General features: G+C 30.7%; 1 protein-coding gene across 2 annotated transcripts; it reads left to right on the top strand.

Annotated features, from left to right (window-relative positions):
- The first annotated feature begins 41,486 nt into the window (after positions 1-41,486).
- LOC119616240 (homeotic protein proboscipedia) lies at positions 41,487-137,825 on the top strand. Of its 2 annotated transcripts, XM_037972567.1 has the most exons (9): positions 41,487-41,619; positions 47,252-47,329; positions 47,381-47,982; positions 89,044-89,058; positions 132,833-132,990; positions 133,255-133,369; positions 135,314-135,445; positions 135,513-136,820; positions 137,495-137,825. In XM_037972567.1, exons 3-9 carry the CDS (start codon positions 47,475-47,477, stop codon positions 137,767-137,769), a joined length of 2,511 nt encoding a protein of 836 aa, XP_037828495.1. In that variant the 5' UTR covers positions 41,487-41,619; positions 47,252-47,329; positions 47,381-47,474; the 3' UTR covers positions 137,770-137,825. The 2 variants fall into 2 exon arrangements, with proteins under 2 accessions (XP_037828495.1, XP_037828496.1); XM_037972568.1 differs by having other exon boundaries at positions 47,252-47,982; positions 132,848-132,990.
- Positions 137,826-144,179: the final 6,354 nt, after the last annotated feature.

Genomic DNA, 144,179 nt, shown 5'->3' with positions numbered 1-144,179 from the left:
CTGACGTACCCGATTGCATACCAGACACAAGATATGTCGGGAACATTAAAAATCCAGATAAAATGTCATGTGCAAGCGGAACATTAGAACAAATACCCATATGAATCCATTGACATGGAGTTCTACATTGAAGACCCAGAAACAAACATACTATCGTTTACATAATCACAGCAGAAGTCCGAACAATAATGAAATCGTAAATTGGATATGACGCCAACTGGGGTTAACATATTTACCGACAGCCTGAAGGCAGTTAGGGCGATATCAGGTGAAAAGATTAAATCAAAAAAAAGCTTTAAACGAGTACTCTCCCAGAGGTAAGGTTTACATTATATGGGTACAATTCCTCTCGGGAGTAATCGGCGATGAAAGACCGAATGTACTAGTTTAAAAGGGAGGGACCTCGAGGTAATTAATCTAACGAATGTAAAACCAATCAACCCAACAATGGCTGAATTAAAAATATGTGCGAGAGAATTTCATAAGGTAAAGCAGTGTTGCCATATATTTTTTGAAGAAAACTTTTTATTTTTATGAAAAAAACTTTTTTTCAACAAAAAAAAACTTTTTTTGTACTAAAATTACAAAATACCCAAGAAAAATTAGTGAAAAAATTAGCAAATTGAGGAATTTTAAATACCTTAATGATAATTGGTACAGAACTTTTCCTTAACATCAGTAGCAAGGAATTACTGGATATTGTGGTCTTAGACACCATAAATTTACACTTGAAATGTCATGATGAATCTATGTAGATTCTGTGTACTACAAGAGGAAACCTCTGAACTTTTCTAACTACCCGTCATTGGGAACTCGAAACACGAAGATTTTGTCTTACCCAGACCCAGATGATATCTTCAAACACTCACCGATTAATCCATTTATCTTCATGCGCGAATTTGGCCTAGTATGGTGAACCAATGGGCTGCACAAAATCTCTACAATATGGTCGAAGTGCATTGTGTCCTTAACGTCTATTCTAAGGGATTAAGGTCATCAACACCGGTCAGTTTTTAGGAATATCTCGAATATTAATGGTATAAAATATTATTTTGTTAATGGTAAACATTGTTTTTTTATTTTAAACTTATTTATTTTAAATAAAATAAAAACTGAAAAACTGTATAAATTTTCAAAAAACTTTTTTTATTGGAATAAAACTTGAAAACTTTTTTAAATCTCAAAAAACTTGCAAAAAAAGGGAAAACTTGACATATGGTAACACTGAGGTAAAGTCACCTCAAAATGAGCAAGTCTGAGGTTAGTTGATGGTACGTATTCAGAGCGGACATACATGATTTTGTGCACAACTATACAAAATTAAAGGTGCGGATTTAGACGAATCTACAGCATGTGGAAAGGATATAGATATTCAGCAGCACTTTATTTTTCATTGTCAGGCTCTATTCGAAATAAGATCCAAGTATCTTTGGAGTGATATTAATCTAGATATAACATCCCCACGAACTCTGATTGGAAAATTTTTAGGAATTACGTCCAGAAAACTGAGTTTCTGAATATGTACGATATTGGATAATATATAAGGTTTTTTTAAATAATTTCAACATAGTAAACTTCAGCAGAAAAATGTCTATACTATTATTGTGTACATTATTATAACATACTTAGGGCTTGTAAAAATTCATGTACGAAGTTATTGGAAATATGACTGACTACTTTTGGTAACATTTGTTGGCAATATTTTATTCAAAAATATGTTTTTCTTTTTGTTAGTCTGTTTTTGTCAGAACTAGAAAATTTATAATATTCGCATCGCACAGTGGTATAGGAAAAAAAAAAGAGGGAAATAATTCGGTAACTTCTAAACGGTTAATCCGATTTTAATGAAATTTGGTATGCACAAAGAGGAGGTGTTGTCGAGTTTAGGTTTTGAATTTGGACCTTATAGGCCAACCAGGGGCCCGGCGGGGGGTCCTCAAATTAGGACACCTCGGCTATGTTAAATTTTTAAAACGATCCTATTTCTTCATTTGAGTTCCGATTTAAAAAAAATTTCGTATATAGAATCTCCTCATCGAGCACTATAAAAAATGTCGTCATAGCAGTAAATTATCTCTTATAGTTTAGGAGATATTCGCATTTGAAAATTAAAATTTTAAAATTTTTACCGTTCTTACTTTAGTTTTTTGATAATAGCGGGTCCAAATATTCCCGATTTTCGCCATTTCTTTTTTTATTCGCTTAACAACAAGTTTATATATCAAGCAGTGAAAGAATTATGTAAAAATCATGACTGAGTCCAAAGTTATAGGCATTTTAATTTAAAAAATTAAAAAAAGGCGATTTTTTGCCATTTTTTTGGGAAAAAAGTATCTTTTTCTTTTTAAGTTATCTAAAAAGTTTCTAAGAAGATGTATATAGAATTTATACTTTTTGAAAAGCTGACTTTACATAAAATACGATAAATGAAACAAAACCTAAAAATTTTTGATACCGAGGGGACCAGGTCCATCCAAAAAACCCTATTTTTTTATAGAAAATTCAATTTTGAGCATAAATTCTCAAATCGCATAGTCGATATCAAATTATAGTGACCTGTTTTATATGACCCAATATGTTCTTAATCATTTTGTAACGGGTTTCGATAACCCCGCCCCTGGTATGGATATAATAGGCAAAAAACCAAAAAATCCCATTTTTGGGATTTTTTAAAACTTTTTTGGGAATTCCGGGATTTCTAATAAGAAAATTCGAAATTTTTATTTAATTTTGGATTTTGAGTAAAAAAATCTACCTAACTGTAAAATTTCATCAAAAAATATTCATAAATAAAATTTTTATTGCAATTTGAAAAATTTGTATCTTCGCAAAAACTGAATAAAAAACATTTTTTAATTTTTTTTAAAAAAGTATTCCGCGAATTTTTTAATTTTCAAAAATTATATACAGTTTTGAAAAATAGACAAAATTACCTTTCCATTGATATATAACATGCCTACCTAATGTTTTTTAAGTGACAAATTAATTAGGGAAAACTCAACATCTTTTAGAGAATTTACCTAGTACTATTATTTTCATCCATACATTTGTTAGGCATGTTTTACTACCTAAATTTTTATGAATTTTTACAGCCACTTTTTACGATTAATCTTTTATTCTTTATCCCTAAAAAAAATTAACAAGTATTTATTTTATATAAAAATAGTCTTTATTTATTTTTTTTTATAAATTAATATAATTTTGTAAAATAATCGGTATCACAGTAGTCCATATCTAAAAGATAAAGTAAATCTTTAAATTCATGAATATTTTCAAATGCTAACGTTTTGTAGCAAATCCAACGTTTCCTTATAGTAGATAAAACAGGATCAGAAGATAGAATCAGATTATTAAAAATATCTTCATTTTGAGACTGCCTAGAACACTTCCTTGAGCTAAACTGATGAATATGCTTAAAGTCTCTATTCCTCGATTCTTGGGGTTCTTCTGTAAGCTCTCCTAAAGGCAGAATATTATGTTCTATGATGACCTTTCCATGACATAATATCTTGTGAACTGTAGGTGTCATTTCTTTCCAGGGATATAATTCCAAAAGTAATTTAGAAACTTTTGTAGAATACTCTCCAAATTTTGTTGCGTTCACTTTATGCTTGCTATTTATCGCCATTAGAATAATATTGACCTTTTGCAGTAAATCCATACTAATTCCGGTTATTTCGGAAGTAGTTTCAAAATGTTTAAAAAAACGTCTAGCGGTATTACCATCGTTTGTGCTTCCATATCCTGTGAGTGGTTTATCAATATTTAATCCCATCCGCTTTTTAAATTCCTCTTGAATTCTTCGTTTCTCACTGGCTCTCATTTCCATTAACTCCTTATTGTTATTTGCACTTTTGTTTGCATTTTCCGGTATGCTTCTGTACTTTAAATCATATGCTAAATGTAGAAAATGTTCCAGAAATCGTATGCGAGCATGTAGGGGGGATATTCCAAATTGTAATGTTTCCTCATTTATTGATCTTTGCTTGGAAATATTCGAAAATTCTGATTTTTTATCACCACATATGTAGCAGTACCAAGTAGATGATGTTCCTGTAATGGCATTTCCAACTTTCCCATCAATCATTGTAAGTTTTAAATCATAGGACATGTTAAACGAATAATTTTCTATTTCGATTGTTATAGGTTCCAAGTTTTTAATTTCTGCTTCAATACGATTTATCAAATCTTGCGTTGTTGTTTTGGATTCCTTTATATACTCAAAGCTTATTGGCCTACAAAAAGCTTTGGATCCTGGAGTCGAATTCTTCCAAATATCATCGAAACTGGTTGATGGAGAATCGCTGTCAGCATACGTTCGAATTCTTAATGGAACTAGCGATGCCATAAATACACTTTTATACTCGGAAGATGATTCACTTGTGTTGATTTGTTTATATTCCGAGAGTGCTGATAATCCATCACATCCCCACTTACAAATGAGTTGAAGATCACAAGAATTTATTTTTTTTAGTTGGTCTGAAGAAAAGTCAGAAGCAATCCTTAAAGCAGTATTTTCGAGTAGAGCGCCGAGTCCAATAACAGCCTTCCGATCAGTTATTTCAATAGGAGGTGGTATAATGCTTTTCTTCTTTTCATTTATTTTGTCATATGATGGTAAAACATCCACTCCTTTTTCAGATAGCGCCTTTCTTAACGTTATGTAGTTATCACGACTTAATCCCAGCTGCAACATAAGCGCAATAGCTTCTTCCTCAGTGAACGTTGTATCAGATGATGGTGTGGGTATACTCTTTACAATTCTTTTCAGTCGTCTTGGTGATGCGGTTGGAAGAATATTTGCAATTTTTATGGCATCCAAAGGCTGTTTTTCTTTTCTTAACATTGCTTTAAAAGTGTCCGAAACTTCTTCGTTAGATAAGGTTTCTAGTGAAGTTGATAACCTTTTCCTCTTAGATTTTGAGCTCAAATCCTCATACTGCTTACAGGGAGCACCAACAGTTGATACGCAAATAGCAACTTCTACACATTCATCCAGCCAATCAGAAAATTTCGATCGAAATTTAGCAATGGAATACCGAACACTCTTCAGTTTTATATCAACTGATTTTATAAAATTTTCAATTTTACATATATCAGTTTTATCCACTTTATTTTTATGTGCAGTTTCAATATATTTCAATAAGAAGTTCACTTTATCTTGAAAAGGAGCTGAAGAGTGTTCAAATAAAATGGAGCACAAATCATTTTTTTTTAGTACGATCGCCATGGTTAGAAAATTACAAATAATTACAAACAGATATAAACCTGTCTTATATATTAATTACAGGTACTTAAATTAAATTATTTTTTAAAGGGTTATGATATTCTACCTAATATGTCTAACGTATCCTTATGTAATGAATTTTTCCTCAATAGGTCACTTTAATAAGCTACCTATTAAAGTGACCTATAGGGGTAAAAATCATTACAGTTTAAAAAATAATACCTGAAAATTTTTTAATATATGTAACAAATTTAAGAGTTAACGTTATGGATGAAAATAATAGTGCTAGGTAAATTTTCTAAAAGATGTTGAGTTTTCCCTAATTAATTTGTCACTTAAAAAACATTAGGTAGGCATGTTATATATCAATGGAAAGGTAATTTTGTCTATTTTTCAAAACTGTATATAATTTTTGAAAATTAAAAAATTCGCGGAATACTTTTTTAAAAAAAATTAAAAAATGTTTTTTATTCAGTTTTTGCGAAGATACAAATTTTTCAAATTGCAATAAAAATTTTATTTATGAATATTTTTTGATGAAATTTTACAGTTAGGTAGATTTTTTTACTCAAAATCCAAAATTAAATAAAAATTTCGAATTTTCTTATTAGAAATCCCGGAATTCCCAAAAAAGTTTTAAAAAATCCCAAAAATGGGATTTTTTGGTTTTTTGCCTATTATATCCATACCAGGGGCGGGGTTATCGAAACCCGTTACAAAATGATTAAGAACTTATTGGGTCATATAAAACAGGTCACTATAATTTGATATCGACTATGCGATTTGAGAATTTTTGCTCAAAATTTAATTTTCCATAAAAATAGGGTTTTTTTGGATGGACCTGGTCCCCTCGGTATCAAAAATTTTTAGGTTTTGTTTCATTTATCGTATTTTATGTAAAGTCAGCTTTTCAAAAAGTATAAATTCTATATACATCTTCTTAGAAACTTTTTAGATAACTTAAAAAGAAAAAGATACTTTTTTCCCAAAAAAATGGCAAAAAATCGCCTTTTTTTAATTTTTTAAATTAAAATGCCTATAACTTTGGACTCAGTCATGATTTTTACATAATTCTTTCACTGCTTGATATATAAACTTGTTGTTAAGCGAATAAAAAAAGAAATGGCGAAAATCGGGAATATTTGGACCCGCTATTATCAAAAAACTAAAGTAAGAACGGTAAAAATTTTAAAATTTTAATTTTCAAATGCGAATATCTCCTAAACTATAAGAGATAATTTACTGCTATGACGACATTTTTTATAGTGCTCGATGAGGAGATTCTATATACGAAATTTTTTTTAAATCGGAACTCAAATGAAGAAATAGGATCGTTTTAAAAATTTAACATAGCCGAGGTGTCCTAATTTGAGGACCCCCCGCCGGGCCCCTGGTTGGCCTATAAGGTCCAAATTCAAAACCTAAACTCGACAACACCTCCTCTTTGTGCGTACCAAATTTCATTAAAATCGGATTAACCGTTTAGAAGTTACCGAATTATTTCCCTCTTTTTTTTTTTTTCCTATACCACTGTGCGTCGGCATACAAATTGCGTTTGCATGTGCACAAAAAAACTTGGTATAGAATTTTTTTTAAGAAATGCTGTTATGTCATAGAGAAATATTAAAAGAAGTTGATGAATATTCTTAATGTTTTCTCTATAAAAAGACTTTTGTTAAAAGTATTGGATTAATTTTAAAAGAAATTGTATTTAACCGCAAGTTTAACAAGAATAAATTATAAAAACAACAATACTTTTACATTGATGTCAATGTTTAAATCATACATGGAAAATATTATTTTATATTACTTGATGATGTTATTTTGTAGTTGTTGGCGGTAGTGGTGGTGGTGTAAAGAATCTATGTCATGTCTACCACGCACATGTTTAACCTTCCGCATAAATGGAACAGGAAATACCACACATACTTACAAATTACATGCCCTTACACAAAGCACATACATACATACATATACTCATAGATAAACTTTACACAAACTTCTTCACACACAAACACCAAAAGAAAAACAGAAATTCTATTACACAAACATAAATGTCAAAAGAGAAGAAGAACAACAATAACAACCAAAAAGGAGTAAAATGTGAAATGTTTGTACTCGTATGTATGTATTTTGTTCTGAACTAATATATGAAATGAGTAAGTATGAAAGTGCCACGGGAACACAATTCGCAATTTGACTCTACACCACTGAGCTGTCATTTTACAACGAATAGAAGAAGATTGATTACCGCCATAGAATTGTCCTTGTTATTTCAACCGTATGGATGAATAAGAATGTCAGTGTGTATGTGTTAATTTTGTTGTTGTCATTTATGTTCTGTTTTGTCTATTTTTAGGGTGGATTTTGGATTGAATTGCATTATTTTGTAGCGAAAGTGTAGAAAAAAAGAAAGAGTTAAAACAGTTGTTTTATTTGTTCATCAATAGTGCTGTTATCTGTAATACTTAATACTCACATTCGTACATAAGCATACATACTTACATCAGACCCTTCACTTAAATGAGAACACTTTGTTAAATGATTTTAGGGAAATGTCTGTTTCCTATTTTTTAAAGGATTTCAAACTATGTATACATTCTTTCAATTTGTTACTAGAAAAAGTTTTTCAGGAAATGTCTACTGTTATAATTAAATAATTTAAAGTTTACTTAACCGGACTGTTTTGCTCTCCTTTTCAGAGGTTCCGTCGGTTTATAAGGATCACCAGAAATAATGGCCGTGATATTTCGTCCACAGAGTCTAGCGCCTTCCTACGGATCCTTTAATAGCGTAACAGCCTGCTTCAACCACCATCATCTTTCTCTGAATTAAGTTCCAATATGTCCCCATAACCCAATCCATCAGACGAGAAGTAGTCCTTGGCCACTTCACTAATGATCCTGTCATGTGACTTGGTAATAGCGGATTCCAACGTTTCGAGTTGCTTTCTCCTCGGAACGATGCAGTTAAGGAGCCTCTTTAGCCGTAAGCTGACCTGCTAGCTTTTTCTTAGCTCACTTAGTAGCAGTTTATTACGAAGAGTATAAATTTCAACTTCAATTGTAGGATGGTGGCCATCTTCAGGAAATGTTTAAGGCGGCGATTTTCGTACAAATACGTCCATAGGATGATTAACAAAGGCAAGGTCTAAAAGTCTTCCATTTGTGTTATAAACATGATTTATTTCGAATAATCCGAGCATCATTAGTGATTGAACAAATTCATTTAAGACTGTAGGAATTAAGTAATTAAATTCCAAAGGTTTATTCCACAATAAATGAGGAAGGTTAAAATCTCCAAGTAACACAAATAAGTCAGAAGGGTTGGATTGTTTTAGAGCGAAAGCAATTCCCGAAGTGTGCAACTCATAAATATCAGTAGAAGATTTTAGATAATTTGACAAAATTGTTGTTTCCGTAGTGAGGGTACTAACATTTATGCATATGTGGAACTAATTTTGATTAGGTTCATAAATTTGTATATTCATAGGCCAGTTGTAAACATTTTAATATAATGATTTATCTATACACAAACATACTCATGTCGAATTTTATCCCGATGACTTTGATTGTCAATGTGCGTTTAAGTAATTTTCGGAAATGATCCTTATATGGGAGTTGTGACCAATTATGGACCGATCAAGAAAAAATTTCGTATAATGATTTATATGCAAAAAAAGAAATTCAAGTCGAATATTACTCCAATTGACTTATTAATTAATAAAATATGTGCGTTTAACTGATTTTCGGAAGTGGACTTTATATAGGAGCTATGACCAATTACGGGCATCTCCAGAAAAATTTCGTAGAGTGATTCATATGTATGTACACAAATCATATTTGTGTTGAATTTTATCAAGATAGCTTTATTTAACAATGAAATATGTGAGTTTAAATGATTTTCGGAAGTGGTCCTTATATTGGAGCTATGACCAATAATAGACCGATCCGGGCAGGTGGAACTTATATGGGAGCTATGACCAATTGTGGACCGACTGAGATCTACGTTGGTAGTATGATTTCTTTTCATATTATATTTGTATTTACAAAATTTTGTGTTGATACCGATATATTTGAGGGAGTTATTAACGCTAAACTAATTTCCGGGAATATACACTTTTGTATGGGTGCTATGGGAAATATTGGATCAATTGTTATGAGTTTGAACATACTTGATCCCTGGCAATAAAAAAATAATGTGTTACAAAATTCATCGAAATATTTTTGGTAGTTTCTGAGAAAACTACTTAAGAATTGGGAAAAAAACGTTATTTTTTTCGAGGTAGTCGGAAATTTTTACTCATAACTTTTTACGTCGTAAATCGATTTTACTGATTTTCAATACCACACTGTACCGGATAATAAAGAATATTTTGGGTGAATTTCGTGAATTTCTATTGCTTCGTTTTAACGTGAGCGTGTTTTACACAGACAGACGGACATAGCTAATCGACTCAGAATTTCATAAGGATCAAGAATATATATACTTTGTTGGGTGTCAGATGAATATTTCTTGGTGTTACACACGGAATGACAAAGTTATATATACCCTTATATATACAAAGTTATATATACCCTTATATATAAGTGTTCACCCTTTAACTATTAAACAAACTGTTTATTTGTATACATTATATACATGCATGTATATAGATTTTTACAAAAACATACTTTATTTAAGCACATGTCAGTTGGATTTTTCTCTTGTTTATCGGTATTAAATATTAAATAAATTTTTAATGAGTTTTTTTTTTTGTGGAGAAGCTCACATATTTTTATACCTATTAGAAATGTGACTAATAGTTTTCTTTACTGAAATGCGAAAAAATATTTAGAAACAGTGATTTTCTTACATAATTTTAAATAGCATTTAGTTCTAATTTGAAAATTTAGTGAACTAAACACTGAAACGTCTAATGGTTTGTGGCATAGATTCTTTAATGAATTGTGAATAAAAAACGGTCGCTTTTAAAATAATAACCTTGATTTTATACAATACTTTAATAAAGCACAAAAAACATAATTTCATTAAAAAACATTTCATTTCACAAAAATATGAGCAATTCCACGACAGAAAAAAACCTTAAAACAACCTCAAAACTCATTATTTTACAAGAGGCAACAATAGCACCCAGTTATGCACTTAATGCTGTTGATAAATTATTAAAAATCTTTGTGCAAAAGATTTTCGTCAACGCTTACCTGTAGGTCCACAAAATATTCAGCACTCTGGGCATAGTTTCAAATTTTACCTTTAAAATTAAACATTCGATCTGTAAACTTATCATACAGATATTGGTCGTTAAAGATGGGTAATGTGACGCTAAGCATAGAGTTTGGAAAATATTATATTCAAATACCAAATGATACGCTGACGTCAGATTCCATTGTCAAACGTATTTTTGGCGAAAATATAAACCTCTTGATTTAAAAAAGAACTCAAGATATACTATCCTTTACCCCGGAGATGAGCAAGTATCCAAAATCAACTAGGAGGTATTACACATTTTGGAAGGATTGTGTTCCACATACTTTAGTATTGATTCAGTGGAATGCGAATCTATTGTTGAAACTGAAAACTACCAGGTTGAACATAACAACTTAATCCTCTAGGTAGGAGCTGTTTTTATGATTCTTCGTAATTTCAACACGAAGAAAGGACTATGGAATGTCACAAGATTACATATCATAAAGAAATCAAAAAATCGTATTTGTGCAACTTTTCTCTTAGGTACTGCTGGAGGAAGCACGGTCAGCGCAGAGTTAGACATTAGGAAAGATATGCATTTAAGGTTCGCAAATTTCGTCAAAATAGCAGGGAAGTTCAGAAGTATTTGCAAAAAATATTGTGTATAAAGAAATTTTTTAAAGTTTATTATTTTGTTGTTTGTTGAATTCATTCGTATTGAATGAATAAATTTTTATACTATTTCGTTAATTAATTATAATATGTATTGTATCTTAATATGTTATCCTTGATTTTGTAAATATTTTTTTTGGCTTATTTTCCTGCTAAGCAGATTTAATTTTTCTTGCCTGGCAGGGACATTCTTAACAACTAGTACTTAATAAATTGTACATTTTTTATACAGTAACAACACTATCTGCCACAGCATTGTTCTTTAATAGCATTCCATTAAATCCTAGTAATCCTTTTTTCCAAGCAAACAAACTAAAAAATCTCCATTAAAAATTCAATTTATAAACACTTTTATTAACCACACAAATCTAATCAACCTTCTGTAAAACTCAAAATACCATTTTCTTCCTCGGTGTTTGTTTGTTCTCTTTGAAAACTAATTTTCCAAGCAAGGATACAAGAAACAGTGAAAATAATTGAAATGAAAGTTAGTAGAAAAAAGAATAACAACAAAAAGTATAATTTAAATTGGTCTCATTGTCGATGTTCTAGTTGGAAAACACTAACGGAGATTAGCCATTGCCATAAAAATTATAGATTCTATCTAATTAGAAACTGTGTGGCAGAATGTATTCAGAGTGTTAAATGAAAGTATTCATAAACGGAATTTTCCTTTTAATATTTGCTATAAAATAACATACATATTCTAAATCTATGTATATATGGGTTATTTCAAAAAATTTCGAACAAAAAAGTAGGATTTTGAACATGTCAAGATGACTCCGATTTCGATGAAATTCGTAATACACATTCTCCATGTAAATACGAAATTTAAAGTTCTCCAAAATCTCTAAATTCGTTACGGTTTATATTTTATCGAGGTTCAAAGTTCATAGTTTTTAAGATTTTTTTCAAGAAGCATTAAGTTTGACATCGTATACTATCTTAACTATCTATCCGATTTTAATCGGTGCCATGTCCAGTTACTAAATAACTATTAAAATTTGGAAAACTATAACAGCTGCAGTTTCCAAATTTTGTACGAAAAACTTTAGCGCCAATATGAAAATTCTGAGCAATAATGAGCGGATAAGAAATAATGGCCGTGTTATCCTCCATATAAAGTTAGTACAGTAACTTTGGGAAACTATAAAATTTGGAGTGCTCAACTTTCGACCGAACCACTTTGATATCAATATGAAAAAGTAAGAGTGCTATATTCGGCTTAGGGTTATATAGTTGAAACGAAAAGTTGACTTTTTTCATTTAATTAAAAGTCGATTTTTAGACTTTTAGTATTTTATAAATAGTCGACTTTTCGACTTTTTCCGACTTTCGATTTGTTTGACTATTTTCGACTTCTTTCGACTATTTTTTGACTTTTTCGAGTTTTTACGACTATTTTAGAGTTTTTGACTGTTTTTCCACTTTTTTTTAAATTTTCGACTATTTTTGACTTTTTTCTACTATTTTTGAATTTTCGACCTTTTCTGACTTTTTCCGACTTTTCGACTTTTTACGACTTTTCGACATTTTTCGAATTTTCGACTTTTCGACTTTTATTTACAAAGTTGATTTTTTCATAGACGATAGTCGAGTTATCGATTTTTTTGGAACAAAATAATCGACTTCGACTTTTATTATTTTTACTCCAATAGATTTATTAATTAGTGAAATATTTGCGTGTAAGTAATTTTGGGAAGTGGGCTTATTATAGGTGCTATGACGAATTACCGGCCTATCCGGACAAATTTCGTAGAGTGATTCATATGTATACAAAACATATTTGTGTCGAATTTTATCAAGATAGCTTTATTTGATAATTATATATGTGCGTTTAAGTGATTTTCGGAAGTAGGGCTTATATGGGGCTTATGGGCCTATCCGGAAAAAATTTCGTAAAATGATTCATATATAGACAAAACATATTTGTGTCGAAATTTATCAAGATAGCTTTATTTGACATCACTGTCGAGAGTTTTAACGTGAGCAACTGCCTTGACGGCCTTATCTCACGGTGGTCTTTTTCAACCACTGGCTAGACTTGAGAACGGTCTACCATCGCCCCTTTGTTCTTCAATGAAGATCTCAGGTGGCAATTTTTGTACATCGGCTTTGACCGGTCCATGCACAAGTACTTTGCTGGAGTACTCGAGCTATGTAATCTCTTGCCAAAGTAGTCACGTTGGGGAAAGACAGGTGTCATGAGCAAGCTCAATCTACCCCGACATAATGTCGCCCAACCACACTACTATGGCTCTGTTGATTCGGCAACAGCACCTAGAGACGTAACCGGTGGACCGAAGTACAATCCATCAATAAGCCGTAGACATTGTTCTTACTAACAATGTGGTAATTCTGATATGAACAGAGTATACTCTGAACATATCTGGACAAGGAAGGAAAATTCAATGGTATCATTTGTATATGATTCCTTTCATCCATCATCATTCAACCCAGCACACATCTCATTCATAAGAGAAAAACATACGACACATTCATTAGGTAGACGGGTGGGCGGGGTCCGCCGAACCTCGCATTCATCCCGTACCATATACAATTAATACCAACTCATTTCCAACGCTTAGTCTCACAGTCACTCCTCTGTGGGGTATCTGTTGTTTTCGGCAACAGCACCGAACTTATCCCGAAATATTGACTATTATCATGCATTAATTAGTCTTTTAACCGCCACTTACTCTCCCAGCGAATTTGGGTTTAAACCACTGCCACTACGTGGATCCCGAAGGAACCTCAACCAACTGACCAGCCAGGACATAGTCCTTCGGGCAACTGGCCACCCGTGGTACCAGATTATGCGGTGCTCTGGTCTGACCTCTGGCAATCTATGCAAGGACAGTCCCGGACAGACTGGAGGTATTTTCCACCTCTTTATACCCCGGGATTGCAATAACACCAAGGTGGAGGTCTCGCCATGGTTACATGCCCCCGGGGGGAAGCTTTATTTGACAGTGAAATATGTGCGTTTAAGTGATTTTCGGAAGTGGACCTTATATGGGAGCTATGACCAATATATGTACAGAAAACATATACAAGCCGAATTTTATCCCTTTAGAATTCAATGAAATATATACGTTCAAGTGTTTTTCGGAAGTGGTCCTTAAATGGGAGCTATGACCAATTATGGGCCTATCCGGAAAAAATTTCGTAGAATGATTCATATATAGCCAAGACATATTTGTGTCGAAATTTATCAAGATAGCTTTATTTGAGAATATTTCATTGTTAAAGTGATTTTCGAAAGTGGGTCTTATATGGGAGCTATGACCAATTGTGGACTGACTAATATCTACGTTAGTAGTATGATTTCTGTTCATATATTATTTGCATGTACAACATTTTGTGTTAATACCGATATATTTGAGGGTGTTATTAACGATAAACTAATTTCCAGGAATAAATACCTTTGTACTGATTTTCAATACCAAACTGCTTAGAGCAATAGCAAATATTTCTGGTGAATTTGGTTGATTTCCTTTGCTTAGTTCTAACGTGATCGTGTTTTACACAGACAGACGGACATAGCTAAAACGACCCAGAATTTCACAAGGACCCAGAAATTATTTCGCTTTTCAAACTATTCAGCAGTTTCTGCTCTGGAAATAAAGTCTCTCAAAATCGTAGTTGGGACTTAAAAAAATATAATGTACAGCATTTTGATCACTGATCACATACTAAAAGATATGATATCACAAAATACGGATTTTTTTGGAATTGAAGTGTAATAAATACATTTTGATATTATACACCTCAAAATTTTTTTGGAGACCCATAGTAGATCGGAAATTATGTCATGTAAAATTTAAAAAATAAAGAACTTATTCCTTTGTTTATTTCCCAATCTGTACTCGAGGTTTGTTACACTTTTAAATTATTTCGCAGCATAAATGAAACTCCAACAGAAGACACACTCACAATTAACAGCAAAAGTTTTCGAAGATGCGACAAAAGACAATTGTTGTTGTAATGTAGTCACACATTCAGCGAATTGATTCCAAGCAAAAGTACCGTGAATATTTAATTTAATTAACAAGAATCCATTTAAATTGTCTTAAGGAAACCAAAAACAAACCGACATAAACAAATCTGGGTTTTATTTATTTCTCTTGAAGTGATAATAGTGAGGGTTGTTACAGAGCATGTTTGCTACTAGGTGTTTCTGAAAAAAAGGAAAGAAACACTTAAATCAACCACAGTTGGAATTTATAGTACATAATTGCTAAAATTATTAAAAATTTACTTTGTCAATTAAACAAGAAAATTTTCGTTCTAATCGTCCTTGCATTACATTTAAATGATGCCGATGGCTTTTCTCTCGAAAACTAAATTCTGATAATTTACTTTGGTGATTGTTAAATAAACATGTTGCATGACCAAAATGTGTTCTTAAAAGCACATGAAACTTAAAAATTAAATAAATAAATATTTTGATAAAGTAGTTTTTTATTTAATTTTTTTGTTTTCATTTGATTAGCTGCGCTGATTGCCAAACGATTAACCACACCCTTCAAACAAAAATCACATCTATATTCATTATTATGTACAAATGTATATTTGTTAAATTTATCCATATGTGTGGTTGGATATTACAATGTGTGTGATTTCAGTGGTGTGGCTAGTGGAATATTTGGTAGGAAAATTAGAGTTGTTAACTACTCTTCTCTTATGACTTGTGAAAAGATCGAATGGGGCAGAATGAAACTTTTTTGAAAATAAATCTGCTATTTCTAAACGGCTGGTCCGATCGGTATAAAATTCGACTTTAAGCTTTGAAAATGTACCTCACAAATGCCCTAGATGCGTTATAGGAAGCTCAATGTTGGGTTCCTTCAACATTTAAATTTTTGTTTTTATTTTTCTCTAAACTGTTAAAGAAAATGATCCATGGTTCGGATCCCGAAGATATCTGTAGATAAGAGAGCTTTTCTGAATCATTTCATTGGTAAAGGAATTTATGGTTAAGTCATTTTTTAAAGGGATTTGTAATTATTTTAGCTTGCGAAAAATTAAGTTATAACTATTTTTATAATGATACTAATATACTTAACATTTTCAAGTGTGCCACCAGTGGATTAGTGGTTAGTGTTCTTGTCTGTTAGACTGGAGGTTGTTGGTTCGATTTCCATCAGAGAGATCGGAAAGCGCACAACAGGCCTGATGGAGGCCTAGGTTTATTTCTTCGGATTTGATGTAACAAACATCACACCTAACGATTAAGTGGAAAATTAATATCTGTAATTGCATTTTAAACAACTTCCCCCTTTTTGGACGCTTCTGTGTTTATTGGTAAAGTGTATAGAGTATATGTTGTATTTATTTATCCTAAGCACACATAAGTGGGTGTAAAGATTCTTGTTAGGATTTCCACATATACACACACAAAAGAACACATGTTTTTGAAATGTCAATTCTGAACATATGAATTCTACAGAGTCTAAACCCTATCATACGATACACACAACAACATCACACACCCATTTAAAAGCAACCCCTTCGTCACATTAGAGTATTTAAGGATAAATATATCCTATTTTTTTCAACTATTCTAAACATTATTTAGTTACAACAAATTCACTACTGCTTCCTTCCTCTTATTTGGCTAAGTCTATACATTTTTTTCCTTCAATCTTTAAGTATACAAAGCATTTACATACTTCTTGTTATTGTATATACCAGTAGCTGTATGCGAAGAATGTGTTGTTTGTTACCCAGGGGACAACAATTTGCCACAAGGGGTTGGCCACATTCCGTTTCTTGTTGTTGCTAAGAGAAAGTATTTTCACGGTTCTTTTTCTTTCTTTTTTTTTTTTTTCTTTGGTATGTGGATGTCAACCTAAATAGAGTCGAAGTAAGTGTATGAGATGAAATTTTAAGAATGGCAATAATAAAAGTACTAAATACACAACAAAACAACAATGCTCAGCAACTACATTTAAAAGTCGGTTGGTCATCGTTATGTGCGGTTAAAGATCCATAAATCAAATTCAAAACTTCTTCATGTGTTTTCATTTAGTTAACAAATTCTTATTTCCGTTTACTCTCCATTCACACATTGTTGAAATTTTTAAGATGTCCTGCATTCAATTTGGGACATTTTAGGTTGACCATTTAGAAGTTGTTGTCGTTTGCTTATTCACATTCCTAATTGTATGCATCCTTTATAGTGTGGTTGACAGTTTATATTGTTTTTGTAGCTGTTTTTTTAGTTTCCTTAGATCTACTTATTTAAAAAGTATTAAGCAAATCTTGGGTGTATTCGCAACTACTCACTTGTTAAGGTTTTATAATTTCTCCAGTCGACCACAAATGGACATTAACAAGTGACCAGAATTTATGTAAATGTTTCAAGCAGTAACCAAAGAAATAAATTATATTTAATCAGGGTCACATACATAAAATATTGCCAAGAAATTAATCGAAAAAATACTTGTTATAGTGAAAAGGGTTAAATTTGTTAAATTTTTGTTATTATGTATTGCATGGATGTAAGTTGATTATTGTTCGAACTAGTGTATATTTCAACAGTTTACTAAAACCTACTCCCATTATCCCAGAGTGAAATAAAGTGCCACAACTAAGGTTTTTTTCTTGGCCCAGCACTCAGGGGATGACCCCTACTCATGCAGCGCATTGTGCTGAAACTAGGAAAATAGGTTGTGGGAGGGAGGATAGAGGGAGTAGTGTTTGTAGACAATTGATTTAAACCTTTTCACATCAAAAGTGTCTCGGAATACTTCTTCAGGAAGTTTGTTTCACATTCAAACGGTGCGGCTGAATAATGAATTTTCCCTGTAATGTGTTGTGCGGTCCACTGTCCAATCGACCACAAAAGGGTGTGTTCTTGATGAGAGTCGTGTTCTGCGTAAAAATATATGGGTATCAGGAACGAGTTCCCTAATTTCAGAGGAACACATTCCATTATAGTATCGATAGAACAGTGAAATACACCCCGCGTTGCGACGGTACTGTCACCGATAAGTGTCTTCGCCCTATCTTGTACGCGGTCGAGTAGCTCCAAAATAGATTTCGAAGCTCCGGACCATAGATGAGAGTAGTACACTAGAAAAATGGGTTTAGTTTATCGGACATCGCACTGTATTTTCATGCCGAGAACATCAAAAGTTTCCGATTCCTTAATATGTACACCACCAAAAAAATGGTTTATCAACATTATCTGCCATGCGTTTATGTGTTAAAAATAAACATTGAGTCTTGCAGGCGTTAAAATCGACTCTGTTATCACGAACATTTATTAAGTTTTTCCATTCCAATATGTCTTCTAAGTCATTGATAAGGGTTCCGCTTCTTCTACTGACTTGAGGAATCCATTCCAGTGCACTTCTGGCTATCATCGTCATAATCGAGATCCTCTTGCCGCCAATTTAAGTGAATGTAATGTATCTTCTTACCCGTTCGGGATTTTATATTTTATTTCTTGGGAATCTCTCTGGAGATATGGAATATAAATGCCCCTAGGAAAGCATAACTGAAATACTACGGGACGCCTCCATGGCTTGCGAAGAGTGGAACACCCTATGATATAGTTTGATGAGTAACTCTGATTAATAAGCAATGGCGGACAATTCAACGGATTGGGGAAGAGAAATTTTGGCGCCAAATAACCAAAGCCAGAATATTTTTAATAGGCTCCTTGACCCACAGAACATGTTGGTATGGTGCTAAAAAGTCGTATGGTGCAATCGGATATACTCTTATTTACTCAGGTCATGACAACAACCGAATAAATGACGTCGGACTTCTACTATGACCTAGAAGGTGCAGAACCCTTATGGATTATGTACCCTACTTTGACCGAATTGTTTAGGCGTGATTTAATTCGAAATTCCCCAAAATAACTATCTTACAATGCTTTGCTCCTACCAAACCTGATGATGAAGAATCGAAGGAAAACTTCTACGCATAACTCGAACCTGCATTCATCACAATACCAACTGGTAATATAAAAATCTTAATAGGCGAACGAAAAGGTGGGAAATAACAACGACAGCATAAGGAAAGTTATGGGAACACACCGACGGTCAAACGTGGAATAAAATCGACCACATCATAATAAATTATCTATTATTGATTTGAAAACTCGACGAGGTACAGATATTAATAGCGATCACCAATATATTAGTATTGCAGCCTATGAAAAGGGTAGCCGAAACGACTAAAATACAACCTTTCGAATCTTTTTATTCCACATATTCTTCTTGCCTACTGCAGACTTACGAGACTTGTACAATGCTTTAAGGGACATTAATGGCTGACAATCCAGGACAACTGCAAATAATCTTATCACTATTAATCAACAACTTAACAGACGGCATCGTTTCTTCTCGTCCATTCCTACCACCGTTAGATCAGCTCCAGATTTCCTTACAGAAACTAGGCACGAATGTCGAAGTGCTTTTCTTGAGTACCTGCCGTATTGGCCTATCTCACGGTGGTCTTTTTCATCCACTGGGTAAGCAAAAATATAGCGACTCACCAACGCCCCTTTGTGTATCTTACACGTAGGTTGCAATCAACCAACTAACCAGCCAGAACAAGTCCTGTGGGAAACTGTCCACCCTTAGTACCAGATTATGTGGTTCTCTGGTTAGACCCCTTCCCAAATCATGCAAGGACTAGGCCAGGCCAGGTGAAATGTAAACACCAGTTTATAGTCCCGGCAGACTAGAGGTACTGGTAGCACCTCTTTAACCCGGGATTGCAATACACCATGATGGGACATTTCATCACGGAAACATGCGCCGGGGGGAATAGTATCTACTCTGGTGGAAGTTCTTATGATCCTCACAAATCTGAAGAACGGAAAATCCGAAGAACGAACTATTAAACTATTAATACATAGGCGTAAGGCATAGGTGGAGAGGCATAGCACTGTCATCAGGAAGGTTATGTCGCTATTAATACTTGGGAGGATCAGCCCGGCTATTGAACCAATGTTGTTATGTAAGGAGTAAACTGGTTTTAGACTGAACCGTTAATGTGTAGATCACATTAACGCACTGCGCATAATTATAGAACAAACCATTGAGCACAACTCACAGCTACATATATCTTCTTGTTGCTATGAGTGCGCTCGCTATGAAAGAAATACCGGAGAAAATAATAAACATAATCAAAAAGTTATTCAAAGTCCGTAGTCCGTTTTAATGCACAGCACAGTGAGACATTTGGCATTTTAGAACGATAAAAATAAAAATAATAAACATTTTCCAATTGCCTTGCTTGTTATTATAGTTAACAGTAAACATTCCATATACTATAGAAAAATTACTAAAAATATTGCAAAGTTCCTTTAACCCGAAATATAGATGCTCAAAGTTGCTCCTTTTAAAAATAAAATAATTTTCTTGTAATATTCCTAAAGCGTATTCCTAATGCGTATATCATGGTAAATTTATATAGTTTGTTCAGTGTATTATACTTTAATACTTCGGAATTATTATGCAATGATCTTTTAATAAAAAGCTCAATTTTAAAGGTTTTATTTTTTAATCTAAGAAAAAATAATATTAATAATATCAAGTAAGAGTGTTATAATCGGCCATGCCGAACTTCTATACCCACCATCAAATTTTGTGCCGTAAAGTTAAAGTTTAAAGGTAGAGTTTTCCCGTTTTTTCCTACCGAGCGGGTGGCGGATAGGGGGTGGTGATGGATCATCTGTACTCCCCCAGTTTTAGTTTGACTCAAGCTGAGGGAGGGCTTCACCTGGGAATATTATATTCCCCGCTGACCAAAAAAACTAGAAAAAAACAACATGGAAAATAAAAATAAAAAGATGAAAGTTACGGTGAAAGGCCTAAATAACCCTTTACCGGCGGCAAGTGTTGATCCACTCGTGAGTCACGTATCGTCGTCATCCTGCAATCGTGAGCAAAATACTACTACGGAAGTGGGTACCTTGGCCTCCGTGGCGGACAATGCGTCAAGTGTACAGCATGCCATTGGCAAAAATATAGGGGTGAAAGAGAAGGATGTACTCGGAGAGAGCTCTAAGCTACCTCAGCCTTTAAATATAGGTGAAGGTTCCGACTCTGAATCCTCAGACGATAATAACACCATTATAGCAAATCCCAAAAAGGATGAAGTAGAGCAAATGGTGAAACAGGTGAGTGAAAGTATAGCTAAACTACCTATTACTAAGAAAAAACTATCTGGAGCACAGAGGAGGAAGTTGAAAAAGATCCTTCAGGAAAAAAAGAGCTCCCCGTCTTCTAATACACAGTCGAAGCCAAGCCATACTTCACTCAAAGGAACCTCAAGTCAGAATCCTGAGGGTAAGGGTGACAACGCCAAGATAGATATTCCGAAAATGACCACGTCGGCGAAATCAACCTCGAAGGTACGGGTATCTCAAAAGAAGCCCCGAAAAGCGAGGAAAGGGAGGCTATACAGTGGAAAAGGAAAAGAGCCGCTATCTTACGCCAGAATGTTGATGAGGTTGGCATCGCAGCAATGTGTTAGCAACCTAAAAAACTCGTTGGAAAGTATCCCTGTTCCCTAGGACGGCGCTAAGCTGGGACTGGCAAAGAAGAGCGAGCTTCCGGTGCTCTTAAAGTCCACTGCCTACATAAATGGATGGCACAGTAAACTGGCTAATTAACGTATACTGGAAATTCTTGGTGGTCAAAATGCTGAGCTGGCCGTGGAAAAATGGGACGACTTTTACAGGAAAGAAGAACCTGAGGGAACTTTATTTGTAATAGGTATCGACCAGAAATCTATGGCTAGTCTTGCCAAGAATAAAGGTAGGGCTTACTTCGCCTCTAAAGCTGTCATATTCAAAATTGGGAAGGTGCCGATTGGAAGGGCTGTTACAACAAGCCTCGAAAAGGACACTAAAATACTTAAGACCACATCATCAGTAGTAACTACTGATAACATTAAGGAGTTAAATCCTAAAAGCGAGGAAGGTACCACTAACTCGCTAAAAGAAGGTGCAGCTGCCCTTTCCAAAATTGGGGAGGCACCGATTGAATGGGATATCAAAACCGGTCCCGATAAGGACACTAAAACACCTAAGACGGTACCCAAAGCATCATTAGCAAGTACTAGTAATTTTGAGGAGTCAAATCCAAAAAGCGAGGAGGAAATCACTCACTCGCCAGAAGACAGAACAGCAGTGCTGTACAAAATTGGGAAAGTGTCGATTAAGAAGACTACTCTTCATATGCCTGATAAGGACATCGCAGTGCCATCAATGGTACCCACTGCATCAATAGCCACTTCAGGTTACCCGGAGGAGTCAAATCCAACGAGCGGGGAGGTGATCACTAACTGGCTGGAAGACAGTTTAAATGGATGACAATGATTGAGGTTATCCAAATAAACCTCCATCGGAGCGAGACGGCTACCAACGCTCTGATGGCTAAAATTAACACAGGTAAGATACATATAGCTTTAATCCAGGAACCTTGGACGATTCGCAACAAGGTTTCTGGATTAAATCATGTAAATTTTTTAACGAACGTTAAAGTAATTTTCTGAAGGGGACCTTATGTGGAGTTTAGAGTCAATTATGAACCGATCATCAAAAAATTTGGTAGAGAGATTTTAGCTTGTATGAAACATATTTACGTCAAGTGTTTCCGCTGTATCCATTTTCTGATAGGTACCTTATATGGGGACTAGGGTCAATTATGTACCGATCCTTATAAGATTTGACAAAGATATTTAGGTTATGAGTTTTAAAGTCATTTCTGAAGGGAACCTTATATTGCGGGTAGGGTCAATTATGGGCTGATCCTTATAAAATTTTACAATGAGATTTAGGTTCCTATAAAACATCTTTATGCCGAGTTTCACTCCTATAGATGCTTCCTTTATACAGTTATGAGGATTAAAGTTATTTTCTGAAGGGGTCCTTGTATGGCGGTTAGGGTCAATTATGGGCCGATCCTTATACAATTTTACAAAGAGATTTAGATTCACAGAAAAAACTGAAAATATGTTTCAATTATCAAAATAATTTTATCAAGCAAGTTTTGCACCTATCACCAAAATGATGATATCAATTATCAAATTTGTAAAAAAATTAAAAAAACATACTTTTTTTCAAATAACGAATTAATCAGAACAATTAATATCGATAATTGAGACAAAATTTAAAATTGATTAATTCATTAATTGTATAAATTAAATATTTAATAAAAATAATATCTAATTTTTTATTTATTTATTAATCAAATGAATTAGTTTGTTTGGTAGAAAATTTATGAAAAACCAATTAAGTTGATGATTAAAACAATCAAATTATTAATTGATTACTCACAATGTTAAGGGAATACTTTACCCTTAAACAATGCGTTGAGCATTTACAAAAAATATCTCTTTATTATCAAATTTGAACATATAAAGTGTTTTATAAATTGTCAGGAAACTTGAATATTATATGCCTAAAATCTTATTGACTATTTAAGAATTATAAACATTGTTAGCATAAGAAATCAAAATAAAATATTTAAAAAAAGCTAAAATAGAAAAGTTGGCCAGAAAATTTTTTTCAATCAATTAAAAAAGTAATTGAATCAATTAAAAATTTAATAAAATTTGTAAACTTAGGTTTTAAACAATGAGATAATCAAGACAAATAAAAAATTGTTTAAATTAAAATTAAAGAAAGAGAAAAACATGTTAATTGAAAATAAACTACCGATAATTTTTTCTGTGTTCTTACAAAATATGTTTACGCCAAAATTTCACCGCTATATATACTTCCTTTAGCCAGTTATGAGCGTTAAAGTCATTTTCTGAAGGGGACCTTATATGGGGGCTAAGCGAAATCGTGGACCAATATTGCCCATTTTCAATACTAACAAAAAACAACCTGCATTAACTAAAAATATCTGTGTAAAATATCAGCTCTCTAGCACTTTCCGTTTGGACTCTATCGTGTTTTCAACAGACAGACGGACGGACATGGCTTGATCGTAGAATCTAATAAGGACTAATAAGGATATATATACTTTTATGGGTCTTAGACGAATATTTCGATGTGTTACAAACGGAATGACAAAAACAATATAACCCCATCTTTTTTGATGGTGGGTATAAAAATATATTTAAAAATTATAATTTTAATGGAATAAATCTAATGACTGCAGCCAATTACAGTTTTCTAATTATTACCCTTGTATAATTTTCTATAGAAACATATATGTGAAAATTGGCTGCGACCTTTTGCGATCTTCAGAAATATTCCAAAAAATTGGAGTGTCCTATAAATTTTAATATGTTTTTTTAATATTAAGTGTAATCTGACATTAGGGTATACATAAATTTTTCATGTATTAGGCCACAACTACTGCTGTTAAAAAACAATTACTTAAGTCATAGCTTTATTTAAAAAAATAACATTTTCTGTTTATTTCCAGATTTAAATTAATTGATTATTAATTTATTTTTTCTTTGTATTTTTGTAATTTCAATAAGAGTATACATTTTTTGTTAATGTTCTGTTCAATTATTAGCGAATATTTTTACTATTTGAGAAAAAATTCTAGAAGTTACTACCCTTATTAGGGATGTTATTAGAGTTTGGGAATTCCCGGGAAACGGGAATGAAAAAATTAATTTCCCGGGATTCCCGGGAATTTATATAAAACTTAATTTTTAACTATAATAAAAAACTTTTTTTAACAAAAACAGACTACTTTTTTATAAAATTAGCGATATCTAAAATATTCTCTCTTTTGAGGACAAATCAACCCATTTTATTTAATTTTGCCAACGAAAAATTTCAAACACATGTACTTATATAAATCAAGCCTGTAGGGTACTACATGATCTCAATATTCGCGGCAACATAGAAATATTCTTCCACTAAGAATATTCGCAAGAATGATCTGTCCTTGTCTTTGTTTGGGGGCTTTTATGGAAATGAACAGGCAGATGAGTTTGCTAATTAGAACGGGACCAGCTCTTGATATCTCCAACGCTGTTTCAGTAGCAACTCCGTAAGATATTATAAAGAGCAGTATCCACATATTCTTTCTTCAGAATGCTGAATATATAGTGGCCCTCTTTCAATGAGAATTGCACAAGACACATTATAGCCCGAAATACGCGGTTGATAGCAGTAATAACAAGACACTGAGTGATAGGCAGATATGCAAGTCGGCTTAGGCTACCCTGCAATGATTACTGTCGCAGTTGCAGGGAAAAGGAAGAAACTGTCCTCCATCTTCTCTGTAAATGTCCGGCTCTAGTCACTAAGAGGAACTGTTTTGGTTTTCATAGCCAAACTTGGTGAGATAGTTTGCTACTAAACAGATCATATACTCCATAGGCAGAAGAATAGTTAAGTATTAAATTAATAAGATTCATTCATACTTCTTAGAATTAATAAAATATAAAAAAAGATCAACTATTCCGTTATTTTGTGGAAAAATGTCCAGCTACTGAGATAACTCAAACGCTTTCCACAGACGTTGGCTTTAGAATCTCATTAATTTTAAAATTTTTGGTTCTATTTGTACTTGCTTTAAGTTAAACTTTTACATAGATTGATAGTTTTTAATTAAGAATTTTTTTCATTTCCTTCTCCACCATTAATGATGTTTTATAATTTGACTTTAAAAAAAATCTACGATAAATTATAAAATCGCAAATTTTTCCAAAATATGTTAAAAATACGTATACTTAAAATTTCTCGTTTTCCCGGGAAATCCCGACAAACTTTTGAGATATGTTTATGCGACCAAAAATTAAATTTTTATTTAATATATACTTGTAAAAAATGGGCGTGGCAGCAGTCTTATCGTTCTGATTATTATGTGGAGTTTTTGGCCAATTCTGTGCTAACTGTACGGGATTTCCCGAACCCCATACATATTTGTAAAAATTATAGAAGAGAATGCAGATACTGTGCTACAAATATTTAAGTTTTGCATTTTCTTATGAATAAATCGTAATCTGTATAAAATTGTCTTTCTAAAAATATATAAAAATTCAAAATCGATAGAAAAAGTTTTGAGATATGTATATGCGACCAAAAATTAAATTTTTATTTAATATATACTTGTAAAAAATGGGCGTGGCAGCAGTCTTATCGTGCTGAATATTATGTGGAGCGTTTGGCCAATTCTGTGCTAACCGTAACTAAAGTTAAATCTCAATATCGCTAAGATTTGATTAATGTCATTCTAAAAGTGCCAAATATCTCAGTGTGCTCTGGTGGAAACAGGGCTGCTTTCAGTTACATACACATTTCCTGATTCTAATTGATTCTGTTATGAGACAAACTAATATCGACTCCCCCCGTGGTATTCGCTGGAATTTAAATGAACATCTCCACGATATAGGTTATGCGAATGATTTATGCTTATTGGCCCATAGTTTCTCCGATATCGAGAATAAACTCCAAAAACTCACTGTTAAAATCTCCATTGCTATTCTATATAAATAGATCTTTGAATATATTTGTTTCTGTTGCAACCTGTACTTCAAATGTAATACTCACCATCCATAATATCTTATCTCGTCGAGAACTATTACTGATCATACGATCCATATACAAATATTATGACTGAATATATACTTTAGAGGATCATAAATTAGTTGTTTTTGCAGCTGCTTTCATCTAGCTTCTTCTCCCATTTCCATACTCAACGTTTTCCTTGTTTCAGTCCAATATGTTGATTCACACTCTCATTAAATTCAGAGTCTCGAAGAAACTTATATGTACAAATACATTTTGTCTGTGTATATCACAATTCCTCGACATAGTGTTTCCCAATTTCGTCAAGAGATATGATTCTTTCCAAGTGGAGATTCCGTGACTCAAGGCAAGAGTAGACCTGTTATAAATCTAAAACTATGGATATAGATTAGAAAGAGAATGTTTCGCCAACTTATTAAAAAAATATCTGACATCAAGATGCAATTCAAAGTCTTTAGAGGCGTCTGGCTATCGATTTATGTAGATTCAAGTATCAACGCCGTATATTTCATATTGCTGCATGCGATTCAGATTTTAGACTGTCCATTGTTCCGGTAGTTTGGAAGAAACCACCAAAGACAATATTGTTCCTTATTTGCTCTATATTGAAGAAGGGTCTTGCGGTGCAATCCAATCCGTGACGTTTTTAGAACTTTTATAGTTCCATCATTTAAAATGAATTTTTATATACTTCGTGTATTTTTTCAGATAAACCCTGCTTTCAAAATAACTAATATAAAATTCGCAGTGATATTTGCAATAATATTCAAAAAACACTTTGGAGTTTTTGCAAAAATTATGGATAATTTATTAAATATAAATCAAACCTTGAGATAACATGTACATTCTTTGAGATCAACATATACTACATACATACATTACATTACACATTTCTTAGAATTGAATTATATTTTAGAACAAGATACGCACGATTCATGTTTATAGAATTTTTTTTACATAATTTAAGGTTTCACTCCTTCTACCCAAAAACTGTCCTTCGTATTACAGATGAAAGCATATTTCAAAGACATATATAACTTACTCACACTTCACAAAACCTGCCAACAAAAAAAAAAACTATTTTTAACATATGAAATAAAAATACAAAAAGCAACCAATTATGGTCTATAAAATATAATGATCCATAATAATAGAGAACGCAAAACATACGGACAAGTTACGTATACATGAGGAAATACTTATAACTCGGTATGTACAACATATTGCAATACTACTGACATTTCGATGTGACTGCATCGCAATACTAACCATGCAATATGTATTTATTTACCTGTTAAATAGTATAGCAAAAGTGAGTATACACATATATACATATATACAGAATACGATACTGGGAATGATGTTTAACGATTGAATGTACTGCCCAATAAATGGATGCTTAAAATGAAAATGAGTACGAGCATGTAAAAGTTACATGTATTTTAATGCCCGCTCTTTATAACGGATATATGTCGAATGCACGACCATAATAAAATGTTGCAACGACGGAAAGGCGGCGACATTATATATACCCTACAACAAGGGTTTCCCACCTTTTTTTGTTTATGTGGCCCTCGAGGAATTTATTTAATCACTCGAACTCCCCATACAAACATACATGCATTTGTACATAATTTTTCTATATAATTGTTATTAGGGTGATCGATTATTCATTAAACTTAATAATTAATTAGAATACAGAAAGTCGGTTTATTCAACCGATTTTTTTAAATTTTTCTGATGAAACTAAAAAATGAATATTCTACATTCGATTTTTAAATGAAACTTACCCCCCATTTTATAAAACTTTACTTGTTATAAAAACATAACAAATTCAAAATAATACAAAATTAAGCTAAATTTAAATTGATATCTAATTTTGTCGTGACTACTTTAATTCTTTTAAAACTTTGTTTTAAAAAAGCCTTCAAGTTAAAATATAATTAAAAACCTCAATCACTATATTTTATCGCGCTTTAAGAACTGTGTTGTTATGCAATAAAATATGTATTGCATAGAAATTAATTAAGGGCTAAAATACAGAATAGGTCTCAGGATCTCTGTGTATCCTGGAAAACCTGATGTGATGTATAAATTCAGTAAAATATTTCCAACAATTTTTGGCAATACTAAGACTATGAGACAATTGGTCTGCGATCAATTTATTAGTGAACAAGTTTGAGTTCTACATTCGAACATGCCGAATCTTAAATACCCTACAGCTATAACTTACTTCTTATTAATATTTATTTCAAATGAATTTCGGAACTGGGCCTTATATGGGAGCTATGACCAATTATGAACCGATCCAGATCTAAGTTCCAACCTGATTGATATGATTTCTGGTGACATTATATGTACAAACTTTTGTATAATAACTTTATTGGGTTTCAGATGAATACAAAAATCTCCTAAAAGAATTATTTATCACGTTGGAAATTAATACGAATTGGTGAACAGTTACCTACACTTAAATTTCCAATAAAAATCATTCTCACATCGAAAATATTATTCCTTATTACATTATGCATTCATTATTTATCATATTGGAAATTTTTAGATTAAAAGTCCCAAAGACCATTGTCTTTAATCACGTATTGTTTTCACTGATATTTCGATTAATAACGAAGATTTAAGATAAAATTTATTTTTTTACTTGTCTGTTTTAGAAATCATAATCCGAATTACTTGATCATTTTAACTCATGATCCAATTCCGTACCTCTCCCAAATTTAACACACTTCAAGTGTATATACTGAATGAAATGTATTTAAAATTAAATGGCATCTCATATTTTTTTTCATTTGTCGGTGCAACCAGCATTCACATTTAAGTAATTTGGTAGTACCGGACATATGTACGTATATCCAACAAACACATAGCTACAACAAACATATACACATACAAAAGCTTGTATCTGTGAGTGGATATGTGTATTCAGTAGATGACGGTTGTTACATGTTAAAGGAAGCAATGAATTTAAAAAATAATTGTTTTGAACCGGTTGTTACACGATTGTACAAAATGTACTTCTATTGGTTGTATTTATGAGTTTTTTGTATGTTACCTTTAATTTTATAAATATTTATTGTTGTTTTTTTAGGTTGATGAAATCACTCACAACCAGTCCGTCAGTCAGTAAAAGGAGGTGAATAAGTTTCGAGGGTTTATATGTATATATTGTATATGTTTGTGTCCAGATGACGTGAAAGCATGGCGGCATCCTCCTCAGTTATTTAATGACTAATTGTTATAAATGTATTTTCCGTTGTAATTTAATTGCTGGTTACTTATTTTAAAAACTAAGATAAATACTTGTACAAGTAGTAATTTTTATGGTCTTATTAACTTATTGGTTCATAAAAATCTATTAAAGCTTAAGGAAATTACATTTAATCATAGTGAAATGTTATAGTCGAGACAATTTCCCAACAGCCATCATCATATCAATCTCAGTTTTTATTATATTTTATATTTCCGAATACTTTTTTCTATCCAAATAATCCTACATATTTACATAACTTTCCAAATGATTCGGTATCCCATATCATAGTCAACCATCCTCTACTATGGCTTTTTTGTCATAACATGGCAAAAAAGTTTCATAAAAATCAAATATTCAATTTGTGTCACACATCGTTTTAACCTTTAAGCCCATCAGTTCACTTAATATTAAATATGCCACTTTTTCTCAGCCTTTATTTCCATACGAAAACAAGAGTAAAAAACATTTGGAAAAAAATAATCCATGCAGCAACAGATGTATGAAACAACATCACGAGCAACCCTCATGAGTTCAATTTTAAACTTAAAAAAATAACAAAATCATTTCAATCTTTTCTTCATGCCATGAGTACGTGAAAAAATTGTATGTATGTGAAACTGTTTATGTGCAGCAACAATATACAGTGGATCGAAAGCTATCTACTCTGCAGATACTGATTACAACCGAGTTTAATAGAGAATATTCTTGGTTCTCCATTTCAGCGGGTTTGTCGGCAGAAGTTATACTAAGTATTCGAATGCTGAATCTTCAGATTTTGGACAAAAACATCGCCTTTGTTTTTGTTGTCACTGCGGAGTATAATATGTACTGTATATAACCAGACTACACCTTGCCCACTAAGAACTCAAATTCCCTCATTTTATGCTTATCGATGGAAAAATATTTAAAAATTTTGTTAGGTTATTTTTGGATTTTTATATATATATTTAATATTTTCTAGGGTGATCGACTCGATTTTTCAACCGGTTTTAAAACCGGTTTTTTCTGCTTTACCAGTGTCGGTTTTTTCTTAATGTTGATTTTTCGAATATCGAATAACCCGGTTTTTCACTTTTTAAAAACCGGTTTCGAATACTTTTATTTGCTTTGTATTCAAAGATTATTTAAATTAAATTTTTAAGTAAATAGTAATACAGCCCGTCTAAATTTTAAAAATATTCGAGTCGAGGAACTAGAGTATATTTTTCTACAGCTCTTTTGGTTAAACTTTTTCGATTTTCCTAATTAATTAAAAATTATTTGTAAAATGGATAACTGTTTGATAAAATTTAGCAATCTTAAGATTATATTCCAATTACAATAATTAATTTACGGCTGAAATTTTATGGAAGTGTTGCCTATGCAAATTTCCTAAACAGGGCTTTTAAAATAAGCTAGGATTACATAGTACCTTATGTTTAACAGAAGTGTCCCACTTTTTTCCTAATTTTTTTATATTAATGAAATAATGTAAATCAGATGACTAGATCAATAGTTATAATCTTTTAATCTGTTAAAATCATTTCGGGCCATGTTTTATTAATCAAATTTAAACATAAACATTAAGTTTTTCAAATTAAAATATATTTTTTTATTTATAATGAAAAACCGGTTAACCGGTTTTTTCTGAATTTGAAAAAAATCAACCGGTTTTTTTTAAATGTCAACTATTCGAACTATTCGAAAACCGGTTTTTGGAAAATGTCGAATAATCACCTAATATTTTCTCGTGTTCAGTACATAAATACGCATCAATTAAAATTCTTTAAAAGGCTATTCCTTTGACATTATTTTGTTGGATGTTAAATTATTTGGTTCTACTGTGCACCAAAACAGATAAAGGTACAAATATGTACGTTTGCGAATGTTTATTGCATATTTTTTTTTCTCGGCCAAAGTTTCAGTTTTTGCCAATTGGCATTCATGCGCTTAAATAAAACTTTTTTCACGCTTTCATTTCGTAAACACTTTACAGAATACAAAACAATACCAAAGATACATTTAACCGGATATTGGGGCAACGTGTTCGTTGTAGTATGTGTTGAAAGTGGCATTTAAATGGGAGTGTGAATCCCTCGTGATAGTAGGTATGAATGACATGTAGCCAAAAATTTTATTTTTTAGTCATTTACTATTTCACTTTATTTTGACCTAAGGTAGAGAAGGTTTATTTAAGTTAAAATATTTTGTTTTTATTTTAAAATTGAGCTTTTTTGCATTGTTGTTTATTGAAATGAAAATGTGGATATATATATGTACATTAGGGTGGCCCCGTTTGTATGGAGGAATAATAAGGTGTCATTGTTGCCAACTAAAATTAAAGTTTATTTTGACTCTAAGATACCATTTCTCGAAATTTTTGTCCTGACGTCAATATTTGGTTACGTCAAAGGATAAAAAGGTCCTTTTTGAAGTTTTTATGATTTTTTTCATATTTCTTTCAAAGGTAAGATATGAAATATTGTTATCATTAGAAATGTAACAGCAAAGGTAGTCGAAATTTTGCAATTTTTAGCGAAATTTTAAGATTTTTTGCATTTTAACACAGATGAATTTATATAATTCGTTGAAATTAATAAAATCTACGGAAACGGTTTTTTACGTTAAAAAAAAAAAAAAAAAAAAAAAAAAACATCAACATACAAACCGTTATTAACAAAGCAAGCATAACAACCAAGTAGATACTTGGGATAAATTTTGTTCATTTTTTAGTTAAAATGAAAAATTTTATCTAAAATAGAATGAAACCAAAAAGTGTTATATACCAATGTATATCTAATGAAATTAGCTGATGTTCGTGTTAAATACTTTAGATAAATATAGCTAGCACAATACCGCGGAGAAAATAGGATTAAAAATATTTAAATAAAATACAAAACATATCGAATTTCGAAAAACTAAAAAAACCATTTCGGTGAAATTGTATGAGGTTTTTAGTGAAATAATTTCAATTAATTACATTAATTAATTAAAAAACTTAAACATTTACCGAAAAATTACAACATTTGTAATAATTTTAGAGTTGTATACAAATTTCATTGAAATCGTCCCCAAAGGCCTTTCATATGATACTAAATAAAAATCTTAAAAAAGGACCTTTTTATCCATTGATCCAGCTCGCCAAATATTGACGTCAGGACAAACATTTTAAGAAATGGTATTTTAGAATGAACTCAATTTTTATTTTCGGTGGGAACATTAGCAACTTTCATTTTGGGGCCACCCTAATGTACATACATATGTGGATTGAAAAATATGTTGCACAATATTTTTTACTTTTGGTAATGTCATATGTTAAAATGTTTTTTTTTAAAGGTGTTCGTTTCTTTCATATTTGGGATACAAAGTAAAACAAAATTCATATTGCCAGGTGTTGCCAATTTTGATATCTGCTGTGAATTTTTAAATGAAACAATATTAAAGTTTTGAAAAAAATTGCTGTAGAGTTGGTGTATAATTTTTAAATTTTTAACAATAATATATTTTAAGAACTATTGAAATTAAATAAATTATATTCAGCTTGCCATCCAATAGCCTGATTAAAATTTAACAATTCTTTAATATTTAATGCATTGTAATAATGCCTTAAAGTATGCTATGAAATCTAACACTGTTCCATTTAACATACTACATATCGTCACCCGAAACGCAAACGGCCCTATCTAACATTTTTAAAATTTTACAGGAGAAGCAAACAACTATTTATATTGAAAATTTTGTTTCTATCAACGCGATTTATTTGTAGTAAATAAACAAACTATGTATAATAGTGAAACCTTTCATTTGTTATGATCAGGGAAACCGAAATAAATTAAATATGCCGTAAAAAGCTCAAAATATGCTCTTAAAATTTAAAAAATATGCTCCAAAAATAATTATTTTAAATTATATTTTAACATTGAAAAGCTTAAAAAGACTGAAATTGTAATGAAATAATAAATATTTAATGTCATATTTCATCCTACTAGATTTTTTATAATTGATTCATCTGTTAGTTTGAAGAACTAGTTTAATAGAACTCTGTTTTACGTTCAGATAACCAATAAATAACATGAAGCCATTTGGTCCCCAAAAAAACATATTTCAAACGAAAAAGTTTGACACATTTCTTCCAATTGTATTCATAGCTTCACACAGAAAAACGCCGAAACACGTAAACTTAATTTTCGGTCGTAGAATCTAGTGGCATACTCCGTTTTGAAGTTAGGCCAAATCGGGAGATATTGGATTTTAAAGTTTACACTGTTTCTGAGGTTTTTTTTGATTATTTAAATTAAAAAAAATTTCACGCATAGAAAATTATGAATTAATTATGCATATACATATATTTAGCTTTTTATAATTAGTTCGTATGTTTATGCGTGAAAACTTTTTTCAAAAATTTAAAAATTAAAAAATCACCTCATAAAGAGTTCATACTTTAAAACACAATATCTCCCGATTTTGACTTAAATTTTCAAAACGGAGTAAGCCACTATATTCTACGACCCAAAATTAAGTTTAGGTGTCTCGGCGTTTTTCTGTGTCTTTTTGACATACTTACAGTGTTATCAATACTAGTTTTTTAAACGATAAAAATGGATTGGTGTCATGAAATTCAAAGTAATTGGTTTTATGTCCGATTTAAAATTGAATGCTTTATTGACTAAAAAATATAACATTGGTTTTCATGAGACTAATGTATTTTTTACAGTTTTCAAGTTCTACAAAGAAAATAATTTTTTTCAAAATTGTAAAATAGGCTAAAAATTTAAAAAAAAAAAATTAAAAAAAATAAAAAAAATTAAATTTGATTTTTTTAAATAAAATTTTGAAAGGAAAATTAAAAATGAAAAAAAAAGCGAAAAACTTCAAAATATGAGTAAAATATGCTCTAAAAACTCGAAAATATGCCTTAAATATGCTGCAAAAGACAAATTATGCAAAATTATGCTCCTATGGGTAAAATATGCAAAAATATGCTCTAACAAATCGATGCCAAATTTCTTAAATTGGTCTGAAACGTGTAATTATCTTATCCATGAGTCCATACGACGCACCACAAAAAACATGCATATTGCATATTTTGGTTTCCCTGGTTATGATAGTTGAAAATGGCATATATAAACACAGTATTCAAAATTTTTTCGAATTATCTGCAGTAGTTTTTTAAACCGCATAAGGCAGAGCAAAATAAAAAAAAAAAATCGGAGTTTTTAAATTTTTGGTTCATAACTTTTTACGTATTTGACATAAAAGTTAATTTCCATCTAGAACACGATGCACGATGAAGTGAACCAGTAACAAACAGTAAGTGCATATTCAATTTGCACTGCAATGTTTAAAAACATATTCCAAGGAAAAGGTTTCCTCAAAACTACTTTAATTCCGTCACAGATGTAAAAAGGGAAATATCATTATTATTTTCCAAAGTTCAGAAACTCATTTTCCTGGACGTAACACCTAAGAATTTCCCATTCGTTGTTGGTTAAAGATATTTTATTCGCTTCCAAAATATTTGGATCTAATTTCGAAACCTATCAATAACAAAGAAATTGTTCCAGAATTTCACTGTCCTCTCTACACGCTCTATATTCTATATTATATATATATTAGGGTGATCGACTCGATTTTTCAACCGGCTTTAAAACCGGTTTTTTCTGCTTTACCAGTGTCGGTTTTTTCTTAATATTGATTTTTCGAATATCGAATAACCCGGTTTTTTTACTTTTTAAAAACCGGTTTCGAATACTTTTATTTGCTTTGTATTCAAAGATTATTTAAATGAAATTTTTAAGTAAATAATAATACAGCCCGTCTAAATTTTAAAAATATTCGAGTCGAGGAACTATCGTATATTTTTCTACAGCTCCTTTGGTTAAACTTTTTTGATTTTCCTAATTAATTAAAAAAATTATTTGTAAAATTGATAACTGTTTGATAAAATTTTATCAATCTTAAGATTATATTCCAATTACCCTAATTAATTTACGGCTGAAATTTTATGGAAGTGTTGAAATGTCTATGCAAATTTCCTAAACAGGGCTTTTAAAATAAGCTAGGATTACATAGTACCTTATGTTTAACAGAAGTGTCCACTTTTTTCCTAATTTTTTTATATTAAAGAAATAATGTAAATCAGACGACTAGATCTAAAGTTATAATCTTTTAAACTGTTAAAAATCATTTCGGGCCATGTTTTATTAATCAAATTTAAACATAAACATTAAGTATTTCAAATTAAAATATATTTTTTTTTATTTATAATGAAAAACCGGTTAACCGGGTTTTTCTGAATTTGAAAAATATCAACCGGTTTTTTTTAAATGTCAACTATTCGAACTATTCGAAAACCGGTTTTTGGAAAATGTCGAATAATCGATCACCCTAATATATATATATACTCTATATTCGTCTGACCACTCAAAATACGAAAGAACATATTAACCTCAGACTTGCTCACAACGAGAAAGCTTTTCTTCCCCGTTAGAGTCACCCCATAGTATATGTGTGGTTCTACCCACCGTTTTATTATTGCAAGTATTTGGTTAAAGCTTTCTTAAAATACGGTCTTAGATTTAACCTTATCACCTGATATCGTCCATATAGCCTTATGGGTGTCTGTAAATTTGTTAAACCCTGCTGGCGCCTTATTTAATCCGTTATTTAATTCCGTTATTACTCGGACTTCAGCCTGGAAGCTAGTGTTGTGATTAGGTACACATTAGTATATTTCTGTTTCTGGGTCTTCAATATAGAACCCGTATTGTCCTCCACTGTACAGCCATCCGTATTTGCTCTAATGTTCCGCATGTCCATAACATATCTATGCGATTAACAATTTTTGTCATTCTTTTGAAAATACAGTTCTCAGTCTTCACCGGGTTTACATTCAGGCTTCTCGGTTGAGCCTAGCTTAAGGCCGTATTTAGAGACCCTTCAGTCCTTCCACACAAGTAATTTAGATTCATCCTTACGACATTGTCTGTATAGCAGACAGGTTTAAATCCTTATACAGAGTAAGGACTTGAACCTCCATATCCTCCAGTCTTCTGCCCATGTCCATAAAATAAGACAATTTTTAAAATTAAGAAGTATTATTTTCAAATAACTTAATTTGTTAATCATATGTATTTACACTTACAAACTAAAACGATCTGGTCGAACTATGTTCGGAAATTATAATTATTAAGAAACCTGAGAAATAATTCGTTTTGGTCATAAATAAATGTTCAAATCGAATGTACATATTTATATTGTAGAAATGGTAATAAGATAAAAAACAAATGAAAGTTTCAAAAAAAAAAAAAAACGCGTTTCTACACTTTTTTATGTCATTCATGTATGAAATACTGAAAATGTGTCAATTTATTGACAAAGAAGATGTGAAGAAATCATAAAAAGTTTAACGAACAAATGTTTTCCCCAGCTCTTGTGACGATCCCAACAAAACAGTAGCAAGGTGGGTTGCACCTCCAGCAATATGAGATAAAATACAAAAAAGTGCAACGGAAGTTATAAAATATAATGCATAAAATAATGAAAACACGTCAAGACCCTGGGCCGAAGAGAGCTAAGAAAATTACAGATAAAGACAAAAAGTAAGTAACAACAATACCACCAAGATTGACACAATGATAGACGTACCAACATTGGTAGCGTCGCAGCAGCAATAAAAAAAACTACCAACAGCAGAAGCAACAGTGGTAGAAAAGATAATAAAGGAAAAACCGAAATGTGTAAAAACAGAAGTCAAAGAATTAACAAACGAAATTGCATGGAGAAACAAATCGCAAAAGGTAAAATCGGAATAGCTCGACTAAATGTGCGCTACACATTCGATAGATATATACATATGTATGTATCTACAAACTTATTATAGCAGTTCTTCGCAAATTGTTTACAAGGGAAATTACATTTTTCAGAATCGCTGGCAATTCAGAGACCAATGCCTTCTAAAGTTTTTGTACTAAATCTGCAATTTCGTAGATTTCGTAAAGTAAAACTAATATGTTTCCTTGTGAATTTCTCTTAAGAGTCTAAAGAGGGTTTTTTCTGTGGATATTCTTGTAGATTTAGCGATTAATTTAACTGCATTAATTAACATATCTTTGTCGTAGTAATGTCCGAGTTGGTATAGGAATTTTTAACCACCTAAACACGTCCAATCAATTTTGAAATATAGGGCCGAAACTAGCTATTGATAATATCATTATTTGAGACAAAAATGGGCGTTATGGGTGGCAGGCCCACCCCACTTTCAAATTATTAGGTTAAGTTAGGTTAATAGGAGGATGTATACTACATCAAATCCGAAGAAATACACTTAGGCCACTATCGGGTCTGTTATGCACTCCAATTCATGAAAAAAAAAATTGTTCACTGAATGTATTATTTCTCCATGTTCAGAAACTCAGTTTCCTGGACGTAATTCTTAAGAATCTTCCAATCAGTGTTGGTTAAGAATGTTATTTCCGGAATAACAGCGCTTCCAAGATACTTGGATACTTTAAATTATTAAAATTTGCTAAAATGCAAGTGCTCTTATTTGAATCATCACGCAGTGGTTTAGAAAATTTTATTTTTGGGAATAACTCCATATTTCTGGGAATTATTGGAGATATCGTATCAACAAAAAAAAAATGGGCCATCTTTACATGTTGCAACTTTGGATGCGTTGTAGATTTTATCAAAAACCCAGAAAATATTATTAAATAACTGTACGACCCTTAGTGGGCCCTACACATCTAGAAAAATAAAAAAGTGATCAGCAAAATTCTAATATAAAAAAATTTAAACCTAATTATCTCTTGAAGCAAAACAGATAACCCAAACATAAGAGAGTATTTTCATTCAGATCATAAATGGAGTTTTGAAACGTACATGGGATTTGAGGTTGAACTCGCAGCCATCTTTAGGCGATTATAAAGTCATCAATAACTACTGCATCGTTATACACAAACTCCGAAACGGGTACGTAAAATATTTGTATATCCCAAATAAAAGATCATGTTCAAACCGAACGTTACGGCGGGATTTGATTTTTATTGTATTTAATAGTAAAATATATAAAAGTTCCTTTAACGTGAAATATTTCTGAAACGGACCGAAAATTTAGTAATTTCATTTATGAATGTTTGCTTTATGCTTTAAAGTTCTCGATATTTACTCTAAACAAAATTTTGCAATTTTTAATACAAAATCGGGAACTTTTTACATAAACAAGTGTTATTGTTTGATGCGAGACATCTACACGGTGAAACAGCAAGAAAAAGAGCTGCGGGTAATCCGTCTTCCAATTTTAGTACCCAACACGTACAAAGATTATACAATTAACAATTCATATAAATTTGTTTGTGAATGGTTTTAGAAAATCGATTTGCCGCGGAAGGTTTTTGCCCCAAAATGACCGGAGAAACAGGTTTACGTTATCAGAACACTACTGGGTACCACGTAATGATAAGCGTTTATTTTGGTTATAACCCTAATATGCATATTCCTTTTCAACCTTACATTATATCTGCCAGGTTTAGCAATTCCTTAAATTTTTGTTACAGATTTTGATTGTCTGGGTGTACATAGCTCTAATATATTTCAAGGCAAATTATACCATAGAACTTATAAAGCTGTTATAGCAGAATCATCTAGTTGGTATGACTTGTATAAAATGGATAGATTTCCGACATTTAAAATCTGCAACTCTTCTTTGAAAATGCGGTTTTGCAGTAGATAATAGCTAAAATTCGAAAAAAAATTAAAATCCTTCTTTCTGTCACTGATAATGTGTATAGTAGGGTACTAAATCTAATAACCGACTAAAGGAAGGCGAGACATAACAAAACGTCAAAAGAAATACAGAAAAAAAAAAGAAATTAAAAATAACATAAAAAATAAAGAAATATCTAGCGAAAAAATTAACAGAAATAATAAAGAAAAATAAGTAAAACACATAAGTAAAAAAACAACCTGAAGCGACAAATAAAAAACACAAGTTAAAAAGTTTCAAAAATAACAACACTTCGAACGATAACTGAAATAAATAGCAACAACAACAGTACACAAATTTACTTAGATGATAATATGTATCTGTGAGCTAACAAAAATAAAATTACAGTAAGAACTACAAAACTACACACAACTACTTGTTCACTTTACACCCTTTAGCCAATCAAAAAAGTGGAGAGTTTACTTGGTGTCCGTGTGCGAGAGACTTGAAGTTGTTCTCTTGTGTGTGTGAGAATAAAAATAAAATAAAGAAACTCCACCTTTACCACTGTCATGTGTTTTATGGCCTTTTAAAGCGCATGTCCATCATTTTACACACACAAACCGATACATTTTTGGCATTTGTGATGGATGGCCATTGTCAAAAAGCCACTCCTCTCTATTATTTTGTAGTGTATTGTTGTTATTGTGTTACCAAGTTATTTTGAGGGCTGTTGCTTATATTGCTGCTGCAGCTGAATTTTTGTTGTTTACACAATTCAGTACAATCGGTACAATTGCTTAGATTGGTAGTATAGTGTGTAGTTGGTTGCTTACCAAAGTAAATACAAAAATTTAAAGGAAAATCGTGAAATGAAATTTTACGAAATTATTGTTAAAAACTAAAGTGCGAACAAATTTACGTAAATTTGTAGAAAATTAAAAAAGAAATACTATTTAATTTAGTTAAAAAAAATTACAAACAGCAACAAAATTTTTGAAAAGTTATCAAAATAATATTACATACTTACACATACATATGTATGAAAATTATACCTATTAATTTCTATTGCATATTTTCCATTCTATGAAGTAATAAGTGTGTAAAAAATGCAGTAAAGAAATAAAACAACAACAACAAAATTTGAATTAAAACAACAAACGTCCACCATAATTCTTTTTGTTTTTGTGAACCGGTTTCATTGAAAACCCCTCCAGTTATACATCCATAAATAAACAACAATACACACACATACAAAATAACGTGCAATTGGCCAGAAAGACTAAAGAAAAACAACAAGAAATTGCAACGACAACACCAGCAACAACAACAAAAGCGAAACAAGTGTGTAACGGAATTGTGTGAGTGAAGCAGAAAAACACAAGCAAGCAAGTGATCTACTGGAGTTGTAATTTGTAGTTTTGTAGCAGACTTTAAAACTCTACAATCCCGTCATTCAGACTCTACTCAAAAATACATTGTACACTGGATGCACACAGATACACACATACTTGTGCATTAAAGTTGTTTTCATCGAACAGCAGCAGCAACCTTCATACGCACTGTTGTGTTGAGAATTTGACAACGGTTGTTGTGTTGTTGTTTTTGGTGGTTTCTTGTCTTTATTGTTTTGGCGCTTATACTTGTCATCGTCGCCATGGGTGCCATTGTGGGCTCAACCATTTCAAATTGTCGCGCTTGAGTAAACAGCAATAAACGCCATTCTCATATGTCGCGTCGCGTTGTATTTGTTGTATTACTGTTCCCGTTTGATCTCCATTTACAGTGAATGTATAAAACTAAAAAAAAATTAAGAATATTCGTTTAACAAAGATAATTATTAGTTATTTACAATAATAGTTTAACTATTACAAAAATTTACAATAATAATTACAACAAATATTAAATTAAAGTGTTAAATTAATACAAATAAATAAATATTGCATGTGTTTTCAAAATAATATAAATTTAATTAAATTTACTTAAACATAATAAATAAAAGTGTCAAAATTAAAGAAATAAATAAAAGAAGTGAATTGTAACTTTGCTCCGATATCAAAATCATTGGATTATTTCGCAAATGTTTAACTACCCTAAACACTGTAAGTTAATTAATATTTTGTATAATTCCGACGCATTACAAATTTTTATTTCTTTCCTTATTAATTCACTAACCTGTAAAATGAAATTTGGACTTATATTTATTGATTTTTCTAAATTTTTAAATCCCGTCTTATTTCTGATGAATACAATGTTTTCCAGTATTTCCAGTGTTAAATACAAAAAAATTCAATGTATTTATCGACTAGTACATACCTACTATTTTTTATAATTTTCTCTTATGGCTTAAATGTAGACTTGTAAAATCCCAGTTTATTTCTTAAGCTGAATTTCCCCGTATTCTTTCCCGGAGTATATCAGGATTTTCGGGATAAGAATTGACACCATTAGTATTCTTGCTTCCGAACTTCACATCGATTTTCAGCGAAGGAACTTAGGGTCGAATAATAACCGATTTTCAAAGAAAGTTTATTTCTGAAGCTGAATTTCCCCGTATTCTTTCCGCGGGGAATATCAGGATTTTCGGGATAAGAATTGACACCATTAGTATTCTTGCTTCCGAACTTCGCATCGATTTTCAGCGAATGAACTTAGGGTCGAATAATAGGGTCAAAGAACTATGTTAAATTGTATATACGATGGGGGTTAAGCTACATACATGTGAAATAATAAATAAATAATAATAGTAAATATAATAAATAATGTTCTATAAGTAAAATTTCATTGAAATTGAAACGTGTAGTTTAAACATATAGTTTTCTCATAAAAATATATATAATCCGAGTTAACATCAGATATTAAGAAGATCACGCCATATGTACGTCCTCTTCACACGGGAGGGATAGAGATCTGAAATTTTTCATAAATATTTTTTTTTTGATAAGGTTTGTTTCGTATTGCAAATGGGCTGTATCACTCCATAATATCAGCTAGCCCCCATACATGTGGCACCCTCGAACACAGTTTAAAAAGTTATAAATATGTTGATTAGCAGAGCTGTAAATGAATAATTTTTTTTATTTAATTCGCGAATCATTCATGCAATGAATTGAATTGATTTTGAATAATTTCAAATGAATTAGAACAAGTAAGAGTATTATATTCGGATATGCCGAATCTTATATACCCACCATCAAATCGTATGCCGTAAAAAGAATGCTCCTCTGTAAGCATCAGGGAGATCAGGCATATGTCAATCTTCGATCTTCGAATTAACAAAATATTAATTTTTAAAAACAAAATATTTTTTTCCAATTTTTTAACTATGAACATGTCTGGGAGGTTGGGTCAATTATGGACTGTTTGTCGTAAAATTTGGTAGAAAGATTTCGTGTCGTATAACACTTATTCGTTTCGAATTTAATTGCAGTTCTCGTATTTTTAATTCAGTCGTAAGCGTAAAAGTAATTATCTGAATCGATACCCATACAATTTTGTACATAGATTTTGTTCGCAATTGTTAGCTATAGACCAATCCTCATAAAATTCGGAATGAAGAATTATAATAAAAACTTTTTATGGCGAGTACAACGATGAAGTACTCGTAATTTTCTCATGGTGGCTTTATATATGAGGAGAAGGTTCAACTGTGGAGCGATCCTCATAAAATTTTGATTTCCATTAATACAAAACTTGTTTATGTAAAAATTTATCGGTTTTTAATTAGAGTAGTTTTCTGTAGGGGACCTTATATGGGGGGTAGGGTGAGTAACCGACCGACCCATTCTGCATGAAAATATGTACCTATAAAAGCTGCTTATGTCGAATTTCCTCCCTATAATCTTATTTTTAAGCCAGTAATGAGCGTTAAAATCATTTTTTGAAGGGCACCTTAAGTGGGGGTAGGATCAATTATGGAGCAATTCTCCAAAAAATTTATAAAAACATTTTAGCTTGTATGCAACCTATTTTTTTGTTAAATTTCATCGCCGTACTCATATTTTTAAGGGGACCTTAATAGAGGGTCGCTTTACTCGTATTTTTAAGTCAGTATTGAGTGTTTAAATCATTTTTTGATAGCGACATTATGTGGGGGTAGGTTCAATTATGGACCGATCCACAAATATGCAAAAAATTTATTTTAATTTGTTAATATGTATATGTTTTCAATATTTTTTCGAAAGTTTGAAGAAATCTGAACTATTTGGAATAATTTTTTCTATAAGTAATAGGTAATAAGTTACATATGTGCATATGTAAGTAGATACGAAGAAACACAAACATTTTAAATTTTGGCCCTGCGCTTCATCCCTCTTCCAAAACACCCGAAACATGTAGAATATTATATAAAAAAGTTTTATAAAATCGATTAGAACACTACTGGCTATCACGTAGTGATAGGGCCTAATTTTAGTTATTCTTATTATTACAATTGTGAAAATGTAAGGTATTTTTCCGAAGAGGGCCTTGTCTGGGGCTAGGGTTATTACAAAAACCTTTATACTCATATTAATTTTTGGATCTGTAGATTTGTGTTGAAATATTAGTACATGAATATACTTTTTTAATCGATATTCGGGTGTCCGGTGTATGGGTTCAAAATTTGTTGAATTGTCTTATTATTTTTTTTATAAATATTTCTTTTGTTTCTAATAACTTACATTATTCTGTCGATTTTTTAGTTTTTTTTATTATTAAATTTATCTTTTGTTTTCAAATTTTGGCAAGGTATTTTCTTAAATATAAATGCCGTTTTTAGGTAAGCTTGGACCCTAGAGTAAAACAGTATTCGGAGCCCTCTTAAAATTTTACATGGAACTTCTTCAACAATGTTGATAACCAATTAAATATGTATGTATAAGTTTGTCATTCCTTGCGTAACACTGAGAAATATTTATTTCATACCCAACAGAGTAGATATATTCTTGGTCCTTATAAAATTCTAAGTCGATTTAACTATGTCCATCCGTCTGTCGTTGTAAAACAAGCTCACGTTAAAACAAATCAATGGAATTCACCCAAAATATTCATTATTATCCTAGGTATTTTGGTATTGAAAATCACCAAAATCGGTTCACATTATAAAAAGTTATGAATAAAAATTTAAAAAAAACTCTGATAAACGTAAGATTTTTTACACATTCTTATGTATTATATGAAAATCACCACACATTTGTTTCTATTCGAAAACTTTATCACTGTCGTAAATTGTGGAATTTCTTATACCTCCTATACCTATATTCCCGAAAATTTATTTATTATTAATAACTTCCATTAGAATGACGATATCTTAACAAAATTTTATAAATTAAAGTTTTATGTCAATAGAATTCATATAATAAATGGGTCCATAATTGGTCATAGTTCCCATATAGGTCCCCTACCGAAAATCGCATAAACGCACATAACTCACCATTAAACAATGATATCCATGGACAATTTCGTACAATTATTTGTATACAGAAATGTGTTTGCAGATTTTTTTCACGATTGGTCCATATTTGGTCATAGCTCTCATACAAGGTTGTTGTATTTTTTATACCCTCCATCACCATCAGGGTATATATAACTTTGTCATACCGTGTATAACACCAAGAAATATTCATCTGAGACCCAACAAAGTATATATATTCTTGGTCCTTATGAAATTCTGAGTCGATCTAGCTATGTCCGTATAAAACATTCTCACGTTAACACGAAGCAACAAAAATTAACGAAATTCGCACAAAATATTTATTATTGTCCTAGGCAGTTTGTTATTGAAAATGAGCAAAATCGATTTACATCGGGAAAAGTTATGAATCAAAATTTAAAACGTCTCCGAAAAAATAAGCATTTTTTACACATTCTGATGTAATTTTCACGAAAACTATACAATATAATTGCATGAAAATCATCATACATTCGTTTCTACACGAGAGCTTCACTACTGTTGAAAATTGGCGGAATCGGTCCACAATTTTATATACCTAAAGTACAAAAGTATATATTCCAGGAAAATGAGTTTATTGTTAATAATTTCCGTCAGAATGTTGATAGCTTCACAAAAGTTAAAATCTTATGTGAATAGAATTCATTCAGAGAAAAAAATTTCAGGATCGGTCCATTATTGGTCATAGTTTCCATACAAGGTCTCCTCCCGAAAATCACTTAAACGCAAATAACTCATTACTAAATTAAAATATCCATATAAAATTTGAATTTTCGTTGAATTTTTTTCCAATCGGTCCATAATTGGTCATAGCTCCCATACAAGGCCCCCACCCGAAAATCACTTAAACGCACATAATTCGTTACTAAATTAAGATATGCATGTAAAATTTGGTACAAGTATTGATCTTATATACAAAGTACAAGTATTGCCGTTGTACACAAAAATGTTACTGTAAAATTTTTTCCGATAGGTCCTTAATTGGTCATAGCTCCCATACAAGGTGCCCTCCCGAAAATTACTTAAACGCACATAACTCATTACTAAATTCAGATATCCATATAAAATTTAGTACAAGTATTGATCTTATATACAAAATTTTTTATTCTGCATACAAATTTTTTACGTTAACGAAAGTTTCGTTTTATAAAATGAGGGGGTAACTATTTTACTATTTACGATATGAGAAAACTTATTTCTACAAATATTTGATCAATTAAAACAGTATTAATATAAAAGTAGCTGGTGGAGGGTATTTAAGATTCGGCTCGGCCGATTTTTAGTTAGATAATTAGTTTAGTACAAACAAATTGTATACAACAATATATGTGTCAGTGCATCCGAAAATTACTGTGATTTCCACTAACGTCTAACCACCTGTTTAGCTCTAATTCGTCTTTCGCCACGGAGGTACTCTTTGTAAACGAGGGTAAAGATAATCGTCACTTTAGTGTCCCCTTTGAAAGCGGGAGACTGGACACTTAAAAAACAAATTTAAGCTTTTGTCATTGTAATCTATGGGGTGACGATTGACTTCCTCGTAGGACAAGCACATGTTAATATAGCTAGTCACCTGGAGAGCCGGTGGCTAGGGATAACACTAAGGGGTGGGTTAAATAGGTATTTCGGGACTGTCCGACCGAACGATATGTAATTATGCACTTTTACAAAGTTTAAGTTCAAATGAGAAGAATATTAACACCTATTTTATATATGCAGTTTTTTTTTAATCCGGCCCTCAGTTTGAAAGTTATTTACAAAATAGTAGAATATCTTAAAGATTAAATGCTATTTTACTCAAAACGAAGTATTTTCTTGTAAAAAATTAGCGATATGTTAAAACTTCAGTAAAATCTGATTTTGTGAAAAATACTATTCATTTCTTACAAAAAATACGTTTTAAAAAGGTTAAAAATTATTTATTTGTCGATTACTATACAATTACAAATTATATTCTATCCCAATTTACCGAGCAGAATGACGATGACCATATGCCCGTTGTAGTGTAGCAGGCCAGAATCTCTGGTGGGAATCGAACCCACAACCTCCAGACTGACAGTACACTAACAACTAGCCTACCGGGACACCCTGACCCGCTTTATATTTTTTGAGATTTGAGATTTATAAAACTATTAACGATAGCCCTATTTTAAGATCTAATGACATCTTGTACAACTAATTATGGTTTGAAATTAAGTTTACTTTCATTACCTTCTGAAACCTGAAATCTCTTGTTATTCAAATTCCATTTATTCACTCTTACTTATTCTTATATGTATTTGTATATTTTCTTTTAATTTCAGATTAATAAAAACTCAAATAAATTGACAACATTTCTACGATGTCCTAGTTACTAGTGAAAAGTTTTTAACGAAAAATAAGTATGTGAATATTTATGTCTGCAAAAAACATAAGTAATTTCTCTTATTTAGCTTAAAGTCATATGGATGTGTGTGCCTAATAAAAGTCTTTGTAGAAAGAAGTTTCAGAATTTTACAAACAAGTAGTGACACAATTTTTTAAAAAATGCAAGAAGTCTGTACAACATTAGAAAGCCAAATGGGCGCGCAAATCAAATCAGAATCACCGCTAAATGCACTGCAAGTGCAAACCGGTCAAACTGTTGTGCCTGGAGTGTCAGCCACGCCACAGCAGGTGCAACAGGCCACAGCCAATGTAACGGCTGCCACAGCCACGGCAATGCTCATAAATAAAATGGGACCAAACTGTGATAAACGAGTTAATGCCAACGAAGCACCATACTGGATGACAGCCAGCGAGGGGGGCTTCATCAATTCACAGCCATCAATGGCAGAATTTCTCAATCATTTAAGTCCCGAAAGTCCGAAAATGATGGGTGGTGGTTTGGTAGCTGGTGGTGGTGCCGGAGGTGGTGTAACGCCAGTAGTCGGCGGATATCCGGTTGGTGTTGGTGGACCACCGCAGACACCAGATGGCATGGATTCGGTGCCAGAATATCCATGGATGAAGGAAAAGAAAACATCACGTAAAAATAATAATAACAGTAATCAAGGTAAGTGTTCAAGTGTTCAAGTGTTCAATTATTACAATTATTTTTATCTTTGTTGTTACAAATGTATTTTGTATTTTGTATTTGAAAAGATGCTCAAACAGGCAGTTGAGTTGAAATCGAATCAAACTACAAATAAATGCAAAAACATCATTAATCAAAGAAATCAGTGCAATTTGCCCTTAAAACACAACAAATGAAAGACACTGATTGGGATGGACGGAAAGACAGACAGATAGAAAGACAGACAAAGAGGTAGAACTGAGTCTAAATCTACCAAATGTAGCTGATAATCAGACGGCGCCGGATCTTTTACTGTAACACATTTATTTTTGTAATTTCAAACTCAATTTGATTGAATGTATGCGACTGCATCCGCATGAGAATAATCTTTTTTCTTTTAAAGTAAAATCAAGAATTCTGTTGTTAATCAAATCAGTTCATAAGTGTTGGTGTACTCTCCAAAATTCGGTATCTTTTGATGGACCGTGAAAGACATTCATCAAAAAGTCCAAAAATATCAACAACCTTTATACGTTTTTGTGTGTGTGTGTGTATGAGTGAGCTAGTTCGCTGGAGTATGTGTGTGAGGCGGTTTAGATCTGTTATTTGTGATCATTTGTAATAATTTTCACGAGGAGAGACCCATCAACAGTCATCAAAGATGGACATCATACATACGTTTTTACACTTGTATACATTGTACAGTGGGACAAATGAATTACTTTAGTAAACCTGTTTTATAATATTATAAGGTTCAAAGGTACAAACTTAAAATATGTATTTCAGATTGCGCGAAATTTCCTGGGTTCAAAATCATGAAGATTATAAAAATTATTACATAAGTATGTATGTGTATATGTTGTCAGATGATATATATATTCGATGATATAAATGTCAGATGATATACTCGATTAATATTTAAAAGATTTAAAATCGCGGTTCTAATACCACTGTGCATATCGTTTTAACATGATATCATTTTATATGCACAATATTTGATACCTTTTGTGTGTTTCATATCGCTCATTTACTACAAGAATGTCATAACACAAAATTCGGATTTTTTTTTTTGATTTTAGTATAAAGAAGCGTTGTTCCAAATTATTTCGAGAAGTTTTGTGAATTTTTAAAAATTTCATTTAGTAAATTTGGATTTTTAAAAATGTTTAGTATTTGCGGTGTGAGATAGATTTTTTTTTGTAAAAATCGAAACAACTAAAATGTTAAAAAACATTTAAAGCCGTTTTCCTAGAAGCGATATTTTTTAAGTTGTGCAAATCTTGTAGTAAATGAGCGATATGTAATCGTATGAACAAGATCATTCAAAATAAAAAATCATCAGTTTGATGGAAGCATGTCGAAGTCAATTTGTTGGTTAAACCCTCCAAATACTTATATGTAGACGAAAATACAATCAATTTTATATTTGGCTTAAAGGCAAAATTGTACTACAAGAAATGTTTATGATAAATTTGTTATCAAGGTTGTCTAGTTGGTGTTATTCTATTTTATTTTTGTTTTAAGAAAAACCTTAAATTGACCCTGTTTTTCTCTATACGTGCAACATTAATTCATCAATGAAATTTTTGTTTAACAAAATGAAGTCTTTTTAGGCTCTAAATGCAAAACGGACAGACATACATACATATGAACAGAAAGGACCCGACAGGAAAATAAAACAGAATACACAATAAGAAACGGAGAAGAACAATAGTAAAGCAAATGTTATGTTAAAGTGCAACCTGTTATTTAGATTCATTTGTCAAAATATGTATTTCTATAATTTCAACTCAAATCCCCCTTTTTCCTATCACAAGCAAACCAACTGACTGACAGGCAGTTAGTTACTTACTATATGTATATATATATACTATGGTCATACAAACAATCGGACAGACATTTATTTATATGCAACAGAATTTAAACTATTTGTCTTGCAATGGCTTGAAAGTATAAAAATTGCTTAAAGCCAGTGTTTCCTTTTCTTTACATAAGTTGCACAGCTATGTATGTATTCAATGACAGCCAGTAGTTTGTATCATTTATTTCATTTTTATATCCTACGGTTACAATTTCTGTCTGTATTTTTCCTTTATTTTTTATATGATTTTTTTTTTGGTTAAAACAAAAAACCTTAAGAGAAAGATAAAAAGCAACACATGTATTTTTTCATTTGGTCTAAACCGGAATTTCTGTTATTTTTATTTCATTTTGCAAATTTTTAGGCCAGTTTATTTCATGCTTTAATTTTTTCCTTATGTTTTTCGTACACCTTTTCATGTTTGTCTCTCATTCGGTATATTTGTCTGTATTTTCCGTATTCAACTAAAGGTGAAATCAATTAATCACTATTTGTGGTGCCATCCCCTTTCGTTCGTTTGTATTTTTACTTTTGTATTTGACTGTATTTGACCACACTGACATTCTAGTGGTCTAAATGAATTTTCATACACACATGTTGAATGTAACTGGTCGTATAGGTGTGTGAGTATTAGCGTTAGCCCAAAGCTTGTGAATTTTCAGCTGTTTCGCAAATAAAATACTTGTTTGAAATTAAAAACAATTTCATTAAACATTTTTAAACATTAGAAACCAACGTTGAAATAAAAAAAGATGAGAATTACAAAATTAAAAAAAGTGTTACCTAAGAAATTTTTATTTTCGACTTTTAAAAGTCAGATTTCTTAAATAATGTTTAAAATAATTATTGGATTCACTATTTATATATATTGGTTATTCAAAATGTCATTCCCTTAGTCCTGTGTTCTGGGAATTATCGTGTCGATAATAAACAATCCTACGATTAAGTTAATTTGGTTGTCGGCTTAAGTATAGCTCCCTAGGGTCCAACCATAGGCCCTGTTGTGGTTCCTGTTTTGTTTGTTACCTTTAAGCCATTTCGTTGCCTGTATTAATGCAAATTGCCTTCTGATAGATACATAAGTATTGTCAATAAGGGTTCGATGATCAAACTCTTTTTATATTGGGACGAATGCCAAAGTGCTTTACGTGAGTACCTGCCGTGTTGGCCTATCCCACGGTGGTATTTTTTAACCACTGGGTAGCCTTGAGAGCGGTCTACTATCGCCCCTTCAATCTTCAATGAAGAAGTCAGGTGGCTATTTTTGTACATGGCTAAAGCCGGTCCATGTACGAGCACTTTGCTGAAGTACTCGAGCTATCTAATTTCTTGCCATAGTAGCCCCGTTGGGGAAGGACAGGTGTCATGAACAAGCTCAATCTAACCCCTACAAAGGAAAAGGAAATCACTAGTTAGAGTCAATAGAAGGGACGTACCCAACATCAGGTGAAAACACCCTAATGATGTTATGAGGAATGCTCATGTCCCTACAAAACATTCACATAATCTAAAGACTCACCCCAGTGCATTCCTGGACCTCTTAAAGTCGCCCAACCACACTACTGAGATGGTTTCTGTTGTTTTGGCAACAGCAGCTAGAGACGTATTTGGTAGCCCGAAATACCCAAGATAATAAATCAGAATCCCTCTTCATGAACCGATCTGCAACAAAGGATGTAAGAATTTCCAAAGTCAACTGAACCCGACAAATAGTCGCGTAGCATAAATGGCATCAGCACCCAGAAACTTCCCCGAAGCGTAAAAAGGCATACTAAATCTGTACTAGCCTCAATAAATAGACAATTCCCCAGCATATACCGGCTCCCTACTACACGACCGGTAAGAAATACCGATCGGGTTCAGGAATCCAGCATATGCTGCTTTGTACACAGACCTGTGTCATTTTAATAGAGAATTAACCAACGCATTATATATAGGGTATATCAGCACTTAAACCAACAATCTCTCCCCGCGAATTTGTGTTCAAACTACAGCCACTACGTAGATCCCAAAGGAACCTCAACCAACTGACCAGCCAGGACAAGTCCTGTGGGCAACTGGCCACCCGTAGTACCAGATTATGTGGTGCTCTGGATAGAACTCTTTTCAATTTATGCAAGGACTAGGCCAGGCAGTAAATTCTAAACACCAATTTATAGTCCCGGCCGACTAGAGGTATTGGTAGCACCTATCTTCCCCGGATTACAATACACTAAGATGCGGTCTATCATCAAAGAAACATGCCGGGGGGGATATCTGTTGTTTCCTCTTGTACATCGTTGCAGCTTCTACAAAAATTGTTGTTAGGAATTTGTAACCGCTGTGAGAAGTCTAGCCAGATTTAACGGAAAAATTAAAGCATTTGGCATCCTTTTCTAGTACATTGGCTCTTTGTCAAGTAACTCATGAGATACTAAACTAAATGTCTCGCTATCTCTTCAAAATACGCCCGGATTTATTGAGCAATTCTCGATGCGGTGTACATGTTCTCTGATGACCGTTTTACTATTAGTAATTATAAGATATTTCAGATGAATATCCTATGCTACTGAATTTGTTCTAAGGCCATTTTGATGGCCATACTCGTCATGATCAGTTGTGAAATGTATACAAACTCACGAATTCCATACTCACAGATAGTGTTTATAAAAAACCGACTTTTGGAAAAACCGGTTTTTCGGTTAACCGAAAATTGACCATTTCTAGAAAACCGGTTTGTCGGTTAACCGAGTATAAAAAAACCGGTTAAACCGGTTAACCGAAATGTTTGGAAATCTTTAAAATATTATAATATTTAGTTGAAAAAGTCATTATTATGAATTACTTAATAAGATATTTGCACTTTTTAGTATAGATATGCACATTAATATATCATAAGAAAACAAACTTATATAGATCTGAAGATATTATTGATTCGTTAGGTATATGGAAGTTGCCATAGGAGGGATAAATTGACCTTTGAATATATAATCCATCTATATCAATAGCAAAAATTATGTCCAGAACTATCAAGGCTCGCGACGATTTATCGGGAACGGAAGTAGACGACGACTGTCTCGACATAGACAGTGACCTCCCTTCGCTCGCTACGCCTGTGGTTGTTCAAATTACTGTGAATGACTCTTAGGAATATTGACAGGTGTCATTCTGACTTCCTGTCAATCAACCTAAGCGCCATTACAGTTTGTGAAAAACCCCAGCAGCATAAGTTCTCGGACGGCAACAACAATCCTTATGTTTCGATAAATAAAGTCCGTTTTGAGAACGTTTGTGAAACTTCTCGATTTTTATTATACTCACGCAGTAAACAAGTAAGTGCATCCTGAATTTTACCATCAATGTTATTTATCCGTCTTAATAAATAACAAATTTCTTCATATAATGGTTGGAATTTGTTTAAATAGTTAATTTTTTATTGGTTTAAATGCCAACTTTTTACTAATTTCCTGATTATCTGAAATTGTAAATCTCCATTTTATATACATAACATTTGTTTAACAATCTTAGGTCTGTTTTCATATGCACAAACGGAAATAATGTTTAGAATTATCTATCCAAAATGTTTAAAAACCACAATAAAAAATCAGAGAAAACATACAATTTTGTACCAAAAATTTGTTTTTTTTTGGAACCGGTTAACCGAGACTTAAAACCCGGATAACCCGGTTAACCGAAAACCAATGTTTTAAAAAAACCGGTTTGCGAAAAACCGAAATATGCAATAAAAACCGGTTTTTCGGTTATCCGGTTAACCGGTTTATAAACCCTACTCACAGATAAAGAATTCACGCTTTTGATAAGTTTCCATCTTGGTAATGATGCTTTTGATAAGTTTCCATCTTGGTAATGACTTATACTCACACAACAATATACTTTTCAATTACTACTATAATGACTTATATTTATGTATGTAATCTTTTACGTAAGTAATTTATCGCTCTGCAACGGTTATTTGTGAGCGAACGGAGTATGTAATTGCCTCCAATATCATCAGCGTGTTTAAATATTGAGTTGAAATGGTAATGAATAAGTAATGAAATCAGTAAGTTTTTGCTGGGCTATATTTACATTTTACATTCTTGACGGATTAAAAATTGTTGACTTTTTTTTGGAATGCGAATTAATTTATTGAGCAATCTGGATCGTGCTAGAAATGTACAAACTCTCAAGGATATTAAAACAGTGAAGAAGGAATTCGAATAAAATTTGCCGGAATCGGCAATTCAGAAGCACTACTTCGACAGTACTCTAAAAAAGTTACTATTGGATAACACTGTTTACTGTGAAATTATCTTTAAATAGGCAGTACTAGTACTCAGTACTCTATACCACAGAAAACCTTTAACCCTGGAAAGACAATGTGGTGAGCTGAAAATAAACAATAAAAAGTGCCCTAATTCAAATGATACGTCATGTACTATCAATTTAGCCCCATAAGCAACAGGATATTCGAACACTTACTATGACCATATTGGCGAATGAAACAACATCCGCCATATAAGAAAAAAACTGAATGTGTACAAAACAACCAACCATTTTGCCGACATTAATATGCAGGATGCGAACAAGAGCCAATTTACAAAATGTTCAACAAGCTAAAGATAAATGTAAACGAATCATATAAATTTATAACACAAAACCATGCAAATATTTTGATGGCGAAATCATCTAAACAAATAATACTTAACAACATATAAAATCAAATGAAAGGGCTTTTTTTTCTATTGCAATAAATAAAAGAGACTAATAAAACATAGAAATATACATTCTTTTTATATTATAACTTCTAAATTGTGTTCATATAAATATCTTAAAGTATCGCTTAAAATAACAAAAGAAAAAATAAGTCATAAATCTTTAGTAACCCATAGATTTCATTTGACACTATTAACAAATTAAACTGTTAAATGCCGCCAAAAAATACGAGTAGTGTCAAATTGAATGTATGAGTGTGAATATGTGTGTTAAATAGTCTACAACTTTATATGTTTTACAAGCCCAACATTTATTTATCCATCTAACCAACATCATTTGTAATCTGTCCTCCAAGTAACCGAAGAAATGAACAAACGAACTAATTCATTCATAGCTTCTATTTTATACAATTCATTTATTTAGTCAGCAGCAGCGGTAACTTCACTCGTCACAGCAGGGCGGCAACTGGCAGTACTACTTTGAGTGGGTATAATCGACATACATACTTACATATTGAGAGTTCACACACTAAATAAATCTCAATTTTTCATTTGCCTTTAAGCTGTAAATACTTACAATAGTCGTAGATATATTGACCCTTCACAAATAAATTTGTTATGGATAAATACATATTTACACAGTTTTAAGGGTATTATTACAAGTGGATTTAAGGTGTTTAACCCACTTTAGTGTTTAATGTACATATAGGATACCATATGCGACTTCTTAAAATAGGTAATATTGGCAGAAATATTTCAATTTGAAAATTATCTTATATCGTTTCAAAATTAATTTTCCTATTCAGCAGATACCCATAATATTTTGTTTTTAAGAACTATTATTCAGTCGATTTAGCAATATATTTTTTGCTTGAGGGGCATCTACATTTGTAAGTAGATTAGGGAACATCCATAAATAAATTAAGTATTTTTACTAATTCGAAGTATGTAAAGAAACTAAATAATATACTCTCGAGAACAATAACAAATCAAGCCAATTTCGGATACCCCTATACCAGTGAGAACGTTCTACATTGATCGAAATAAACCTGACTGGGCAAGGTTTGAACTATTTGGCTGGTGAGGCAAAACTTCCCATTATTCTCTAAATAGTCGTCACGATTTGATATTAAAAGCTTCATGTTCTATCGCATATTTCAAGCGTTGTTTTATCAATACTCGCTTCAAGTTGCGCTGGGATCTGTGACGTCTATTCCGATATCAGCAACATATAATATATGGGACCCTTTTAAACAAACCAAATATTGAGTATCTGCCATACATTGGTAGATGTTTGGCTTTTGCGTTGATTTGGTGAAATTTTTACCCTTCAGGTTGTTGTAATATATTTCCTATCATTATGATTTTTATACATTCTTCCCTTCGCGTCCAATATTGAAAATAAAAAAGGGACTCAGTTCTATTAATTAAATTGGTATACATATCTATACAAATATGCTTAAATTAAAATATCGGTTAACAATGTTAACATATCGTACACCCAGTACAAAAGTGACTTAATCCATTTTTTTTTTTTTTTTGAATAAAACTTTTCTATCACTTCCTAAGATTTCTACAATCACAATTTATTGCACTGTCAAATTAGCCAAAATAAAACGATTTTATTTATCTATCTATCTATCTATCTATCTATATATATATAAAAAAAATGAATGTGTGTTTGTTTGTATGTTTGAACGTTATAGACTACTAAACGGCTGAACCGATTTTCTTGAAATTTTCACAGCATATTCCTGCATGTCTGGAATAGGTAATAGGCTACTTTTTATTTCGAAATTTGAAGTGGGCGATGAACCACGCCCACATTAAGAAAATATAAAATCCGTATATTTGAGATAATATAACAGTTAGAGTCCTCAAATTTTGTCGGAGCCACTTTAGTGTCAATATGATCATTTAGGACAAAAAGTAGGCGGACTAGCATTAGGGGGCGTGGTACCTCCCATATAAATTAAATACAAAAATTCGTTTATCTGGGAAACTAATAGAACTAAATTCTTAAAATTTAGCACGAAGAACTTTAACATCCATATAAACATTTTGGGTAATAAATTGGCGGACTACCCATGGGGGGAGCGGCACCTCCCATATTAATTAAAAACAAAAATTCGTTTATCTGGGAAACTAATAGAACTAAATTCTTAAAATTTTGCACGAAGAACTTTAATATTCATCTGAACATTTTTAAGGAAAAAAGAGCGGACTTTCATCTGGGGGGCTTGGAGCCCCCATATGAATAAAATAGAAAAATTCGTATATCTGAGAAACAATTAGAGCTAGAATCATTAAATTTTACTTGAAGAACTTTGACATTCACCTGAACATTTAGAATATAACGGGCGGACTTCCAATGGGTTACTTGGTACCTCCCATATGAATTAAATACAAAATTTCGTTTAACTGGGAAACTAATAGAACTAGATTCTTCAAATTTTGAACAAATTATTTTAATAATCATCTGAATATTTTGGAGGAAAAAGGGCGGACTTTCATCCGGGGGGCTTGAAGCCCCCACATGAATTAAATTCGTATATCTGAGAAACTATTAGAGCTAGAATCTTAAAATTTTACATGAAGAACTTTGACATTCATGTGAACATTTAGAGAATAACGGGCGGACTTTCAATGGGGGGCTTGGCACCACATATATGAATTAAATACAAAATTTCGTGCATCTTGGAAACTCTTATATTATTCAAATTTTTTGTAGATAGATAGAAATTGGCGATAGATAGAAACTGGCGAACTTGCAATAATTTGCTTGACATCTTTTATATGTAACATATAATAAATCTGGTATTTATTTATACATATTCCTTTTAGGGTAGCAAAGCACACTGGGTATAGCTAGTTAATTATAAAATTCATACCCACTTTCAAACAGACATACGTTAAAATAATGTTCATAAATTCGCTGTTAAACAATAAAACTCATATGAAAACAATTATCCACGTACAAGTATGTGTTTATTACACGTAAATGTGCGTTTAATTTACCCCCACGCATTTTCCTTTTGTTTTAGATACATATATAGTATAGACAGTAGAGTGATCGACTCGATTTTTCAACCGGTTTTAAAACCGGTTTTTTCTGCTTTACCAGTGTCGGTTTTTTCTTAATGTTGATTTTTCGAATATCAAATAACCCGGTTTTTTCACTTTTTAAAATCCGGTTTCGAATACTTTTATTTGCTTTGTATTCAGCCCGTCTAAATTTTAAAAATATTCGAGTCGAGGAACAAGAGTATATTTTTCTACAGCTCTTTTGGTTAAACTTTTTTGATTTTCCTAATTAATTAAAAATTATTTGTAAAATGGATAACTGTTTGATAAAATTTAGCAATCTTAAGATTATATTCCAATTACAATAATTAATTTACGGCTGAAATTTTATGGAAGTGTTGGAATGCCTATGCAAATTTCCTAAACAGGGCTTTTAAAATAAGCTAGGATTACATGTTTAACAGAAGTGTCCCACTTTTTTCCTAATTTTTTTATATTAAAGAAATAATGTAAATCAGACGACTAGATCTAAAGTTATAATCTTTTAAACTATTAAAAATCATTTCGGGCCATGTTTTATTAATCAAGTTTAAACATAAACATTAAGTTTTTCAAATTAAAATATATTTTTTTTAATTGTAATGAAAAACCGGTTAACCGGTTTTTCTGAATTTGAAAAATATCAACCGGTTTTTTTTAAATGTTAACTATTCGAACTATTCGAAAACCGGTTTTTGGAAAATGTCGAATAATCGATCACCCTAATAGACAGACACAGTTACGCGCCTATACAGACTCATATATAAAATCTTTAAAATAATTTTAGAAAAGTTGGTGAAAGCAGTTAAAAGATATTCCTGACAAAGGGACTTGTTTACACAAGTAGTTAAACACATAAAATACAATGTCGATATTTAGCGTTATTTGTTTTGCTTTAACTAGATTAATGAGTTGGGTTTTTATTTAATAAACTTCAAACTTAAAATTGTCAATAATTAATTATTGAATGTCGTTTATTTTTATTGAATAGTTGTTATCTAGTGAAAAAGAGCCGTAACGAAGCGCCATCTGCCTAATCCACCCACTTACCATATGTTGCTCTTTATATGCTTTTTTGTGGAATAAAAAAAACTTTTTGAAAAAATCCAAATCAACCTCCCTTTTTATAAAGTCGGCTAAATAGAAAAAGACACACTAAAGAATATTAAAGAGAGAAAGTCCTTTTGAAGAAAGGAAAAAAAAATAAACATAAAACATAACGAAGACAACAGTGAAACTTACCCCCTGCAGTTTATGATGATTTCGGTTGTTATTTGAATGTAGGAATATAACAAATCATTTATCATAATTCTCGTATTTATGTGCGATGTTGATATTTTCTACTTTTTCTCAATGAAGGTTGATTTTGTTTTCCCCCCTTCTGTTTCTATCCTGCAACTGCTAAAGATACTAAAGTAAGAGAATGAATGATTTTAATACTTTGGTATAAGTATAGAAATGATGATGGGTTGTGGTGTGGCGTGGTGGTTTTGTTACTCCTGACTTTATTTTTTTTTTTTGCATTTTTATTAATTTTTATTTATGATGAGTCATTTGCACGTTTACAGCAATTTTAACCTTTTACACATGAATTCATTCAACAAAAGTTGTTTGTTTGTTAGAAAAACAAAAAAGAAAATCAACACAATATGTAATATAAAATTGAAAACATTGCAAAAAGTTTAGACTTGCAAGAATTTTTCAATGACAAGTTTTTTTTTTTCATTCAATGTTAAAATTTTGTTTTCACATAATATTGTTTTATTGTTATGTTTGTAATATGTATACTTTTAATTTATTTTGTTTTACAAAATAAAAAGAATAGATATTTAAAAAAATTGTTACTGAATCCATGTGACTATTGAAAATATAATAAAATTCAAATACCTTTAAATGATTGACACATTTTCTATAACGAGTGCTAAAATCCATTGCATAATATGTACATCCTCAGTAGTTCTTTCTTTGCGTATTATCTATCTGTGGTAAGTCAGATTTTATTCAGATTTTATCTCGACCATTGACTACTGACCTCTTATAAAAAATAGGTATCAATCTTAAATTAGAGGTCGCATTAGCTACCCATCAACGAATTGATTATTTCAAAATATCAGCCGAATATGACTGAGAAGCAAATCTACCGAGATAAACCAAACTCATTCTTTTGTAACGGTTCCAATTTCTCTGATGAGATTAATTTTTTCCCCTTTCACAAAAACACGTTTTCGGATTTAACATTTTTGGAAACCCGAATTACTGAAGAAGCGCTACAACACCTTACAAGTGAATACCTCGCAGGCTGAAACATCATGGAACAAGACTTTGTTATGATCTGGAGTACCCCAAAGATGTGTCACTAACGAATCTAATGATATTTGCTAGAATTAACGACTGGTTCTATCGGGGACCACAGGATGAAATCAGCGACTTTCCCATTTAACCTAAATGCACAATTTATCTTAAAATATCGATATTCAAAATAATAGCATGTTAAGATCCCCATTAACGACTCCTTTGCTATATAACCGGAGTCGATCTCTCTACTGATGACACACGTCTTTTTATAGCTCAAAGTTTTCCAGTACCTACCTTACAGAGGGAATCTGAATAACTTCCATTCCAATTGCATTTCACCTCCAGCATGACCACTTTGTGAAGTGTCATGCATGTGGAACATCTGATTAAAATATGTGCTGTGAATAAATGTGAATAAAATAATATCCCAGACAAAAAACCTTCCAAAGAAGCGAAAAAGAATTGGAATTTATATCATAAAAGTACTGAATATGTAATGATTTTAACACAGACTTATCATAGGAGAGATGTCATTTTTATTTGATTCCAAATTCACTACTTCTGAAGTTATTCTCAAGAAGTAATTTTTAAGTTGTTTTGGAAGTTATTTGAATACAACTAATTTGACTTAAATGATTAGCATAAATAAAGGAATTTAACATAAAACCCCAAAATACTATTTTTTAACTCAAAAATTTTCAGTACAAAAAATTTAATTGTTTTCGTAATAAAAGTAATAAATGTTATTCTTTTGGAAGTACTTGGTTTTATTCTTGCTGAGTGGGTAATGGCTTCTGCACAGAGGGAAAAAGAAATATTCACGCCTGGTACCATATTGACACCAAACTGTTTATAATTTTTCAATACCATCCGTTGTCAAAGTATATACATACGTAAGACAAACCCTATGTAATGTTGACAACATTGCAACAATTCGTTGTCCACGTTTGTTAACATTTAGGCAACGGATGTGTATAAAATTTAGATTTCGACAACGAATTGTTGCAATGTTGACAACGTTGCATTGTCAACATTACATAGTGTTGTCGTACGTATGTATATACTTTGACAACTGATGTTGAAAAATTATTAACTCTTTGGTGTCAAATTGCTACCAGGCGTGTATATTTCCTTTTCCCTCTGTGTACTTACACAACAACTTACTTTTCAATGACTACTATATAATATCTGCATTACTTTTAAGTACTGTAATAATTTGAAGTACTTTTTCGTAAGCGAGCGTGGTAAGTAATTGCTTCCAATGTCAGCATCGTTCAGAAATAATGTGTTAAAATACCTGTGTATAAGTGGTAAAACGTAGTTTGAATGTCCTTTTATTGCTGGTAAATACAGACGTTATATTCGGAATGTCCGTCTATATAAGGACTACTTTTATTTGAAGTAATTTATCGACTCTACACTGAAAAAAATCCATGCCTAATATATATGAAAAATGTCGTACATTGTACGAATCATTCGTTGTTTCGCACCACGAAATTCTTTCGTAATATATACGAAATTGTACGAAATATTTTAGTATAATGCAAAATCATATTGGAAAAATTAATTTACATAAATTGAAAAAAGTGAATTTTAAATAAATATGGTAAAATTTACGAAATATTAATTTATGCAAACATTTTTGTTTATTTTAAAATAATTTTTTTATTTTAGGTCAAAATTATTCTCCACACGAAATTTAATTTTTTTTATGAAAATAGTTCGTCAATTATATTATACTTTTTCTTAAATTTTATAAAAATGTTGTAGTTTTATTTAATGATAATATACTAAATATCATTATGTTTAATTTCGCGAAAATTTAAGAAAAAAATATTACGAAAGGTTTTCGTACTTTCGTAAAAATAGAAAAGGGTTTTATTAAGTAATATTTCGTATTATACACGAAATTTTTGTAAATATTACGAAAATATAAGTTACGAATTTTTTTCGTAAAGTTGAGCATGGATTATTTTCAGTGTAAAAGTCTTTCTTTACGAGGTTCACTAATTTCGTAATGAATGTGATATGATGATTAAATCCTAACGCTAAAAGTTTTAATCAACCATTAAATATAAAAATTAACCTCAAACAATCTTAAACAGAGTGATAAATTTTTATTGTCCTTGGACGGTTTGTTTCAGTCTTGCCAACAAAAATAATAAAAATTAAGTGTTTACAAAAATTTCAAGTACTAAAAATATGTTTTGGTCCATTTTTTCCATTCATTCATTTACTCAACTAACTGAGAGTTTGCTTTTTTGTTTTAACCCACAATTACTTAATTTTTATGATGACTATATTATGGCGATAACAGTATTTAAGTAAATGTAAGTAAGTCCAAAAATGTTTAACAATATATTTTCCAATTTCCTTAAAAGATTAAACTCAGCAAGAAATAAAGAAAATAAGTAGACTGGTAAAAAAATGTTTGTTTTAATTGGCATACGCCGCTACACTCACACAGACAGCGAGGAGTCTTGTCTACTTTTGGTAAAAATGTTCAAGAAAAATTACAAAGAAGTATAGCAGAAAAAACAACGGTTTTATAGGTTTAAGGGTTATTTTAACCTTATTTTCTTCATAATTTTTCAATTTTTTTCGCGTCATGATTGCAGTTAAGCCCAGTCAGTGCCAATGGAAAAATAGAAAAAAATTACAAACAAGTAGGAAGAGAAAAAAAAAAAACGAAAAGAATCTGTTACAATTAGTTCTGGTTAAGAAAGTGAACGAAGGCACTGAAACGGTCTGCATTATGTGTTCCGTTGTTTTGTAAGATTTTTTATTCACTTTTTTTCGTTTTTACGACTTCAAAGTTATGTTTTTTTTCTTATTTGCAGAACGAACGGCTTATCTGCAAAGTAATTTGTCATTATTTAAAAACATTATAAACTTGAACAATTATTTTTCTTAATTTTTTTCTTGTTTAAATTATGAAAATTAATGGGAATTTATAATTTTTGTTTATTTATTTAAATAAAAGCCAACAAGGCGGAAGGTGTTTTTAAGGCAAAAAGTTTTAAAAATAAGAAATCACGTTATCATATTGCAATAATTCATATTAGGGGGTTAATTTTTATTACAGACATAAAATGAAGATAAAATTAATAAAAGTATTTACAGAATAATACTCTGTTAATGAAATGCTACAATTGAGGATAATCTCCTCTCTTAAGCCTTCATGGACCATTTTCTGGTTATCCAGTCACCTTTACTCTGAATAACCCTGATAAAGAGCCCCCTAAGGATCTTAACGAAAATGGACTTAAATATGTCTGTTATGCAGACGGTGTCGTAAAATTTCAAAGAGGAAAAGACCCAAATCACTAGTGTAAAATTCTGAATAGGTTCTGAATACGGCCCTAAGCTGAGCTCAACCGAAAGACCTGAATGTTAACCCGCGCAGACTGAAATCTGTGTATTTATAAAAAAGACGAACCATATTGAACTCTGTTTCCTGTGCAAGTAGATAGCAATGGCCGACACAGGTGTAATCCTTGACAGGAAATTAAAGTGGAGACATGACATAGTAGATAGGATCAACAAGGCACATTGGTGTTGGGCGTTATGTAGAAGAACCATACGCACGGTCTAATTGGCTTTAAAAATATTGATTAGCCCAATTCTAACTTATGCTTCAATAATCTGGTGGAATTATTCGGACCAAAAATATAATATCAAACTATTACAGATAGTTAAGAGTTATGGTATAAGAGAGTCCATAAACACTACGTCAACCAAGACTCTGGAAACGTTGTTAGATATTTCTCCTATTGAAACATATATAAGATATGATGCATCACTTACAGTCAAGCGGCTCTTAACTTTAACAAGCCATCAATGTATACTGGACAAATCGGATGTGCCAGATCGACTTCCACATACAGAATATATCTTGAACTTTGAAACATTGATCATGGTCATCCGATGCTACACGGATAGTTCTGAACAGGCCTGGGGGTCATATAACTAATCACAACATTAGCTTCCAAGCGGAAGTCCGAGCAAACTGGATTGTAATAGAGGTTATTAACATATTTACCACCAGATAGTCGGCAAGCAATGAGCCGACATTAAGCTAAGTGAACTCCAGGTATTTAACCTGACAAATGCAAAACTGTTCGACGTAATGCGATGTGAATTAAAAATATGGACGAAAGAATTCTATAAGGCAACTTGGTATAATTAAACAAGTCCGAGATTAGTATGATGGTACGTATTCTATACGAAATTGAACGCGGATTTAGACGAATGTCGAGCATGTGGAGAAAACTTTCTTTATCACTGCAGGCTTTCTTCAAAATTAGATCAAAATATCTCGGGAGCTCGGTGCGTAAAATTGACTTTAAATTTACATACAATTGCATTTTTGTGCCATTAAGTTTAGGAGTTCTATAGTTTATCATGCTTTGAAAATATTTATATGTATATATTTTCAAAGCATGTATTATTTCGAGTCATAATTCATTAAAGAATCTTATAGCATTTCACTGATTTAAAAAAATTGATTTCCGTTAACAAAATAATTTGCTTAATCATTAACTTTCTCAAATTAAAATCAAAAATTTGCATATAACAAAAATTCCTAAAATGACTTTTCTGAAATTTTAAATAAAAATCTCTACGTGTTAAATATTTTTTATTTGCGCGACATTCCTTAAATGCAAAATAATAATTGTAATTTTTCTCAGCTTACAAACAATCACACATAAACATACATACGTACATATGTATGTATTTTGCATGAAAAGATGAATATATAATTAAAAAATTTTAAATTAAAAAAAAAAAAAAAATAGAAACAGGAAAAAATAATTTTGAGTTTGATTTTTTTTCAAACTAAAATTATGCAATTTACTAGTAATGACAACAGCGAGCAACAAGTGATATTCAAATTAAAATTTTACCTTGAACTATGAAATCACATTTAAGCTGCACAATGGAGTAAAATTTAATGTTCAAGATTACTTCAAAATATAATAAACAATTTTGTTAAACTACATTTGAAGTAATTGAAGCTTTTCCAATTACAATTGCTTGTAATTGTAATTGAGGTTTTGTCAGTTACAATTACTTTTAATTGAAGTTTTCTAATTACAATTACTTGTAAATTAAGTTTTGCCAATTAAAATTACTTGTAACTGTAATTGAAGAATTTACAATTACTTGTAATTGTGAATTTTTGCTCTTGTAACTACATGAAGTTTGCAATTAGTAAAACCTAAATTATAATTACAAGTAATTGTAATTTCTCAAAACTTGAAGTAATTGGTTCTTGTTCAATTACACATTACAAGTAATTAGAAAAACTTCAATTAGAAATAATTACAAGTATGTAATTGTATTTGTAAAATTACAGTTACAAGTAATTGTAATTGCTCAATTACACATTAAAAGCAATTGTAATTGACCACGTAACATTTCTTAAAATTCTTGTTATTTCCCCAAAATAATTAAATATTTATCCCACAGTGCAGGTATTTTAATGTCCGAGAGATTATAAGAATGCACTTTAGATATTGTTTTTTTGTTATTTTTAAAGTTTAATTATTAAAACTAATGGCTGCTACGAAATGCGATACTATTGAGTATCTCGCACAGAAACGTACGAGTAAAATGCGATAATAATAATTTAATGAGATGACATTATTATGGCCACTTTTACATTTATTTATTCAATGTTTTTCTCTTTCTCATAGTGATTTGCAATTGTTTTATATTGTTTAGAAAAAATCTGATGATAATAATATTTAATACTAAAAACAAGTGTTGTTTGTTCGTTATTTTTTTCTAAATCATTAAAACTTTAATGCATTCAAATGTTTACAAATTATGCGTATTTATGGACTTAAATAAACTGTTTCGCACATTTCATTATTTTATTCTCTATTTCATTCATTCTCTCGTCCTTTAAAGCCAAAAACATAAAAAATAAATCGCGTACAAATTGAATATAATTTCAGTTTTGATTTTATTCTTTTTTTCTTATTTTATTTTTACGATTATTATGTAAAACGTTTCATTTAAAACTCAAACCCAGACCGTAGAACACGTTGCTATACAGACTCACTTACAAGTCCAGTGACTTGGCATCTCATAATCCCAACTGGGTGAATGTTAAATTTGTTGCCACCCTAAAAATGTTCGTTGTTCACTTTAATTCAAGTCCGTTTAATAATTCAGACGTCATAAAATACTGGCCAGCAATCGCAGCAACGACAGCTACAAGAATGACTGTTGAAAAAATCTATTCGTAACAGCTACAAAGTGGTTAGTATTAAAATATTTAACCGTTATTCAAATACAGGACGACAGGGTTTGTTTTTGTTATTTAGTCATACCACTGTTTTTACTTCCTTTTTGTTCATTTTACACTTTATTCATTTTCCATTCCACTTCCCTAACAATAAACGCTTTTTACAGTAGAAGAAGCTGATAGAAAAAAGTCCTGCAATAACAAGAACAACAAAGAAATATTTAATGTCGCGGTTTTAACGCTATGTGATCCGTGGCGATAAAATGTGGTATTCGTGGTTTTACTTAGCGCACCCCTGTCGCCCATCATCTCCCATTGCTGCCACCCATTTGTACATTTTTCAATGATGAAGTACTTTGGAAGAGTATATTTAAATGTTCTTTTTTTGTAATATTTTCTTTTCGTTTAAAACTCTATTTACGAAGGGTGACCCCAACGGCGTAAAGTTGTGTAATATGTATTTTTATTTTTTTTTATTCCAAGGCGAGGCTGTATATTTGTTGGTTTTTTAAGTTTTAAAATTAATCCTGGACAAATATTTTCTTTATTAGAGTTTTTTTATTTCAGTATTTTCATTGTCATTGCTTTTAGTTAAATGAGTGTCATTAAATTAAATCGATTATTTTTTTTTTTCTATTCTATTAATTTTATACCAACACATTAAAACATTATCCTCGACAAACATACATTAACAAGGATATGCACTTTTATTCATAACAATTAATTGTATAGGTTTTAAAAATTTAAACTTTTTAGTTAATAGACATTTTTGATATAAAAATACACATCGTACCTAATATTATTACAATCGGTTCCATATAAAGTCCAATTTTTAATAACGTTTAACTTATAATATAGAAACGGATATATTATATTATATTTAACTTATAATATATGTAGATAATCGGATCATAATTGACCATTGCTCGGATATAAATCTTACTTTTGGAAATTGGTTTCCATCAATGTTGGATGTTATATAATCAGGGTTTCGGACTTTATATTGTCCCGGTTATTGGAGAGGTCCTTTCGGTGCACTTGGTGGCTGTGATTTAAACTGAGACAACAGATATCCCACATATTACTGACTGTGTGACAGGATGTTTTGGTATGCGGCCCTCACCCACCTGTATACCAATTACTTCACTAGGTGCTGTTGGCGAATCAACAGAGGAAGTCCCGTCTGCATGGTTGCAAACGGAAGTGATGTTTTTGCATCTCGGAAGTTAAGCGCCGGGGCTGCAATGGTGAGAGATTAGATAGCTCGAGTACATGGCCCGCAGGACCATGGTCAAAACTTTAAGAGCCACAAAGGGGCTGTGGTGCGTAAACATACCACATTGAAATAACACCAACACAGCAGGTGTTCAAGTAAAGGACCTCCACTTCTTACTCACCATCAGTCCCAAACCTTGTCAATGCGGGAATCAGGGTGATTTTCCAAACCAAGGAACTGTTATGGAACTTGGTCGAATTGTGTAGCGAACTTTTCAGTATTCAAGAGAGTCATCAATTTCTTATAACAAAACATTTTTGGCGAATTTTATCTTAATTCCATAAATTTAGGCAATTTATTGGCAAAAAACTGATTATCTTTAAGAGGGTATTTGAAGGACTGATACCCAAAAAAATTGTAGCGTTGTTTTTGTTTCTATAAAACTTGTTAATAGGCGTATTTTGAAGCTAGTTATGAGCTTCACATTTTATTTTTTAATTTTACTTTTAAAATTCAATACCAAGCTAACTGTATTAATAGAAAATATTTTTGCAGAATTCATTCTCCTCCTTGTAGGCAATATATGTAATGTTTACAACAAAAAGACTAATGAATATGGATAGATTGTATTAGAATCTAATGAAGGCATATACATATGGGGAATTTCGTATCAAGTGGCCCAACTTTAAAATCGATGTCTTCCGATATGGATGTTTAGTTTAGTACTATGGGATAGGAGGCCAGACACAATTTTTCAGCTCTTTCGGTCAAGAACTGTCGGAGTCAGAGGGGGTCAAAGCTGGACATTTTGCTCATATAGGGTTTTATTCAAATGAGTGTAACTTTGCACCTATTGGTCCTAGCAAAAATTGTCCAAAGGAGTTCAGATAGCTATTTCTTCGTTCTTTCCAACAATTTGAGTGGGATATAATTCTACTCGCATTCCACTAAGTAATCACAAAGCTCTTAAAGGCAATGAGCAAAAAATACAACAAAAATAGATATACCACTCGCATCCCATTATGGGACTATAAAGCCCTTCAAGAAAATTGTATAAGCTTTCTTTTAAGCAAACAAAGGTCTATTTTGAAAAAAAAAAATAAAATAAAAAATTAAATTTTTGGAACGAATGAAAAAATAGCTGTATAGCTTTTTGCTAGGACCAATAGGTGAAAAGTTACACTCATTTGAATAAAACCCTGTATGACCAAAATGTCCAACTTTGACCCTCCCCCATAAGTCCGGCAGTTCTTGACCGATAGAGCTGAAAATTTGTGTCTGACCTACTATGCAAATTTCGTCAAAATCGATTTAATGAGTTGGGTCACTTGACATAAAATTCCCCAAATGTATACTTTTTTGGGTCTGCGACCAATATTTCTATATGCTACAAACTGAATGAACATATCTTTTCTCTGATTTAATATCTCAATTTAACAATTTTACTTAAATAAAATCATCTGAATTTAAAATGGCATAAAAATAAAATTTATTATATTTAAACTGTCAAAATTAATTTTGCAAAATTTATGAAAAAATATTTTAAAGTATTGACATGTGTTGCTTTTAAATTTGTTTCATTATAACTGCAACATTAAAATTGTCTATGTTTATCATATTATAAAAAAAACTCTAACAAACATCATCGATCATTTAATAATAAAATCATTTTTGACATAATTATTGTTTTAAATAATGCAAAAATCAAAACGAGACACCAGAGGGCAATTTTGCCAAATCGTTGCAATGTCAGTATATTTATCTAATAAGTATTTTGACTCGACTTCATTGTGTGTGTGAGTTTTTATAAAATTTTTTTATTCGAATCAATCAGTAACTGTGGAAAAAGGAATTAAGACAATTTGATGTATTGTTTTGATTTTCCAACATCGGTTCAATATTCAATAAAAATATACATGGTTACATTTTGTAAAAATAAAATGACAAATTACATTTTGAAATATTAAAGTGTTTTTTAAGAGGGGTTGTCTCTACTTTGTTTTATTTTTTTTATCGATTCTTATATTTTTTTTGCTCAAGAATGAATACAAACATGACATTTAACTGTCAGTTTGATCATTAGATACTTCCACTTTAGCCAAAACATTTAAAAATAAAATTAGTTTATTTTAATGGAATGTAAAAACAGGATATTGTATAACTTTGTTGGTCCATGGTGAAATATTTTTAAGATTTCTAAAAATCAGAATTATATAAATAATAATTTTGATTCATATGAGAGGCTTTTAAAGTTTTAGTGTGTGTTACAAACGGAATGACAAATCAAGCTTTCCTTTCGTGGACACCCTTATTATTTAAAGAAAATACAGTATAATCTGGATTTTACTGTGTACAGTTACAACACCTTCATTAGTGCTACAACAACTTTATCCTTAACATGTGTGGACGTTTGAACTTTCATGTTCTGATTTTTAAAAATATCATCATTTCATCAAATACAAACATACGTACATATATTTGGAATAAATATACATATTGCTCTGAATGATTATTTATGTGTGTATTCTTCAAGTGAAATCTGTTGAACAAAAAAAAAAAACAAATACAAAATGAAAACAAGATAAAACGGAATACGTACACATGAGGAAGCTTTAACTGTTAAAGATGAACAAAAAAAATTGAGAAAAAAGGTCAAGTCCAAAATGATGGATGATCTTTATGTCAGCGCTTGACGAGACATTGTTACAGCATTTTGTATTTTCTAAAATACAACAACATAAAGCCGGAAGAAAATATAATACACATACTTACATAGATAATTTTACTTATACACATACAGACACATCAATAATAATGTCTGTCTGGCTTTGTCGGTTGAATGCCTGACACATTTTGTTACGATTTTTGTCACAGAAGTTGGAAGGTTTAATTTTAAACTTTTTGTTAAATGATTTTCATGGTTTAATTTTTTTTAATATATACACATAAACATTACTTAACATATAAAAGTTATCGAAACAGTTGGCTTCCTGCAAGACAGCATATATTTTTTTTAAATTTCTAATTAAAGTTGTTTTACGTTTTGTTCCTTTTTCCGTTTCCACATCTTATCTTGAGAATACGAATGTATACACATGTAAGTATGTATGTAAGTGTAGTTGGTTTGGTATTGTTTAATAATTTTTCCAAAAACATATGTTTTCCTATCTTTGCATATAAATCTTTCAACGACCAATGCTATAACCCTGATTTTTTTTAATTTATATTCGTATCCTGCAAACTCATTCTCACGAGTATAAATCTTATATGATTTCTATTTCAAATAAGTGTTAAAACTTTAAACACTTAAAATTTGTGTAAAAATTTATAGTCTTTAGCATCACGTGTCTACCACGAGTTACTTTTTTTGTCGGTTTATTATTTCCGCGCTCATCCTCGTTACACAGCCACAGATTGTTTATGGTTTAAGGGTATGATGATGACTGTATGTGAGTAGACAAAATTTTATTTTTTGGGTTAAACATAAGTCATGTTACTCTTAAGGTATGTTTTTATGTTTGTTTAGATTTTCACAAAAAAAAAAAACAAATAGCAAAAACGAGATGGTATATGTTTGTATTGGAACGTTTTGAATGTATAATTATTAAACTTATAATGTTCAAAGTGGTTGCAAAATGTTCTTTAATTAGTTGTTTTCAAGCAAATTTTGCTTATAAAATTACAAAAAGTTATGACAGAATCATTCAGAATACCAACGGCTCAATCTCAGTCAAATACTAGCACTGAGCTTGGTCTATTAGTCTTCAACAGATTATTCAATGACTGAACCAATTTTTAAGGCGAGAAAAATCCGAGAATAGGTCAATAATATTTATATGGACAATTTTGTTCCTACAATTTTATTCTTAACTTTATGGTGATTGCTTCTCAACTTTTAAATCCACTCCAATTATATGTACGTTCTTTTCTGATTTCTTTTTATATTTCAATAAATTTAAGCCTTTTAAGGGTTAAATTGAAATATTTACCACACAACGAAACCTCGTATGTAAATAAGAACTTAATCGTATGAATAGTTTTTGTTACAAATCTTTATTCCTTTACCGGGGTTTAACGATGACAAACGGAAAGACAACCTTTGATTTCAAAACAATCCTTAGTTTGTTTTTCCAAAGTCAAATAAACAAACACACTTATTTAATAACCTGAATACAAGTGAATAGCTATAACAAAAGCAAGGATCATTTTAACAATCATTTATAACAAGGTTTACGGTTTTTATTTGTTGTTTCTATTCCATTTCCATTCTATTCTAATTTCCCTTTGACTTTTTATGCTCTTTTAAACATTGTGGATGTGTATGTGAGTGATTTACATAAATACATTCATCCCCCTTATGGTTTTTATTTTTTGACGTTTTTTTTAACAAGTACTACTCTCATCTATATTCATCTTCAATTCATTTATCACAATTTAAAATAATATTTACATACATATATGTATGTACGTTTGTTCGTGAACGTGTGTTTTAAATCTGCTGAAATACAATTTCACCGTTTTATTGTCTCTTTGTGTTCAAAATCCTTAAATGAGTCCTTAAGTGGTGGTAAATTCACACCTTTAAAAATGAGAGGAAGAGTACGTGTGAGTGTGTGTTGTAAACTGATACCTTTCATATTTTTTGTTTTTAAATTCTTGTCTACTTTTTTAGATTTTAAAGAGGAAATTAAATATCATTGCATTTATTATTAAAATTTTTATAGTGAATGGTTTTTAATCACACAAGTCAATAAATCATTAAATGAAATTTTTATGATTTAAGAAATCTAATAATAACCATATGTAGTATTGATTACAAATATAACTATTCCAGGTTGTTTAAATCAATATCTTATTAGTCAAATATTTCATTGAATTTTATTAAAATTTTGCAAAAGTTACTTTTTATTTAACATTTTTGCTGATTATTCTTTACCTTCAAATGTAGTAATGAAATCAGAACTAATAACATAATAACGGCATTCTAAATTTCACTTCTTATCCAGGCCCTATAATTAGGCTTGCTAATCCACTAGAGTTATCAAATTATCCGAGTTTTTTCGAATACTTATTTATTTTTAAATGAAAAGTTAAGATTATTCCGGTATAAGGTCAAATCTTTATTAAATTGACGAAATATGCACTTAGATTACCAAATCTATATGTATGTATACCACCATGAGTGTTGATAGAGGGTATCATTCCGTGTGTAACACCAAGAAATATTCATCTGAGACCCGACAAAGTATACATATTCTTGATGCTTATGAAATTCTGAGCCGATTTAGCTATGTCCGTCTGTCTGTCTGTCTGTGTAAAACACGCTCACGTAAAATAAGTTATTAAAATTTGGCCGGAATATTCTCTATTGTCCTAGGCAGTTTTGTATTGAAAATGAGTAAAATCGGTTCACATCGGGAAAAGTTATGAATCAAAATTTAAAACAACTCCGAAAAAATAAGCATTTTTTACACATTCTGATACAATTTTCACAAAAACTATGCAATATAATTACATGAAAATCATCATACATTTGTTTTTACACGAGAACTTTATTCTTGTTGAAAATTGCCGGAATCAATCCACAATTTCTTATACCTCCCATACAAAAGTACATATTTCCGGAAAATGAGTTTATTGTTAAAAAATTCCGTCAGAATGTTGATATCTTCCCAAATTTTAAAATTAAAATTCATGTCAATACAATTCATATGGAGAAAACATTTTCTGGATCGGTTCATAATTGGACATAGCTCCCATACAAGATCCCCTCCCGAAAATCACTTAAACGCACATTACTCATTACTTAATTAAGATTTCCATATAAAATTTGGTACAAGTATTGATCTTAATTTTTTTTCCTTGAATTGGAGCGCACAACAGGCCCAATAGTGGCCTAGGTGTATTTCTTCGGATTTGATGTAGTATACATCCTCCTATCAACCTAACCTAACCTACAGAAATGTTACTGTGAAATTTTTTTCCGATAGATTAATAATTGGTCATAGCTCCTATACAAGGTTCCCTCCCGAAAATCGCCTAAACGCGCATAACTCATTACTAAATTAAGATATCCATATAACATTTGCTACAAGTATTGCTCTTATATACAGAAATATTACCGTGAAAATTTTTTCCGATCGGTTTATAATTAGACCCGATCGTTACGAAAATCGGAAGTATTATTTAGACATATAAAAAAAAGCTCAAAAGCTTTATTCGGGGAGTACGATTGAAAATTGCGACTTGTAGCGTACGCTCAAGGTTTATATGGACACACAGACAAACTTTAAGGTGGGTGTTACAAAACTTCAGCACAAACGCATAATACCCCCTACACTATAGTGGTGTATGGTATAATAACAGTAATTTGCACTGAATAGCTCTAATTCGTCTTTTGTCAGAAATGTACTGTTTGTCAACAAGTGTGAAAAGACTCGTCACTTAAGTATTCCTTTTGTAAAGGATAGCGGAGACAATCTGAACTTTACTGTCCTCAAGAAATCTATAAAGCGATGAGTACATTGCCATGTATTGACACTAGGGTGATCGATTATTCGACATTTTCCAAAAACAGGTTTTCGAATAGTTCGAATAGTTGACATTTGAAAAAAACCGGTTGACATTTTTCAAATTCAGAAAAAAACGGTTAACCGGGTTTTCATTATAAATAACAAAATCTATTTTAATTTGAAAACAATAACGTTTATGTTTAAATTTGATTAATAAAACATAGCCCGAACTGATTTTTAACATTTTAAAAGATTATAACTTTATATCTAGTCGTCTAATTTACATTATTTCTTTTATGAAAAAGAATTGTTAAACATAAGAAACTATGTAGTCCTGGTTTATTCTAAAATCCCTGTTTAGACAATTTTCATAGGATTCCATAATATTTTAGCCGCAATTTAATTATTGTAATTGGAATATAATCTTAAGGTTGTTAAAATTTTAACAAAAAATATTTTAAAAATGTTTCAAATAAAATTTGTTAATTAATTAGGAAAATCAAAAAAGCTTCATAATAAGTGAGTTAGAAAAATATACTTAGTTCCTGGACTCCAATATTTTTAAAATTTGAACGGGCTGTATTATCATTAACTTCAAAATTTAATTTAAGTAATCGTTGAATACAAAGCATACAAAAGTATTCGAAACCGGTTTTTAAAAAGTAAAAAAACCGGGTTATTCGATATTTGAAAAATCAACATTTAGAAAAAACCGACACTGGTAAAGCAGAATAAACCGGTTGAAAACCCGATTCGATCACCCTAATTGACACCTTTGAACTACCTTTTTTACTGACTTTGTAATCAATGTGACAATTGACTTCCTCTTTCGGGACTGTTCCCCGGACTGCTGGGATATATTTAAAGTATTTGAACAATACAAATTAAATCCTTTACAAGCCCCAAAGTTGTTTATAATAACTTTTTAGTGCTTCTTTTCTCTATCACCACCAAAATATTTGCACATCCTGCAGCTCACTTTGATTGTATTTTATTTTACCAGCTTTATAAAAGTTATTGTTTTAAAAAAAACTTTTCTAAATCCTCAATAATGTTTCTTTAAATAAGTTTTTATCGTGTCACTTGTACGAAATTACACAAATTTCTTACGTTTGCCAAAGTCAAAGAAAAGACACCTTGAATTTACTCAAATCTTTTTAAACAAAGTCTGGAAAAAAAAATTGTAGTAAAGTGAATTGGCAATATTCATACATTTGCGTGAAAGTATGTAAACTATGGCAACCAATATATTTCACTTAAAAATCTTATTAAAAACAAAAGTGCGATAAAATTGAATTTGCATTCAAAAGACATTAACCGCAGCAGTTGCTTGTATTTTTTACACATTATTTGCTGCCTAAAAATTTGTGTTTTCGAATAAAAAAAGTTTGGTAAAAAATACGGCTGAGAAACAAAAGCAAACTGCAATGACAGGAAGAGTAAAAATTAAATTTAAATGGTACGGAAAGTGAAAAAACAAAATGCAAAAACGCCGAATAGTGAAAAAACAGACAACAGCATGTCAATGGCGGTATATCCGTTACCCACTAACTTCCTCACACTCACCCATTACTAACACCCTTCCTGTGCACAGACACACAAATACACATCAAGCACTTCAGCAATTGAACAGTAAACAGTTGTCGTCGTTGCTTTTACTGTCATTGTTGTTGTAGTTTTACGTGGCATCGTTGACTTTAATGCGTTTGACAAATTACTTTTCAATGCAAATTTGCAATTTTTATTTTTGCCTTTTCACCAAACATTCCTAACTGGGGAGAACGAGAGAGTAGAAAAGAATGAAGAATTAATTTTATGAAATTATTAAAATGAAAATTGATTTAAAACGTTTTGTTTTTATATTTAATAATATAATAATACTAAATGTAAAAGGCCAACAACTGGCGCTTCAATATCAATGTCATTAAAATGTGTCTGTTCAATAGACTTTTTGTAATTTCTTTTTGTATTTCAATACTTTATACATTGTTACGAATATTTTTAAATTGGAATCATGTAAAATTATTGTACAATTTAAATTGATTGCTATTTACGTGACTTGTTTTGGTAATATTTCGTAATATTTATATATTAGTCGTTTAATAAACCATCAATTTTACGCTATTTAGAGTTCATGCAAAATTATAATGAATATTTATCTAAATGTTTTTGGATTACTTTTACACACATCAATAAATTTAAATTGTGTTTAAAATGTATGTGTAATGTAGAAATGACCAACTGTTGCTAGTTAATGACAATACTCTTTTCATATTTAAGTTGTAATTAGTGTTTTTTCCCGAACTTTTTTCATTTCCCGGAAAACCCGGATTAAATTTGATATTTTCCGGGAATTTCCGGAATATTGCAAAATTTGACTTCGATCTGTATTTGGTTTATTATGCGCCTTTAATAAAACTTTAAAAAACTCTTATTAAAAATGCATCAATGCAATCAAGAATTATGACTAATTTCTCGAAATATTACTAAAACATTTTTTCTCCGAAATCTTAAAAACTCAAACATAAAATATCGCTAATCTGCAAAAAGTATTGTCCTAATTTTTTTTCAGTTTTATTCCCTTTTTTATCGTCCATAAGTCACACTAATATCTTCTGAAAATTTTAAAATTAGATTAACAATCTAAATGGTCTAGAGAATAACTTTAACTATATCTATGTTAAATATCTTATTGGAACAATAATGGCATACAAATTCTAATTCTTCGCCGTAAAAATCAGACATACATATTTATTTAATGGTAAAATTTATGCAAAAACCTATTTTCCTCTTATAAATACCAACAGTTAACGTAATGCTATAGCCCAATTTTTCGAAATCATCAAAACATCATTGGTTTGTGAATTTCAAATTTTCCTTAACAAATTAAAATTTTTTACCTTAAACAATAGTTTCCTCTCAAAAACACCACTTAACTGAAGGCTAATAATTCCTTGGACGAGAATTCCTGTGACTGTTTGTGCTACAAGTCCTAACAATATGTATGTAACTAACCTTTTGATAGTTATTCCTTTTGACAACATTAAAACATTATACTGGACCATGAAAAATTTATATCTAATATTATGAATATTTGACGCTTAAATAAATATCCAAATTTAAGCTGCAAATCATTCGCTCAAATTATCAAGTGATACCAATAAACAACATACGTTTCGGACTCCATTACATCCACAAAAGTGCACTGTTTGATTAGGTTTACATATATGTTTGTAATATTATCGGACCCTATATTTTCAAAAATTACGGTCAATGGAGATCGTTACTGAACCATGATCGATTTTATGCTTAACGAATAAGAGTGTTATATTCGACAATGCCGAATGTTATATACCCACCATCAAACCGTATGCCGTAAATCGAATGCTCCCCTATAAACATTAGGTTGATATTTGAAATAGGGCTTAAGTCAATTATAGACACATTCCTTTCGGATTAACACAAAAAACAAAATATTTTTATTCTACTTTTAAACCATGAACATATATTGGGGTCAATTACAAAATTCGGTATATCAAATTTCATAGCTATACTCCCATTTTTCAGCCAGTAATTTACGTTAAAGTCATTTTCTTAAGGGGCCTAATATGGGGAGTAGGGTCAATTATGGACCGATTCTCATAAATAGAGAGAGGTTTGTATTTGTAAGAAACTTACTTATGTCGAATTTCAGCGCTATATTCGTATTTTCAAGCCAGTAGTGAGCGTTAAAGTCATTTTCTGAGGGGGAGTAGAGTCAATTGTGGACCGATCCTTAAAAAATTGCTAGAGAGATTTTAACTCAAGTAACTTGCTTATGTCGAATTTAATCTCTATACTCTTTTTATTAAGTTATTATTGAGCGTTAAATTAATTTTCTGAGGAGGACCTTATATGGGGGTAGGGTAAAAAATAATAATCATAATTCTGTAAATATATTTTTGCTCGTAAGAAACTTACTTATTTCAGCACTAGACTCGTATTTTTAAGCCAGTAATAGGTGTTAAAGTATTTTTTTTTTGATTGGACCATATATGTATGAGGGGTAGGGTCGATTATGAACCGATCCTCATAAAATTTGCTAGGGAGAATTTGGCTCATATGAAACTTATTTATCATCGCTATACTCGCATTTTTAAAACTGTTATGACTGTTAAAGCAGTTAAAACTGTCTGGGGCCCACTGGTATGGTGGCTCTGCGAAAACGTGGTCCAAGGTTGCCCATTTTCAATACCATACAAATCTTACCTCTAGGAAATATTTTTGGAAAATTTCAGCTCTCTAGCTCTTTCCGACTCTATCGTGCTTTCAGCAGACAGACAGACGGACGGACATACATGGCTAAATCGTCTTAGAATTTAATAAGGACCCAGAATATACAGTTAATCTCAAAAATAAGTATACAGAAATACTGACAATTGGTTTTATTTAAAAAAGGATATTATTTTTTCAAAAATCAAAAAAGTAACACATTTATTTATTAAAAACAATTATGATAATTATTATTCACTACTTTTTTTCTTCATATTTTGGTTCTTTGAGTTCTCATTTAAGCTGAAGTTAAGAAGGTGCAAAATTTACGTCACAAAAGTAAGTATACAGATCATTTCAGTATATATTTGGTTTAATTATATTAACAAAATTTATGGAAATTTTACTTGTATTAATAAATAAAATATTTTTTACACATTTTAAAATATTTTTAATAAAATATTTTTTACACAATAACTTGGAAAAAATCTACTTTTAGTTCCGAAATCTTGAAATTTGGGCCGATTGGCTCCGGAATTAATTAGTATGACAGTTTTTTTCCCACTTCTACGATTTTTTTCCACTTTAGACCCCGGATTTTGGATCTGGTGGTCATTGAACCCTCCAAATGATGCATTGGAAATAGAATTTTTAACTTTTGAAAAGAGTTGTTATTTCGAAATTAATGTTATATGCATGGATTTGGCCATTTTGAACAGAGTACGTTCTTAAAAAACCGAAATTTAACTCCGATTTCTTAAGACTTACAACATAAACTTTAAAATTTGGATAATTCTATATATTTCCTTTAATTTAAACAGGTTTTCAAAATACTCCGATTTCCAAAGCATACAATAATGCTACCAATCATATCTTGATATACTTGATACAATAACCATGTTTTATGGATCGGACATTTTATTTGTTCTAGCAACAAATTAAAATGTATCTGTGTTCAAAATTGTTCAATTCGTATTCATACCACCAATTGAGCCTGATTTAATATAAAAATCTTACTATTTTGGACAATAATCAATTTCAGAACCGATATGTAGTGTCACCATGGTCACCATTTGAAGATTATTGGTAGTATTTAGTAGTGTGTAATGGATGATTGGAACCAAAAAACTTGTTTTAATTAATGGATACTAGTACAAATATTATTAATAGCGCAATTTAAGATATACATTTTAGGAAATCGTCGTTAAATATCGAATATGAACGCTATACTATGTTAAAAACGGCAATGTTCCGCAATGGATTGCAATTATTGTACAGAAACAATTAATTTAAAAGTTAAAATATCTTCTTCCAATGCATCATAATGAACAAACGAGGGATATTATTGAATACCCGATCCAAAACTCCGGGGGTTTAAATAGTCAGATGTTCTTAAATAGGAAAAAATGCTCCTATAAATAATATTCAGACCAATTACCAAAAATTTAAATTTTTCGGAACAAAAAGTGAATTTTTTCCATGTTATAGTGTACAGAATATTTTATTATAAAATAATTACATTCAAACGGTAAAATTTTCATGAATTTTGTTAATATCATTAAGCCAAATACATATTAAAATTATCTGTATACTTATTTTTGTGACGTAAATTTTGTACCTTCTTAACTTCAGCTTAAATGAGAACTCAAAGAACCAAGATATGAAGAAAAAAAGTAGTGAATAATAATTATCATAATTGTTTTTAATAAATAAATATGTTACTTTTTTGATTTTTGAAAAAATATTTTAAATAAAACCAATTGTCAGTATTTCTGTATACTTATTTTTGAGATTAACTGTATATACTATAATGGGTCTATGATCAATATTTCGATGTGTTATAAACGGAATGACAAAATCAATATACCCTTCTTTTTTGATGGTGGGTATAAAAATATGGAAGACATTTAAATCAATATTTGGAGATAACTTGATTTCATGAAACGGACCTTGTCAATTGGTCTCCAAGGTCCTACGATTTGACACCTCTCGATTATATCCTGTGGGTCCACGTGAAGTCACTAATTTATGCTGATAAACCAGCAACAAACTTTTTGTATTAGTCATGATTTGAAAAAGTGACCCAAAATTGGGAAAAAGTTCTATCGGGCTAAAAAAAAAACAGATACTAAGATAAAATTTTACAAAAATGTTTTGTTCTAAGAAATTAATAACTCTCATAAATTATTTAGAGTTCGGATCATAATTAAGCAAGTTCTCTTAAAGCACCTATTCAAAAATCGCCCTTATGTACACATTATTATTATCGATATACATATGACTATGAAACACATACAACAAAAATGTATTCGTGTAATATTTATGTATGTGAACGATTCACAATGACCTAAGTCAATTATCTATTATTCTATATAAAAACTAAAAATGGTCACCTATTTTATTAGAGCCATACTGAAAAAAACGAAATAGAAATTGTGTGTACTAATCAACTAATTATAAAATTCAAACAAGCATGAAATAGTTGTCCAATCCGCCATAATCATTTCAACCAAAAGAATGTGAAGCCATTATTCTCTCAATAAATGCTGTATTTATTTTCAATTTTATTTAATAACTGATGTTAATCATGTCCCCCATATATATAATTAAAAACACATACACACATATGGATGACAATCCAATTTAATACGTGATGTACATATATCTGTAATAGCAGTGCATATATACACACATTCAATTTTATTGTGGAATTTGTGTTTTATTTGTATTATGCAAGAATATTGAACGATTTATAGATAAGACTATAGAATTAAATAATTACCTTTTAAATCACATGAAAATGGACATGGACATTGTACCCCACTAAACTTAATGCATTCTCAACCATTTGCCCGCATAGAGTCAAGCCAATCCAAACAAATCCAATTTGAGTAATTCTCCTGTAAGTAGTTAGTAAATGTTAGCTACTTATTATTTGCTGCTCATTTGTTATTGTACATATTAAATTTTTAATAATAACAATAATAATTCTATTAATGGATTTCTTTTTGCTTATATTTTTTCAATCGACCGATTAGTGAGCAGCGATTCAGTCAACCAAACAAATTGTGTAAAATCCATGTAAACGTGCTGCTCAATAAATGTTTTAATTAAATATGGTTATAGAATGAATAAATAGTTATAAATGGCTGTATTTACATACATTTTTATATGGTTGCTTTTATTTATTTAACTTTTTTGTTTTTCCCAATTATTTTAAAACCATTAAAAGTCTGTTTTTAAATAAGTAATTATGTGTAATATTTATGTTAATACGTTATATTTATAAAATATTTTATTATTCTGTAAAGTAGTGGTTAGTAATTATTTTTTTTTAAATAAATATTTATAACCTATGTAAGTACAGCTTTCGGCAACAATCTGCAGAGTACAAATACATATATGTATGTATGTAAAGCTCATATACATATGTATGTATACATACATATGTATATGAGCTTTATGTCGATCTTCAATTACAAGTAATTGTAATTGGGGAACATTCAATTACAATTACAAATAACTAAAATGTGTAAAATTTAATTAAAACTATAAGTAATTTTAATTGGTAAAGCTTCAATTACAATTACTTCAAATGTAATTTAATTGAAAATGTAATCATTAACCCCCAAGCCTGTTATGGGGCTAGAAGTAACAAAACAGAGCACAACGATTTCTGGGCACATGAAACTACACCAAAGTCTTTATAATTTTTCAAGAACATCCGTTGTTAAAGTATGTACAACAAAAATATAAAATATACACAACGTTATCAAATCAACAAAAAATAATAATGTGTTACCAAAGTGACAACGATATGTTGTCAAACAGGAAGTTGCATTGTCGAAATGACAACGATTCGTTGTCGAAATCATAACGATGCTTTGCCGAAATGACAACAATGCGTAGTTGCAATGACAACAATGCGTTGTTGCAATGACAACGATGCGTTGTCAAAATTACAATTACGAAATGATAACTGGGTGTTATTTAAATTTTATACACATCCGTTGTCTAAATGTTAACAAACGTGAAAAGCTCACTTTTGGCAACGGATTGTATCAATTTCTGTACTTTTCTACCTGTTTTTCTCTCTGTGTAACTGTTTGCTTTATAATCAACATATTTCTGATTGTTTAAACTGTAAATTGGAGACCCAATGGTATGGGGGTCAGGTGAAAACGTAAAAATGGAAAATTCAATCAAAGATATTCTGGAAAAAATGGGTTACAAAACATACCCATAATTGTTAAATAGTGAGCGAATATCTTTTTAGGGAAATATACAGTGAATGATACAAATACGCAATACTCATACATTTGAAACAACTGTGAAATATACGATTGGCCATGGTCATACACTTTTGAGACAACTGAAAAATTGTACAACAACAGCAACAACCAGAAAAATATTAATGAATGTAAAAACAAGAATGTTCTGATCAACATTTGTAAAATTTCTGTGAAGGCGCCACTTATTTCTCTCAATTCGACTCTGTTAAGCTCAACTCAACGCAACGAAGGGCAAAAAAACTACAAGTTCACAGTTATTTAACCAAAAATTCATTCCATTGATTTAACCAAGTGGTTGGTTGGTTGGATACTTCGTTGCTTCATGTTGTGTAGAGTGCTGGACATACTACTAGTACAGAAGAAACTTGCGCATATGAAAATTGTAGAAATACAAGTTTTACAATTCGTACTTTTGGTGTAGAATGACAACAACAATAACAACAAAACGGACATGTAACTTTTACCTTTCATGCTTTAGGGGGCACAACCTACAATCGACAAATTGTATGCATTTGAACCCTCAAACCCGCAACAATAAGATAAAACAAAAGCAAAACAAGTTTGAACGAAGGAATGAAAGAAAGATGGCAAAATGTCATGGAACAGAGTGGTGGGTGTACAACACACTCTGTCTGCCGAAACGAATGAATGATAGAAATGTCCACACCTACTTGTCAGTCAAAAGAATGTCTACAAAAAATTTAACTTAACTTTACATTGGAACTAGCTGGATGATGAAAAAGTGTTTTTAAATTAAAACAAGTAAAGGAGAGTGATATGTTTTGACTTGCTCATTGGGCTGATAAAATTTAGACTTTTTGTGTATTCCAAACCGAGGTTATTACATTGTTTTAAGGAAAATATGTATAAGCTATGATTTTGAGAATTTCGTTCATACATTTCAGAATAGAATGTTTGTTATTCGATTTTTCGTATTATTTCCTATGATATTTTATTATTTCTTATATAAGTATGAATATTTATTGTCTAGATTCTAGACTCTAGAAACTAAATTACTGAATAAGGGCTCGTCTTAAAGACCATAGATAATACATTAAACTGTTTTCAAAATAAATTTCATAAATTATTAAATCGACATAAGTGATTCTGATTCGAATCCTCCTCACTATAGTGATGTTATGTACAATATTTATAGAAAACACTTTTGAGAAAGCATCGATTGCAGTGAAACTCTCATTAAGCAAAAAAAAAAAAAAAAATAAATTCTTATTAGAAACTTGTTTTTATAACGAAAAAAAAAACCTTAGACTGAGTAACAACCATGAAATGGAAAAAGTATAAAAATTATTGCGTATCATTTTGAAAATTATCTTGTTCATGCCACCACTATTTCTCTATTTATTTGCTAAATTATAAAGTTATTCCTTTGTTGATTTGTGTATTTGTGATAAGTATTTGCCGACAATATTCCCAATATGAGTTGGTAATAATTTGCGACCAGACAATATTATTTCCATCATGATGATTTTAATATTTGCACTTATTTATGTATATATATTTTTTGCATTTGATAACTAAAGAAGTCTGAGATAAAATTGATGCTTGCAGGCCTTTTTATATGAGGGCCTTTATGTTGTATATTCACAATACATTAAGCTTGTTATTTTTTTTGTAACGCATCGAAATATTTTTCTTGGACCCATAAAATTATGTATATTCTGGGTCCTTATTTGATTCAAAGACGATCTAGCCATCCATCCGCCTGCCTGCTGTCCGAACGGAAGGAGCTAGAGGTTTGAACATTTCTGCTATTTATAATTTTTAGTTGTTATTTAAATAATGGTCCATGTTTTCACCTAGCCCCCATATAACTGCCACACTTCAGGAAATTACTTTTATGTCCTAAAAATACACACAAACTTAACTTTAGAGCAAATACCAGTAGGAATCCGTTGCTACACAGATGGCTATAAATTGGGAGACAAAGTGGGCCTGGGGTTTTATATTGAAGAACAGAAACAGAAATATAACACCGTTTACCTAATTACAATACTAGCATCATGGCAGAAGTCCGAGCAATAACGGAATGCGTAAATTGGATTAGAATAAATATGGTGCCCACACGGCTTCTTATATTTACCAACAGCCAGAAGACAATTATGGCGATATAAGACGATAAAGTTAAATCTAAGACTGAATTAGATTGTAATAAAGCTCTAACCGAATACTCTCCCAGAGGTTCACATCATATGATTACCATGCCACTTGGGAGAAGTCGGCATTGAAAGAGCGAATGTAATAGATTTAAAGGGAAGGGAGCTCGAGGTAGTTAACCTGACGCACAAAAAACTAGAAACTATTGCAGAATTAAAATTATGGGTGAGAGAAACCCATAAGGTCTCCTGAAAGCAGATAAGAAACCTACTCAAAATGAAAAAGTCTGGGGTTAGTATGATGTTACGTATTCTAAGTGGACACATAGGATTACGGGCACACCTATACAAAATTGGACGTGCGGATTCAGACGAATGTAGAACATGTAGAGAGGACAGTGAAACAGGAAGTGTTCCAGTCCTTATTGTCACGAATTCACTGAAATTAGATCCAATTATCTTGGGAGTGATATTATTTCGGATATAAAATCCCTCACGAACACTAATTGGAAAATTTTTAGGAAGTACAGGAAATTGAGTTTCTAAACATCGGATGATAATACATTTAGTGAATACTATTTAAGGTTTCTGTTTTTACCAACAAACATTTTCCATGAAAAGGAGCCCACAACAGGCCCGAAAGTGGCCAAGGTGTATTTCTTCGGATTTGATGTTGTTAAATACTCCTATCAACCTAACCTAATTCCGGAAGAGCTCGGTAAATAATAGACATAAGTCAAATTGTGCCAGAAGCCAATGAAAGAGGTCCGAAGTGAGATACGTGGTTTAAAAAACCAGAGGTAAAGGTTCAGATGGATCAACATCTGAAAAGCCTAACCCTCCGAACAGGGTGGCCAGCTAAAAACGTAGCCAAAAGTATTACAAAACATGGTCGGTATATATTCGGACATCGGTGTATGGTATTATATAGTTGGACTTGACCGACAATACATTCTTTCTTCTTATTCTTTATTTTCTAGGACTCTTTATCCCGTTCCAATAGTTTTTTTGTAGATTTACCTATAATGTATGTATAGTATAAGATATTATGTGGTCATAGGTAAGACGAAAATGAAACTAATATTTCTTTATTCCGCTACATTTTATTACATCCTGCACTATCATCGAAATAGAACATCGTCATAACATAATAATATTACTTTAACTACAGCGATATTTCACTTCACCGCTTTCAATGAGTTTTAAAGCAACAAAAAACCTAAACAAAGAATCTACTATCTGTTCATATAGTTAAGTATAAACTCTACTCTATAATAAGCAACTTCAACATAATAAATATTTATACTCACTCCTCTTGCAACTGATTACATATTTTGGGAAAGTAGTCTCTTAATTTAAGCAATATATATACTAGGGGTTGAAGTAAATATTTTGCTAAAGTTTTTATCTTGAAAACTTTTACCAATAACTTTATTTATTTCTTGTGGACTTTTTGCAGTAAACGGATATGTCTAGTTGACCAATACTTGTACATATGTTGCATTTGACTTTGGTCAATGGAGTTTTTTAAACTGAAAAAGTTAGTACATAATTGTTTTTCTTATCGATACTTTGTACTAAGTAGTATTTGAACTTAGAAGGTTTTCAAAAGGGTTTTTCTATTCAATTGCTATTCGACACTTTAAAATATAAATATTATAATATGTACTTTAACTAAATAATTCTCAATATTAAAGCCATTGTTTTTTTATCACATTAAAAGTAAAATATTTACTTTGCATATCTCTAACACAATTTTAAAAATTTATGGTTGTAGTATTTTTTTCTCGTTTTCGTTGTAAACCACAAAAGCATGGCTGGCATTTCTTATATCCGCCAAGGATGTCTTCGCTTAAAATGACAGGAAACTTGAATAACAGGCACACACACACATACAAACACTTTATGTGTTTGTGTAAGCGTGTTCCGCTTATACCTTTTTCTACTTCTTGGCTCTTGACTGGAACTCATGTAACTTGCAGTCAGCAGTTGAGTGGCAATATATTCGATTTAGTTTATTTAAATTTTTTCTAAGGGTGTGGAAAAATTGTTGTCTTTGTAATGAAATGCTTTAAAGGTGGGTTTAATATTATAAACTAGTATAGATTTTGTTTGTATTATGCATTAGTAAAATATTTGAGTTTTTTATATTATGCAATTTTATATGAAAATAAAAATATTTTTACAATACATAAATATTTACTGAAATAAAGTTGAACCGAATTCTGTAGAATTTGAAAGATTGAATAATGTTTTGGAAGGAATAATTTTAGTTGAATTTTGGATAATACCATAATTTTTAAATAATTTATTTTTTGTTAGAGATGTTATATGGGGAATGTCGAAGTGCTTTACGTGAACACCTGCCCTGAGGGCGTTATTTGACGGTGGTCTTCCACCGTCTTCATGAACCGATACAATACATACAATCTTTCACCAATGTTTGCATCAGTTCCATTCCCATGATCATAAAGATCTTTCTACGGAATGACAGGCAACTACTGAACGCTAACCTGACAATTCCCCAGAATATACCGGCTCCCTACTACACCGGTAAGAAATACCGATTGGGTTCAGGAATCCAGCATATGCTGCTTTGTACAGAAACCTGTTTAATTTTAAATAGAATTAGCCAACGCATTATATATAGGGTATATCAGCCCTTAAACCAACATTCTCTTCCCGCGAATTTGGGCTCAAACCACAGCCACTACGTGGATCTCGAATGAACCTCAACCAACTGACCAGGCAGGACATGTCCTGGGGGCAACTGGCCACCTGCAGTACCAGTTTATATGGTTCTCTGGTTAGACCCCATGTCAAATCATACCAAGGAATAGCCGAGGAGTGAAGTGACATCACCAGTTTATAGTCCCGGCAGACAGAGGTATTGGTAGCACCTCTTAACCCCGGGATTGCAATACACCAAGATGGGATCTATCATCAAGGAAACATGCACCGGGGGGATGTTATATGGGAAGTAGGGCCAGCTCTGTACTTGATCTAAATGAAATTTCTTAGATGGATTTTTGATCTTATAAAACATGTTCTATGTGGATTTTCATGCCTATATGAATACATTTTTATCAATAACGTTAAATTCATTTCCTAAAGGGGACTTACATACATATGTATATGGGGCCTAGGTTCAAACTTAGTCCAATTTTCGCCATACTATACAGTATGACTTTCGAATACATTAAAAAGTAACTTGTGCACATTTTTTTATCAGATGTAACATACATTCTCGTTTTAAAGTAATTAACTACATTAAGGCAAAATTGGCTATCACAGATGAAATTCGGACGGACATAGCTAGACTCAGCCCACAACAGCAGACTCGATAGTGGCCTAGGTGTATTTCTTCTGTTCAGATGTAACACGCATTCTCCTTTTAAAGTAACTAACTATATAAATGCAAAAAATGATAGGCTAAGTTTTAGGAGGATCACACAAATAAATGTGAGTTCACAAGACCATATCGCTGACCTGTAGTGAGCCAAAGCTTTCTATTTCGTACTGATTCGTCACAACATAGAATGATCCGAATTTGATCAATGCTAGATCGTCTTACAATGTTATAAGGTTTAAAAGTGACTCAACTCAAACATTTTTTTCAGAAAAGGTAATAAATTCTCTAAAAATTCTGAAACATAAAGAAAGACATAACGGGTTTTTTCAACAGTTAACAACAAAACACACTTATATTTTTTTAGAGATAAACAAGAATCTTGTGCGAAATTTAAGGGTTAAACTTATGGCTTTAAGTATATATACCCGAAAAAATAAAATTTTGAGTTATGTCACTGTACTTTGGTGGGTATATGATCAATATTTCGATGTTTTATCATAAAATCAATATAACCCCATCTCTTTGATGGTGAGTATAAGTCAGATCAAGAGTTGCAGTGTTTTAAAAGTATAAGTTTCATTGATTTATTATTGAAATTCTAAAATTTGTAAAATAAAAATTTTAAAATACTCACTTGAAAATATATTATCAACATTTTAATATCTTTAGATTCACTTTATTTTGGCACATTAATGTCTGGTATTCACACCTTGTTGAAATTCAAATATGTACTTAAAGAAAAGAATTTTATGGGTTGCTTGTTAACAAATACTATTACAGAAACACACTCAAGTACACATAAATAAATTTTATATAAAGGAGTCATTTGTAATAAAGTCTGGTAAAATTTATAGATTCTCAACAGTTCATGTTTAACAACTTATTTCTTCTTTTCTTTATGTTTTTCTTGTAAAAATCACTTGGCTTTAAACTGAGATAAATGGCGAAACGAGAGAATAAATAAGTTGTTAATGGTTGTTTGGTTAGTTGGTTGGTATCTTTAACAGTTTTTTTATTGGCGGTTTAAAACATAAAAATCTATAAGATTTATGGTGTTCGATTTAAAACGCTACATTTCTATTTATAAATAAATAATTTTGAATTTCTTAAATTATCTAAAAGATTTAATAAAGTTATTTCTGTTTCTCTTTACAGGTGATAATGCAATAAGTAAGTAAAATTCTTATACCATATTTAAACATTTTAAAAGAAATTGGCTTTAAAAACGACTTTAATAGAAATATTGCATTCAATTTGTAATTTAAAAAGTATTTTATAACTTTTTTGTTTCCTTACGTTAGTTCCATAGAAATATGAAGTTTTTGTTTTAATTTATTAAAAACCACTAAACTTTTTTACCCTTAAGAATAATTTGAAATATAAACTCGCTTGTTTTTGCAGTTTTTGTGGGTTTGGCATTTGTATAATTTTAAGAAACAAATCTCATTTATTTTTCTTTTAGCTACATAAAATTGGTTTTGGTAAAAAAAACTTAATTTTTTTATTGTTTATTTCATTGGCGGGAAATTGCAATTTGGGTTTTTTTTCGTCTGAGTTTTGTGGTCATGCTCCAAAGAGTTTTTGTTGCTGGAATTTTTTTGTGGGTTGTCTAAAAATAATAAGAAGCAGCCGAAAAAATAAATTTATGTTTAAAATAGAAATAATAAGATGAGAAAAATATTGTTATATTTTTGGAAAAAAAAACTTAAAACTCAAAATTGTGGTGTGAGAATTTTGTTTAAATTTCAATGCCATATTTTAAATAAGTTTCTTTATTTTGTTTCATCCATCTTATGATTGTAGGTACATATTTGTTTATTTTTACAGTTGTTTGTTATTTCCTAGGGTTTCAAAGGGTTAAAAATTTCCCGAGAATATTTTTACGGAAATCTCGGGAAATTTTTTTGATAAAATTCGGGAATTTCAAAATCATTTTTCTTAAATGTGCTGGTAATATTAGAAATGTTTTTGGTTAAACTAAAAATTTGACTGGTGATAGTTTTACTTAACAGAAATTACTATTTTAAGAGTATTATTGAATCAAAGGAAATCAACCAAATTCTTCAAAAATATTAATTTTTTTCCTAAGCAGTTTGGTATTGAGAATCAGCAAAATCGGTTTACATTGTAAAAAGTTAGGAGTATGTACCATACAAAGGTACAATTTCGTCAAAATTATCAGTATCACGACGAAATTTTGTAGATATTTATATAATATGAACAGAAATCGAATTACCAACGTAGACCTGTATCAGTCCATAATTGGTCATAGCTCGCATATAAGGTCCACTTCCGAAAATCACTTAAATATTGGAATAATATTCGACATAACTATGTTTTGTGTATACATATACCACTCTGCAAAATATTTTTCGGATCGGTCCTTTATTGGGCATAGCTCCCATATAAGCCCCATTTCCGATAACCACATAAACGCACATATTTCATTACTGAATGAAGATATCGGTATAAAATTCTTTCGGTTGTTATTTTTCAAATTCAAAAAAAAAAAAAAAGAAACGGTTAACCGGTTTTTTATTATAAATAAAAATTATATTTTAATTTGTAAAAATCAATGTTTATGTGGCCCGGACTAATTCTTAACAGTTTAAAAGATTATAACTTTAGATCTAGTCGTCTGATTTACATTATTTCTTTAATGTAAACAAATTTGGAAAAAAGTGGGACACTTCTGTTAAACATAAGGTACTATGTAATCCTAGCTTATTCTAAAGTCCCTGTTTAGGCAATTTTCATAGGCATTCCAACACTTCCATAATATTTTTATCCGCAAATTAAGTAAATATTGTAATTGGAATATAATCTTAAGATTGATAAAATTTATCAAAAAGATATTCCAATCAATTTCACAAATAAAATTTTTTAATTAATTAGGAAAATCAAAAAAGTGTAACCAAAGGTGCTTTAGAAAAATAAACTCTAGTTCCTCGACTAGAATATTTTTAAAATTTAGACGGGCAGTATTATTATTTACTTAAAAATTTCATTTAAATAATCTTTGAATACAAAGCAAAAAAAAGTATTCGAAACCGGTTTTTAAAGTGAAAAAACTGGATTATTCGATATTCGAAAAATCAACATTTAGAAAAAACCGACACTGGTAAAGCAGAAAAAATCGGTTGAAAAACCGAAAACCCTACTTTCTATTCATCTATAATAAAATTTAGGACAATTAAAACAAGTAAGAAATTATAGACGGGCGAGGCCGACCATATAATACCCTACACCTCTTACAAAAATGAAATGTGATTTAGTTTTCATAATAAAGCATTTAAGTTGAATTGTACCTTGCCTGGAATTATACTTAAGCCTGCGACCTGTAGTTTGATTACAAGGTTTACATGGACGGACAGACGGACGGACATAGCTAAATCGACTCAGAAAATGATTCTAAGCCGATTGGTATACTTTATAGGACCAATTTTATTGTGCGTTACAAACATCAGCACACACCCAATATACCCTCCCCACTAAAGTGGTGTAGGGTATAAAAAAACTTTACTTCGATTTTTTCTAAAAAAATATTCCAAACAATTGAGTTGTATTTTAAAGTTGCAATTTGCTACAACTGCTTTTATTGTAACATTTTGTCAAAAAAGTTGTAATAAATTTCAACTTTAAACTTATCGATAATATCAAATTAATGAATTTAAACTAAAGAAGAGTTGAGTTGTAAACCATAATAGGGGCATTATATGCACGTAAATAATTAATTAATTTCTACATAATATGTATGTAGAAAGCACATTCAGGTTGACGAATATCATATCATAAATATTAGTTCTGAAGTAAATACGGATTGTCCACATTTCTCTAAGCAGAAATGACAAATAATTAGTTGTTATTGCATTAATTTTTTAACTTTTAATAAAAGGTCATTTGACTCAGCTTTTAGTAGTTAAATAAATATTTTTTTCTTACAATTTAAAACCATTTTGTATTAATAAAAACCACCTTAAAACTTATTTCCTTTTGAATTTATCTTGGTTTTGGGCCAAAAATAACAATAAATTTAAATTCTAAATAAAACTAAGCAACATACACTCTCTTCATATTTACAATTATATGTTTGCGGTTGAGTATGGTTAGAATTTGTTTCTCCATTTGGATTCAATTTTTAATGCAAATAAATGCTTTGGGGGCTTAAAACGAAACACAGAATAAGAGGCAGAGTGAGATCGAATTGTATGACGGTATCAAATGTTCGTCTAAAGTTTTTTTTTTCAAGCGATTAAGATAAAAAACAAAATTTTTACCTGAATTAAATTAAGTAACAAAACACGAAACTTTTATTTAGATTGAACAAACACTTTGTGTGCTTTTTGGTGTTTTTAATTTTGTTGCTTTTAGAGGTTTGTTAGAATGGCTCCCATGTTTTATTGTGTCTTGTTTTTGGTTTTGTTGGAATATTTCGTGAATATTTTATTTATTTATGTAGATATTTTAAGTTGTTGTTTTTCTTTATTTTGATTGTGCTACCTTTTTAAATGCCACAAAAAAAAAACAAAATGACGTGTTTCACAAAATTAAAGAAGAATAAAAAAGTACATATAAAAAATGTAAACAAACTCTATACAAACTACGGAAACACGCTACTGTTTTTTTATAATTCTCATGTTTTCTTGTATTTTAATATTTTTTATTTATTTTATTTGTTGTTGTCGTTGGCTGCTACCACAAATTTTGTACACAAATATGTACCCAAATACACGTGAACACCACAATATTGATGTGTGTACATTTTTAATGGTGGTTGGTTGGCTGTTTAGCCAACTTTGATGGCCAACTCAAACCTGATTCTTGTCTTTGTAAAATATGGTCATTGTTGTGTGATTGAAAAGTGCCATGATTAAAAAAGGAAATAATTATTTCTATTGAATGATCGAATTATGATGAACAACATGAAGATGTATAGTATGTGTATTTATCTCATCTTCATAAGTTTTTTTTTTCGTAATTCAGGTATAGAAGTATCTTTTTTTGTTCATGGTGCAACTCATTTTTAAAACTTGTCTTTCTTTTGTGTTTGCGCTCGAAGTACATACGTAGGTTAATTCATAATTGTTTTAAGAAAAATTCTTTACGATTTATAACACTGCTATTAACGAGACAATTATATATATCGCGTAATTTTATCACTAATGATTAACGATAATCTCTAAGAACCTAACTTAGGTGAGTCTATATTGTGATTGTTCCGAGATCTCTTTTAGCAATTCCCAAAATCTACACAATCTCGTTATAGAATTACACAATACGTACACAATATCCGAAAAGCAATTATAAGATCGTTCTTACGAAACATTACTCGAATTATCCTTTTGATGGAACGACAAAACGCTTCGCCTACATGAGCCCGGATATATGTATGTAGCTCCCCATTGTCGAGCAACTTTGTTTCAAACCAGAAACCAGGATATGGGATATTAAAGAACCAACTATATTTCGACTGCTACTAGATCTCTTACGATAAAAACTCTTCGAATTTTCCTTTTGATGGAATAACAAAAGTCTTCGACTGTGTCAGCATAGTTTCCCAGTGACGAAAAACTCTGTCTCATTCTATAAACCAGACATTGTGAGGGATATTAAAGAAAGGTTTTTTTGGTCCAATAATGATAGTTTGACCTAGTGGATGAAAGGATATATCGCAGTAGAAATATCTCTCTAATACGAGGTTTTTATCACTGAGTTTTTGGCCAACTGGCCCACATACAAAGCCCCCGGTAAAAACCAGAATTGACAGTCGGTAATTTGATTTTCTAATGTCTCATTGGTTTCCAAAATGTTCAAACGTTTGAAAGAGAGAGATATATATTTAATATCTTTATTGAACTTGATGATCATGTTGTCTAGGATTGGCTAAGCTACTCTTAGAAATATGGGTCTTATGGCTCAAAGATATGTGTCGGAAACGCTCAACGTTGAGATCAACAGTTTGTAGCACCCATACGAACTAATGTCCACAGAAACGGCGACAGTTTCACAGTTTCTTATGAGTATATCAAAATAGATAAAAACTAAAGTAACTTGTAAATTTTACCACCTATATGTGTTATGAGAACCATAGTTTGCATGTTTTTAAAAATGTTATGTACTCGTATATCTTTATATTTGTTTAATAACAATATATGCATGTCTACTTTAAAGAATACAATGTTGCTTTTTCTTTAATAATGGCTGATGTTGGTATAAAGCAAAAAGTGTCAATATTACTTTAGTTATTTGTTCATATTCAGCTGTTTTCGTTCGATTTTTTTTCTGAATAAAGAAACCATGAATACGGCCATAATACTACTTATGTTTTGTTGACGGCTTCAAACAATAATTTCCTTCAATTTTACTGCACGCACACACAAATTCAAATACATACATATTTTTATATACAAAAGTACTTTAATACAAAAAAAGTTTTTTAAAGGTAGATCCAAATGTGACATGGCGTCGTATAACCATAAATATGTTATTACATGTAGTACATATCCTGTACTTTATATAAAATATACATATTTAATATGAAACCTGTACATAATGTGTATATAAATACTCGTACATATCCTTGTTGGACTATTACATTTAAACATACATATTTCATTTGTTTGTAGTCCGTCAGTATTAAATGTTGGTAAAATATTTTTTCTGTTTTTTTTCCTCCTTTCAGTTGACACCCATTTAATGGAAACATTTCACATTGCTGTTGTTGTATTTTTACCTTTTTTGTTGTTTCTACCTTTTTGTCAATGAAGGATATACATAAATATATGAATTAGTCTTCAGTACATGACCTTAGTTGAACTCTGTTTAGGTGGAATATTGTTTTTAAGTAGTAAATGGGTGTAATAAACCAAGTATAATAAATGCTTAAGAGTTGTTTTAAGAAAAATTAAAGGATACAAAATTTATGCAATTTTTTATTGTTTATTGATTTGATTTAAGTATTATCACTGTGTAACTTATACATATATTTTTGAAATATTGATATCACATTTTCTGATTCCAGAGCGTAAACATTTTTTAGTTATATGTAAAAGAAATTTTCAAGGAGTAAGTAAAGGAGTAAATAATAATAAATAAACTTTAATATTTTAAGAATTCGTACCCCAATCTATTTCTTTTAGAACCCGTAATCAGAACATATGTAAATATAAGAAGACTTAGTAAATTATCGGGTTTTGGTATGTAAGACGCTTTTAGCCTTTGACATTTCTGGAATAAGAACAGAGTTGACTTCACAATTTGAAATATCAGTCGATGCCACTGATCCAGCAGAAAAAGAACTTGCAAAGAAGCGAAAAATAAGTAGAATTTACTCCATGGAAGTACTGGAAAAGAACTACAGTAGTGATGATTTTAACTCAGGCTTGTCATGAGAGCAATGACACAGAATCACTTTCTGAGTCGACTAAGACATGTCCGTCCGGATGTGCGGCTAACTGACTGACATGTAAACCTTCAGCAATTTTTAATATATTTTCACGAGGACGAAGCCTATTGAAAATGGTTGAAATCGGTCCATTATTTCACCTAGCCCCCGGACCTTCCGATTTGAGCTTTTTAGCTCAAATTAGCACAACTAAGTTTTATATAAGAATAAAATTTTAGTAATTAGTCCTCATATAATCCCCAAATCGGCCCATTATTTCACCTAGCCCCATGCAATTGGACCTTCCGATTTGAGCTTTTTAGCTTATAACTACGACAAACATAATACTATCTCCCCAAATTGGCACAACTAAGTTTTATATAAGAATAAATGACACTGCCGATTTTGGCAATGATCGACCCTTTCAGTATTACAATGAAATTCAGCATAACTTTTATATAAAAATACATCCCGCCTCCAAATTTTATTAGGATCGGCCTATATTTGCTTAATAAGTATTTAGGCCTGTCACAGAATTCCATTCCGATTGAAAGAAGATTAATTTCGTATTTTTGCTATATCGGGCTTATGCTAACTTGGGAACTGCGTTGGAAACGCTGTCAGGAATAAATAAATAAAATCATTAATTTAATTTATATTACATATTAGCCATAACAAATTCTTCTAACATGTCGAATTTACACAAAAAATTTAACGTCAGATTTTTCTTAATGTAGGGCGAAACATATTCGATGTTAAATATATGCAAATATATCATATTTGTTAATACATTCAACACTAAACTAATTGCAAAACTGTAACCATTTAAAATGCAATTAATCACCTTCAGCACCGAGTGTTATTGTTGTCTGCAATTGTTGCTAGCTGAAGAATTTCAATTTCTTCAAAAAGCAAAAACAAAAAACTCAGACCTAATTTTACAGAATTTTTTCAACTACCTACTTATCGTCCTACACATGTCACTTGAACATTGAAGTTAAAATTAAAAACAAAGTAGATATAAATGGAATACTGTCACCACGGAGTTTGTCTACTGTTTTGTTTTTGTATCTTTGTGTATTTTTATTTGTATCCTTTTAATTGCAAACAAATGAAGATTCCATTTGAGCTAATTTAACTGAAATTAAAATACATTTGCTTTCAAACGGAACCGTAACAAAAAACTCACTTATGCAACCAATTTAGAATAAACAATTAGAGGATTGTTTGTCGCTGTTTTTTTTTTTCAACGGCAAAAGTTTTAAATCTGGTAATGCGGTTTAAAATACTGACTACAAAACATGCAGTTTAATCACTTTCGACATGGTGATTAAAGTCTTAAAATACTTGGATCCATATATCTAAAATAATTATTCAGATCATACGCACACACAGATACTCACGCATGTAGAGTAATTGAAAGCTTTTTAACGGTGTGTTAAATGGAATATAAAAATATGTTGCATACTCACCCCTCTTTTCGTTTTTTTATATTTTTGTTGGCAAAACAGGAAAAGGAAGAAGGCGTTTCATGTTGTGTTGTAAGTGTGCGAGCTAGACTTTTGTTACAAGATAAAACGCACACACACACACACTGATACACAACCATACAGGTCTGTTGCCACCACCCACAGGATGCACGCAGGATGTTGAAAGTTTGTTGTGCCACTTTTTTTCTACACATTCATATTTTTTGTTTCTTTTTTATTTTTAACTTCTGTTTTTTGTGTTTTGAAATAAATTAAAAATATTTTTGCGGTAAAACTGAGATATTATTTTTATAACATGCTATCTTATGTTTTAGTGTGTTGGTAATAGAGGATGTTAAAAAATTTTCGACATTCTTTATTTTCATGCGCAAGAAATCGATAATTTTATATAAGTACGTAATTTTTCATTCAGATTCCGATTAAGACTTAAATTTCTTAATCTTTCATATTGTTTTAGATACGTTTGCATCTGAGAAAATTCGATTTTTACCAAACATTATAGTGTTAGATGGAACTGACATACTGTCTGTCTTCGGAAAGGGTGTTGAATGTGAAAAAAAATTATTCATCCATTTCCTAACCGGTTATCTAGATTTAGCCTGTAAGCGAACCGTGTGTAGAAGGTTATCATCATATGATTTTTTTAATTTTACTATGTTTTATAAATTTTACTTCGTTGTTCGAAATTCGAATATTTGAACAATTAGTTAGTTAGTTATTTTGAAAGGAGGATTTATATACAGACTTATATCAAATCAGATGAAATATATATAGGCTTCTATCGGGCCTGTTGTGTGCTCCTTTACCCGTGCCTCAGGTGGGAATCGAACCCACCACCTCCGGTCTACCAGACTAGAACACTAACCTACCAGAGACCACCATTCGAACAATTAATCGTCCCAACTAATGACTGACCTGACTTCTTACCTGGTATGAATCGATTGAATCTTTACCGGAAGAATTCTATTCATCCTACTTCCTATTTTATAATGCCTGCCAAGCAATCGTCACTTTGGAGCAAAGACATTTTTTAATGACCTTAAAAATTTGAGTCCCTTCTTAAATTCTATATAATAAAGCGACACTTATAAAGAGACTTTGAGAAGAGGACTGAACGAGTACGTCAACGGTCAAGAAAACAAACTTTAGATTTCTGGATTAGAATTGGATCTAATTAACTCTGGCACCAACATTCTTCTCAAGGTTAATACTGTCCTCAGACAAAAGTATTGAGTTATTAGCTTGTCGTCATCTATGAATAGTAGGGTGGGTTGTCATTCGAATAAAAATTATTCGATTAATCGAGGAAAAAATTTATACTGAACCCTGTTTCCTGAGCAAGAAGATACCGGTGATAGCCAGAATGTAACCCTTCATCGAAAATTAAAATGGAGACACTACATAGAAGATAGGATCAAAAAGGAACATCGATGCTGGGCGATATGTAGGAGAAATATAGACAAGAAATGGTGTCTTAGTCCTACTATGACAAATTTTCTAGCTTATGCTTAATAATCTGGTTGCCTTCTTTGGACAAAAAGTATAATATCAAACTACAACAGGGAGCTCAGCGTACATGTTGCTTGGGTACTAGAGGTGCCATAAGAACAACATCGAGCAAGGCTCTAGAAACGTTGCTATATATATCCACCCATCGAAACATATTTAAGAATTGAGGCGACACATACAACCGAACTTTAGGTGAACTGGACAAAAGCGGTTATAGGACATATCATCAATGTATACTGGACACATTGGAAGACTATAAACAATCACCAAAAGTGCCTGATCGATGTCAGAAATTTTGAAACACTGAGCCCGATAAAATGTCTTGGTCAAGCGGATGATTTCTCACGAACACTGATTAGGAAATTCTTAGGAATTACAGCCAGAAAGCTTAGTTTCAGAATCATACATCGTATATATTGTATAGAAAGGCCTCAGCGTCCACTTTTAAATCCGCTGAGAAATTTAAAATAGGTTGAGATTCAACTAAGTTACTGATTTATAAGCGTATTATTGTAAGAAACCCGTTTTTACCCGTATCTTAAGATTTTGAAAGTGTTTGGCAAATTTTATTTATATTTTAATTATTCGAATAAAAACGAATATACCTTATTCGTTCGAATAATCGAATAATTTTTAAAATTAAATCGACTACTCGAATGAATAAATATAGTACATTTTTATTCGAATAATTTTAAACACGAATAATTTACAACCTTAATGAATAGTGTTTTCATCCGGAGCAGATTTCCTAGAAATTCAATTGAGTGTAGCCATTCACATTTTACAACTCTACTATTTAATGAAAATTTATTTTTACAACGCTGTACGTACGTTTAACCAATACAATTCAGCAGCAACATGTTTAAAATTGGAAACAAAAAACGTAAAATGTATATTTGATGAGCAGATTTGCATAAAATAAAACTTTTGATGCTCTGTTCAGGCATAACAGAAAAAAAGACAATACGCTTTTGGTTTAATGGTAAAATGATAAAAAAATGGTAAAAACATATAAAAATATGGTATTTAAAAGGAAAAGGAAGTAAATATTTAAATCTATAGAGATTTAATAAGAAAGACATGCTCGAATAGCAACACAAGGACATAATCAGTAAAAATAGAATTTAAACCAATACTTACATATGTATGTATATAAAATCATAGTAATTCTTAAAGCAAGCAAAAATTAAACATTTATAAAATTTTTCTCCAACTACCCTTGTGTTATCTTGGACAATGGTTTCACTGTGAAACACATGTAAAATCCACAATTTAGGATTAATATGTAATTTTGTTTTTCTATGTCTATTTGACTAATGTTTGACTAATGTTTAGTGTCCGTTGCTCTCAATGTACATACAAACACATAGTATAATATAAAAATGTGTTTGTGCATTTCTGCCACAAATGTTTGTTTACACTGACACCGACTGTTTTTATTACCGGACTAAACGCTAAACACATCATTACACTGTCGTTTATTTGGATTTTTACTCTTATCGATTGTGTCTACTTAATTCACCTTGATGAAACGGCAAACGCTTCCTTTCCCATCAATTTGTTTTTATTTTCTTTCTGACCATACGTATTGACGGTAAATATTTTTTCCTCTTTATCGTCTTCTGTCTGTCTGAGGAATTGCCCTCCCTCCTTCAGTTTTTTGAGTTTTGTTTTGCTTAAAGAAATATTATACTCAAACAAAAACTACAGACCCTTAACTTTAGTAAACAGTTTCGTATTCATTTGTCCGTCCATCGATTTGTCTGTCTGTTTGTGTTCAAGCCCACATGTTTGCATCATTAATCATGACGTTTCAAAACTGACTGACACATTCGGTCGATCAGCAGCGCATCACTGAAACTTGTAACAACGAAAATTCTGAAAAAAGTACTAAAATTGTTATATTAAATGCTTCAAATGTTTAGTTTAGTCATTGTTTTGCTTTAAGGTGTATTGGACGAATTTAAAAAGTAGTGATACGTTTCGGAGTTTGGACTTGTATGTTTGCTTATTGGGAAATATTGACATTTAAATTTGACAATGTAAATGTCATTTATTTTCAATCATAAATAAATATTTTCTAAATTTTATACCATTAATTATAATATTTATGTCAAAGTTATTTAAAAAATAAAGACATTGTCCTCTTAGCAAAAGTACATAGTTTTATGTTTTATAATAGAATATTCTAAAAAATAAAAATAAATTTATAATAATAAACACTTTTTAAAACTATAAAAAATAATTTCACATATGGGCATTTCCTTAAATATGTCAACCACCACTAAAAAATCACATTTATTTTAAGATGATTAATTTTATCATTCCGTTTGTAACATATCGAAATATTAATCATATACCCACAGAAAGATCGCCAAAGCTCGCAGCCAATTTATATATATATGTTTCTATAGAAAATTTCCTATGCAAGGATTATAATTAGATAACTGCAATTGGCTGCAGTCATTAGATCTATTCCATTAAAAATATAATTTTTAAATATATTTTTATTATTAATATTATTTTTCCTTAGAGTTTAAAATAAAACCGTTTAAAATGAGCTTTTGTCTAAAAAATTGCGGAATAATTCCGAAGTATTAAATTATAGTACACTGAAGAAACTGTATAAATATCTGAAATATTTACCAAGATTTACGCATTCAAAATTAATATTCCGCTTCAGAAATATTACAAGAAAATTATTTTATTTTTAAAAGGAGCAACTTTGAGCACCAATATTTCGGGTTAAAGGAACTCTGCAATATTTTTAGTTATTTTTCTATAGTATATGGAATGTTTACTGTTAACTATAATAACAAGCAAGATAATTGGAAAGCGTTTATTTTTTATTTTTGTCGTTCTAAAAGTGCCAAATGTCTCACTGTGCAGTGGTTGGCGTTAAAGTCATTTTTTTGAGGGGTCATAATTGACCCTATGCCTTATATGGTCCCCTCCAAAAAATGACTTTAACGCCAACTACTGGCTTAAAAATACGATATTAGTAAGTTTCTTACGACCAAAAATCTATCAACCGAATTTTATGAGGATCGGTCCATAATTTACCCTGTGGGGATTAATTGATAATGATTAAACAATTTTGGGGTTTGCAAGTAACATAATCTATGATCACTATTACAAAAACAAGTTAAATCTGATATCACCTAAGTTAAATATCTATACATGTATACATCTATACATACTAGGCTTCGTTTCAAAAAATAAAATGTTTCCCGTTTTTGTGATATCACAACTTTTTAGAAGGTTTTTGTATCAGTGATTACTATGCTGTAATAATTTTTTCAAAATTCCAACTCCTTCCTCTGCATATCTGAGGCGAAAACCACTGATTTTGAGCGACATTTTTTACAGAGCGGAAACTGTAGAATTTATAGGAAATCATGCTCTAATAATTGATTTTATAGGAAAAATCAATAAGAATGAGCTTAATTTCACACTTTAATAATGCTTCAAAAGTGCATATAGTATTATCCAAAGATGCACTTTTTTCAAAAAATATTTCAAAAAAATTTTTTTTTTTTACATAATCAAAGTACATATGCTTTTTGCTGAGACAAATGGTGCAAAAACAAAAATTTTATCATTAACCCTTTAGATGTGATGAGACTTTAAATTTTCAGATTTTAAACTTTACAACGCTATATTTCGAAAACCACGAAAGTTATAAGGCCCAAAATTTGTCATAATACAAGTTATATATGGAACATTAATTGGATGGAGTTTTATTAAAATCGGAGATGATGATGAAAAACACCATTGTTTGATGGGAAATTATTAAACCACAAGCCAACATTATAACCATCATAACTCCTAAAAGGATTACAATAAATTAAAAATTTAACACTATTTTTTTAAGGGCATTGAATATTATATTTACGAATGATAAAATCAGGTTTTGATTTTTTTTTAAATTGCAATTTTTCTTTTGCTCTTATGCATTTATAGTGCATCTAAATTCTGTCAAGTTAAGTTTATATACATATCTTAAATTTTCCTGTAGAGTAGTATACTAAAGTCAGATTTGAAATATGTACAGCAGTTTTCGGTCTATAAAAAAATGTCGCCCAAAATCGGTATTTTGGCCGCAGATATGCAGATGAAGGAGTTGAAATTTTAACAAAATAATTACGCCAATATTAGCGCTGTTCCAAAAACTGTCATAAAAGGTATGACATCACAATTTCAAAAATATTGCGTGAAGCCTAATACATACATGTACCCAAAGTATAACAAGTAGTCCGACTCTTTGACAGCAGTACCTAACTCTAAGCATGTGTTAGTGAAAAAGTACCTAACTCTAAATATATGTTGGTAACAAAAATGTATATGTGTTGGTGCGTTCTGAACACACAGAGTTTTATAAAAAATTACAATTTTAAATTTGTTTGAATTTTCAATACCAAAAATTTAAACACTGTTTGTAAATTAAAATTCAACAACAACAAAAATGAAATGTCAATAAAAAGAAAAAAATATTTTTTCCAGTTTAAGAAAATTAAACAATATTTTATGAGAAAAGTGCAATGAATCTATTTTAAAAAATTACAGATTTTTTGTGGATAACTGAAGTTTCGCGTACGATCCTTAAAAGTGGTCAAAAAAGAAAGGTAAATTTTTTAGTGTTTTGCCAAGTTTAAACTTCTCACAAGAGAGTTGAATTCACACGGAACTCGTATATGTGAGAGTGTAATTTCCTATATGTGAGAGTCGGAGTACTTGTTATACTTTGCATGTACCTATATGACGAATAAATCATGAGTCGTACAAATGGATTTAGGTTAATATGGTTCGATCTTTTTGGAATCTAATACTATGATTTACTCATTTATTAGATTTATGCGGAATTGCATTAAAATATATCGATATTAATATGAAGGTGTATAATTAATACCATAACTTTTAAACGAATTATTGAAAATAACCAGTTTTGTTCAATAAAAGGAGCTTAATGGGTTTTGGGGTCCCACAGTTTAAACTGTGATTTCATTGCCAAACAATGCCAAATATTTATGAACAATTTCAGCCGTTTAGCTCCTACCGTATAGACCTTATGGAGTTTTCAGCAAAAATCGTCTAAGATCGTCTATGTATCTAATAAGGAATCAAAATATATAAATTGTTCGATAGTGTGGATAAAAAATAATTATTTAGGGATGAAGATTGGAAAAATCTGGCAACAGTGCTTGTAAGTTATGTTTAACAAGTTTTACTTGTCGTCACTGCAAAAAAACACACCGTACTGCACTCTCCCAGTTATACTCATTCATTTACACTTCTTTACATTTTGTGGCAGTAGAAAAACTTTGAATACGTACCGGGTATTTAACCCCCTCAAGTCAGTAGATTTTTTCTTTTTTTCAATTTTAGACATAAATCATTTAAATCACTTAAACATGCATATGCCTCGCGTTAAGACATTAAATAAATCGCTTTGTTGTTGCTGTTGCCAATGTTACTTTGGCAAAAATCTTTGTACAACAACATTTATTTGAATAGAAACAAATACATTGACACATGTTGTTGTAAGAAGTATTACAAGTAAACTTACAGCAATAACAACAACACAAATATCACAAAACTTGTAAATACAACTAAAATCCAGCACATCCCCCATCTCTCGCCTTTTGGCTTGATTTTAGTATGAATACTATTTACAAGTATGTTTTGGTTTTAACAACATGTATGCTTGTTTGTATGTATATATATTTCTAAAATATTAAAATACATGTTCATGTGAATTTTTGCCACATTTTACATGCCAGACCATATCGAACGAAGTATATTCTAACCCAGTTTACTTAAATGAGTTGAGGGGTTTTTTCCTACTGGGTGAACAAAAACATTCAAGGAGAAAAATCTAAAAAAACAAGCATTGGGTGTTTTAAAAGATTTAAAAACATAAAACTACGATAAATTTTGACTTCATTGTGTTGAACTTTTCACGGATATTTTTCTATTACAGTTTTTCTCTGTGTTAAAAACAACCATATTTTAGATGATTTGTGTGCTTAAAACAGGTGGTAGAAACAATCTGTCACTAGAGGATTTTGAATTCATACATGTACTTAAAGTAACATACATACTTGCACACATTTATATGCATACGTAAAAGACAGTCATTTACACTAATGTGTAACCATATGGTTGACCCTAATTTATATATACATATATTGGATTATTCGTCACCAACGTACTCTTCGTAAACGAGAGCGAAAACAATCGTCACTTTACTATACCCTAGGTAAACGAGTGAGGGGACACTTAGAAATAGTTTTTTCCATTGTACTTCAGAATGTAGATATTTTGCACATCTACTGGAGACACAATTATCATTTTCCACTAATGTTTAATGAGAAGGTTGTATCTTATTTGAATGTTTTTGGACATTTGTCACGAATGTACTCTTCGTAATCGAGAGCGAAGATAGTCGCCACTTTACTGTACACCAAGTAAAAAAGAGAGTAGGCAGTCGTCACTTTATTATCCCCGAGTAAACGAGAGAGGGGACACTTGAAAACTAAAGAATTGAATGTGAAGAGGAAAAGAAAAAAGTGCAAAGACAATGAACAGAGTTATACTTTTTCATCACTTTTTAAGTTATTTGATTTTTTTGTTAGTTGACTTTGAATTTTGTTGTGTGAATTTTAAAATAAGTAAAATTTTTTAAGCAAATTAAGAAATAGTAAAAGTAATGAAATTACAATAAGAAATATTTACAATTTGGAAGAGTGAATTTATTAAAGATGAGTTTGAAAAAAAATTACCAGAAATTACGGAAAAATTAATCTTTCCTTCATATAGTTCTATTCTTTCAGAGTCATTTATGTGTAACAATAAATTCCAAAAAAGTCGGATTTTACAGCAGATGCAAATGAGCAGCAATATTAAAAATATTAATTTCAATACTTATTTAAACTAGAAATAAAAGTATTTTTTTGTTAAAGTTTTATTTTATTTTTTACAATTTTTAGAGTTAAACTTTGACGTACCGGTTATTAAACCCTACTGCAGCACCTGTCCATTGAGGACACATGACTCTTTCCTAGGAAACGACAATAGCTAGTAAAGTAATTAGCAACAGAGCTAGTAATGTGACTGACTCCCAATAACGCATTTAGACATTATCATCCATTGACTTCATTGACTAGCTCTTGACAGTCTCTTTGTAGACAATACAGTGACGCTTAACTTCCTCGTAGGACAAGCCCATGTTATGTATGTGTGTATGTATGTATGTATGTATGTATGTATGTATGTATGTATGTATGTATGTATGTATGTATGTATGTATGTATGTATGTATGTATGTATGTATGTATGTATGTATGTATGTATGTATGTATGTATGTATGTATGTATGTATGTATGTATGTATGTATGTATGTATGTATGTATGTATGTATGTATGTATGTATGTATGTATGTATGTATGTATGTATGTATGTATGTATGTATGTATGTATGTATGTATGTATGTATGTATGTATGTATGTATGTATGTATGTATGTATGTATGTATGTATGTATGTATGTATGTATGTATGTATGTATGTATGTATGTATGTATGTATGTATGTATGTATGTATGTATGTATGTATGTATGTATGTATGTATGTATGTATGTATGTATGTATGTATGTATGTATGTATGTATGTATGTATGTATGTATGTATGTATGTATGTATGTATGTATGTATGTATGTATGTATGTATGTATGTATGTATGTATGTATGTATGTATGTATGTATGTATGTATGTATGTATGTATGTATGTATGTTTGTATGTATGTATGTATGTATGTATGTATGTATGTCTGTATGGTACAGTGAAATAAGTCCCAAATGAAATACCTCCCAACGGGTAAAATGAAATAACACCCAAAACATTTTCCATACAAATAGGGACTTATTTCATATGAAATAACTCCCAAGATATTGGAACTTATTTCATTTCTTTTATTTTTCCGAATGAAGGGAGTTGTTTTGGTTGGGAATTATTTCATTTGGTTTTAAAATGAAATTGCATTGAAATGGCGGCTATGTTTTTAAAATTTAATAATTTCTTCTAGACGGGAATTCCCGGGAAATGAAATAGTCCGGGAAAAGAAAAGCACTAATGCTAATGGGAAATATTTCTCTTCAGTTACATTAGATCTCGATTCTAAAATTATAAAACTGTTTAATGATCTGAGTAGAAATCGTCTTTAGTATAAAAACTTTTGTAATTTTTAAATAAGATTAAAAACTTCTCAAATAAAAACTAGAAAAAAATGCCCGGAAGTGAGTTTTTTAACCATAAATTTTGCTTTCCAATCCAACAACCAATTCAACCACTGGCATTACAACTATAACTTTACATATAAAACAAAGCCAGCGACAACAAGAAGCAATTGCGAAAAAAGTAAACGACAGTTTATTGTGATGGCATGAAAGTAAGACATTTCTTGTATCGTGGAAGTTGTTTTTTTTTTACTTCGCTTATTCATTCCATTTCTTTGGGTATTTTTAAAGCTTCTCATTTTCTTTACCGTGTCCATTTACTTGGTCATACACTGAAGCATGGAAAATGCAAACAACCTTCTTTGTTGTCTTGTTGTATCATGATGTCATGTCTTCTAATACTGGGTGGTCATGGTGTTTTATATTTTTTTCATTCTGCTCTATGGCGATTATGAGCCCTCCAAAACTGTTTTGCTCTTGGTCGTCTTCATCTTTGGGTTTTTTCTGTGTTTTGTGGTTTCTTACAATCCCAAATTACAAATACAAAACATGGCATTTTATTGGTATGAAGGCTGAAGCTGAATGACATTGCATGAACTTTTCATTTTATACATTTTTTTGTTGCTGTTGTTGGTATTTGCAGTTGTAATTGTACGTTTTGGCGGTTTTCTCTGAAGGCGATTTTTTTTCCTTGTATTTTATGGGTGCGAGAGACAAATGAAAATAAAGAATTTATCTATTTTTTGCTTTGTTGCTTTATTACATGCGATAAGATGAAATAAATGTAAGATGAAACATTATTATTTCTTTATGCGGTTGTTGTAAATGAAATTTGTTTGTTGTTATTTTGAATTTATTTCGAATTGGAGCGACAGACTACAAACTACAATTGTGTGAATGAAAAATTTGTTTCGAAAATGCAATCTGTGTCGACTTTTGATTTACCCTGCAACTTAAGTTCAGACATTTAAATTTTTGTCGCTTAATGTCAATATGTATTCATTCCGACCGCTACGAATTGATTACATTTCCCAGTACCAGCAACATTGTACCCATTCTTATTTTCTCTATCTCTCATACAAACTCAAAAGTTGAAATTATCTCTGAACCTATTTCCAATTCTGTGGTAATACGATTGGAATCGGTTATAACTAGGTCATAATACTCAATATCCGATGTGCAGAAATTTATGAGATTTTCCCAGATAAATTTGCTTTTAACTATGTTACATATCATATGTTTTTTGGATTTAAGGATTACCTATAAATTTATGTTACTATGCTCGTTACAAATATACATATTTCGGAACTTATTCTCAAATAATGTAACTTCTGTATGAAAGGTAAAATAAAGCCGTCTTTTATTTTAAACTCATTCACCAATCATCCTTATTGTAGTTAAGCATTGTCTATTATATTTTTCACAACTGTTTTAAGATTTCAAATAATTCATTTGTTTTGGAATCTTCCACAGGTCGACTGTCAAATAGTTTTTTCTTTTTTGTTCCACATTTCTAGCATTTTTCTTTCTTTTGCAAATCACATGGCATTTTATTTAAAGTAAATGCTCGTATTCAGGGTTTTAGACGTTTTGTGACTTTGCATCTTTTCTTATCCCAAATGAAAATCAGATGTTTTTTTTTATTTTTTCCGTACAATTACCAACAATTTTTATTTATTTTGTTTTCCCCCCCTAGGTGGCGTATTACTTGCAGGTTGAAATGAGATTGAAAATAAAAAGTTATTAATGAAAACGTAATCGAGCAGAATATCCTTCTTTTCATAGAATTAAAAAAAAAAATGTATAGTAAAATATTAGGGTCAACCATTTGCGACCAGTAGTTTTTAGAAGGTCCAATGTGGGGCCTTCACCATGTAATGGTATAATTCTTACATCATTTTTACTTTAAAAAATTCGTTATTGTGTCAATAAAGGCCTGTGAGACCTTTGTTTTTGAATTACTAATTGGATATTTAGTGCTGCCCTTGCTCTCTAAAATTTAATATAAGTTACATATAAAAAAAAATATGTGTGTGTGCCTCTGGCTGTTAGAGCGTAGTCGTGGGTTTGAGTCGTACTAGGCACACTGATAAAGGAGCGCACAACAGTCCCGAGGCAGGCCTTGATATATTTCCTTCTTTCAAACTAAACTAACTGTAATAAAATGTGACTCATTATACTAAAATCGGAGAACTTTGTATGATAACATGAAAATTATGTTTCTAGATTCTGTAGTTAAATCTAAACATTTATTAAACTCCAATTTTTACTAAGAATATATTTGGCACGCGACACGATTTAATTGCATAGAGAATAAAAGTAAAAATCAATTAATATTCATTTCCAGTTTACAACAAAACCTACTAAGTAAATAATACAATAGTGCATACATTACATAAAATTTCAGAAATAGTATTTACTAATATTTTATAAACTAAAAAAAAAAACAAGTTTTATTCTAGTATTTCAAAACGTAAAAATCCTATTTAACTATTAAAATTTAACAATCAAAGTGGAACCAATTTGTATTCAGAGGCAACCAAAAAGAAACCACGTAACAAAACTAACCACTAATTTGTCAAATGTCCGACTATAAAACAGTTTCTTACAACCTACTCACCAAACCATTCAAAACCAGCCAAAGTTGCGTAGTTGTTTTTTTTTTCTATTCAAAACTTCACTTATTATATTTTTTTTCCGATTTTAAAGTTAAAGCCTTTGCCGAAACAAATGATATTTAGAAGAAGCGCAACGAAATGTAAAAGAGACTTAAAATGTTATGAAGATGGCTTAAAAACACAAACACTTACCAATAAATACACTTTATAATCGATCCTTTTATACAAAAACCGAAGTCGTACAAACAAAATAGACTCCAAACTTATGCCATAGACTTTTTGAAAATCATGTTTAAATACAACCCAGCTCCACAAACCAAAATAACAAAAAAATCTACGAAAAAATACAAAACAGTTGAAAATTTTTAGAAGGAGAACAAAAACATGTTGAAAACAATCAATCATTCACTCATTCATGTACAAAAGACTGTGAGTAGTATTTTGCAAGACATTTGAAAAAAAAAAAAAATACAAGTGACAACTAGTGAGTAGAGTTGCGAGTGATGGAGTTGGTTGGTTGACTGGCTGCTTCGTCAGATGTTTGGTGATGTATCATCTCACATCAAAAGTCATGGATGGTTTAAATACCATTGTTATAAAAATTGTTACAAAACCTCTAAAAAATCGTATAAAGAAAAGCTGCTTATGTTTTTTTTTATGTTTAAGCACCCTACAATCAACTGAAAGTATTATGAGCGAAATATGTTAAACTGATAATATACTAATTTGAATTTTTTACCGATAATTGTTTATGCTGATAACCCAGATCCAGAGAATTTGGTTTCAACTATTCGCAACGAATTTTAAAAACAATTAATCGTGTAATAATACGGCGTACTACAAATGATACTAATAATTCATAAAATACATTATAATAAAATATTTTATAATATAGTAGCTAGTATATATACGTTTTTTTAGAGAGGTGCCAAGCCTCTAATGCTAATTTTGCCCGTGCAAAATTTGACGATTCTAGCGCTTATGATATCCCAGATATACGAATTTTTGCATTTAATTCGTATTGAAGGTGCCACGCCCCTTATTTTTAGTCTAGCTTCACTTTTGCCAAATTATTCATATGCATTTTAATTTTGAACATGAAAAATTTGAGTATTTTAGCGCTAATCGTTTCCCATATATTCGAATATGTGTATTTAATTTAATCCATATTCTCCCCAATAATCCCCCCATTTTATTACCCATAAATTCACATGGATGTTAAAGTTGTTTGTGCAAAATTTAAGGGTTCTTGCTCTAATAGTTTCCCAAATATATGAATTTTATTTAATTCATTTGAGAGGTGCCACGCCTTCATTGCCAGTTCGCCCAATTTTGTCTTATGTATTTATAATGATACTGAAGTGACTCGCACAACATAATTTAAAACTCTAACTTTTATATTTTCTTAGACATACGCGGATTATTTCTGTAACAATAAATCGCTTTGTCCTTGTGTCAAAAGAAGAGTATGTGCAAATTTCATAAAATTATCTTGAAAATAGCTTAGGAGATAGCTTAATCGACTCAGAAAGTGATTCTGAGCCGATTGGTTACTTTAAGGTGGGTTTAGTAACACTAGTTTTGGGTGTTACAAATATCAGCACAAACTAATAAATATATATATGTAGTTGTGATAAAATTAAATAATCGATGGTAATCGATTGATTGGGGAGATCGGGATAATTATCTGCCGTTCAAAAAGATCAGACACTCTTTGTGAGCTTTGTACTGATCTCTACGAAAAGCGTAGAGAATGAGTTTATGAAACATAGCGGGTTTAAAGAATTTAATATACATACTGGGGTGATCGACTAGGTTTTTCAACCGGTTTTAAAACCGGTTTATTCAGCTTTACGGTTTTTTCTAAATATCAACTATTCGAAAGCCGGTTTTTGGAAAATTTCGAATAATCGATCATAATAATACATACTTAACACTAATTCAAGTTCTGAAGTCTTATTGGGAGAATAGGGTTATATTGGTAATTGGAGAAATAATAAAACCTTCGTTTGTGGTGCAATAGAAGTTTAAGTAAGCATTGTTAAATATAGTATACTCAAATAGTAGTTCTATGCCGATTGTCATGTCCCAAGTCATTAAAAACCCGCAGATTAGGAATGATCTAGATATTGCAAACATTTTTCAATATGAAGACAATATTAACTAGCAACGCAGAATAGGCTATAAAAAAGTCGGCCAAAGAATACAAAATATATTTATAAAGTTTAAACAAAATGTGTGTACTTTTCGTGTTCATGTTTACAATTAACTGTCCATATTTAAAGCCCTTGAAGCATTGGCAGTAGAATTTTTTAAACTACTACAGTAATAAGGAACATGGAAAACAATAACCTGTAATGGTGCATATTTCATAAAATTTCTTTTATGTTTGTTAACTATTAATTTGATGTCAGTATTTTTCTTTGTTTACACCAACATAAATAAATACTTACACAGTAAAACTCGTTTATAATAAATATCGTAGCGACGTTTACAATCAGTTGGGAGAAATTTGTATACTTATACCAAAGTAAATCTATCTTTATATATAAAATTCTAACGTTACTGACTGACTGAATGATTCACTGACTGATTCATTATCGCACAGCCTAAACGGTTGAAGCTAAAGAGCTGAAATTTGGACAAGAGGTTTGCCTCCCACCAAATAGATCCACTAAGACGGAATTTTTGAAAATTCGAATCTTTAAGGGATAAAAAAGGGTAAAAACGGGTAAATTCGGTAACTTCATATCTCCTAAATTAGAAAAGATACAAAAACAGTTTAAAGCTTATCGTCGTTCATTTAAAAAATAAGCGGAGAGGTGTCTGGTGCTTTTTTCAAAATCGGCCCCTATAGGGAATAAACGTGTAAAAACTGTATTTTGGTACCTTTTTTGCACACCATGTATTTTTTAAACCAGTGAACATTCAAAAAATATTTTTGACTCCTTCATAACTTGACGAAAAAATAAAAATATAAATTTAGTACTTTTTGGTTATTCGGATGTTTAAGGGGTGAAAATTGTACCTATTTTTGGTACTTTTTATACCCTTCACCTTCGTGAGAAGGGTATATATAAGTTTGTCATTCCGTTTGTAATTTCTATAATATAATTTTCCAACCCTATAAAGTATATATATTCTGGATCCTTATAGATAGCGGAGTCGATTAAGCCATGTCCGTCTGTCTGTCTGTCTGTCTGTTGAAATCAGTTTTTAGAGGACCCCAGATATCGGCGAGATCCGAATCTTCAATAATTCTGTTAGACATGCTTTCGAGAAGATCGCTATTTAAAATCAGCAAAATCGGTCCATAAATGACGGAGATATAAGCAAAAATCCGAGACAACCTCTGAAAATTTCATTAAAAAAGACAATTTTTTCATGCTTTGATTAATAAGCAACAACAACAACACTGCTTATTCATTGAGTATTTCGTTTCACATGTTTGGATGGGTGTGTGTTTCATTGGCATGTGTATATTGTTTTTGTTTCTTGGTGTATTCAGTTTTGTATGTTTGGATGGCTGTGTGCAGCGTTGCCACTTTGGTCCAATTGGACCAAAATTGGTAGTTTCAAATCTCTGAAATGACTTTTGGTAGTTTGGTTGGTAGGTTTAAATTTTGGTCCAAATTTGGTAGGATGAGATAATTTTGATCTCATGCATATGAATTTATAAACATTTATGACCTTGTTATGGCAAAGTAATAAGAATTTTAATAAATACGTCAATCTTGTTTATCCTTGTTAAGCTTATATTTGTTTATCCTTGTTAAGTTTATATTGTTTGTTCTAAGAAAATATTAAATTTCTATGTATTTCAACATTTCTGATTCATGAATGTTAGTAAGCTAGTTAGTTTGAAATGAGAATGTTACATAAAATCCGAAGGAATACTTCTAGGCATGCATCGGTCCCGTTGTGAACTTCCTAACCAATGCCTCAAGTGGAAATCGAACGCACGACGTCAGGTCTGACTATAACATAAAGCACTAACCTACTGGAGGCCAAACTAATTAATTTTTTTCTAAGAAGCCAGATTGTATGTACATATATATTTTTTCTAGGTTTTTATTAGATTCTTAGACGATATAGCCATGTCTGCCCGTCTGTCTGTTGAAACAGTTTTAAGAACCGAAATCTTTATCTAATTTATGTCGATTGGTCCACAATTGATCCTATTACAGCCATATAGCCCCTTTTACGGAAAATAATTTTATTATCAATAAATAACAAATTAGTTAACCGTAGTATAATCAAATGATTTATCCATAAAGTCCTCAATTTGTACGATAGATTCTGATGGTGGATATACATATATGATTCGTCATAGCCGAATATAATACTATTATTATTTTCTCGGGAATGATTTTGGTACAAATTTTGTCGAAAACAGCAATTATGTATTTCATAACTATATAGTACCAAAGTATTTGGACATTTTGTCTAATTACGTAAAAGTAAACCATTGATTCTTTGGGGCAAATCATTATATGATATTACATATTAATTTTAAAAATAATGGAACTCTAAACAGAAGCAATTGTCCCTAAGGAAAAATTTGGTAGTTTTTGGAACGTTTTGGTAGTTTTTTGTCGGAACATTGGTAGAAAAATAAATTGTGAGTGGCAACGCTGGCTGTGTGTTTCATTGCCTTGTGTATATTGTTTTTGTTTGTTGGTGTACAGTTTCGTTTGTTGGTTTTACTGCCTTGTGTATTTTGTTTTTTGAGTGTTTATTTCGTTTAGCGTTGTTGTTGTTCATTTTGTTTTGCTATTGCTATAATAATGATATAATCGGGAAAATTAAATAGGTACATAAATTTAAATTTTATAAAATTTATATTTTTTAAATACACTATGGTGAAGGGTATAGAAGATGCGGCACAGCCGAATATAGCACTCTTACTTGTTTCATAAAACATTGATTTTGGTTTATTAACTTATACATATAAATACATAATAACGGGCTCCCACTACGATGTTACAACATTTTGGAATAGAATTTTTATTTCGTTAATGGGTACAATAAAAGTACCAAAAGGGGTAAAAACGGGAAATTTGATTTTATTCAAACACAATGATCCAATTTAGATAAAATTTTTAGATTTAGAAACACTAAATATGCTAATGAGGTGTTATTTGGAACCCCGGTACCAAGTGATATTTTTTGGTATTATTTCATTCTCCATCTGGTACTTTTTGAGTTTTCTTTGATATTGAAATCGAAACATGAAATTAATAATAAAGGGACTTTTCGGTACTTTTTCGTTCTACACAGGTATTTTTTGAGTTTTCTTTAAAATTAAACCCAGAAGCATGAAATTAAGCATGTAGAGCCCGGAGTAAATGAGAATCTATAAAAGGGTACTTTTTGAGTTTTCTATAAAATTTAACCTAGAAACATTAAATTAAGCATGTAGAGCCCGGAGTAAATGAGAATCTATAAAAGGGGACTTTTTGGTACTTTTTCGTTCTTCAAAGGGAACTTTTTGAATTTTCTATAATATTGAACCTAGAAACATGAAATTAAGTATGTAGAGGATGGATTAAGTGAGAACCTATAAAAGGGGACTTTTTGGTATTTTTTCGTTCTACAAAAGGTACTTTTTAAGTTTTCTATAAAATTTAACCTAGAAAAATGAAATTAAGCATGTAGATAACGGAGTAAATGAGAATCTATAAAAGGGGACTTTTTGGTACTTTTTCGTTCTTCAAAAGGTACTTTTTGAATTTCCTATAATATTGAACCTAGAAACATGAAATTAAGTATGTAGAGCCTTGATTAAGTGAGAACATATAAAAGGGGACTTTCTGGTACTTTTTCGTTCTTCAAAAGGTACTTTTTGGATTTTTGTATAATATTGAACGTAGAAACGTGAAATTAAGCATGCAGAGCCCGGAGTAAATGAGAATCTATAAAAGGGGACTTTTTGGTGCTGTTTCGTTCTACAAAAGGTACTTTTTGAGTTTTCTATAAAATTTAACCTAGAAACATGAAATTAAGCATGTAGAGCCTGGATTAAGTATGTAGAGCCTGGATTAAGTGAGAACCTATAAAAGGGGACTTTTTGGTACTTTTCGTTCTTCAAAAGGTACTTTTTGGATTTTTGTATAATATGGAACCTAGAAACATGAAATTAAGCATGCAGAGCCCGGAGTAAATGAGAATCTATAAAAGGGGACTTTTTGGTGCTGTTTCGTTCTACAAAAGGTACTTTTTGAGTTTTCTATAAAATTTAACCTAGAAACATGAAATTAAGCATGTAGAGCCTGGATTAAGTATGTAGAGCCTGGATTAAGTGAGAACCTATAAAAGGGGACTTTTTGGTACTTTTCGTTCTTCAAAAGGTACTTTTTGGATTTTTGTATAATATGGAACCTAGAAACGTGAAATTAAGCATGTAGAGCCCGGAGTAAATGAGAATCTATAAAAGGGGACTTTTTGGTACTTTTTCGTCCTTCGACTGGTACTTTTTGAGTTTTCTATAAAATTTAACCTAGAAACATGAAATTAAGCATGTAGAGCCCGGAGTAAATGAGAATCTATAAAAGAGGACTGTTTGGTACTTTTTCGTTCATCAAAAGGTACTTTTTGAATTTTCTATAATATTGAACCTAGAAACATGAAATTAAGTATGTAGAGCCTTGATAAAGTGAGAACATATAAAAGGGGACTTTCTGGTACTTTTTCGTTCTTCAAAAGGTACTTTTTGGATTTTTGCATAATATTGAACCTAGAAACGTGAAATTAAGCATGTAGAGCCCGGGTTAAGTGAGGACCTGTAAAAGGGGACTTTTGGGTACTTTTTCGTTCTTTAAAAGGTACATTTTGAATTTTCTATAATATTGAACATAGAAACATGAAATTAAGCTTTTAGAGCCTGGATTAAGTGAGAACATATAAAAGGGCACTTTTTGGCACTTTTTCGTTCTTCAAAAGGTACTTTTTGTGTTTTTTATAATATTGATCCTAGAAACATGAAATTAAGCATGTGGAGCCCGGAGTTAATTAGAATCTATAAAAGTGGGTCCTTTGGTAGACATAAAACTAAGCAATCAGGGACTTGAAGGAACGAAAATTTAAACTGGAATATTTTCTGGTACTTTTTCGTTCTTTTTGAATTTTCTATAATATTGAACTTAGGAACATGAAATTAAATAAAATAGGTCTTTTGGTCCTTTTTCGTACTTCACTGGTACTGGTACTTTTAGAGCTTTCTAAAATATTGAATATATAAACATAAAATTAATCACGCAGTATCCCAATTGAACGAAATTTGAATTTTCTATAATATTGAACCTAAAAACATAAAATTGGACATGCAGCTTCCTGATTGTATAAAAATCTGTATGCGATTTTTTTGGTTTCTGGTTGAAAATTAAACATACGTCATCCTGATTTAATGAAAATATATAAAAAGGCACTGTCTGGTACATTTTCGTTCTTCAACTGTTTTTTTTTTTTAATTTTCTGTAATATAGAGACTAGAATCATAAAATCAAACTTAAAGAGTTCTCTAAAAGGGGAATTTTTGATATTACAGATATATATACATTTACAATAATGATATTTATTTTATTCCATTACGATGAGGGTAGCGAAGTACACTGGGTATAGCTAGTAATTCTATATTCCGCTAATATCCACACTATTTTATTAAAATTAATTTTATTAAAATGAAAATTGAATTTTAATTCTAACAGAAAGGTTGAAACTTCAATAAAAGCCTACACTTACCGTAAATTCGTCATAGCCCCGTTTTACCGTAATTTATTTATTGAAATATGAATGTATGTATGTATTTATCAGTATACGTATGTGTTTTCATTCCGATATTTCTTTTGTCATTCGCGGTTTAAGTGTGAAAATAAGCTACTTTGACAGATTCAATGTCTTGTCTTGTTGACAGGTCGGAAATTTGTTTGACGTTGTTCATATCTCTAACAATGTGTCTGGCTGCTAGTGTGTTTGTGTACATGTAGTTATGCATGTGTATTGTGAAATATTGAGTATTATTAATGATCCTATATTTTTCTGAAATTTTCTTTTTGTTTGAGCTTACTGATGATCGCATTGATTTCTCTACTTTTATTTATGATTTTTCTATTTGTTGTCGGTGAATATAACGCTTTAGTTTTGGTTCGTATTTATTATATTCCTTGGTACATACTCACTTTCATTTCCACAGGTAGTTGTTAAGAAAATTTAATGCTTCATGGCTTATTTTCTTGATCTTTTAGCTACAAACACGTTAACACATTCAGTCATTTATTAATTCATTCATACATTCATCAATCCATCTATTTGTTCATTTGTTGCCTATTGATGGAAAAAGCTTCTGTATTTTATGAAGAAAAATAACGATTATTTTTAATATTGTTGAGTAATATACATGGTTTCAAGCAACATTTGTTGCTTGTTATGTAAAATTTGAAAGTATTGAAACGTTATAAATAAAATTCCTTGAATTGTATTTTCGGAATCTTAATACAAATAAGAACAATTTTAAAACTTTAATTTAGTTTTTTTGTAATTAAAAAAAATCTTAAAAATTATATAAGGATTTTTAAGACTTTATGAGGATATAGTTAGAACTATGAACTAAAGGAAATTATTGATAGCACTTAATTATTTGGCGATACTTTCGATTTGGATTATTGAGATTGCGGATAAAACCCGTAAAGAGTAATCTACAATGGATTAGGTCCGATCGCATACTCATTCAAATATATGAAAGACATGTTCCATTTAACGTTGCGGTGTCGTAAGTAAGGAGAACGTAGCCCACACATGCATCAAACAATCCCAAAACTACCCCCAAAATTTTGGGAGTACACGATCATAAAATGGTCCTATATAATGCAAGCTATGGAGAGTGTTGTTTAAAAAATGAACATGGTCCCGCCTGTATTACATAGAACTACTAAAGGGACCAATAATGTTTGTGAGGATTAGATAAATGGATAATTTTTGAAGGGAGATTAATATAACACTAATTGATCTGATAATTTTTATATACTAGATTGAAACAACTCAAAATGTTTCTAAACTAAGAGAAGCATATGTTAAAAAATAATTGGATCCTTTGCTAATAAATAAAAAATCTAATAATAAAGTTTTAAATTCAAACTCTTCGACATAAAGCTGTCTTTATTAAATTGAAATAAATAAGCAAGTTTCGTACTTTATTCCTTCAATTTATTCAATATCTATATTTAGCAGCCATTTTGTATTAAATTTAAATAAAAAGTAAACTTTTTATCCATTTTCAACAACACCAACGGCAAAAAAAAATAAACTAAAAATTCAAACAAACTCTTCAAATAAACATTTTCGCGCAACGAACGAACTTAAATACATAAATTTTATGTATGTATGTATGTACTGAGTGAGTTACTTTGTGAATATATAAAAATACACATACAATTTCATCCTATTTTTTATATAAAATGTAAATTTTTTGAATTATGTATAACGAAGAAAAAAGTTTCCCTTGTTTTTGATTGACAGCTTCCATCCATCCCTGATGGATTTTTATATAAAAATTTTTGAGAGCGTCACATCAAACTGACAGCATTCATTCAATGTGGCTGAAAATGTACAGAAAATTATTGGATACAAAGAAAACACAGCAAAACAAAATTATGAAGTTTGTTTTTGTTTTCGTTTAAAGTGAAACGGGCTTAAACGATAAAATAAGGATTTTTCATTCAAACAAAAAATATAGAAAAACATTATAGAAAAACACTTTCACAAACCCCATTATTTTTTAAGTTTTCTAAGGGATTTAAAATATTCCAAAGTAATTGAGGGAGATAAAAACAGAAGAGGGATTTTTAAAGTTTTTCAATTTAGTTAGATTTAATAAAGAGAATATTATAAATAAATATAAATAAATGTCTTCCGCCTTAGTAATGATAGATGCAAATTTAAAGTGAACATTTTAACATTAATATATATTTTTACAAGGCAAACTACTCAGCTTCAATCTGGTTGTTATAAGTTTAATGATTTTTTTCCTTTATAACAAAATGCATATTGCATTTTTTATACCGTTTACGTGTATTTAAATTTGAAATTCAAATGTTTAAATAAATTGCATAAAATTACATGTTACGCTTTTGACGGTTTAAAACACGCAAGAGATTAATTTAATAAACGGTTTCTTGGCTTGATTTATTGTTGAGTTCTTAAATTGAATTAACTGCAACTAAATTTTCTCATACAACAACTGCAATAACCAATGGAGTACCATTAATTGTAACAATTAAGGTGGTGGCCATATACAATTAGAAAAAAAGCTTAAAGTTTAATTAAAACTGTTTATGTAATAGCTGATCAAAGTTTAAAAATCAACTGTACAGAAATACATATGAGTTGATATAAATATTTATTTACATAAAAATAATACCACGAATAGAATTAAAAAAAATCAACTACTTAAATAGAAAAAAATTAAAAATATTTAAGTTAGGTAAGGTTGATAGGCTGATGTATCTACATCAAATGCGAAGAAATAAAACTAGGACACTATTGGGCTTGTTGTGCGCTCATTTTCATGGAAAATGATTGTTGGTGAAAACAAAAACCTTATATTGTATTCAATAAAAGTATTATCGTCCAATGTTCAGAAACTCAGTTTCCTGGACGTAATTCCTAAGAATTTTCCAATCACTGTTCGTGTGGGATTTTATATCCGAATAATATCACTCAAAAGATATTCGGATCTAATTTCGGCGGAAGCCGAAAGTGCTCCAGAATTTCACTATTCTCTCTACATGCTCTACATTCGTCTAAATCCGTCCGCTCAGAATACGTACCATCATACTAACCTTAAAATAGTTTATTTTCAGTAGGCTTCTCGTCCTGCTCTCGTTAGGGTCACCCCATTGGATCTTTGTGGTTCTACCCACGATTTCATTATTCCAAGAAAAAAGATAGAAGGTATATTGTTTTTGTCATTCCGTTTGTAACACATTGAAATATTCGCCTATGACCCATAGCTTAAAACTGCGAGTACAGCGATGAAACAGCGACATAAACAAGTTTCGTGTGAGCCAAACCTCTCTACTAAATTTTATGAGGATCAGTCTATAACTCTATAAGGTCGCCTTCAGAAAATGACAGCAGTGAAATTTTACATAAACAAGTTTTGTAAAATAAATAAGGCCGCATTTATGAGCCCCTACCCTACGTCCCCTATTAACTTAACAAATACGTGTAGATATATGAAATTCCACATAAACAAGTTTTATGGGAACTAAAATCTTCCTACCGACTTTGATGAAGATGGATCTATAAATGACCACTTCAGTAAAATTACTTTAACTCTCATTAGTTGCTTAAAATTACGACTTAGGCGATGAAATTCGAATAAACAACTTCTTTACACAACATAATTTATGAATTTGATGAGGATTAGTCGATAACTGATCACACCCCCATTATAGGTTTCCTTCAGAGAATTACTTTAAACCTCGTGACTGAATTAAAGATACGAGTACAGCGATGAAATTCGATACAAATAATTATTGTATAAACCGACGAGGATAGGTCCATAATTTACTCTACCCTCCATATAACCACTCTTATGGTTATAAATATTGGACCAAAAAAAAATAATATTTTTAATTCGGAAAAGCACGGCCCTCTTTCAAATATTTCCCTGATGTTCATATTAATATCGACATATGATTATAAAATTCAACATCGTTCTAATAAATGAGAAAATTTCTTCGTTTATATCAAAGTTTATTAATAAGGATGATTTGATGGTGGGAATATAAGATTCGGCATGACCGAATATAACACTCTTACTTGTTTGTTAATAAAATCGCAAATTTCGGGCGGAGGAGTACAAGTACCTATTGTGGACATCGATTTTGGATTAGTTAACGCCGTTTTCGTTTTCGTTTCCGATGACGATTGTATTTTTTATATTTTTTTTTTTTTTGACACGGCGACTTGGGATGGAACTATGTCTTATACTTTTCACAAATAATAGCACTAACTGTTCCATTTTTGGATCCACCCGTATAAACTTCAATGGCATCCTGATCAAATCTCTAGAACTAGATGCGATGATTGTAGTAATCTCTTTATCTAAACAGATGTGAGATACTTTATAGTCCGTTAGAATGACCTATATCGAGGATTTTTAATTGTCCATTCTCCTTAAGCCTGATTTTAATTCTTATTCCTTTCTATTTCTAGAATCCTACAGATTACCTCAGTACCAATAGATATTCGTATCCCTGTAATTGACAGTGCCACAACTCTCCATGTATAATGCATGGCAACACACGTTCATTATACTTCACCAGACATTGATCCATGTGCTAGAATTGGTCTATGGCTTTGTTTATCCAGTAAAATGTCTAGCAAGAGCACATAGCGTTTAGATTTGGTATCAAATAGTAGAAAATTGGTAATAATTTTCTTCCATTTTCTGAAGATTAATATTCATAATTGATAATACATCGATTTAGCAACTTGCGAATTCCTTAGCCAGTATATTTGGAAATTTGTCCTTTACTACTAGAGGTTATTTACAGTTACTAGTAGTTATTACGTCTTTGCGCTTAACACTCAATGAAAAACAACATTACCTTTTAATCAGACTTCCTTGCATTTTTGACATTATACGAAAATTTAACCCCATAATAATGTCACAACACTAGTTGTTACAACTTTAAAGTGTCATAACACGTTAATCATTATCTTATTTTTAATGAAAATCCTTTTAAAGAATAATATTTAACGATAGAAAATTCTACATTTACAAAAAGGGTTAAACACAACCGCCCACCTCCATGGTATGTCATTCAATTATTTGATCTCTAATAATGGTATTTGTCGATTCATTGTCCTAAACAAAGGATATTGTATTTAAACAATATTCTTTTTGTTTTAATCTAAATTTTTTTGTGGTTTATTACAGATGAAACATGAAAAATTGTTGGCACAAAAATGAAATGTCTTCAATCATTTTGTTCTATAGGTCCTTTTTTCGAATGTTTGTTTAAATAAAAGTGCGTAAAGTGGAGGGATGATGACTTTGTGTGACATTTATTTGACAAAAAAAAAAAGAGTAAAAGAAACACATTTTGTTAGACAGATTAGTTTTAATTAGTGTTTAGAACAAAATACTGAAGATGAAATGTTGAAAACAATCAAAGAAAAAGGGTTACAATAGAACTATTATAAGTGTTTTCGTAATTAGCAGGAATTAGACAAAGATAAAGCAAAAAGAGAAAAGAAGTTAAGCTTTAATAACAATTAATTAGTGGCTAATAAAAATTGGGTTAAAAAGAAGAGTATTAGATTTAAAGGGCATTTTAAGCATTTCAGTTAATTCCGAAAATTCCTCAGTAACTTAAGTAAAATTCAGAACTATGTATTATAATGCTCAATTCTAACTCAAGATCTGGAATTGTAATTTTCTTTTGTTTCTGATCGTTACACCCTTGGTTTTACTGACTCGTCATTTTAAAGTCAGCAGCATTAACATTTTTTATAATAATTTATAATGATTATGTTGGCATCATAATACATATTATTCGAGATTTCTATTGTCAAAACAAACTCTGTCAGACTGCAAGACACAAATACGACCATATCAGATATATATTTTTTGTTTTCATTCTTTATTTTTCTTCAATCAAATCGGATTTGTTGCGTTTCCTTTGTAGTCGATTTTTTCTATATATTTTGTCAGTAGCACATCATTCGCATTTGTCGTTGCTCGTATAGATAGATACAATTTAGTTGTATAGATACAAATACACTTTACACATGAATACGAAAACAAAAACTATGTACATATTTCTATGAGAAATTGACTTTTTTGTTGTTGCTTTCGTTGCTGCTGCTGCTGTTGCTCAAAAGCCAAAATGATTAATGATTGTTTCGTTATCCATACATATGAGATACAAACAGACAGATTTCTTGTAGTATGATTTGATATGATTTCTCATATACATAAATACATTTCATGTAGATCTTCTAAATCTGTATGCTTCTGTATGTGTACGTTTCCTGTAGATGTTTCGTTTTTTATGTGTGTATCTCTGCCACAATAGTCCTTGATATGAACTAAGAATGCAATAAAATAATCTGTTTGAAAAATTATTCCAATTTTTGTTTGTAGTTGCAAGTTTAGTTTGAATATTGCAGAGATGGAAAATCATTGTTTCACGTTATTTGGTAAAACTTATTTTTTTATCCATTTCCATTCAATTTCTATTCTACTCGATCCAAGTTTATTCAATCTATTCTATTCTAATTTGTTTTAATCATTCGAGTTTCATTCCATACTAATCAATCAAAGGCATCTTAATTGTAATCTAACAAAGTTTTTGTAACTATTGCCTGTCCAGGTCGATTTTATTCTAGTTGATCCAAATTTATTCAATCTGTTCTAATTGATCCAAGAAAATATCGTAAAGGTGCCACGATATTACATGGTTAAATTGTACTTAGCTTGAAAAAGATCATTGTTTTATGATGATTCCCGAAATATTTTGAATCTATCTTGGATCAATTAGAACAGATTGAATAAATATGGACCAACAAGAACGAAGTCGAAAAACACATTTTTGCTTTCCATACAGTAAGTCCGTCTAGTGTACATATGTATGCGCATATGTATATGAAAACAAGTAAGAAAGTATAGTCGGACGTGGCCGACCATATGATGCTTTACATCAGTTATGAATATTAAATGTGATTTATTTTGATTCCGATTTATTCAAGCAATTTATTGGCGAAAAACTAATTTTCTAAAATAGGCTTTATATGGGGGACAGGAGGAAATGTGGACCGATCCCGATAAAATAGGCTGGATAGATATATATAATAATTATCTGTGCTAAATTTCATTGCAATAACAATGTTACTAAATGAATTGCGGATATTCAAGTCACTTTCTGAAGGGGGCTAGGGTCAAATGAAGTCCGATCGAATTTCGGCAAGGTCATCAAGGCTTTTATAAAACTTAGTTGTGCGAATTTTCATCGAGATACATTTATATTATGCATAATTATAAGCTCAAAAGCCCTTTTCGCGAGGTTCAGTTGTATGGGGGCTAGGTGAAATAATAGACCGATTTAAACCATTTTCAATAGACTTCGTTCTTGGGTGTATTCCAGATTTCTTTAAATTATCTTGAAAATTGCGACCTGTACTTTGATAACAACGTTTACATGCACACACGGACGGTTGGGCGGACGGACATCGTTAAATCGATTCAGAAAGTGATACTGAGTCGATCGGTATGCTTTAAGATGGTATAGTACTAATATTTTAATGCGTTACAAACATCAGCACAAACGCATAATACCCTTCCCACTATATTGGTGTAGGGTGTAATTAACTAATAACTTGTTTTAATAAAATCGTATTGATGATGAGTTATCTGAGTGCGAGTTCTTTAAGCTTGGAAACGAACACCTGAAAACTTTTAGAAGTTCTCCTGTTCAAGTCGATCAAAGTCATTCTGTTTGCAAACAATATTCAATGAAATGCAAACGTTTCATATAAAATATGTATTAGTATTTAATAAAACCATCTCTGACATACAGTAGCATTGAATTTCTTTACAAAAACTTAAAAAAAGAATTTAGCAAAAAAGAAAAAACCATTAACAACAACAGCAGTTGTTGGAAAAGTAGGCTGAACTAAAAACAGCAGCATCCGTTGCAATAAACATTAGTCTTCGACCATACATATCGATACTTAAACTTGGCTTCATTCTTTTCAAGATTTCTTTTCTTTTTTTTTTTGTTATTGAAGTTCTTACCAATCAATTGTAATGTATAAAATAAATTTTTCTTTGGCCATTTCTCAAAACATTGTTGTTTTAAATATTGAAAAATTGTATCGTTATGCCAGTTGTATGCATTGAATAGATGAATAAATGTTGTTCGTTCACGCCTTTTGCATCAGTTGTTGCTTTACTTTACTTTGCATTGACTTGAATTGATTTCATTTGAATATTTAAATCAATTCTGATTTTTTTAAACAATTTATGATGTAATCAACACAATTTTTCATTTTCTAAAATCTGAAAGTAAAATATGATGAATGTAAAAGAAATGTAATTGAAAAATGTCTTTAACAATTTATGTTAGTTTTTTAGACAATGTTTTGAATTTTTTTTTAAAGAAAGTTAAGTTGATAATAAAAAGTTTCCACTTTTATGTTGTTTTTGCCAGAAACAAAAATATTTGCATTTTATGTGTTTTTGTGTGTATGTAAATTTATATGAGTTGCTGCTACCGTATTTAAATGTTTGTCCCCAAGATAAATTGGGGTCATTTCGGTTGTTACATTTGTCTCGTTGTGTAGTTGGGTGCTTTTAGCCCAAGGTGTTTTTTTGGTAGTTTGTCATTTTGTTGCCCTACAACATTACTTTGTAACCACTTGTCTGTTTTTTTTCATGTTAGTTTGGGTGATGTTTGTGTCTTTGGTCGACCACTTTTCAACCAAACGGCCAAGTGGTCAACAATTTAACAACACACACACACACATATGTCCTTAATGTTAGGTAGTTATTTCTTTTAGTTTTTCTATGTGTGTATGGGTATTATTGAAAAATTTTCAACACTTTATGTTGCAGTACAAAAAAATTTTAAACCTTTTGAAACTTTGAAAGAAATTTGAAATTTTTGTGAATAATTTACGTATGTAGTTTCAAACTTAACACTACATTTTACATCAAGTCCATTCTTTGTTCTTTAATCGATAATTTTTAAAGATTCTCAATTCTCCAAGGTTAAGGAAATGTTTTTAAGAATATTTATTGTCAATCGATCCCTTTCCCCTAAGTCAGGTCAAAGACTAATCGATATATTAAGATTAAGTTTATTGCATAAAGTATGTTGTAATACCTCGAGACGGTATGGATCTATCTGCCTTTTCAAAATTCTACAATTGTTGAAAGCTATTTACTTTATCGCAAAATATAACGCACATCGAATACGAAATTTTTAATCTAAGGAATTTAAATTAGGGTATCATCTTCGTCTATGTAATCTTTGCTGTCTCTCGAAAATTCTTCTCTGTTTTTATAAACAATTTTAACCCATAGTTATAAATAGATGGAAATAAGAACATTTAATATTACTTATTAAATTAAAAAGAAGAATCTAAAGGGAAGTGTTTTTTAGGTTCTTCAGATTTTATACCCAGCAAAAACTGGGTAATGGCTTTCAATTGTAATTACTTACCTAACAACATACTTTTCAATAACTACTAGATATCGCCTGTATTACATAGAAGTAGTCTAATAAGGTCTTACTAATAATGTATTATATAAATACTTTCTTATTCATTAGACATCTTGGCAGTAAAGATATAGAAGCTGTATACGTTTTTTCATGCGATTTACAATGACTACTTTTTCTAATTACTTGTAATCGTTTGTGGTAAGTACTTGCCTCCAATGACATCACCGTGTTAAAATAATGACTTAAAATGCTATTGTGTAAGTAAATTTTAGCATTTTAACCACTTACATGGTAATGAAAGTTTTTACTGGGTATGAACAGGAATATGTATTTAAAGTGTTGATACATTTAAAATTTAACAGCTCAAACTTCAACATTTATTATGACTAAACACTCCAAACATAAACGCCTCAACTGTTTTAAAGTATTTCCAGGGAAATATCTTGATAATTATCGTTAAAAAATGCGGACAAAAAAAAACAAAGTAAAGAAATATTTTGCATTTGTTGCAAAATTTACGCTTATTTTAATTTTACAACAAGTACTTACACTTACCACTTGTGACAAACATTTAATTTGCAGCCAAAAAAGGTAAAACATTTAACAAAAGAACATCATAATTCATAACATTTCCACACATATAATATAATATTTGGGTAATAACAAAGATACAGCTACGAAGTATGGTCATCCTAAGGGATACTTTTAGCAAAGTTACAGGGAGGATGTTAAAATGTTTAACAAACTATAGCCACACTTATTTATAAGGACAGAATGCGAGTACACAAGTGCTTTTAAGTGTTAACAAGTAAATTATAATGTTAAATATTAGTTTGGTTGGTTAAACCATAAGAGCGAGAGAGAGTTTATGTGTCCTTAACCACAAAAAGGATACTATTCTGGAAATAATGAAAAACAACCAACCACTAACCAACCCATAAATAATCATAAAGTCAACCTTAAAAGTTTAAATCAATTTTCCTGAGAGTAACGGAAATATAAAACCATTAGATTGCAATTCGTTTGGAAAATTTTACCAACTCAAACTATTAGATACTGTATACATACATACATATATGGCCAGTAAATATACTACCAGAATCAATAATGAAATGTTCTTAGAAATAAACTTGCATTAGTTAGATATTTTCACAAACATTATACATTCAATAGAATTTTCTTTCTTTACATATGAAAATATTGCTCTGTTTCTGCAGCTATTCCAACTTAGGAAAGAAAACAGAAAAAAAAACTTGAAACATTTGAAAGTTTAGATAAGTTTGAATTCGGATATTCCGGTATTTCTTCTATGATGTTAACGTCGATGATGGTGATGATGTTGGTAGTGACAATATTTCCATCCATATATTTAGTAGATTATTTGCATGTCATATACACAGAGATGATGTTGTTGACAAAACAACTCTGCCATAACCACAATACTCCATACATGGAGTACAAGCTGCTGTATATCTGTATCTTGTGTTTCATTTGAATGCATGTCACCACATAACTGTTTCTGTTTGCCTCTGATTGCATTTTACATTGTCAATACTTACTTACATACATACTTATATACATTGCTGTTGCATGTTGATGATTTCCTTGTTGTTTCACATTCAAAATAGGAAAATGATTCCAAACATCTTTTGTGACCAAACTCATGCATTTCCATTTTAATATTCTACCACAACATGTAAAGAAAATGCAAGATAAAATTGTATTGAATTTCAAATTCTATAGAAAAGTTTTAAAACTGCATAGTTTCCCACTTACATTCAATAGATATGTATGTAACTAATATACACATTTATATATATACATACATATATGAATTTCAATGGAGTTTCCTACATTTCTCAATATTTCCTTGTTTTTGCCTGGCAATATGTAGTTTTATCTGTTCTAGTTTCTCATGTCGTTCTTTTGCCAACTCCATAGGAAATCATATTTTCTACTTTTGTATTCGAATATTTATGCTCGTATTCATATTTAGATAAAAAGAAATGTGAAATTTAGTTTTAGGTTTTGAAAATTACACTGTAGAATTATTAATCCGAGTTAAAAAGTATAAAATTTGTACATTAAAGTTCCATTAAAAGTTTTATTAAATTAATTTTTATGACGAACCCAGCAAAAACTTATATTGAAAAGTAATGAGTTACAACGCTAAAAAGCCGTTTTGTACTACTTCTTTATTAGCATTTTAACTTATTATATTAACATCATGTTGACATTGGAGGTATATACTTGACATTGGAGGCATATGCTTACAAATATGTAACTATACACTATGAAAATTGACCTTTAACGTTTTGGAAGTAAAATATTTGGCTTTAATATGAAATCAAACACTATGTTGGACTTTAAATAGTTTCAGAGTAATGGGCAATTATATGTATGTACTTTTATGAAATTTTAACATATTTTAAAATTTTCTAATCGCGATGTTTTTACATTGGAATGAGTTTCAAAAAGTCAATGATATGTGAAACATATTATATATATTACATATGGGCAATTCCATACGATTGTATGTGACGTTCGTACGCCTTCAGAGTAGTATAAATTTGGTAAAAATGGGAGTACTTGGAAAACAATATTGACATTCTGCTCCATTCTGAGAATGCTATGTTTGCAAAAGGAATCATCCCATTCGGAATCATGTTTTCCAAAATATGGATTAAAATATGGCGATATCATATGTGACTTTGGATGGAACTAGGGTCAAATAAGGTCCAATCGTTATGAAAATCGTCATAATGGTTTAGGCTTATATACATTATAGATCTGCCGATTTTGGAGGTATTATTTGGATAGTATTATAATTAACAGAATCATGAGCTAAAAAGTGATATTTGCGGGTCCGTTTGTATGGGAGCGTGGTGTAAAAATAGATCGATTTCCAAATTTTCAACAGTCTTCGTCAGTGGTCATACAAAAGATCATATACTAATTTTTGTTGAATTATCTTCAAAAATGCAAAAGTTATAGGGGTTTTATTTTTTCAATCGTTGTTTACCTTTTCATGGAATTGCCCATATATGTGTGGTAAGTTTCATTAAAATCGGAGATAGTAAATCCGACTGCTGTCCGCTTTCACATGGATTCTCCCATTTGTACCATGATCACTGGTGTAGGGCCATGCCCGACTATAAATTCTTACTTGTTTATTTTTATGTGTGTAAAAAACAGTTGCTATTGCGCGATCAAATAAAATGTGTAAATAAAAGAGAAAAACTTAAAATAAAGTGCTGAGGATTCTGATTATATGTAAGTCATTACTGAAAAGTAATGCAGACTTTATATAGTAGTCATTGAAAAAGAAGTTGTTGTGTAAGTACAAATTATTACAGAGTACCCAAAGTTCTAGCTGGGTACTTACTGGAATTTTAAGTCATTATTTTAGACAAGACTTTCCACTCTAGCTTACAAATGAATACTTAAATGAGTCATTACAAATAGAGAGATAAAAAGTATACACAGCACCAATACTTAGATATTTTATTACCTATTAAATAATGATTTACTTCAGATACTATTTTCATTCTGTGTGTATAAAAATATAGATGGTAGTTGCTAAAAATTTATAATTTAAGTATTTAAGGCTTTTTTAAAAATATTTGTTATTAAATTATCTAACTTCAAGGTCATTTTTAAGCTTTTTTAATTTCTGGAACAAAATTCCTTGTGTAAATCTTAATAAAACTGTTAGATCTTCAAAGCGTTAAAAATTCCAACAAAAAAAGACTCCGTAAGCGATCTATCTGCCTGCAGCACTTTTCATTCACTTGTTTTATTAAAAAAATCAATAAATTATTTTACTATTCATAGAATATTTATAAAGTAAACATCTGTTTGCCTTCAATTAGTACGTTACTGTTTTTTCTGTATTTCTTTGTGGAGAATTAATTAAAAGTCTCCACTTAATGAAAATTCATTAAGTAAAACAAACCGACGCTACAGACAGACATGAAAACAAAATTTTCAAACAGTAGCAGTCAAAGCTAAAGCTACACCGAAGCAACAGTGCCAAACGTGAGTCTGAAACAGACAAATTCACAATTTTTCTTTTTGTTTTCAATGAAACTTGATTGATTGATTAGAATTTTGTTTTTTTTTTTTTTTTTGGTTAATTACTTAATGTTTTAAACAACATCTTACTTATCAAGCCGCCAAGTAAAAGACGAAATTGTTTAAGGCGCGTAGTCAGTACCATTCGCACGTTGTTAGAAAAAGTTTTTACCATTGATAGTAAAGCATAGATATTAGGGTGTTTTATTGTTTTCTTTCGAATTTCAAGAAATTTCGGTTTAAATATTTAATGAATATTTCATCAAAATCGGGAAACCTAACTCCCCACTGAGGACAAAGTTCAAGTTTTTTAATACATATGTATCTTGTATTTTTTAAATCCAACGAATTAACATAAATTGTAATAATATTTTAAACCTAATAGCCTGATTTGTTTGTTTGAGCGGAAAAAAATTAATGTTATAAAACTTACATTTCTAAGCAACTTTTGTTCTACAATTTTGTTCATAACCTGTGTTATGTGAAAAATACCTGGTTGGTTCCTAGAGGAACCAACAGGCACCCGGACTTCTAAATTATAAATATTGTAAAACGTAATTTAAAGGCAATAATAAGCAATTTCATTGTTAATGAAGATAATTATATTGGGATATAAATAAAATATATAAAATAGCTCTTTTCTGATGAAAAATATGATTTTATGTGACATTTTCGACATCGAACTTTCGTTAGGGATGAATAATTTGGATTTTTTGATCGCGTTATGCCTTATATTATAAATTTTGGTAAGAGTATTATGTGATCTAGGTGAATATAGCTAGTTGGCAATAAACAGAGATTGTACGCCGACGTTTCGAAGCAATTTCAACCCCAAAATTGTTTGGTCGATCTTTTCCCACTCGAATTTTAACACAAGATTTCATCAAGCAATAACAGACTACTGGCACAAATGCTATGCTTCATTTTAAAATAAATCAATCAAAAAACATCCCAAAAATATCGATTTATATAATCTGATATATGAAAAAATTTGAAGTCTGGGTGCCTGGTGGTCCCTTAAAGAACCAACCAGAAATTTAAAAAAAATCCCTCTAATTAAAGAAGTAAAATCACTTCAAATACCTATTATTACAATAATATTAGGCAACGATCCGTAAAATATTTTTTCTGTTTAAAATTTTGTCGATTTATAACTAAAACTTTTTGTCAAAAGTACACAATATCACAAAAGAAATTTTTTTGAGGTAATTGCATTCTTTTGAACCTGGACAAGCCAAATGAAACTTTATTCCAACACCGATCAAAGAAATTAGTGCCGCTTGCAATTAAAAACATTTTAAAAGTCATAACATGAAGTTGACAAATATTTAAATAACAAAAAACTTAATTTTTATTGGTTGGTTCCTGGCGGTACCTGGCGGTACCACCGGATCTGCAAATCAAGGAATCTTAACCTACCCCCTGTTAAAGTTTGAATTTTTAAGCCTTAGGGAGATTTTTTAAATCGATGATCCAAAATGCATTTCCATTACAAAAGTAAAGGGATTATTCCCTGTATGTGTAAATATGTATTAAAAACTTCAGAACGCTGAGGCGTGTATTTTTTATCCAATTCGATGAAAATTTTAAGTGTAATAATAAATTCAAATTATCATACACAACCACAAGAGCCACCCTAATGTTACATTAAAATGATACGATTCTTTTCAGTTATATGGTAAATAAAATTGGTTGCATTAAAACCATTTTTACTTTTATGAATAAATTCGTTCATAACTGTGCGTCTGTTTTAAAAATTGTGTCTGGGTTGTAAAAGATAACAATTTTGCGAGGGATAAGTGTTCACTGAAATAAAATTATTTCGCCATGTTCATACAAAAATTAGTTATGCATAGTGACATACTGATGGATTGCTTGAACAAAACTTAAAACATGAAATCAAGAACCTTAAAGAACTTTATCGTAACATTTTAGAAAATTATTAAATGTATTGCTAATGTTTAGCAGAATTTTCCTTGATATCAAATGTAATCGAAAAAGTTAATTATTTTTATTAATTTCAAATGTAAATTTTAAAACCGTCTTAATTAAATGTAAAAAAAACGAAATGAATGCAATATTTCTTAACAACACCACCCCACAAACACCACAACTTCAACCCAAACATTAAGTCACCTATTAGTATTTCAAGTGGCAGCAGACCAACAACCGACTTTATCATTAAATAGAAAGCAGTTTTTTTCAAATGTTGCATGTTGCATAAATAAAATGTTAAGAAAATCAAGTTTAAAGCAAGATATATTACTTAAACAAAATTAAATATCGGTCTGGTAGCAGGTTGTCTTTATTTCTGTGTGTGTTTGTGTGAGAGTGAGTGTGTGTTGGTTCAAAATCTCATTTATTCATGTATCAAGAAAATGCAATTTTCAATTGCAGCTGAATTCGTTCCAGAGAATGGCCTGCCACGACGTTTACGGACCGCATACACAAACACCCAACTGTTGGAATTGGAAAAGGAATTTCATTTCAATAAATATTTATGCCGGCCAAGAAGAATTGAAATTGCAGCCAGTTTAGATTTAACTGAACGGCAGGTGAGTTATTTTTATTGTTTTATTTTTTCACTTTTGTACCTTTTACATTCTTTAAAGTGTTTATTTAATAATGGTTTCCTTGTGCTTAATGATGAAACTCAAAATAAGGGAAAAAGTAAACTAATTTTGCACAAATGGCAACTACCTTTTAATTGCCAGCAAGTTCTGTTTCTTCCAGTTTTAGTTTTTAATTAACGTCCATTTTCTGCTACTTAGTTAAAAATGTTCATTTTCATAAATTTTGTTTTCTGTGTGTTTTTACAGGTAAAAGTTTGGTTTCAGAATCGTCGCATGAAACACAAACGTCAAACTCTTTCGAAAACCGACGATGAAGACAACAAGGACAGTCTAAAAGGTGATGATGATCAGTCTGATAGTAGTAAGTGTAACACGATTTATTTTTGTTTATGTATATTTTTGTAGTGAATAATCGAAAAACTATAATCATACTTCGAATTTCTGCATTCGTGATCAAGTACAATTGATCACAATTTTCTACCTATATACCTATATAATTATAACACCTAACTGCAATAAAGTCTTAATTCTAGGTCCAATTCCTTTCATTTCCAATGATATATCCAATCTCGGTCGAATTCCCCTCATATTATAATATCCTAGTAAATACTATAGTTCAAGGCCTTCTTAAATTTCAACATTTCTTAATGCAAAATGGGTGCAGAGATAACGAAGATATGGGCAAAAATCTGAGGCATCATCTGAAAAATTCGTCAAATAATGTCGGTAATAACTTCACTCGATTTATTTCGAACTTTCTCAGTGATCGCACTATACGAGTTTTTATTGATGGGATCTCATCAAACGAGTTCAAGATAAATTCAGGGGTACCGCAAGGATCCGTTCTTTCTCCTACCCTATTTCTTATTTTCATAAATGACCTTCTATGTCAAACTTCCAACTCTATCTACTCTTTTACCGATGACAGCAATATCTACCATTCCTATTCATTTAATTATAGGCCAAGCCCTCTAGAGATTGGGGCAATGAGCCGCAATATGAATGAATCGCTTAATCACGACTTGAAAAAAATCTCTGAATAGGGTCGTGTTAACAGAGTCGATTTTAACGCCCGCAAGACTCAATTTTGTTTTTTAACACACAAACGTATGGAAGATAATGTTGGTTCATCTATATTTATGGGTGATGTAAATATTAAGGAATCAGAAACTCTTGATGTTCTGGGCATGAAAATACAGTGCGATGTCCGATGTACTAAACACATTTTCCAACTGTCGAAAGAAGCACTCAAGTGTCTCGGTTTTTTGAAACGGTGTAAGACATACTTTACTCCATCTGATCTTCTTACTATTTACACCACTTATATTCGACTGAAAATGCAATACAACACCCATGTATGGGCCGGATCTTCGAAGTCTATTTTGGAGCTAATCGACCGCGTACAAGAAAGGGCGAAGGTACTTATCGGTGACAGTAGGGTATCCAACTTTATTGATTCACTGAAGCACCGTCGCAACGTGGGGTGTATTTCACTGTTCTATCGATACTATAATGGAATGTGTTCCTCTGAAATTAGGGAACTCGTTCCCGTATATTTTTACCTAGCACATGACTGTCTTCAAGAACACACACACACTTCCATACATTTTCCGATAAACCGGGAAGTTTGACTTTACAATTGACTCAAGTACATATTTACTTTTTAATTAAAAGTTATTAATAAGTATTATAGAAAAATGAACTACATATTTTTTAACAATAAGAAATATTCGAATTCATAATAGTATTTCAATTCACATACATATGTATGTACAACATGAGTAATATCTTAACAAATGGTTAGTGATTTTATACTGAAAATTTGACTCTTGTGATTACTTCATAAAATATTAGCTATAAAAACAATTTCTATAAAAAAATAAAAAAAATCAAGAAATATACCACTAAACTTAAAGTTACCACCTTTAATTTAACAAATTTATTTGAAAGCAAAAAAAGACCAAAATTAAACTAAAGCGTATCAATCACTGTCAGTACAAAAAAATGTATCTTTGATGTTTCTTGTTTTTATTTGGTATCGTTTGAAAACATACATATAAATGATACCCTTTCAAGCACCCTATACAACAATATAATCGTTTAATTTAGTTAGTAAAATCATCATCAGCATCTAACATTAAATACTTATTTTGCTTTTATTAGGGTATCATAAAGTTGACTTAAACCCTTATAATTATATAGGAATACTTTTTGAAGGATCTAATTTATAAAAATAATTTTAAACTATATATGTAATATAAAATATACTCCAATTAATTATGTATTGTGTGTATTTTCCCGACAGATTCCAATTCAAAGAAATCATGTCAAGGCTGCGAACTGCCATCCGACGACATACCAGATTCAACTTCAAATTCAAGAGGTCATAACAATAATACACCAAGTGCTACGAATAACAATGCCAGTGCTGGTAGCTGTAAGTTATTTGTTTTTTTTTTTTTAATTAAAAACTGTATATAATAAATATTTCTTTACTTTTACAGTAACACCCAATTCTACATTAGAATCCGGCATATCTTCCAATCTTTGTGGCAGTAATGCGGTGTCCGGTTCTAATATGGTTAGTGCTGACTCTAGCGTTGCTTCCAGTGGCAGTTTAGATGATGACATCGAAGATGGTCCCATCAATAAAGTCAAGAAAAAAGATGATCAACACATTAAAAAGGAAGCAGTCGTTTCGACTTCCACCAAGATCTCACAATTTAGTGGCTACGATACGTCCATTTCAATTGGCATTGGTTCGGGCTATAGACGTGACTCGGACACATCTTCCCAACACAGTCAAGCAACGGCCAATAGTAATAGCGGTGCCGGCGGTAAACGTCGTTATCAGAATTCAAATGCAGCTGCCAATAGCAACAATATAGCGGACGGTGGTGGTAATTCATCATTCTATCCCAGTTACTATAACAATAAGCAACCACAACAGCAATTGCAGTCACCACAACAACAACTACAACAGCAGCAACAACATCCACCACAAACACCTTCACAAGAGTACTATGGAAAATATGATATTGAATTCGCCGCAGCTGCTGGTTCACCACAGCATATTGCCCACAGATTACAACAGCAACAGCAGCAATTACAAAACTCAACAATGCCAGTACCCAATGGTGAATATCTAAGTCCCAAACCAGACTTTTTAGCAGTTTCACAAAGTTCACCACACCTCAAGTCAGGGAACGAAGTGGCGACGAAACTACACCATGGTCCCAATGTTTTCCATCATCCACCAGCACCAACATCTACCACAGCTACTGCTCAGCAATTACAACAACCTTTCTATAATCACCACACTGGTGAGGCATTGCAATACAATGCCTATAACCACCACACTCACCATGGTGGCAACTATGCTGGTCCTCCACTAAGTCAACAACAGCAACAACAAATACCTGGAGAATTTGATGCCAGCGGCAATTTCTATGATCCCAAAACTCAAGGTCCCAATGGAGCTTATTATGACCAAATAAATTTCCAACAACCTACAGAATTCCATCACCATCATCAGCAGCAGCAACAACAGCAGCAACACAGTATGCCTCATATTAATTCAGCCACTGCTACAGCCTTGGGCATACACATGGAAGCGGCACCACCACCGCCGCCATCGTTGCCAACTGGCGCACATAACCAAATCCAACAACCGTTCTATAATAATCATCATCATCACCACCATCATCATCATCACGGCCAACATCATGGTGTGGAACAGCAGTATAATCCCCACAGTTATAATCAACACGGACATTTTACTCACCATCAGCAACATCAACAACCAATGAGTGGTAAGTATACCTATCGTACTGCCGAATAAATTGCAGGCACAAACCATATATTTTGAAAATAACAAAAAAAATAAAAAAAAAATATATAAAAAATTTTTTTAAAATTGTGGGAGCACGACCCACCGAATATTAATTTTAAAAATTTTTAAAAAATATATATAATCTTTCCAAATAAAAAAAAAATGTTAAAAAATCCTGCGAAAAAAAGTTCCACGTTGTGGAAACTTTTTTTCGATAAATATAAAATAATCGATAAATGTGGAGACTTTTCTTCGATATATTTTTGTTTTCATAAAAAATTATCGGACAAAATTAGAGTTTTTGGAGAAAAATTTATTTAATGACTAAATTTTTATTGAAGAAGGGGGGAAAAAAAATTATTACAGTGCAACTTTGGCAATCCGAACACATAAATTTTTGGGCACGTTTCGAATTATTTAGACTTGTCCGGACTATTATAGTAGTGAAAATTATTAAAAAAGAGGATGTGTAGTAATGATTTATTAAAACATAAAATTTTTTATTTATTAAATTACATTATTATATTAAATTACAGTACAACTTTGACAGGCCGGAAATGCACCTGTCCGGTCACTCCAATAATTCGGACGCTTCTACATCCCGGACAACTTACAATTTCTTAAAAATTAATATGTCTTTTGTAAAATTTTCAGATAATCATGTCGTCCCTCCCATGTCTGGAGATGTTCTCTTAGATACCGATCCACCACCACACATTCAAATACCAACCGGTGGTCCTAACAATAACTTTGTTAATCCTGCCAATGTTCAACCGCCCACAATGCCCGCCCATAATGCAAATTTTCCACAAACTGGACCGGGTGGAAATCTTAATGGTTTAGTTGATAATTCCAATAGTTCATCGGATTTTAATTTTTTAAGTAATTTAGCAAATGATTTTGTACCCGAATATTATCAATTAAGTTAGTTAATGTAAATTTCAGAAATAATCAAATAAAAAAATCCTAAAATTAAGTAGCTACAACAAAGTTTAATAGAATGTGGTGTATTTTGAAATTGCAAATCTTAACTTAATTATTGTAAATAATTTTTATTATGTATGTAAAATTACAATAGAAAACTAACTGTTCTTAAAATTTTTAATATAATGCATTATGTATGTATGTACTTTTAAAATAATTATAGGGGGAGCGTTAAAAATTTATTTAAATGATTTCATTATTATAATTCTTAATCTAAAAATACAATAAAGATTTTTAAAAATTTTCTTCCGAAAACACAGTTTAATTTTTAGAATCTTGATAAAGTGTTTAAATGTGAGATTTTTTTTTAATAAAATGGTTATTAATTTTATAAATTCCAAATACTTTTTAAAGCAGTTATATTTTCAAATTCAAATCGCAATATTATCACCGACAGCCATTTCGGAATAGCTTTGATAGGTTTTTATTCCAAAAGATTTGTTTGTTATAGCTTAACAAATTCGTTAAGTATTTATTACAAGTTTTACTTAGAACGGGATTTCGTGGCCTGGATAAACCAAAATTAAACATTTATGATTACAATATAATCTAAAGTTCGAAATCAAGTTAAAAAATTCGGCGTTAGTCAGAAACTTACATAATATGTAAGTACATTTCGAGTATATGAAATATTTTGAAATTGACTATTTGTTCGTCTGCCTGTCTGTGTAAAACACGCTCACGATAAAACTAAGCGAAGGAAATCAACCAAATTCACCCAATATTGTCCTAAGTAGTTTGGTATTCAGCAAACGTAGTAAAAAGTTATGAGTAACGTAGTAAAAAGTTATGAGTAACATTTTCAGACTATCTCGAAAGAATAACGTTTTTCCCAATTCTTAAGTAGTTTTCTCAGAAGCTACCAAAGATATTTCGATGAATTTTGTCCCACATTACTTTTTTTCTGCCAGGGATCAAGTATGTTCAAAATCGTAACAATGGATCGAAAATTCCCCATAGCCCCCATACAAAGGTATTAAATTAGTTTAGCGTTAATAACTCCCACAAATATATCGGTAACAACACAAAATTTTGTACATGCAAATATAATATGAACAGAAATCACACTACCAACGTAGATTTGTATCGGTCCACAATTAGTCATAGCTCCCATTTAAGGTTCACTTCCGAAAATCACTTAAACTCACAAATTTCATTGATAAATAAAGCTATTGTGATAAAATTCGTCGCAAATGTATTTTGTCTATATACATATGAATTACTATACGAAATGTTTTGTCTATATATGAATTACTATACAATTTTTTTTGATTGGCCCGTAATTGGTCATAGCTCCCATTTAAGGTTCACTTCGGAAAATCCTTGTATTTCATTCAATTATAAAGCTATTGGGATAAAATTGGACTTGAATATATAAATAAATCATTCTACAAATTTTTTCCTAATAGGTCCATTATAGGTCACAGCTCCTATATAAGGTCCAATTCCGAAAATCACTTAAACGCACATATTTCATTGTCAAATAAAGCTATCTTGATAAAATTCGACACAAATATGTTTTGCTTTTATAAGAATCACTCTATATATAGTCCATTTCCGAAAATCACTTAAACGCACATATTTCATTAATTAGTAAAGTTATTATTATACGAAATTTTCCCGGATCGGTCCATAATTGGTCACAACTCCCATAAGAGGACCATTTCCGAAAATTACTTAAACGCACATTGACAATCAAAGTTATCGGGATAAAATTCAACATATGTATGTGTATTTTGTATATATAAAACTCATTACACGGAATTTTTTATAGATCAGTCCATAATTGGTCTTCTTCTACAAAATCACTTTAAATTATTATATCCGGATAAAATTCGAAATGTGTATGTTCTGTGTATAGATAAATCATTGTGCTAAAATGTTTTCAAACTGGCCTATTATTAGTCATAGCTCCGATATAAGGTCATCAACATGGTTTCAAAATTTCTTAAACGATTTAGTTCATTAAAAATATCGACGTCGGAGTAAAACTCGACAGGAATGACGTTTGTAAATATACAAATCATTTGACATCGGCAAGATCGGCCCATAATAAGTCATAGCACCCGTACAAGGTACACATCCGAACGACTTAGTATAAATTTTTCTGGACTCTCACTACGGAACCAAAACTTCTGTTTAGTTATCTAAAATTAGACAGTTAAATTGGTTTTCATAACAAGTAGCTTGCTGATGGAGCGTATTTAAGATTCGGTACAGTCGAATCTTACTTGTTTTTTGTTGAATTTGTCTTAATATCACCCTTAAGAGAATTTATATTGGAGTTAGTGTCAAATATGGGTCTATTTAATGTATATAGTTTTCTCTGCTTTAATGATCTGCGGATCCCAGCATTTGAAAATAAATTTGCTTCATATATAACAATGTGCACGTCGTTTAAAATTATCTAAAACCTACCCAGCAAAAATAAAACGAAGTACTTCCAAAAGAATAACATTTACCACCACTTCAAAAGTAGCACTAAGTGAATTTTTTACCTTCTGTGGATGTGATGTTTATTTAATTCTACTTTTTCAGTGCTGAAGATATAGCTTTATTGTTCTTACATTTTTATGAGTTAAAAATGTTACTTTTTGGGATTTTGTATTAAATGTGTCTATTGTCCTTAATTAATATTATTTAAGGCAAATTAGTTGTATTCTATAATACTACAATTTCACTTACAAATAACTTCTAAAAGAGGAACATAAAAATTACTTCTTGAGAATGACTTCAGAAGTAGTGAATTTGGAATCAAATAAAATAACATCCCTCCAATGGCAAGCCTATGTTAAAATTAATTAATTCCAAGATGCCGTTTCGGCTGTATGCCGGTGAGCTGTATCAAAGGATAAAAGAACCTTTTTTGTATTTTTTGTAATTTTTCATATTTCTTCCAAAGGAAAGATTTTGGCATCATAATAAATGTCCTAGAGAGTCGTCAATGGCATATCAGAAATTTATATGTAAAAGAAAAAGTAATCGAAATTTTCTAATACTTCGGAAAATTTTCAGATTTTTTAAATTTTAACACAGATGAATTTGATATAATTCGTTGAAATTAATACATAAAAATCCTCAATAACATTTACCGAAATTGTTTTTTCCGTTTTTCAACATTCAATCTGGATCGAATTTTATTTGAAATTGGGTTTAAAATATTTAAATAAAATACAAAACATATCTAATTTCGAAAAACAGAAAAACCCGTTTCGGTGAAATAATATTAGGTTAATAATGCAATAATTTCAATTAAATAATTCTATGTAAAAATTTTAAAAATCTAAAAATTTTCCGAAAAATTATAACATTTGTAATAATTTTGGAGCCGTATATCATTGTAATCGTCTCTAAAACACCTTTAAAAAAAATTTGAGAAATGGTAACTTAGAATAAACAAAATTTTAATTTTCGGTAGGAAAATCAGCAACTTCCATTTTGGGGCCACCCTAATGTACATATGGGCATTTCCATCGTGACGAACGTCACGGTCGTACGTTTCAAAGAGAAGAACAATATATATATACATTTATATTTTTTAAAAATTCTTGTATTTTTATATAAGGCTTCTATAGCTCTATAACTGGTCGGAAGAATAAATTGGAAGATCTTAATGGCCCTAAGATATAAGTAGTTAAAGTGCGTGACGTGACAGAAATAGAAGTTGCTTATTTCTTTTTTGACAAAAATGTAAAAATCTGCGAGTTTCACCTGGCTTTTTGGTGAAAACCTTTTTTATTGTAATTTGGGATATTTATTGATTGTTGTTCAGCTTTTAGAACTAAAAAATTGTTTTCTGATTTTTTTGTACAAGCCGTTATGTGTGACGTGATGTGACAAAAATTTCCAATGATGAAATTTGCAATATTATTGAAAATTAATTACTCCATAGATTTATTTTGGACGGACATTGTTGAAAGTTTTTGGAATCGGAGAAATATTTCGACTATTTAATAACATTTTAGTTGAAAATAGCTCCCGTATAAGAATAATATAAGAATTAACATTAATTAACATAAAACTTTTAAAAATGCTTATATCACCATAAAATTCAACACAAATAATTTTGACATACACAAAAATCGTTCATCCTATTTTTTTTAAAAATTGGTCCATGATTAGGCATAGCTTCCATACAAAGCCCACATTTCATATACCCATAAACTTGGATATATAACTAAAATTTCGCCATCCTGATAATACAAACACACAAAAAACTTTCAAATGTACAACTACTGACCCTTCTGATGATAATACAATAATCGGCCATAACGCCCATATTAAGCCGATATCCGAAAATCACTTTTTTCCATATATTTCTTAAAAATATCATTTGTTGAATTTCTGTGACTTTTCTTCCACTTATCAACTAAAAAATCATAACTATCACCTAATTGAATAAATTGCATAAATATCACATCTTTTTAAATAACAATATTTCACAATTCGAAGGTTGCACTTGAGAAAATTTATGTAATGTGACGTGACGTGACAGACTTTGAAATTCTATAAAAAAATAACCCCGCTTAGAATTATTTTTTTTTCTTTTAAATTGAGTTCTATATACTAAACTTAATTTAGATTCAAAGTTTTGAATACTTCTGAATGCCAACTAAAAAGTTATGTTTCAACGTGATGAACGTGACATTTAAAAGTCTTATATTTGTATGTTTTAAAATAACTATTATTCCAACAAATATTTTCCGATAAAAGTCCATTTAAATATTAGCCTTTAAAATAATAAAAACTATTAAAAGCAAATGCTACTAAAGGTGCAAAAATATGCCTGAAATATTATTGTAACTTTTAATTCCGATTTCTCATCATAGTGGTTAAGAAAAGCTTTTAATAAAATTTGAATCTTTTTCTATAATAATAGAAGTTGAAATTTTATTTTTGATGACTTTTAGTTTTTGAGCCACGGTGGACTTTTCGGTGGAAGTGCCCATATGTAGTGTACAAAACCTTAACCGAAAAATTTTTATTTGAAAAATCACACAATAACATTTTAAGTTCAATCGCATTTAAAACGGTCATGTCCCTTACAAGTAATTAAACAAATTTGTCGATGTAAACCGTATAAAAAAAGTATACTGCCACGAAGATGATCATGAATTGGAAAGTATTTATATAACACATTACACTAGACAACACTTTTAAGCTCTAGTTTTCAAGATATTGTCGTTTTTGTAAAAACATTATTTAAGACATTTTTTTTTATTTTTTTATTCATTTTTCAGAACCGGACCAATATTCATAGAGTTATTTAACAACATGGTAATGTACATAAAATTATATATCATTAGAGTATAATTATACTCTAATGATTATAATCATACTAACAGTTATTGGAAGATATCTTGGATGTCCTGCACCGAAGTTTAAAAATGTACTTTTTTGTTTTATCCTTATAACTCTAATTTAAGATAAACTAATTTGATTTTTTTTTACAATATATATAGTACCAACACATAACAATAACAACATTTTTAAATAACAATTGGAAATTCGTTAAAAATTTGACAATGGAAAAATTCAAATTAATTTAGCCCAAATTATTTTTATAAGGCTAAAACAAAAAGTCTCAATTTTCAACTTCCTTGCAATCTAGTTATACTGCAATAACTGTCATCAAGATTATAATCTTTAAAAAAATAATTTTGTCTAGATTTCCATGTTGTTAAAAAAAACTTTGGAATTTAGTTCAAGTTCTTCAAAATTTAGTAAAAACTTCCAAAAAGTGGCGTAAACAATGTCTGTACAAAAATCGCAATATCTCAAAAACTAGAGCTAACCGAAAAATTTAATAACAAGTTTTGAACTCAGCGGGTGGAAATACATAGGAATTAGCTATTTTTAAAAAGGCACGCAAAAAGTTCAATTTTGTTGACTTGTGTTATTAATAATACGTTATTAGAATACTTCTATGTAATCAGGATATGTAATGGAAACTCATATACATTAATAAATGACTAAATATTTGCGTAATTATCTCCTAAAACAACTAGTGGTATTTAAAAATAACATATTTATACCCTACACCACTTTAGTGGGGAGGGTATATTGGGTTTGTGCTGATGTTTGTAACATACAAAAATATTCGTCCTAGACCTAGACACCTTTAAGTATACCAATCGGCTTAGAATCGTTTTCTGAGTCGATTAAGCTCTGTCCGTCCGTCTGGCTGGCTGTCCATGTAAACCTTGTACGCAAGGTACAGGTCGCAATTTTCAAGATAATTGGATGAAATTTGGCACGTTTTATTTGACCCAAGGACGAAGCCTATTGAAAATGGTTAAAATCGGTCCATTATTTCACCTAGCCCCCATAGAACAGAACCCCCCGAAAAGGGCTT

This window comes from Lucilia sericata, unplaced genomic scaffold, assembly GCF_015586225.1.
Source record: "Lucilia sericata isolate MDLA Ls3-8-SP2 unplaced genomic scaffold, ASM1558622v1 Contig000062F_arrow, whole genome shotgun sequence".
NCBI lineage: Eukaryota > Metazoa > Arthropoda > Insecta > Diptera > Calliphoridae > Lucilia > Lucilia sericata.
Note: the sequence above shows the minus strand (reverse complement) of the source record. Positions and strands in the feature narration are given on the sequence as shown.

Coding starts and splice junctions, on each gene's coding strand:
- LOC119616240 (XM_037972567.1), top strand. CDS start 47,475: ATGCAAGAAGTCTGTACAACATTAGAAAGCCAAATGGGCGCGCAAATC. Junction 132,991..133,254: donor TAGATTTAACTGAACGGCAG/GTGAGTTATTTT, acceptor GTGTTTTTACAG/GTAAAAGTTTGGTTTCAGAA. Junction 135,446..135,512: donor CAATGCCAGTGCTGGTAGCT/GTAAGTTATTTG, acceptor TTACTTTTACAG/TAACACCCAATTCTACATTA.